Source organism: Phyllobates terribilis, unplaced genomic scaffold, assembly GCF_046119375.1.
Source record: "Phyllobates terribilis strain yellow unplaced genomic scaffold, ASM4611937v1 Scaffold_3__8_contigs__length_932513732, whole genome shotgun sequence".
NCBI classification, from domain to species: Eukaryota; Metazoa; Chordata; class Amphibia; order Anura; family Dendrobatidae; genus Phyllobates; species Phyllobates terribilis.
Window position 1 is genome coordinate 373,869,864 of NW_027362763.1, and position 144,179 is coordinate 374,014,042.

The following is a 144,179-nucleotide window of genomic DNA, read 5'->3' on the forward strand; positions in this document are numbered from 1 at the left end:
CCCAAAACATGTGGCTACAAATTGAGATTGTTTTTTGACTTTTATCCTGAGTCTCCTTGAAGGATAATGACTAGTGTTGAGCGAGTATGTTCTATTAACCCTTTCGCCGAGTATGCTCGGGCCGAGCTCAGAGTATTTACAGATGCTCGGTGATATGGTTGAATCGCTCCCGTGTGCATGATTTGAGACTGTTTGACAGTTTTATTACATGTGAAGAATGTCTATTTCTTACACATTCCTCACATGTAATAAAGCTGACAAACAGTTGCAAATCATGCACACGGGAGTGATTTAACCTTATCACCGAGCAGCTGTAAATACTCGGAGCTCGGCCCGAGCATACTCGGACAGAACATACTCGCTCAACCCTAATAATGACTTTTAGGATTGCTACTTCCAATAGGTGGCGCTAGAGTTCAAGTCCTTTTCCTCTCTGAAGAGGCAATTTGCATATTTAATTTAAAAAAGGAGCATTGCATAGCCTATACATCTCCTTACCCTGGCATGTTACTCTCCACAAAGAGAAACTTTACCCCTTAGATCTTACAGTGGCTTTTTTAGTTGCTATAAAGTTGGCCAAAAGGGTCAGTGTAATAAGTGTAGTTTTTAATACAAACATTTTTTAAAACTTTAATCGAGGTGATTCCCTTGTACAAGTTTCAAATGGAATAAGCGTCAAAGGAAAGTGACAGACCGTTGTCCTTGCTGTTAGGAGATGTCTCAGCATTTATTTGACAAGAACACAAGGGTCAGAAGACTGGATCATTTCTTTATCACCTTCAGTGGTCCAAGCAGAGTCTAGGGTCCCGATTCATCAAACTATTTATGCTGTAAAACACTTTGAAAAGTCGCTACATTTTTGCACATAGTGGAGGTGTGCAAAAAAATTGTGACTTTTGGAGTTTAAATGTCATTTTCAGCCAGCTACGTCAAAGTGGGCGTAACAGGGGAGTAGCTGGTGTATAGCAACACCTGCCTGACAAATTCATCAAAAGTGTCCGTATTCTTTGTGCCAGAAATATTACACTGACAATGCTGGCGAGGCGCACGCCAGTGATAAAATGTTCCGAATACATTAAGTGATGTGCGGCTCTTAATGAATTCAGTGCATCTTATTCCTGCTTTCCCATTATTAAGACTGGGGTAAGAAATGCCAGTCTTAATTGATCGGGCCCAAGTCTTTTATCACTTGCTGGCCCACAGAAACTATTGATGCTGGTTATGAAAAAGTAGGTATTTTTTCCCTTGCAGAGTGTGAAAGTTCACTCAAGATATAGAGTCATCTTGACCTGAGAGACTTAGGTCCCAATCTGCAACTTTTGTAAAGCTGCGTCATGAAGGTCTTCACGTATGTTCCTTTCGCATTACAGACTTGATTTTGGAGCTTCGAGAAAGCTGGTTTTGGACATTCAGTTCTCCAGTGTCAGGTTACTTCGAGGATGCACAGAAAAGTGTAAATTTACTTACACAATTTTTCTTTCCTGTAGTTGGATATACATGTTCCTAATCTGCAACAAGGGGAAAAAACACTATACAAGGTGCTGTTCAGATTACAGTAAAAAGTGCTTCGAATTGGCAGAAATATCTTCATCAACAGTAAGTACCGGAGGGCTACCAGAAGAACAAGAAGGGTATGGCCTGGTGAGGTGGTGTCAGAGACTTGCTAGGAATGGATTCAATGTAATGTGACCCTGTAGTACCTGGGAAGTATTCTCAGTAATGTCACTTGAAGATTTTATTGATAGTGCCATTAAAGTGTGTTGATTTCTAGAACTACTATATTTTTGTAAGTTTATCCATGTTGCAGCTCACACAAACAATTACACATAAAATCTTTAATAAATGACTAGTAGCATGAAGTCACACCTTTTATGTTTTTAATATATTAACAGACACATATGACATGTGTATTACTGTATAAAGGAGTTTGCCAGTGCTGGACGTTAGGCAACTAAGAAAACAAATTACCCCCACATACGTTCATACTATTTCCTTGGCATTATTATGACTTACTTGCTCACTGCAGGGACTATGACATTTAGCTAAAAAAAAATAAAAAAAGTCAAAACATATTTCTAAAAAACTAAAAGGCAACACGGGGGTTACAAATGCTTCTATAGCCCAAACAGCAAAGGTAGCGGTAATGCTAGCTGTACTCACACACAAAAGGCAGCCTAGGAATGTTTGATATCAGTGAAGTATGAAATAATGGCTTTTTCTAAGACCTCCAACTTCAGATCACACATTTTTGTATAAATATACTGCAATGTAAAATAATTCATCCCATATCGCTACGTTCATTATAGCTAGGCAACAGTTAAACACTATACGAAACAGACTTTACAGGCTACGCTACATACTCATCAAGTACTAATGGCCATCTAGGAAAGTATGCAGTGCCTTCAGTAGCCTCAGGGAGGCAGCAGTGCTATGAAGTATTTGCTAATCACTGGGATCAGAAGACGTCATCTGTCATCTATAGGGCATATAGTACAAAATCCATCAGATGACATGTCAAACTTGAAAAAGAAAAATGTTATGTTACAAAGAGATTTTTTTTTCATCAGTAGGAGTCTACGCCATGGAGACCGATATACATTTGAGCACCTTAATATATTACCTGTATGGTTCAAGCCAAAAGCTTTCCTTGAGTATAAATTCTTCTGTGTTATACAAACAAGCAACTAAAAGCATAAATTAAACAAAAGCTAAAACTGTGATCTACTAAAGGCAGAGTGGTCCTTGCAGGGCTGCAGTCACATTCACAATTCCAAGTCAAATCATAAAAAATAAGAACCTGAGGGCCCGATCCAGAGACTACAGAGCCCAATTCGTTATCTGTGGGTTTTTCTTAACTCGCTTCTTTTTTTCTTTTGACTTGTGGTTTTCTTTGATGGTGCAAAATGGTCTAAAACATCTGGAAAAGTCATAGTGACGTAAAAATCGGAAAACTAACTAAACTACAAAAGACAACTTGAAAACTGGAGGAAATACAATAATGAATCGGGCCCTACGTATTTAACCTGCAGGAAAAGTGAATTTAGATGGCGCTCATCTTAATATTAAAGCTGCGCCCGTCTCCTTCATGTGCACAGAGCTGCAGACTGGTAACCCATCACATAAAGCACAACTAACGGCAGCCCGGTCATTCAGTGGCGTCACTAGTCATTGTGTGCGTGTAGGAAACCTCACTACTAGTATAATAAAAATATATCTATCTACTAAAAAGCTGAGTTGTCAAATGTTTTCTCTTTTGTTTTCTATTAAACCTTCTCTACCCTGTAACAACTACGGGCCGTGTTACCGAAATTCTGTTATTAAGGCTTGTTTATTCACTCTATATGGTCCACATATGGCTACTACAAACGACAAGTGTCCCGCATTAGAAAATTAATTAGTACTCCTGGTACCTAGAAATTGCTAGTCAGCACCTAGAATATGAAACTAGTAAGGCAACAGCAGTGTAATATACTACAATAATACTACAAAAGGGCATGTATGCACACGGTAACTGAATCGCTGGTCCCAGTCAATGTCAGGGTGGTCTGCCGCATGTTCTGCCACTAAAGGGGGGGATCAGTAGGAGCAGGCGCTGCCCGGGGCTTTCGAATTGACACAAACAGTTAATGTTAAACGTCCCGTTCTTATGTGTCCTTTTTTATGGGCCAGTTGTGACTCTTCTCCACAGTATTCTATTCTCCCATAGCCCAGAGATAGGCCAGGGTAACAACTCCATACCAGGCTCTCTCTTTAAAGATATGTCTACAAATTATTTTATGCAGGTTATGTTCCAAAACCATAAAAATACGGATGGATTCTAAAAATATACATGTTAAGACCTAACCTACTATAATTAATGGCAATGCCTCCCTCCACACATTTCCATTTTGGATCATGTGTTATAGGCAATGGGCAATAGTGCATTATGGTCTAGAGCAGATGGGATCCACCAATAGGTTTACCTAAGCGGTTCCTTTACAAGTCCCAGCATCCCCTGCCAGAACCAGATTAAATTCACTAAATTCAAATTAAGTTCATTGTGGTTCGTCCTGATGAAGGTGGTATGAACACCTCGAAACGCATTGACAAATAAAGACCGCACCCATACCATTTTGGTCCCTTATCGTATGTTGGACCTCTGGCAGCGCGGATTTACATCCACTTCTCCTCCAAGTTAGAACCATATTAAATGCATGTGGCACAGCACACAAAGAGGCTCACATAAGCTATTGGCATACTGAGACTTGTAGTTCATCAATTGTTGCTCTAAGAGGCAGAACTAAGCAATAACTGCCCCTAATTATATGAGCAATCCTAAATGTGTCTTCCGCATCTTAATGTCGGAGTCATTTTGTTAATTTCTACATTAATCACATTATATAACTAGGAATAATTTACAGTAGCTGTAAGGGTAAGGGTGTCAGTGCACAGATTCATTGTTTGCAATCTGATGTTATATCATCTGGCATAGTGAATTGGTGGCCGGCTTCTCTGCTCAATCCCTTCTTTGTTTGCGCTGCTTGACATTGTCCTCCAGGGATGAAAGGCCGTTTGTGTGTCCGTTCGCTGCAGTCACTGATCCATTCTGGTAATCTTTCCTTCGGGAAGAGGCTTTCTTGTATGTCTGTGAAGAAATGGTAAAAATGTCATGGCATTTCACTGTGCAACCTCATTTACTGGCAAAAACTAGTATAGAAATCTAAGTCAGATTAATATTAGTGGTGAAGACACTTGTGGTTTGGCTTTTCCCCTACAGTTTGTCCTGTGTCATCTCCAGTACTTCAGTAGTCACATGGAGTTTTCCTATATGTAGGAGATTTGATGTTACCCATAATTGTAAGTGCAAGACTGGAAAGCCTCCATAGGACAGGCAACATACGGCGTCTAAGGAGTTTGTGAGTATTTTTGAATTAAATCAATAGATGAAAACTGACATTTAAAAAGATTCCAAGCATTCAGTTTTAGGAAATAAATGTCTAATTGATGAAGGTCATAGTCCTGGGACCCAGCTATGAGCCCAGTGATGCACCGCTGTGAGTAGAAAGGTGGTCGCACATTTGTGGCTCTCTCCATTCACCTCTATGGGAAGCAGACCCATATCATACTGCCATTACACAGAATGGCATAATCTAATCTAATGTACATCATAAGGCAGCAAGGCTTGCAATTCCACAGTTATTATGTAGGATCAGCAGGAAAGTGGTGCCAAAATTGAGGACACTGATTAATAGGTCTTGTGACATTTAGTGCAGAGATGAAAAGGAAGTGTTGAATAATTTTTGTCTTTTTTTGTGTCAAATGATGGTTTCATCAATCTGCAGTGCAGCACTGTGCTTAGTGCTGGTGATTAGGAGTCTGATGTATTCTCCTCCTTCTAGACCTGTCCTCTGCCTTAGACACAGTTGACCATTGCCTCCTTCTACAGATCTTCACTTCCTTTGGCATCAAAGACCTTGCCCTCTCCTGGATCTCCTCTCACCTTTCCAACCGCACATTTAGCGTCTCCCACTCCCACATTACCTCCTCATCCCGCCCTCTCTCTGTTGGAGTCCCTCAAGGCTCTGTCATAGGACCCCTAGTTTTCTCCATCTATAACCTTAGTCTGGGACAACTCAAAGTCCCATGGCTTCCAGTACCATCTATACGCTGATGACACTCAGATCTACCTCTCTGGCCCAGACGTCACCTCTCTGCTGTCCATAATCCTGGAGTTTCTATCAGCTATACCCTCCTTCTTCTCCTCTCGCTTACTCAAGCTCAATGTGGACAAAGCTGAACTAATTATCTTTCCTCCATCTTACATATCTTCCCTTCCTGATCTATGTATCACAATAAATAACATCACAATTTCCCCTGTACCAGAAATCCACTGTCTTGGAGTAACCCTTGACTCTGCCTTATCCTTTAAACCCCACATCCAAGCTCTCGCCATCTCCTGTCGCCTCCAGCTCAAAAATATTTCCAGAATCTGTCCCTTCCTCGAGCCTCAATCTCCTAAAATGCTTGTGCATGCCCTCATCATCTCCTGCCTCGACTACTGCAACATCCTCCTCTGTGGCCTACCTGCTAACACTCTCACACCTCTCCAATCTGTCCTTAACTCTGCTGCCCAACTACTTCATCTCTCTCCTCCGCTTCTCCTCTCTGCAAATCCCTTCATTGGCTCCCAATTCCCCAGCATATCCAATTCAAACTACTAACACTGACCTACAAAGCCATCCATAACCTGTCTCCTCCGTACATGTCTGAACTAATCTCCCAATATATTCCCTTATGTAATCTCCGGTCCTCTCAAGACCACCTCCTCTCCTCCACACTTATTCATTCCTCACCCAATCTCCTCCAAGACTTCTCCCGAATATCCCCCATCCTATGGCATTCTGTGCCTCAACATGTGCGATTATCCGCCACATTTGGATTCTTCAGACAGAACCTGAAAACCCATCTCTTCAAACAAGCTTACAACCTGCAACGGCTACGCCACCACCTCACCACTACCGGAGCTGCCGCCTCACCAACACCGGTATGCCACACATATGCAACACATGGACACGGATATCTCCAGTACTGTTTTTTCCAGTACCGGAAATATCAGGATGTGTGAACAGCCTTAAATCGCACCTCACACGGGCAGCACTTGGGCCAATGTTAGCCTAAATGCTAGTGCACATGAGATACTTTTCTCCCGCACCTCACAGCAAGCTCTAGTGTGGTCTGATTTACCAACCAGTCTAGTGCATCTAATAGCAGGCAGATCTTTCACATGTCCGCTATGGACGAGCACATGGAGGCAGTCACATCTGCAACAGATTCTATGGCCATGTGAACTCAGCCTACCGGGTTCCCTTAAAAACAAAGAATGCACATCTGAAGGAAAAACGTGTATGTAGTCATAACCAGTCAGTAACTAAGATATGTGCACGAGTGGGTGAATGATGTTTTAGGCTATGCTCGCAGAGAATTTTTGAGGAATACAGATATACATGGTTCCTAGCGATGACTATGCAGGGAGGAAGTGGGGAGAGCACCTTATCGTTGCACACACCGGAGGTCACTGGAGCAGAAGTCGCAGTGACTCGCTGGTGCCTGTGCAGAAGATCCCTGAATACACTGCCCATAGAAGGGAGGAAAAGTTATGGATTTTGGAGGGAGTGCAGGAGAGGGATTTCAGCGCCACAACTGCACGTCTCAGGGCAATGTGACGTGCATGGGATGGAGGTGGTATTATAATGAAGAGAAGAGGCAGGGATTTCTTCCAGGCACCATACGCCCTGGAGCCTGGAAAGAATCATTAGCATAAAGAAATAAAATAAGATTTCTCAAGAACAAGAACGCTAATATGAAGCATACGGGTGGCACTAGTTTAACATTTCTATCACCTGTAAGCCAATATTAATAGGTTATATACATCCTAGGGGGTGACCGATTCCTTTTAAAATGGTTGTCCAGGCTTAGGATGAATATCTGCAGTCACTTTATGTGACTGCACACTTTTGAATCCTGACAGCATGTGGTGTGCAAGCTGTCAATATTCCCTGGTGTTGCCGGTGAGAGCGGGCAGACACGTGACTGCATGTATGTGATTAGCATTCCTGCTGTCACATGCCGACTAGACGTGCTTGTCCTCTCTCAATAGAAGTGCATTAAGAGAGGATGAGCAAGTCTAGTCGGAATGTGAGCAGAAGTATGCAAATTGCATAGATGTGGTCATATGACCGCCCACTCTCACCGGCAACACTGGAGAATCCTGACAGCGTACATACAGTGACTGCAGACTTTCATCCCAGGCCTGGACAACCCCTTTATGTGTTATTGCATATTCATGCATTCATCATTCACCCCTGCAGGTTAATGTGGCTTTCAACAGCATCATGGGACCCTACCTGGAAAACAGTACCAATTACACAGTTAACAATAGCAGAGAAGTGCATAAGAAATAAATCAGTACAAGTACACGTGTACAAGTACAGGTCTGTCTTGAAATATAACCCCAAAGGCGTTCTGGTGTTTAATAGTAAGCCTCTGGAATGCCTTCCTCAGGAGAAAACTCCTTCTCCAGTCAGAGCCTCCCTAGGGTAGATTAACTCTTTCAGTAGCTGTAACCTTTAAAGCATTAACGTTGCCAGCATTTAAGAACATGTCAGAATGAACCAGATAAAGCTCAATTCAATCCAATCCACCGGGTATAAAATGTAAGTGCTATTGTAAATGATACACAATATAATGGGATAAGGCAGACTGTGAATAGTTTAAGTATTTTCAGAGACTCAATCAGTTCATACCACAATTGAAGCAGCCTCAGTCTGCATTCACATGTTGCGGGTGGCAAGGTGTCAATGTCGCCTTTTATAGTGTAATCAGGGCTAGTTTATTCTTATTTTACTGTTATATAATAGGAGATGCGAAGTTAAGAAGAAAAGGAAGCCAAAAATGACATCCTGGCCTGACCTTATCCTGCTACATCATATTCTGATAACGCATTGGTATATACTTCCTGATGACAGTTGTGTTTTAATTGAATGTTGTATATCACGTGCACAACAATGCCGTGTTATGTGTGCTGCAGTATGGAGCTTCCATAATTTGTTATATGATGGGAATCTAAAATTGAAGACACATAAAGGTTCAGTATGGATGCATTGGAGGCTATGGATGCCTTATTAGAGTAGGTTCACAAGACCGATTTCTCCACATCCGAGAAAAATGGTCCAATTATTCTGATCAGACTTTCATCAGAGAGACATCAATTTTTCTTGGAAGTGAACAGAAAAAAAAAAAAGATTATCCACCTACTCAATTCTGTCAGGCAGCACTCAGATGTCATCCAAGTGCGGTCTGTTTTTTTTTTTCACGGACCCACAGACTTGCATATCCTATTTAGACATTCGGATCAAAATTGTACATCTCCATTTTTTTCAAGGACAAGTCAGTCCGAGAGAAAAATCGGACATGTGCACAGCCCCATATAATATCATAGGTATGAGTGCTATGGTAAATATGAATTTTATTTTTTGGATTTTCCTATAGAGTTGAATGAGATGGAAGAAAATCCGCAGGAAAAAATACATATGCCTGTAATCTGCGTATAACTTTATCAATAAAGTTTTATCATAGCTAAATAACAGGAAAAAAAGAGACAAAATCCATAGCACTGAAAAATGCAATAAAAACAAACATAAAAAATGCAATTAAAAAAATGCAAGTAACCTAATTTAGCTAATTGATGCAGAAATGCTGCAGAAAATCTGCAACATCAAAAACTCACCAAATACTTACCATGGGAACTTAGCCTTATGGCTCATTCACATGTCTGCTTTTTTCACGTGCAAGAAAAACAGACCAAGTTTCATCAACAATTTTGGTCTGGGTTTTATCAGAGCTTGGTACAAGTTTCATGAGTGTATTTCATAAAAAAGTTTTCTCCACCTATCTGACAGTCCGTGAAAACTGGAACGCACTCGGATGGCATCTGAGTGCTGTTCAATTTTACCACGGACCCATAGATTTGCATTGCTGATTTAGATCCGACACGCGGATCAATATTGCACACATCTCTGCGATTCTGCGTGGAAAGCTTGGTCCAGGAAAAATCAATGACACGTGAATGACACAATTCTAGGTATCAGTGCTATTCGTGGAAAACGAGGACAGTGTTCGTACGCAAAGAACTTGTGAATGAGCCCTTAGAGTTTGGTACAAATGCAGGTCAGTAATGTGATCACATGTATGAGGATTAGGAAACCCTAGAAGGAATAACAAGAATAGAATAAAGAGATACATATACTACAGTGTCAGGATATTTGATAGGTCCACTTTGAAACTTATGAAAGCTTCAGAAAGGATTACAGAAGAAGATCTGTAGAAAACCATAAGGGCAATGGCCGATGCCCATCATCATGAAAAAAACAGGCAGATGAGCTGGGCTGTGTGCAAATACTAAAGTATATTTTTATTTTCCTCATGCTTTCTAGGTTTTGGTGGGATATATCTTGGGAATAAGTCAGTACACATCAAAAAATAGTTCTAGTTTTCTGCTTTCGGCTTTTCTATTTTAGGGAAAGAACAAATGACCCATCGGTCAGGAATTCTAAGCCCAACTCTCTACGCTAAGGAACTATACAAGGAGCCTCTTACCAGCCTGGGCAGTGTCATGTTCGGTAATGGCAGAAAGGAGGCAGCAGACACCAGTGCCTTCTGCTGGTATAACATGGGGACAAAGCGGTGTCCTCTATCAGAACACATTTGTAGAAATGTTCATACCTGAATGTAGAAGTTTGAAAAGAGGATGATAAGAGAGATCATGTAGCCGTTCTGGAAATACAGCCACCCCATGGGAAATGCACAGCGCCAAACCATTGCACAGCTGGTCTGAAACATTGTCAGGACGAATTGGGTCTGTGGAAAATGAGAAAATATACAAAATATTGATTTCCTAACATGCAAACACAAAATTTACAAGAAATGCAACAGTCACAACATGCAATATGTCGTAAATTCATAGGTCAGATTTGTACAGAATCAGACAAAGTAATTGTATGAAATCAGGGCTGTATGGAGGTACCTGTAAGCCCATGCAGAGAGCAAGAACAGTGAATAGTCCTAAAGGAAACTTAGCCTTAAAGGAACTTTCTCATCAAAAACTGTGAAAGTCTCCATACACATTAGACAGCTGTCAGCCGAAAGGTATCTCTCTGGAATCCACCATACACAGGATCGCTCGGCTTGACTGAGTGCTCCTGTGTTCCCTATGAGAGAGCTGCTGACAGACGACTCCATCAGCGACTTACCTCCACGCCGAACTAAAGGATCGGACATTAAGATTCCTACCTCAGAATCCTCCGCTCCGGCATCATCATCTGTCAGTCAAGAGTAGGGAGGCCACCATACATATCAGACTCTCGGCCAATCCCACCAATATTGACCAACTTTAGTTTAACGTGTATGGGGGTTTTAATGGTTCCTTCCATTTCTTTCCCAACCAGGAATTATGTCTGTAAATTACTGCTTCCTACACAGATGAGGTTTTTGCACTATACCCAATATATACCTGGATGTGATATGGTCTTAAAAAATGGAATGCACAGCTATACTTTTATACTAATACCCTATGGTAAATATGGTCATCCTACAGAAAGTATGGTATGAGAAGAAACTGCTCCTGAGTGGGAAAAGTGATATTTGTGAATTGCGATGACTTGTGTCTCACATTGATGTGGATTAACTCAATATGTCCAATCTGGATATCTATTAGCAAATACACCCAAAGCAGATACTGGTACAGCAATTGGAAGTGACTGAATACATATTCTAGTGCAAAGACACCAAAATAAAAATTGTGGTTTTATCAAATTCATTCAATAATACAAAATCATCCTTAATTAAAACCACTAAAAAGGGGAGAACAATACACACAAATAAGATCATAGCCTATAACTGCATAAATATAGAAAACACAAACCAAACTCATGAAAGTCACATATCTGAATTAATCCCAAATTTGTGAACTAAAGTCATTCTCTGCACCCTACTAGAAATGAAAAGCAGAGCGGAAAACCAAAATATTGCACCTATGTGGATAGCCGCTATGACTGTACACCCTGCCAAGGGACAGATAAAAAATGGAGGCTTACCAGCTGGCATTGAGTGATGTATTTCTTCCACCATAGATAAGGTCGCATGGATGGAATAGCTGAGAGTCCATAGTAAGAGTACATGAGGACATGAATAAAGCTATTGAGAGTGGCACCAAAGTAGGCTAAAAAAAAACACATCCAAAATAAAAAGTTTATAAAACGCATCATATAAATGACTAGTGAATATCATTATTCATGTAATCATTCAAATATAATGGGGGGATGTAAGGCTGCACTGATTATGGCGCTCTTTAAAGGGCTTCCACAGATAGACTCTGCGCTAGCTACTCTGCTTAGTAAGTCCCAGAGGAACCCTGGCCTTCACCCTTTAACTCCTATGAAGGGATCTGGGGCCCCCTAGGTTACATCTGCGAAGTGGCTGCTGGAGCGAGCTAGCAGAAGAAGGTCATACAGGTCAAGTCAAAGCTAAAAAGGGCAGAAACTAAGGCAGAATTGTCAGGCAGAGCAGGAGGTCAAAACAATTCAAGGTCAGCAATGGAATATATCACATAAAATTAAGGAAGCAGCGGAAAAGGGACTCAACCAGGGTCAGGTTAAAACTATAACTGGCAGCACACTTCAGAGTACTAAGGTTTTAAATGGTAAAGAGGCTCAGCCATGGATCCTAGCAGAAAGGTCATTACAACAGACAGTAAACTCTCTGCAAAAACACAGGTTGACTGACTAATGGGACACTAAAATTAAATCTGAAACACGTTTGTGTCGCCCGGTATCATTCACAGTGAAAATACGGCGCTGCCTGTAGACAGAGATGGAAACAGTGGGAGTGTGTTCATATATGGATGTGAGAGAGGTGGGCAATCGATGTCCAGAGAACTCCTAGATTGTCATTTTACTAGGGTATTTCATAAGGTAAAAGTCCAGTATAATGACATTTTTTTATTGGGAATCCCACAATTCTGATAAGGTAATAGTGGCATAGTTTTGAGATGCTTCACCTTATGAGATGTGGATGATACCCCAAGGCATCGTTTCCCAAGCACTAGCTCCTGCGCCTTCTCTACGGCCAGCGTTATGACACAGAGGTGGGGCTGGTAACCTGGGAATTCATTTGTCAGGAACATAGAAATAACCTACAAAGCATGCTGGAGGGGAACAATGCCGCTTTCCTTCTGTGAGTTTTATTCTATTTTACCATTTAAAAAGGCAGAAAAAAACTTTCAGGTTATTAAAGGAAATTAGCGTGATTTCAGGGAGGGAACTGAAATGAAAATTCAGCTGCATTGTGTGAAGGGACTTCTTTCTATATCATTCACAATGTCGTAAATTACAACGTTTCAATGGAACAAAACCATCAGCTGTGTACGTGTCCTATATCTACTACTACTCACAGTGTCCACAGGGAACCCAGTTCATGACAAACCACCAGATGTTAAGCATGGACGCGTGGTGATAGACATGTAGGACGGTGATCTGGTGGTTGTTTTTACGGAGAATGAAGAAGAATGTGTCCATGAACTCAATGAGCTTGGAAAAGTAGTACCACCAGAGGACTCGAGTAATCTGTGGAGAAGAAAATACTCTGTGTGACCATGTACATTGGTATATGGGAATACATAGGCATAAAACTGCAGAAAGCATTCAAGCAGTCGTGTACTCTGCATATACTGGGGTACTTGACAATGCAGTTGTGCCAGTGTCCAGACTGAACATAATATTTACTAAGCATTGAACCTTTGTGTTAAATGCTTGTAAAGTTGATTGCAACGCAAACTATTTTCAAGGAAATATCATCACTGTCCGACTAAGAGTGGTGGCAGGTTGCCACAGGTAAGGCAGGTGAACAAGTCATCCATGAGAAGCTGTGCGGTATTCATCAGGACGGCACATGCTGCACAAACGGAAGATGGGTGCACTCAAATGGGGCTATTCACTTCAATACTAAAACTGCTTCACTATTGGCTGGGCAATCCAAAGGTCACCTAAATGATAATATCTCCCACTAACAATATACATAGAATATTACGTAACCTTGTAAATACTTACCTGTGCTGAAACATGATGTGTTCTACATTCATGTCTGAAGATAAATTCATAACTCTGCTGGTTTCACATTAGGGTATGTGCACACCTTGAGTATCTGCAGCAAATTTTTCTGCACCAAAACCCAGAGTATTGACAGGAAAAATAGCTGAATTTTTTTTATTTATTTATTTTTACACATTTTTACGTCCATTTTTTCCCATTCATTTGAATAAGTGAAAAACGCTAAAGGAATTGACATGAGGCAGATTTGGAAAACAAAAAACACTTTGATGGTTCAAATCTGAAAAGAGTTCAGAAATCTCATTCACTCTGCTGGGACAGTATAGTGCAGCGTTTTTTACCTTTGAAAGACACACAGAAAACACGCAATAAAAATACAATCTGTGAACAAGCCCTTAAAAAAAATTCATCTTTTTTCGTTTTGATCCTCCAGGCTATAAAGTGTATGCTGCCCAGAAGATAAGACTGCCTCCTCTCTCATTATACTTGACTAGCTATTGAACCCGTTCTACGCCCGGGTGGCGAGCATTTTTATTGGTATATGGTCCCCTTTCCTGGTCCATACTCCCCCCATTCTGGTCCATGCTCCCCCATCCTGGTCCCCAATCCTGTTATGTGCTCCTCCACCCTGGCATATGCTCCCCCATGCTGGTACATGCTCCCCCATCCTGGTCCATGCTCCCCCATCCTGGTCCATGCTCCCCCATCCTGGTTCCCAATCCTGTTATGTGCTCCTCCACCCTGGCATATGCTCCCCCATCCTGGTACATGCTCCCCCATCCTGGTCCATGCTCCCCCATCCTGTTATGTGCTCCCCCATCCTGGTACCCAATCCTGTTATGTGCTCCTTCACCCTGGCATATGCTCCCCCATCCTGTTATGTGCTCCCCCATCCTGGTCCCCAATCCTGTTATGTGCTCCTCCACCCTGGCATATGCTCCCCCATCCTGGTACATGCTCCCCCATCCTGGTCCATGCTCCCCCATCCTGGTCCCCAATCCTGTTATGTGCTCCTCCACCCTGGCATATGCTCCCCCATCCTGGTACATGCTCCCCCATCCTGGTCCATGCTCCCCCATCCTGTTATGTGCTCCCCCATCCTGGTCCCCAATCCTGTTATGTGCTCCTCCACCCTGGCATATGCTCCCCCATCCTGGTACATGCTCCCCCATCCTGGTACATGCTCCCCCATCCTGGTACATGCTCCCCCATCCTGGTACATGCTCCCCCATCCTGAAACATGCTCCCCCATCCTGAAACATGCTCCCCCATCCTGAAACATGCTCCCCCATCCTGAAACATGCTCCCCCATCCTGAAACATGCTCCCCCATCCTGAAACATGCTCCCCCATATGAGGCAGCATACGCCCCATAGCCTGGAAGATCAAAATGAAAAAAAAAAGATTTTTAATAAACAAGGCATCATCAAGGAGGCATACAGGTATGACTAGTTTCAGCTTTATACAACCTGTATGCCCATATTATTAACTAAAAATGCTCAAATGGGGTGACAGATTCCCTCTAACGAACAGTTCATGTCACGCTTTTGGTTTATGCTCAGCATGTATGGCAGGAAAGCTGCCGATGTAGACAGTAAATGTATTCATAGGGCTCCAGTGTGAAATGGGCCAAAGCATTTGGCTTGTACACTTCAATATACAGCAAAAAAAGTGAATGAAATAGCTAATATACTATGCTATTCAATCTTGTGGACTGCAGCAAAAACATGTACTGTATTAAAGAAGCAGTCTATTTTTCATGTGTAACTATATCCCAGTTAATAATTTAGCTAATACTGCCTTATTCAGTTCCTTTCTATCTGAAAAATCATGGATTCCTTCTCTTTAGTTATGTCATGTAATTTCATACTGACCTCCAGGGAATTACATGTCTTTATGTACTCTCAAGTATGTCACCAAGATAATGGAACTGCATAGATGGAACCACACAAGTTCACTTGGGGAAGAGATGAATAGAAACGTGTATCACAGCTACTAATAATGATTAGACAGCTCCTGTTACACAGTTATAACCTGGAAGATGACAGTTCATTCTCTCGGACTGTATACTTATATTCTTTTAGCTTAGCTTATTTAGAAGCATATTGAGGGGAAGATGATCTTAAACATAGGTCTTTGGGTAACAATAGGTAAGACATGTGTTTTTATGATGTATGTGTTAAATGAATACCATTACAGCCTATGGGTGACAGCACTTATCACTCAAAGGTTATATAATGGCATCTATTTAACACTCACATCATGAAAAGCTATTAAAAAGCTCATGGTGTAGTCATTCAACGGATGACATTATGCATGATGGATGCCACTCTAAGGCTTCTGCCATTGTGACTGTTCAGTATAAACACTATGAGCTTTTCAAGACATATATGTTAAATTAAGTAAAATAAAAAAAAACTGATGCAAACAGTAATACGCAGCTAAAACTAAGCTGTTAGGTGACAAGTTTGTTCTCAAGTTAAATCACGGTGTTCTTCTGAGGCCAACTAGCAGAATTCTTAAATAAGCTCTGTATATGAATGGAGAAAACAACATGAAATAACTTTAAAGGAACCGCCCTGCTCATGTGTGGACCGATTACAGTTTGACATATTTAAAAAGTTACAAAAGTTATTAAGTTCAATGCTCCAAAAGATGACATTATACATACTGTATATATATATAAATATATACATACACACATATTTTGTTAGGATGCGTTTGGTTCTTCTGCTATTATCTGCACCTATTAGGTCTAAACCAGTGGGAGTAAGGCAGTTATGAAGTTATGTAACAACATGTGCAATGCTTATGTAATGACTAGATGTCTACATAGCTAGAGTGTATCATATGAATGGGTCAGTGCTGCAGTTCCCAACATGGCATTTCCCTATCATATTATATAGAAATAGAAGTTTCAACCTTTAGGCTAAGTGCACACGATGCGTATTTGAAGCGGAAATTTCCGCTTCATTTCCGCATGCCCTTTTTCCTGGAAAACGCATGCGGAATTTGGCATGCGTTTTTCGCGCGTTTTGCACATGCGGAATTGCCTTGCGTTTTCTACTGCATTGTAGATGGCAATTCCGCATGCGTAAACGCACAAAGAATTGACATGCTGCGGAATTTTCTGCACAACAAAACGCTGCGGAAAATTGCGCAGCGTGGGCATTACAATTGCGGAATCCCATAGGGGACCATGGCAGAAGGCTAACATGCGTAATTCATGCGTTTACGCTGCGGAATTTTCCGCACAAAATACGCATGAAATACGCATCGTGTGCACATAGCCTTAATGACTACCTTTTAAGGGGCTTCTTTACGGCCTTGAGGATCAAGAAAATAGCGCCCCCAACAGGGTAAAATTCAGCAGGTTTCAATTTATATATTAGAGGTGACACCCTGCTGTAGCAGCCATGATAAGTTTTAGCACTGATCGCGCCCATCTAACCCCACACATGCCATTAGCAATTGTGACAGCGGCATCTAGATGGTTAACAGAGGGAGAGTGTTCTCACTTTAACCTTATTGGGACCCCATGATCACAGTCACACCCGATCATCTTTGCAATGGCAGTCCAAAACCAAGTAATGGTCTGGTCTAATAGGCTGTGTTAGGCTGGGGTCAAACTGTTGCCACAACAAAACACAGCTTTTGTGTAAAAACAAAAACAATAAAGTACACATTACTGGTATCGCCACATTCACAACCACCTGAACTATAAATTGACCCTGAAGTTCCTGTCCAGAGCAATTTTTCAAATCTGACCCTTTATGAGGTTATAACTCTGCCATGCTTCCACATATCCCAGAGATTCTGAAATTTTTTTTTTAGGACACGTTGTACTTCATGATAATGATGAATTTAGGTCCATATGATTTGCGTTTATTTATGAAAATATCTAGAATTTGACAAAAAATTGGAAATATTTGTACTTTTATGGTCCAAAATAGCTAACAAAAACATTTCCATCTGTCTATTTTACATCAGCTTCATTCTTGAAATAACTCTTTTCCCCTTAGGATGTTAGAAGGGTGAAAGTTTAGAGGCAATTTTTCAATTAAATTTACAAAACCTGTATTTTTAATGACCACTTGATTTTGAAGTGACCCTAAGGGGCCTATACTTCAGAAAACCCACATAAAATACCTATTTTAAAATCTGCACCCCTCAAAGTATTCAAAACCGCATTCAGAAAGTTTGTTAACCTTTTAAGTGCTCCATAGGAATAAATGAAAACTGGAAGAAAGAAATTAAAATTTACATTTTTTTAAATAAAATGTTGCTTTAGTCCCAATTTTTTTTATTTTCATAAGGGTAAAAGGAGAAAATGCACTCCACAATTTGTTATGCAATTTCAACTGACTGCACTGATACAACATACAGTGGTGTGAAAAAGTGTTTGCCCCCTTCCTGATTTCTTATTCTTTTTCAAGTTTGTCACACTTAAACCCCTTTCCGACTTGGTACGTAATAGTACGCACTATGTCGGCACCCCCTGTTCAGTGCAGGTTCTGGCGCTGAGCCCGCATATGTCAACTGATTTATACAGCTGACATGTGCCTGCAACAGCCGCATGTGGAATTGCGATCCACCCGCAGCTGTTAACTAGTTAAATGCCGCTGTCAATCTCTGACAGCAGCATTTAACAGCGCCGTGTCGGAAGTGTGTCACTTACCCCGCCCATCGGTGACCCCGTCACATGATCGGGGGTCTCCGATGCATGGGCATGACAACCCGGGGTCTGCAGCAGACCCCTGTGGTTGTCATGAAAAGATTGCTAAGAGCGCCACCTAGTGGTTGGCGCTCATAGCACAGGAGCATTTCTACTACATAGAGGCGGCGATCTGCTCATTGCCTCTACGTAGCAGAGGCGATCAGGTAATTGCTGCTTCTAGTCTCCTATGGAGACTATTGAAGCAAGCAAAAAAGTGTACAAAAAAATGTTTTTAAAAATATTTTAAAAAGTATAAAAGTTTAAATCATCCCCCTTTTGCCCCATTCAAAATAAAATAATAAAAAATAAACCCCACATACACATATTTGGTATCGCCGAGTTCAGAATCGCCCGATCTATCAATATAAAAAAAGAATTAATCTGAACGGTAAACGGCGTAACAAGAAAAAAATTCCAAACGCCAGAATTACGTTTTTTTGGTCGCCGCAACATTGCAATAAAATACAATAACGGGCGATCAAAACATCGGATCTACCTCAAAATGGTATCAATAAAAATGTCAGCGGTGTGCAAAAAATAAGCCCTCACCCGGCCCCAGATCACGAAAAATGGAGACGCTACGGGTCTCTGAAAATGGCGCCATTTTTTTTTTTTTTTTTTTTTTAGCAAACTTTGGAATTTTTTTTCTCCACTTAAATAAAAAAGAACCTATACATGTTTGGCGTCTACGAACTCGTAATAACCTGAAGAATAATAATGGCAGGTCATTTTTAGCATTCAGTGAATGTGATAAAAAAACAAAAACACACAACTGTGGAATTGCATTTTTTTTGGCAATTTCACCGCACTTGGAATTTTTTTCCCGTTTTGCAATACAGGATATGGTAAAACCAGTGATGGCATTTAAAAGTACAACTCGCCCCGCAAAAAATAAGCCCTCACAGGGCCATATTGACCGAAAAATAAAAAAGTTCTGGCTCTGGAAAGAAGGAGAGCAAAAAACGAAAACGGAAAATGCTCCAGTCATGAAGGGGTTAAATGTTTCAGATCACAAATCAAATTTAAATATTAGACAAAGATAATGCAAGTAAACACAAAATGCAGTTTTTAAATGAAGGTCTTTATTATTAAGGGGAAAAGAAATCCAAACCTAAAGGGCCCTGTGGGAAAAAGTGACCCCCCCCCCCTCACTTTAAAACAGAAATTAACTGTGGTTTATCACATCTTTGGGAAGCTGAGTTCAATTTCCCTTTCCACACACAGGCCTGATTACTTCTACACATCTTCTCAATCAAGAAATCACTTAAATAGGACTTGCCTGACAAAGTGAGGTAGACCAAAAGATCCTCAAAAGCTAGACATCATGCCGCGATCCAAAGAAATTCAGGAACAAATGAGAAACAAAGTAATTTAAATCTATCACTCTGGAAAAGGTTATTAAGCTATCTCTAAAGCTTTGGGACTCCACCATTATCCACAAATAGCGAAAATATGGAATATTCGTGAATCTTCCCAGGAGTGGCCAGCCGACCAAAATTGCCCCAAGAGCGCAGCGACGACTCATCCAACAGGTCACAAAAGACCCTACAATAACAGTCAAACAACTGCAGGCCTCACTTGCCTCAGTTAAGTTTAGTGTCCATGACTACAAGTAAAAAAGAGAACATAAAGGCTCGTCTCATTTTTGCCAGAAAATGTGTTGATGATCGCCAAGACTTTTGGGAGAATACTCTGTGGACTGACGATACAAAAGTTGAACTTTTTGGAAGGTGTAGGTCCCATTACATTTGGCGTAGAAGTAACACAGCATTTCAGAAAAGGAACATCATACCAACAGTGAGATATGGCGGTGGTTGTGTGATGGTCTGGGGCTGTTTTGCTGCTTCAGGACCTGGAAGACTTGCTGTGATAAATGAAACCATGAATTTTGCTGTCTACCAAAAAATCCTGAAGGAGAATGTACGGCCATCTGTTCGTGACCTTAAGCTGAAGAGCACTTGGTTTATGCAGCAGGACAATGATCCAAAACACACCACCAAGTCCACGTCTGAATGGCTTAAGAAAAACAAAATTAAGACTTTTGAGTGGCCTAGTCAAAGTCCTGACCTTAATCCGATTGAGATGCTGTGGCATGACCTTAAAAAGGCGGTTCATGCTTGGAAACCCTCCAGTTAGGCAGAATTACAAGAATTTTGCAAAGGTGAAAGGGCCAAAATTCCTCCAGAGTATTGTAAAAGATTCATTGCCAGTTATCACAAACGCTTGATTGCAGTTGTTGCTGCTAAGGGTGGCCCAACCAGTTATTAGGTTCAGGGGGCAATCACATTTTCAAACAGGGCCCTGTAGGTTTGGATTTCTTTTCCCCCTTAATAATAAAGACCTTCATTTAAAAACTGCACTTTATGTTTACTTGTGTTATCCTTGTCTAATATTTAAATTTGTTTTGTGATCTGAATCATTTAAGTGTGACAAATATGCAAAAGAATAAGAAATCAGTAAGGGGCAAACACTTTTTCACACCACTGTATGTGGTCGGAAACTACTACTTGGGCGCATGGCAGGGCTCGGAAAAGAAGGAGCGCTATTTGATTTTTGGAGTGTAGAATTGGATGGAAGAGATTGCTGACGCCATGTCACATTTGCTACCGAGGTGCCAAACAGCACAAAAAAAAAACCTTAACAAGTGACCACATTTTTTAAACTACATCTCCCAAGGAATTCATAAATAAGTGTGGTGACTATCTTAAAGCTTTCGGTGCTTTACAGAATTTTATAATATTGGGTAGTGAAAATGAATTATCATGTTTTCTTCCATTATTATGTTGCTTTAAACCCAAATTTCTCATTTTCAGAAGGGTAGCAGGAGAAATTGCATAAAAGATTGTGGGGTCCATTTTCTCCTAAGTACACCGATACCCCACCCCACATGTGGTCGGAAACTACTGTTCTGGCACACGGCAGAATGATATGCAGAGTTTTATAATATTGGGCTGTGAAAATGAAAGATTATGTTTTTTTCAACAAAAGTATTGCTTTAGCACATTTTTTCATTTTTACAAGGGTAACAGGAGAAAATGAACCCCACATCTTACACAGATACCCCAATGTGGTTAGAATCTACTGTCTTGGCACACGGCAGGGTTCGGAAGCAAAGGAGCACTATTTGATTTTTGGAGTGCAAACTTAGATTGAAAACACTATGCCGCATTTACAAAGCCAAAACAGCAGAACGCCGCCACAATTTACGCCATTTTGGAAACTACGCCACTCAAGAAGTTCAAGGGTGTTGAGCATCTTGAACTCACGTACGCTTCACCGACTTTTATAATATTGGGCCATGAAAATGAAATATGATTGTTCTTTTGTCCATGAAAATGTGGCTTTTGCATCAAATATTTCATTTTTACAAGGGTAACAAGAAAAACTGGACCCCACAATTTTTTGTGTAATTTCTCCTTACTATCCCCATATCCCATATGTGGTCAGAAGGGAAGGAGTTTGGGAAGGCTCGGAAGAGAAAGAGCACAACTTTGCTTTAATAGATTGTGGATGCCATGTCACATTAGGAGAGCCCCTGAGATGCCAAAGCAGTAGAAACCCCCCAGAAAGTGATCCTATTTGGAAACTACAACTCTCAAAAAATTAATCTAGAGGTATAGTGAACATTTTAAAATCACAGGTGATTCAAACAACTGTAGAACATAGGTCTCTGGAAATGAAAAATTATATTATTTTCACTAAAATGTTGCTTTAGCCCCAAGTTCTTAATTTTTAAGAAGGCTAATAGTATAAAATGAACCAAATAATTTGTTATACAATTTCCCCTTAGTAAGCCAATACCCCATATGTAGCCAGAAACTACTGTTCAGGCACAGTGCAAAGTTCAGAAGGAAAGGAGCAGATTTTGCTGGAATGGTTTGCGGGTGTCACGTCACATTGGCAGAGCCACTGAGGTGCCAGAACAGCAGAACCCTCCATAAATGACCCCATTTTACAACCTACATCTCTCATTGAATTAATCTATGAGTGCAGTAAGCATATTAACATTACAGGTGTTTTGCAGAATTAAAAAAAAAAAATACATGTTTACCACTAAAATGTTGTTCTAGCCCCAGATTTTACATTTTCAAAACGGGAAATAGGTAAAAATGGCCCATAAAATGTTACACAATTTCTCCTACACGTGGCAGTACCCTAACTGTTTATGTGGCTGTACAGTGCTTTTTGGCCACAAGGCAGGGCTCGGGAGGGAAAGAGCACTGTTTGACTTTTGGAGCGCAGAATTTCCTAAACTAATTTACCATTTGCAGAGCCTCTAAGTGCCAGAACATCAGAAAACCTCCTCATATTACGCCATTTTGGAAATTACACCCGTCTGGGAATTCATCTACAGGTGTAGTGATGATTTTGATCCCACTGGTGTTTTTCCAGAAACAAGCACGCAATGAAAGTTGCAGAATGAAAACTGAAAATCTGCCATTGTAGTGCCCAATACATTGTGCCCAGCTTGTGCTTCTGGAAATACGGAAATTAAGTCGGTTCTACTAGCTACAGTAATGCTAAACATATGGATGCTTTAGGGAGGACTGGCTTCATTTTCCGGAGCCTTTGTAGTAGAGTGGACACCCGCAATATTTTTGTTAACAGATGATGGACCCGATTAGAGGCTTATTTTGTGTGGGTTAAGTTGAAGCTTTTATTGCTGGCATTTTGGGGTAACATAACAATTTGGATCACTTTTAAAGGGAATCTGTCACCAGAAAAAACGCTATTAACCTGGGCTAAATAGCGTTACTAACCTGTCCGGCGCCGAACGCTACGGGGAGAAAACTTTATTCTCCAGAGCAGCGTCCGGGTTTCAGTCACAGGGGCGGTGCTGGCACTGGTTCAGTCATCACTCTGAGTGTAGAGAGCGGTGGCTGTAACCGCGCCCCCGGCCCTGACTGACACTGGCTCTGCATTAGGGGGGCTGGCTGTCAGTCATGGCAGGGGGTACGGTTACAGGAGCCGCTCTGTATTTTCAGAGTAGTGACTGAGCCCTCACCGGCACCGTCCCCATGACTGTAATGCTATTAACCTGCAGATTAACCCCATATCTAGGTTAATAGTGTTTCTTTCTGGTGACAGGTTCCCTTTAAGGCTCAGTTCACATTCTGAGCATTTACATAGAAAGGTAGAGTTGGAAGGGACCTGCAGGGTCATCTGGTGCAACCCCCTGCTCAATGCAGGATTCACTAAATCATCTCAGACAGACGTCTGTCCAGCCTCTGTTTAAAGACTTCCATTGAAGGAGAACTCACCACCTCACTGTCAAAAAGTTTTTTCTAATATCTAATCTGTATCTTCTCCCATTCAGTTTCATCCCATTGCTTCTAGTCTTTCTTTGTGTAAATGAGAATAAAGCTGATCCCTCTAAAGTGTGACAGCCCTTGAGATATTTGTTGACAGCTATTAAGTCTCCTCTCAATCTTCTCTTTTGCAAGCTAAACATTCCCAGATCCTCTAACCGTTCCTGATAGGACATTGTTTGAAGACCGGTCACAATTCTGGTCGCTCTTCTCTGAACTTGTTGCTAACTAAAATTTAGTTTGCAACCCCGACGTAACCATTCACTGTAATGAGACAGGTGGAGGCCCTTCGGAGTCTGTATGGCCTCTGTTCCAGCAGTGTCTGCCTTTTTAGGCTGCGTACCCACTATGTGTTTTTCAAGCGTTTTTGCCACGGAAGTTCTACAGCGAAAACGATTAAAAAAATGTTCCCCATGGTCCCCAATGATAATCCGCATGTGCTATGCACATGCTGTGGAAATTTCCGCTGCGCATTATCATTGCAGAAAAATCCGCAGCATGTCCATTATTTTTGCGGAAGATAATTGCCGCCATTGACTTGCATTGAATCGCATAATATTAACCTGACTACAGGTAATCTGCCTCATTACAGTGAATCGTTCCGTTAAAAGTAATCAAAAAATATTATGTATACCAAAATGGTACCAATAAAAACTTCAATTCATGCAGCAAAAAACAAGCCCCCACTCAGGTCCATCATCTGTTAACGAAAGATCAAATAGCGTGTCCAAATATTACTTTTTGACCACATATGGGGTATGACAACGTTCATGAGAAATAGCATAATAAATTGTAGAGTTTACTTTCTTCTATTACCCTTAGTGAAAATGATTAATTTGGCACTGAAAGAACATTTTATAAACAAACTTTTTCGTTTTCACGTCGCAATCATATAAAGTTCTGGAAAGAAAATGTTGTTCAAAATGTTCACCACACACTTGAATTTTTTTGAGAGATCCAGGTAAAAAATGGGTTCACATGTTGGGGATTTCTACTATTTTGGCTCCTCAGGTGCTCTACAAATGCGACATGGCATCTACAATTATATTCCACTGCAAAAATCAAATAGCACTCCTTCACTTCCGAGCTCTCCCGTGTGCAAAAACAGCAGTTTTTGACCACGCATGGGATATTGCCATGTTCAAGAGAAGTTGAGTAACAAAATGTGGAGTTCATTTTCTCCTATTACTCCTTATTAAAATTACAAATTTGGGAATAAATCAATATTTTAGTGGGAAAAAAATGAGACTTAAATTTTTTCATTCCACTTTGCATTACCATAAGGGTATGTGCACACGATGCAGAAATGAAGCAGAAAATTTCTGCATCATTTCTGCATCTCCCTGGCAGAAAAAACGCATGCAGATTGTGCATGCGTTTTTCCTGCAGAATACATGCGGATCCACATGCAGATTCACATGCGTTTCCGCATGCAGATTGACAAGCGCTTTCCAGGCGATGTTAGCATCACCTGGAAAGTGCTTGATAACTAGGTCACACTATATAAATCCATGCAAACAGCATGGATTTATACAGTGTGACCCGAGAGAGTGTATATACTTACCTCTGATGGCCCGCGCTGTCCTGCTCAATCTGTTCTCCCTCGCCGGCAACTTTGAATTGAAAGACCTGCCGACGTCAGCGTCACGTGACCCGTCACATGACTCTGACGTCACCGCAGGTCCTACAACTCACTGCAAGTGCCGGGAACCAAGCGGGAGCGCTGCGCGGGCCGACAGATGGTAAGAATACATTTTTTATTTTATTCTTCTTTTACAGCTTTTTTAATGGTACCTGGGTGTGGATGAGACTCTCCTCTCCTCCACACCCGGGTACCATCCACACATTAGAACGCACCAATTACGCAAGTACAAATGCTGTCTTGCGGAATTGGCGCGTTCTAATGCAAGTCAATGGCGGCGAAATCGCCGCGTTTCCGCAAAATTAATTGACATGCTGCGGATTTTTGACCGCAGCGTTAACGCTGCGGAAAAATCCGCATCATGGGCACAGCACATGCGGATTTCCATTGGGGAACATTGCTTTCCTTCTACCATGCGTTTTTCATGCGTTTCCGCGGCGTTTACGCAACTGCAAAAACGCCGCGGAAACGCATGAAATACGCATCGTGTGAACACAACCTAATTCCTGCGAAGTATCTGTAGGGTTAATACATTTCGTTGAAGCAGTTTTGAATAACTCTAGGGGGTGCAGTTTTTAAGTTGGAATCACAATAGAGCCCCTAAAACTCACTTTGAATCTGAATAGGTCCAAAAAAATTTAGGATTGTAAATTTCCTTGAAAAAACTAAAAAAATTACTGCTAAATTTTAACCCTTCTAACATCCTAACAAAAAGGACATCTGAAAAATGATGCTGACAAAGCACAGAGTGAAATGTTTATTAACTAGTTTGTGTGGAATGACTATCTGGTTTACAGGTGTAAACATACAAAGTTTACATTTTGCAAAATTGTCTATGGTTTTGTCAAATTTCAGATATTTTTCATAAAAAACACTAAGTATATCGACCTAAATTTACCACTAATTTAAAGTACAATGTGTTAAGAAAAAACAGTCTGAGAATCACTAGGATATATTGAATCATTCCAAAGTTATTACCCCATAAAGTGGCACATGTCAAATTTGAAAAAAAAGGGGCTTGTCATAAGGGTTCACTCACATCTGCATGTACACTGCTCAAAAAATAAAGGGAACACTTAAAAGAATATAACTCCAAGTGAATCAAACTTCTGTGAAATCAAACTGTCCACTTAGGAAGCAACACTGATTGACAATCAATTTCACATGCTGTTGTGCAAATGGAATAGACAATAGATGGAAATTATTGGCAATTATCAAGACACCCTCAATAAAGTAGTGGTTCTGCAGGTGGGGACCACAGACCACATCTCAGTACCAATGCTTTCTGGCTGATGTTTTGGTCCCTTTTGAATGTTGGTTGTGCTTTGACACTCGTGGTAGCATGAGACGGACTCTACAACCCACAGAAGTTGCTCAGGTAGTGCAGCTCATCCAGCATGGCACATCAATGCAAGCTGTGGCAAGAAGGTTTGCTGTGTGTCAGCGTAGTGTCCAGAGGCTGGAGGTGCTACCAGGAGACAGGCCAGTACACCAGGAGACGTGGAGGGGGCAAGGAGGAAGAGGAGGAGCACTGCCAGAGCCCTGCAAAATGACCTCCAGCAGGCCACAAATTTGCATGTGTGTACACAAACGGTTAGAAACCGACTCCATGAGGGTGGTATGAGGGCCCGACGTCCACAGATGGGGGTCGTGCTCACAGCCTAACACCGTGCAGGACGCTTGGCATTTGCCACAGAACACCAGGATAAGCAAAGTCGCCACTGGCGCCCTGAGCTCTTCACAGATGAAAGCAGGTTCACACTGAGCACATGTGACATACGTGACAGATTCTGGAGACGCCGTGGGGAGTGATCTGCTGCCTGCAACATCCTTCACCATGACCGGTTTGGCAGTAGGTCAGTAGTGGTGTGGGGTGGCATTTCTTTGGAGGGCCGCACAGCCCTACATGTGCTCGCCAGAGGTAGCCTGACTGCCATTAGGTACTGAGATGAGATCCTCAGACCCGTTGTAAGCCCAAATGCTGGTGCGGTTGGTCCTGGGTTCCTCATAATGCAGGACAATGCCAGACCTCATGTGGCTGGAGTGTGTCAGCAGTTCCTCCAAGATGAAGGCATTGAAGCTATGGACTGGCCCGCCTGTTTCCCAGACCTGAATCTGACTGAGCACATCTGGGACATCATGTCTCGCTCCATCCACCAACGTCACGTTGCACCACAGACTGTCCAGGGGTTGGCAGATGTTTTAGTCCAGGTCTGGGAGGAGATCCCACAGGAGACCATCCGCAACCTCATCAGGAGCAAGCCCAGGTGTTGTAGGGAGGTCATACAGGCACATGGAGGCCACACACAATACTGAGCCTCATTTTGACTTGTTTTAAGGACATTACATCAAAGTTGGATCAGCCTGTAGTGTGTTTTTCCACTTTAATTTTGGGGGTGACTCCAAATCTAGGCCTCCATTGGTTAATAAATTTGATTTCCATTGATGACTTTTGTGTGATTTTGTTGTCAGCACATTCAACTTTGTACAGAACAAAGTATTCAATGAGAAAATTTAATTCATTCAGATCTAGGATGTGTTATTTAAGTGTTCCCTTTATTTTTTTTGAGCAGTGTATAAAGTAACAGATTCTCAGTCAGAAAAGTTAGAGAGTGTCAAGCGAGTGTCATGCGTTTTTCTTTTCACGCTGCGGATGATGAAATCAGTAAGGTGACCGCAGTTCATTGGCTATGAACGTCACCACTCGTCACAGCAGCCGGATTCACACGCTACTCTCAGTGTGTTCCAGTGCCATTTCTGGGGTGGCTGATTTCTGTTGTTATTAGTCTGGGAAGGGGCCAATATCCATTAATATCAGCCTGCAGCTGTCTGCTTAGCCTTTGTTGTTTATTAAAACAGGAGAACAGGCTGACCACACTTCATTTTTTTTGTGTCTCCTCTTTTTAATAACTAGTAAAGGCTAAGTAGATAGCTGTGAGCTGATATTAATAGCCTGTGAAGCTCCATGTTTATTGCCCCCTTCCCAGGCTATTAAGACCAGCTCTCAGCTGTCTGCTTTCCCTCAGCTGGGCATTATTTCGTAAGTATTTTACATCAGTATTTGTAAGCCAATACCAGGAGTGGAACAATCAGAGCAAACACATAGAAACACATGCATCACTTCTGCATTATTCTCCACACTCCAGGACCTATTCACATGTTTGTGTTCTATCTGTTTTTTTCATGCTTAGAACTAGAGTTGAGCCCTGGTCCAGTCATACGTGGCAGGGAGATCGGTGCAATCTCCCTTCTGCATCTGGTGGAGGATAGGACTGAACTCTTGACCAAGGCAGAGCAAATGATTTTGCTCATCTTTAGTCAGAACACATACTCAATATTTTCTAAAGGCAAAGACGTAGCATTAGGCAGTAATAAGGATGAGTGGGTCACTTTGCACAACCCTGGTGTACGGCCCAGGTTAGTGCTCTCTGACCATGGACAGGAGCTGCTCAAATTTTTTGACCTTCCTGGTTCCTCGGTGCATTGTTTGCTTCATTGGCTTTGAGTGACGTCATTTGTGCTTATTTGGAAAGTGCAGTGGAATTTGTTGGTGCTAAATAAATAAAATTTGTATTATTAAAATTATTATCTGTGCACGGTGCAGCACACAGGTGACGACGCACCAGCACAGCAAATCATAAGGTAAGCCCAAGAGGTCAGGAAATTCGTGCAGCTCCCGTCCACAGCCAGAGAACACTAACCTGGACTGTGTATGAATGAAGCGATCCTCTGATCTCTAAAAAATGTCCCAAGTTTGGCCTGATTCACAGATTAAACTAACATTTCTATGAATGGCCTATGATGTGATAGAAACCACATGGATGGCCTCCTTGTGCGGTCTGATAAAATTCACAAATGTAAGTGTGGGGTCTAAAGTACATCTGATCACAACGTCCTACAGTCTACATTTGTTCTTTTTCCTGCAGCCGCCTATGATTATCTAGTAGAGTTAGTTGCTAAACAACAAAGTAATTTGCTATTTGGCTGGGTTTCAGACATGTGCACCTTCCAAGAGTGCTCATACTGACGTGAGATTAATTGAATTCAGTTGGCACAGTTCCCCCTTGACTGCTACTGCACGCAAATGTTGGATTTGGTTCTGAAAATGATAAGACTACAAAGGACTAATGTAGCATATGTTTATTAAAATGGAGCTCTACTAGAAAGCTCAAGAACATGTTCCTCTGGGCATCCGCAGCAATGTGGACTTCTTCTACGCTTCTACACTCCCACTTGCGCTCTCATAGTTCCAAGAACTGTGGGTATGAACTTGTCATACTTCAGTCTCATAAAGTCTAAGCAGACATTGTCGAACCACTTAGTAATCTGCATTTTCCTTCACAGAGAATGTTTTGGAGCTTAGGCCTTCCACAGACATTTGGTTAACCCCAGAAACGCCAAGAAGGGGATGTGTGATATTTTTGACATCATGGAGGACATCTGCAGAAACTCTCCATGTGCTAGCAATGTTCTGCTTATCAGCTGAAGTGTCTGGGAAGAAAGTGCAGCGTCAGATAATGGTTGTCTGGGAATCCGCATTGCTTGGAACTTGGCGACGTTGATTCACCATAGGTCAGACAGGAAAGCAGCAATTATTTCACACTATTTCATCACTTGTAAGCAGTTTTCCTTTTGATAAACATATCAGGTACTCAATGATTGCATCATTGCTGATAAGATTTTTATCTATGACCAGAATAGTCCCAGTGCAATAACTGGGCACACTGCCTGCAACATAGGAAAATTGGTCTTTGCATGAAGTGACATGAAAATCCTAGCATGGCACATCCCACAAATAATTGCCCCATATTTGATTTTCAGTCAATTAAACAGAAAGTAAGAGTAATCTAACAAACCTGTGTCACCCGTCTGGTAAAGAAAAACTAGAATACTGATTTCACTTATTTTAAAAGTCATGAACAAAAGGGTCTACTCACCTTCATGTCTGCGTCACCTCCACTGTGCGTGTCCTGGCAGAAGAAGTTGTAGCTTCCTTCCCATACTCCTGTTACCAGCTAGAAGAGAACAAAATGTAAGATACACAGAAAGACAAGGACACAAAATGTGACAATGTTTTGTGTAATTAGTATCCAAGTCTGCACATTGTAATCTGTGACCCCAGCATTAGGGATACCAGAGTAGGACTGCGGCACGCTATTCATTCTCTACTATATGCTCCAGTATCCACCACAGCACTTTCATGCATGGCAGTAGTAAGGCCCTGCTTTATCATTTGCACTTTTTCAATTCCTTTTTGTCTTGTGGTATTCATTGACATTTTTTGCAACAAATACTTCAAAATGATGCATGCGATTCTACTTATTGTGTCACACCTAGAAGATTAAATGCTGAAATTTCTGCAACAGGAAATCCGTTCTACTAATCTGACTGGGGTTATTGATGCAGAATTTGTATCTGTTTCTGGAAGCCTCATTTGGGCTTGGGATAGTCACAAAAGTTCCAGAAAAAATAGCTGTGTGTGAATATACACCCAATAATGGGGCTCAAAGAAGAGCTTTAAGAGTTTATAGTTATTATTTATCTAGTATGGTGATTCTAGAATAAACCAGCACAACCATTAGGGTATGTGCACACGATGCAGAAATGCTCAGGATTTGTTCCTGAGCGTTTCTGCATCTCTCTGGCAGGAAAAAACGCATGCGGATTGTACATGCAGTTTCCTGCCAGGGACATGCGGAAATGAAGCGGTCTTCACTTTCATTTCCGCATGCGGGTTGACAAGCGCTTCCCAAGCGATTTTAGCATCACTTGGAAAGTGCTTGTCAACTTCACACTATATAAATCCATGCAACCGGCATGGATTTATATAGTGTGTGATGTCAAAAAATAAAAAATAAATATACACTTTACCCTCTGATGGCCCCCGGTATCCTGCTTCATCGGTCCCGGCTGCCGGCGGTGAAGACTGTAGGACCTTCCGACGTCAGCGACACGTGACCCGTCACATGACTCTGACGTCAGCGAAGGTCCTTCTTCATTCAACCGCGAAGTGCCCGGGAAGCCGGCAGGACGCAGCGCGGGCCGTCAGAAGGTGAGAATATATATATTTTTTATTTTATTCTTTTTTTTTTAATGGTACCTGGGTCTGGATGAGAGTCCTCTCATCCACACCCGGGTACCATCCGCACATTAGACCGCATGAGAAGCGCATCAACATATACAGTGATGCGGATTCCATGCGGTCTAATGCAAGTCAATGGCGGCAAAAGAGCAGCGTTTCCGCAAAATTAATTGACATGCTGCGGATTTTTGACCGCAGCGTTTACGCTGCGGAAAAATTCGCATCATGGGCACAGCACATGCGGATTTCCATTGGGGAACATTGCTGCCCTTCTACCATGCGTTTTTCATGCGTTTCCGCGGCGTTTACGCAACTGCAAAAACGCCGCGGAAACGCCTAAAGGCTGAGTTCACACGATGCGTATTTCATGCGTTTCCGCGGTGTTTTTGCAGTTGCGTAAACGCCGCGGAAACGCATGAAAAACGCATGGTAGAAGGGCAGCAATGTTCCCCAATGGAAATCCGCATGTGCTGTGCCCATGATGCGGATTTTTCCGCAGCGTAAACGCTGCGGTCAAAAATCCGCAGCATGTCAATTAATTTTGCGGAAACGCTGCTCTTTTGCCGCCATTGACTTGCATTAGACCGCATGGAATCCGCATCACTGTATATGTTGATGCGCTTTTCATGCGGTCTAATGTGCGGATGGTACCCGGGTGTGGATGAGAGGACTCTCATCCAGACCCAGGTACCATTAAAAAAAAAAGAATAAAATAAAAAATATATATATTCTCACCTTCTGACGGCCCGCGCTGCGTCCTGCCGGCTTCCCGCGCACTTCGCGGTTGAATGAAGGACCTTCGCTGACGTCAGAGTCATGTGACGGGTCACGTGGCGCTGACGTCGGAAGGTCCTACAGTATTCACTGCCGGCAGCCGGGACCGATGAAGCAGGATACAGGGGGCCATCAGAGGGTAAAGTATATATTTATTTTTTATTTTTTGACATCACACACTATATAAATCCATGCCGGTTGCATGGATTTATATAGTGTGAAGTTGACAAGCACTTTCCAAGTGATGCTAAAATCGCTTGGGAAGCGCTTGTCAACCCGCATGCGGAAATGAAAGTGAAGAACGCTTCACATCCGCATGTCCCTGGCAGGAAACCGCATGTACAATCCGCATGCGTTTTTTCCTGCCAGAAAGATGCAGAAACGCTCAGGAAAAAATCCTGAGCATTTCTGCATCGTGTGCACATAGCCTCTTTTAGGGTATCTCCTGTAGATGTGCTATTCCAGCAATGTTGGTACTGTATACCGGAGAATGGCCACTACACGGTGTAGGGAGCTGTGCTACTATACCGGAGAATGGCCGCTACACGGTGTAGGGAGCTGTGCTACTATACCGGAGAATGGCCGCTACACGGTGTAGGGAGCTGTGCTACTATACCGGAGAATGGCCACTACACGGTGTAGGGAGCTGTGCTACTATACCGGAGAATGGCCGCTACACGGTGTAGGGAGCTGTGCTACTATACCGGAGAATGGCCACTACACAGTGTAGGGAGCTGTGCTACTATACCGGAGAATGGCCGCTACACGGTGTAGGGAGCTGTGCTACTATACCAGAGAATGGCCACTACACGGTGTAGGGAGCTGTGCTACTATACCGGAGAATGGCCATTACACGGTGTAGGGAGCTGTGCTACTACACCGGAGAATGGCCACTACACGGTGTAGGGAGCTGTGCTACTATACCGGAGAATGGCCTACTATACGGGAGAATGGCCGCTACACAGTGTAGGGAGCTGTGCTACTACACCGGAGAATGGCCACTACACGGTGTAGGGAGCTGTGCTACTATACCGGAGAATGGCAGCTACACGGTGTAGGGAGCTGTGCTACTATACCGGAGAATGGCCACTACACGGTGTAGGGAGCTGTGCTACTATACCGGAGAATGGCAGCTACACGGTGTAGGGAGCTGTGCTACTATACCGGAGAATGGCCGCTACACGGTGTAGGGAGCTGTGCTACTATACCGGAGAATGGCCGCTACACAGTGTAGGGAGCTGTGCTACTACAACGGAGAATGGCCGCTACACGGTGTAGGGAGCTGTGCTACTATACCGGAGAATGGCCGCTACACGGTGTAGGGAGCTGTGCTACTATACCGGAGAATGGCCACTACACGGTGTAGGGAGCTGTGCTACTATACCGGAGAATGGCCGCTACACGGTGTAGGGAGCTGTGCTACTATACCGGAGAATGGCCGCTACACGGTGTAGGGAGCTGTGCTACTATACCGGAGAATGGCCGCTACACAGTGTAGGGAGCTGTGCTACTACACCGGAGAATGGCCACTACACGGTGTAGGGAGCTGTGCTACTATACCGGAGAATGGCCACTACACAGTGTAGGGAGCTGTGCTACTATACCGGAGAATGGCCGCTACACGGTGTAGGGAACTGTGCTACTATACCGGAGAATGGCAGCTACACGGTGTAGGGAGCTGTGCTACTATACCGGAGAATGGCCACTACACGGTGTAGGGAGCTGTGCTACTATACCGGAGAATGGCAGCTACACGGTGTAGGGAGCTGTGCTACTATACCAGAGAATGGCAGCTACACGGTGTAGGGAGCTGTGCTACTATACCGGAGAATGGCCGCTACACGGTGTAGGGAGCTGTGCTACTATACCAGAGAATGGCAGCTACACGGTGTAGGGAGCTGTGCTACTATACCGGAGAATGGCCACTACACGGTGTAGGGAGCTGTGCTACTACAACGGAGAATGGCCACTACACGGTGTAGGGAGCTGTGCTACTACACCGGAGAATGGCCACTACAGAGTGTAGGGAGCTGTGCTACTATACCGGAGTATGGCCACTACACAGTGTAGGGAGCTTTGCTACTACACAGGAGAATGGCCACTACACAGTGTAGGGAGCTGTGATATTATACCGGAGAATGGCCACTACACGGAGTAGGGAGCTGTGCTACTATACCGGAGAATGGCCACTACACGGTGTAGGGAGCTGTGCTACTATACCGGAGAATGGCCACTACACGGTGTAGTGAGCTGTGCTACTATACCGGAGAATGGCCACTACACAGTGTAGGGCGCTGTGCTACTATACCGGAGAATGGTCACTACACGGTGTAGGGAGCTGTGCTACTATACAGGAGAATGGCCACTACACGGTGTAGGGAGCTGTGCTACTATACCGGAAAATGGCCACTACACGGTGTAGGGAGCTGTGCTACTATACCGGAGAATGGCGACTACACGGTGTAGTGAGCTGTGCTACTATACCGGAGAATGGCCACTACACAGTGTAGTGAGCTGTGCTACTATACCGGAGAATGGCCACTACACGGTGTAGGGAACTGTGCTACTATACAGGAGATTGGCCACTACACGGTGTAGGGAGCTGTGCTACTATACCGGAAAATGGCCACTACACGGTGTAGGGAGCTGTGCTACTATACCGGAGAATGGCCACTACACGGTGTAGGGAGCTGTGCTACTATACCGGAGAATGGCCGCTACCCGGTGTAGGGAGCTGTGCTAGTATACCGGAGAATGGCCACTACACAGTGTAGGGAGCTGTTCTACTATACCTGAGAATGGCCACTACACGGTGTAGGGAGCTGTGCTACTATACCGGAGAATGGCCGCTACACGGTGTACGGAGCTGTGCTACTATACCTGAGAATGGCCACTACACGGTGTAGGAAGCTGTGCTACTACACCGGAGAATGGCCACTACACAGTGTAGGGATCTGTGCTACTATACCGGAAAATGGCCACTGAACAGTGTAGGGAGCTGTGCTAATATACCGGAGAATGGCCGCTACACGGTGTAGGGAGCTGTGATACTATACCTGAGAATGGCAACTACACAGTGTAGGGAGTTGTGCTACTACACCGGAGAATGGCCACTACGCAGTGTAGGGAGCTGTGCTACTATACCGGAGAATGGCCACTACGCGGTGTAGGGAGCTGTGCTACTATACCAGAGAATGGCCACTACACGGTGTAGGGAGCTGTGCTACTATACCGGAGAATGGCCACTACACGGTGTAGGGAGCTGTGCTAATATACCGGAGAATGGTCGCTACACAGTGTAGGGAGCTGTGCTACTATACCGGAGAATGGCCACTACACGGTGTAGGGAGCTGTGCTACTATACCGGAGAATGGCCGCTACACAGTGTAGGGAGCAGTGCTACTATACCAGAGAATGGCCACTACACAGTGTAGGGAGCTGTGCTACTATACCGGAGAATGGCCACTACACGGTGTAGGGAGCTGTGCTACTATAACAGAGAGTGGCCGCTACACGGTGTAGGGAGCTGTGCTACTATACCAGAGAATGGCCACTACACGGTGTAGGGAGCTGTGCTAATATACCGGAGAATGGCCGCTACACGGTGTAGGGAGCTGTGCTACTATACCTGAGAATGGCAACTACACAGTGTAGGGAGTTGTGCTACTACACCGGAGAATGGCCGCTACACGGAGCAGGGAGCAGTGCTAATATACCGGAAAATGGCCACTGCACAGTGTAGGGAGCTGTGCTAATATACCGGAGAATGGCCACTACACAGTGTAAGGAGCTGTGCTACTATACCGGAGAATGGCCACTACACGGTGTACGGAGCTGTGCTACTATAACAGAGAGTGGCCGCTACACGGTGTAGGGAGCTGTGCTACTATACCAGAGAATGGCCACTACACAGTGTAGGGAGCTGTGCTACTATACCGGAGAATGGCCACTACACGGTGTAGGGAGCTGTGCTACTATAAGAGAGTGGCCGCTACACGGTGTAGGGAGCTGTGCTACTATACCGGAGAATGGCCGCTACACGGTGTAGGGAGCTGTGCTGCTATACTGGAGAATGGCCGCTACACAGTGTAGTGAGCTGTGCTACTATACCGGAGAATGGCCACTACACAGTGTAGGGAGCTGTGCTACTATACCGGAGAATGGCCACTACACAGTGTAGGGAGCTGTGCTACTATACCGGAGAATGGCCACTACACGGTGTAGGGAGCTGTGCTACTATACCGGAGAATGGCCACTACACGGTGTAGGGAGCTGTGCTACTATACCGAAGAATGGCCACTACACGGTGTAGGGAGCTGTGCTACTATACCGGAGAATGGCCACTACACGGTGTAGGGAGCTGTGCTACTATACCGGAGAATGGCCGCTACACGGTGTAGGGAGCTGTGCTACTATACCGGAGAATGACCGCTACACGGTGTAGGGAGCTGTGCTACTATACCGGAAAATGGCCGCTACACGGTGTAGGGAGCTGTGCTACTATACCGGAAAATGGCCGCTACACGGTGTAGGAAGCTGTGCTACTACACCGGAGAATGGCCACTACACAGTGTAGGGATCTGTGCTACTATACCGGAAAATGGCCACTGAACAGTGTAGGGAGCTGTGCTAATATACCGGAGAATGGCCGCTACACGGTGTAGGGAGCTGTGATACTATACCTGAGAATGGCAACTACACAGTGTAGGGAGTTGTGCTACTACACCGGAGAATGGCCACTACGCAGTGTAGGGAGCTGTGCTACTATACCGGAGAATGGCCACTACGCGGTGTAGGGAGCTGTGCTACTATACCAGAGAATGGCCACTACACGGTGTAGGGAGCTGTGCTACTATACCGGAGAATGGCCACTACACGGTGTAGGGAGCTGTGCTAATATACCGGAGAATGGTCGCTACACAGTGTAGGGAGCTGTGCTACTATACCGGAGAATGGCCACTACACGGTGTAGGGAGCTGTGCTACTATACCGGAGAATGGCCGCTACACAGTGTAGGGAGCAGTGCTACTATACCAGAGAATGGCCACTACACAGTGTAGGGAGCTGTGCTACTATACCGGAGAATGGCCACTACACGGTGTAGGGAGCTGTGCTACTATAACAGAGAGTGGCCGCTACACGGTGTAGGGAGCTGTGCTACTATACCAGAGAATGGCCACTACACGGTGTAGGGAGCTGTGCTAATATACCGGAGAATGGCCGCTACACGGTGTAGGGAGCTGTGCTACTATACCTGAGAATGGCAACTACACAGTGTAGGGAGTTGTGCTACTACACCGGAGAATGGCCGCTACACGGAGCAGGGAGCAGTGCTAATATACCGGAAAATGGCCACTGCACAGTGTAGGGAGCTGTGCTAATATACCGGAGAATGGCCACTACACAGTGTAAGGAGCTGTGCTACTATACCGGAGAATGGCCACTACACGGTGTACGGAGCTGTGCTACTATAACAGAGAGTGGCCGCTACACGGTGTAGGGAGCTGTGCTACTATACCAGAGAATGGCCACTACACAGTGTAGGGAGCTGTGCTACTATACCGGAGAATGGCCACTACACGGTGTAGGGAGCTGTGCTACTATAAGAGAGTGGCCGCTACACGGTGTAGGGAGCTGTGCTACTATACCGGAGAATGGCCGCTACACGGTGTAGGGAGCTGTGCTGCTATACCGGAGAATGGCCGCTACACAGTGTAGTGAGCTGTGCTACTATACCGGAGAATGGCCACTACACAGTGTAGGGAGCTGTGCTACTATACCGGAGAATGGCCACTACACAGTGTAGGGAGCTGTGCTACTATACCGGAGAATGGACACTACACGGTGTAGGGAGCTGTGCTACTATACCGGAGAATGGCCACTACACGGTGTAGGGAGCTGTGCTACTATACCGGAGAATGGCCGCTACACGGTGTAGGGAGCTGTGCTACTATACCGGAAAATGGCCGCTACACGGTGTAGGGAGCTGTGCTACTATACCGGAGAATGGCCGCTACACAGTGTAGGGAGCTGTGCTACTATACCGGAGAATGGCCGCTACACGGTGTAGGGAGCTGTGCTACTATACCGGAGAATGGCCGCTACACAGTGTAGGGAGCTGTGCTACTATACCGGAGAATGGCCGCTACACGGTGTAGGTAGCTGTGCTACTATACCGGAGAATGGCCACTACACGGTGTCGGGAGCTGTGCTACTATACCGGAGAATGGCCACTACACGGTGTAGGGAGCTGTGCTACTATACCGGAGAATGGCCACTACACGGTGTAGGGAGCTGTGCTACTATACCGGAGAATGGCCACTACACGGTGTAGGGAGCTGTGCTACTATACCGGAGGATGGCCACTACACGGTGTAGGGAGCTGTGCTACTATACCGGAGAATGGCCACTACACGGTGTAGGGAGCTGTGCTACTATACCGGAGAATGGCCGCTACACGGTGTAGGGAGCTGTGCTACTATACCGGAGAATGGCCGCTACACGGTGTAGGGAGCTGTGCTACTATACCGGAGAATGGCCGCTACACGGTGTAGGGAGCTGTGCTACTATACCGGAAAATGGCCGCTACCCGGTGTAGGGAGCTGTGCTACTATACCGGAGAATGGCCACTACACAGTGTAGGGAGCTGTTCTACTATACCTGAGAATGGCCACTACACGGTGTAGGGAGCTGTGCTACTATACCGGAGAATGGCCGCTACACGGTGTACGGAGCTGTGCTACTATACCTGAGAATGGCCACTACACGGTGTAGGAAGCTGTGCTACTACACCGGAGAATGGCCACTACACAGTGTAGGGATCTGTGCTACTATACCGGAAAATGGCCACTGAACAGTGTAGGGAGCTGTGCTAATATACCGGAGAATGGCCGCTACACGGTGTAGGGAGCTGTGATACTATACCTGAGAATGGCAACTACACAGTGTAGGGAGTTGTGCTACTACACCGGAGAATGGCCACTACGCAGTGTAGGGAGCTGTGCTACTATACCGGAGAATGGCCACTACGCGGTGTAGGGAGCTGTGCTACTATACCAGAGAATGGCCACTACACGGTGTAGGGAGCTGTGCTACTATACCGGAGAATGGCCACTACACGGTGTAGGGAGCTGTGCTAATATACCGGAGAATGGTCGCTACACAGTGTAGGGAGCTGTGCTACTATACCGGAGAATGGCCACTACACGGTGTAGGGAGCTGTGCTACTATACCGGAGAATGGCCGCTACACAGTGTAGGGAGCAGTGCTACTATACCAGAGAATGGCCACTACACAGTGTAGGGAGCTGTGCTACTATACCGGAGAATGGCCACTACACGGTGTAGGGAGCTGTGCTACTATAACAGAGAGTGGCCGCTACACGGTGTAGGGAGCTGTGCTACTATACCAGAGAATGGCCACTACACGGTGTAGGGAGCTGTGCTAATATACCGGAGAATGGCCGCTACACGGTGTAGGGAGCTGTGCTACTATACCTGAGAATGGCAACTACACAGTGTAGGGAGTTGTGCTACTACACCGGAGAATGGCCGCTACACGGAGCAGGGAGCAGTGCTAATATACCGGAAAATGGCCACTGCACAGTGTAGGGAGCTGTGCTAATATACCGGAGAATGGCCACTACACAGTGTAAGGAGCTGTGCTACTATACCGGAGAATGGCCACTACACGGTGTACGGAGCTGTGCTACTATAACAGAGAGTGGCCGCTACACGGTGTAGGGAGCTGTGCTACTATACCAGAGAATGGCCACTACACAGTGTAGGGAGCTGTGCTACTATACCGGAGAATGGCCACTACACGGTGTAGGGAGCTGTGCTACTATAAGAGAGTGGCCGCTACACGGTGTAGGGAGCTGTGCTACTATACCGGAGAATGGCCGCTACACGGTGTAGGGAGCTGTGCTGCTATACTGGAGAATGGCCGCTACACAGTGTAGTGAGCTGTGCTACTATACCGGAGAATGGCCACTACACAGTGTAGGGAGCTGTGCTACTATACCGGAGAATGGCCACTACACAGTGTAGGGAGCTGTGCTACTATACCGGAGAATGGCCACTACACGGTGTAGGGAGCTGTGCTACTATACCGGAGAATGGCCACTACACGGTGTAGGGAGCTGTGCTACTATACCGAAGAATGGCCACTACACGGTGTAGGGAGCTGTGCTACTATACCGGAGAATGGCCACTACACGGTGTAGGGAGCTGTGCTACTATACCGGAGAATGGCCGCTACACGGTGTAGGGAGCTGTGCTACTATACCGGAGAATGACCGCTACACGGTGTAGGGAGCTGTGCTACTATACCGGAAAATGGCCGCTACACGGTGTAGGGAGCTGTGCTACTATACCGGAAAATGGCCGCTACACGGTGTAGGAAGCTGTGCTACTACACCGGAGAATGGCCACTACACAGTGTAGGGATCTGTGCTACTATACCGGAAAATGGCCACTGAACAGTGTAGGGAGCTGTGCTAATATACCGGAGAATGGCCGCTACACGGTGTAGGGAGCTGTGATACTATACCTGAGAATGGCAACTACACAGTGTAGGGAGTTGTGCTACTACACCGGAGAATGGCCACTACGCAGTGTAGGGAGCTGTGCTACTATACCGGAGAATGGCCACTACGCGGTGTAGGGAGCTGTGCTACTATACCAGAGAATGGCCACTACACGGTGTAGGGAGCTGTGCTACTATACCGGAGAATGGCCACTACACGGTGTAGGGAGCTGTGCTAATATACCGGAGAATGGTCGCTACACAGTGTAGGGAGCTGTGCTACTATACCGGAGAATGGCCACTACACGGTGTAGGGAGCTGTGCTACTATACCGGAGAATGGCCGCTACACAGTGTAGGGAGCAGTGCTACTATACCAGAGAATGGCCACTACACAGTGTAGGGAGCTGTGCTACTATACCGGAGAATGGCCACTACACGGTGTAGGGAGCTGTGCTACTATAACAGAGAGTGGCCGCTACACGGTGTAGGGAGCTGTGCTACTATACCAGAGAATGGCCACTACACGGTGTAGGGAGCTGTGCTAATATACCGGAGAATGGCCGCTACACGGTGTAGGGAGCTGTGCTACTATACCTGAGAATGGCAACTACACAGTGTAGGGAGTTGTGCTACTACACCGGAGAATGGCCGCTACACGGAGCAGGGAGCAGTGCTAATATACCGGAAAATGGCCACTGCACAGTGTAGGGAGCTGTGCTAATATACCGGAGAATGGCCACTACACAGTGTAAGGAGCTGTGCTACTATACCGGAGAATGGCCACTACACGGTGTACGGAGCTGTGCTACTATAACAGAGAGTGGCCGCTACACGGTGTAGGGAGCTGTGCTACTATACCAGAGAATGGCCACTACACAGTGTAGGGAGCTGTGCTACTATACCGGAGAATGGCCACTACACGGTGTAGGGAGCTGTGCTACTATAAGAGAGTGGCCGCTACACGGTGTAGGGAGCTGTGCTACTATACCGGAGAATGGCCGCTACACGGTGTAGGGAGCTGTGCTGCTATACCGGAGAATGGCCGCTACACAGTGTAGTGAGCTGTGCTACTATACCGGAGAATGGCCACTACACAGTGTAGGGAGCTGTGCTACTATACCGGAGAATGGCCACTACACAGTGTAGGGAGCTGTGCTACTATACCGGAGAATGGACACTACACGGTGTAGGGAGCTGTGCTACTATACCGGAGAATGGCCACTACACGGTGTAGGGAGCTGTGCTACTATACCGGAGAATGGCCGCTACACGGTGTAGGGAGCTGTGCTACTATACCGGAAAATGGCCGCTACACGGTGTAGGGAGCTGTGCTACTATACCGGAGAATGGCCGCTACACAGTGTAGGGAGCTGTGCTACTATACCGGAGAATGGCCGCTACACGGTGTAGGGAGCTGTGCTACTATACCGGAGAATGGCCGCTACACAGTGTAGGGAGCTGTGCTACTATACCGGAGAATGGCCGCTACACGGTGTAGGTAGCTGTGCTACTATACCGGAGAATGGCCACTACACGGTGTCGGGAGCTGTGCTACTATACCGGAGAATGGCCACTACACGGTGTAGGGAGCTGTGCTACTATACCGGAGAATGGCCACTACACGGTGTAGGGAGCTGTGCTACTATACCGGAGAATGGCCACTACACGGTGTAGGGAGCTGTGCTACTATACCGGAGGATGGCCACTACACGGTGTAGGGAGCTGTGCTACTATACCGGAGAATGGCCACTACACGGTGTAGGGAGCTGTGCTACTATACCGGAGAATGGCCGCTACACGGTGTAGGGAGCTGTGCTACTATACCGGAGAATGGCCGCTACACGGTGTAGGGAGCTGTGCTACTATACCGGAGAATGGCCGCTACACGGTGTAGGGAGCTGTGCTACTATACCGGAAAATGGCCGCTACACGGTGTAGGGAGCTGTGCTACTATACCGGAGAATGGCCGCTACACGGTGTAGGGAGCTGTGCTACTATACCGGAGAATGGCCGCTACACGGTGTAGGGAGCTGTGCTACTATACCGGAGAATGGCCGCTAAACGGTGTAGGGACCTGTGCTACTATACCGGAAAATGGCCGCTACACGGTGTAGGGAGCTGTGCTACTATACCAGAGAATGGCCGCTACACAGTGTAGGGAGCTGTGCTACTATACCGGAGAATGGCCACTACACAGTGTAGGGAGCTGTGCTACTATACCGGAGAATGGCCACTACACGGTGTAGGGAGCTGTGCTACTATACCGGAGAATGGCCACTACACGGTGTAGGGAGCTGTGCTACTATACCGGAGAATGGCCGCTACACGGTGTAGGGAGCTGTGCTACTATACCGGAGAATGGCCGCTACACGGTGTAGGGAGCTGTGCTACTATACCGGAGAATGGCCGCTACACGGTGTAGGGAGCTGTGCTACTATACCGGAGAATGGCCGCTACACGGTGTAGGGAGCTGTGCTACTATACCGGAGAATGGCCGCTACACGGTGTAGGGAGCTGTGCTACTATACCGGAGAATGGCCGCTACACAGTGTAGGGAGCTGTGCTACTATACCGGAGAATGGCCGCTACACAGTGTAGGGAGCTGTGCTACTATACCGGAGAATGGCCACTACACGGTGTAGGGAGCTGTGCTACTATACCGGAGAATGGCCACTACACGGTGTAGGGAGCTGTGCTACTATACCGGAGAATGGCCGCTACACGGTGTAGGGAGCTGTGCTACTATACCGGAGAATGGCCACTACACGGTGTAGGGAGCTGTGCTACTACACCGGAGAATGGCCACTACACGGTGTAGGGAGCTGTGCTACTATACCGGAGAATGGCCACTACACGGTGTAGGGAGCTGTGCTACTATACCGGAGAATGGCCACTACACGGTGTAGGGAGCTGTGCTACTATACCGGAGAATGGCCGCTACACGGTGTAGGGAGCTGTGCTACTATACCGGAGAATGGCCGCTACACGGTGTAGGGAGCTGTGCTACTATACCGGAGAATGGCCACTACACGGTGTAGGGAGCTGTGCTACTATAGCGGAGAATGGCCACTACACGGTGTAGGGAGCTGTGCTACTATACCGGAGAATGGCCACTACACGGTGTAGGGAGCTGTGCTACTATACCGGAGAATGGCCGCTACACGGTGTAGGGAGCTGTGCTACTATACCGGAGAATGGCCGCTACACGGTGTAGGGAGCTGTGCTACTATACCGGAGAATGGCCGCTACACGGTGTAGGGAGCTGTGCTACTATACCGGAGAATGGCCACTACACGGTGTAGGGAGCTGTGCTACTATACCGGAGAATGGCCACTACACGGTGTAGGGAGCTGTGCTACTATACCGGAGAATGGCCACTACACGGTGTAGGGAGCTGTGCTACTATACCGGAGAATGGCCACTACACGGTGTAGGGAGCTGTGCTACTATACCGGAGAATGGCCGCTACACGGTGTACGGAGCTGTGCTACTATACCGGAGAATGGCCACTACACAGTGTAGGGAGCTGTGCTACTATACCGGAGAATGGCCACTACACGGTGTAGGGAGCTGTGCTACTATACCGGAGAATGGCAGCTACACGGTGTAGGGAGCTGTGCTACTATACCGGAGAATGGCCACTACACAGTGTAGGGAGCTGTGCTACTATACCGGAGAATGGCCACTACACGGTGTAGGGAGCTGTGCTACTATACCGGAGAATGGCAGCTACACGGTGTAGGGAGCTGTGCTACTATACCGGAGAATGGCCACTACACGGTGTAGGGAGCTGTGCTACTATACCGGAGAATGGCCACTACACAGTGTAGGGAGCTGTGCTACTATACCGGAGAATGGCAGCTACACGGTGTAGGGAGCTGTGCTACTATACCAGAGAATGGCCACTACACGGTGTAGGGAGCTGTGCTACTATACCGGAGAATGGCCACTACACGGTGTAGGGAGCTGTGCTACTATACCGGAGAATGGCCACTACACGGTGTAGGGAGCTGTGCTACTATACCGGAGAATGGCAGCTACACGGTGTAGGGAGCTGTGCTACTATACCGGAGAATGGCCACTACACGGTGTAGGGAGCTGTGCTACTATACCGGAGAATGGCCACTACACAGTGTAGGGAGCTGTGCTACTATACCGGAGAATGGCAGCTACACGGTGTAGGGAGCTGTGCTACTATACCAGAGAATGGCCACTACACGGTGTAGGGAGCTGTGCTACTATACCCGAGAATGGCCACTACACGGTGTAGGGAGCTGTGCTACTATACCAGAGAATGGCCACTACACGGTGTAGGGAGCTGTGCTACTATACCGGAGAATGGCCACTACACAGTGTAGGGAGCTGTGCTACTATACCGGAGAATGGCCACTACACGGTGTAGGGAGCTGTGCTACTATACCGGAGAATGGCAGCTACACGGTGTAGGGAGCTGTGCTACTATACCGGAGAATGGCCACTACACAGTGTAGGGAGCTGTGCTACTATACCGGAGAATGGCCACTACACGGTGTAGGGAGCTGTGCTACTATACCGGAGAATGGCAGCTACACGGTGTAGGGAGCTGTGCTACTATACCGGAGAATGGCCACTACACGGTGTAGGGAGCTGTGCTACTATACCGGAGAATGGCCACTACACAGTGTAGGGAGCTGTGCTACTATACCGGAGAATGGCAGCTACACGGTGTAGGGAGCTGTGCTACTATACCGGAGAATGGCCACTACACGGTGTAGGGAGCTGTGCTACTATACCAGAGAATGGCCACTACACGGTGTAGGGAGCTGTGCTACTATACCGGAGAATGGCAGCTACACGGTGTAGGGAGCTGTGCTACTATACCGGAGAATGGCCACTACACGGTGTAGGGAGCTCTGCTACTATACCAGAGAATGGCCGCTACACGGTGTAGGGAGCTGTGCTACTATACCCGAGAATGGCCACTACACGGTGTAGGGAGCTGTGCTACTATACCAGAGAATGGCCACTACACGGTGTAGGGAGCTGTGCTACTATACCAGAGAATGGCCGCTACACGGTGTAGGGAGCTGTGCTACTATACCAGAGAATGGCCACTACACGGTGTAGGGAGCTGTGCTGTTCAGGCTCTGTACAGTGTTTACATCCAGCCGTCACCTGAGCTGTAAGCAGCTGATCATGGAGGTGCAAGGTGTCGGACCGGCACGGTCTTATATTGATGACCTACCTACATAATATGATTTATCAATGTTAGCTTGGGGTAATATCGATATCAAACACAAGTTATGGTACTTCTATGTGTTGTAGTTGGAAGACATTTTTACACATCTGCTATTTTGTATGATACAAAGCTGTCTTTATGTTTAGCCATTATCCAGGTTTAATTACAGTGTCTAACATGGCATAATTATAACATGCAAGTCCTGTGCAAATCATAGTCATCGAACTATACTTGCAATTTGATGTAAGAATGACTGCTACACTGAGCAGCAGCACCAATAACAATCAATGATAACGTCATGTAAATGGGCCTGTTACACAATGAAGGGGACACGGGCTCTCTGGGGCGTCACAGCCCCTCTCACTGATCTGATATTTCTGAGAGTTCTAGGAGTCAGTAATTGGTAATACACCAAGGATATATTATCATTTTCAGCATGTATTACATAGCCACAGGATATCTTCAGTAAATGCCTGATGGGTTCATGTCCCACAGCCACTTTGCCAAATTGTGTTCAAAGCAGTATCAGTACAGTTCAATGGAGAGGACAGCAGGCCAGCACCCAGCTTTCTGTAAATCCTATAAATGTCAAAGAAAAAGGGCAGTATGCAAGTGTGGCCACTGAGAAACACACGCTAGGCATTAATAGCCTATTCTTTTCATATGGTAGAAATGCTTAAAGAGTAACTTTTTTTATTCTTTTGTCCAGCATGGATGTAAAGTTTTGAAACTTTGCAAACCACTTTATTAGCAAATTTCTCTTCATTCCTGTAAAAAATTGCATCTAAGGGGTTTCCAAACCACTTATTTTCCACAGTCTGTTTGCCTACCTTACAACTGCATTAAAAGGAATCTAGCGACGTGTCACTTACTGGGCTGCTTAGTGTAGTTTTTATAAAATCTGTTTTATCAATAGATTATCACTAGAGGACTAGTAAACCTGCTGTCTTGTAGTCCAACCATGCCTACACCACTGATTGGCAGCTTTCTGCCTATGCACAGTGTACATAGAAATCTGGCAATCAGTTGTGTGGACGGGGTTACACAGAACTCAGCATTCAGAGAACTGTTAGATCAGATAAAAAAAAGTTTTTAATCAAAACTGCAGCACCCAGTAAAAGTGACACGTCGCTGGAATCAGGGTCTCTCCCCCTACATCATTATGCTGTCGGATGAGATAGAAAAAAACTGGCGACAAATTCCCTTTAATATCAGAACATACTCATTTGGAGTACAGATGATGACAGTGAAATTATCAGCTTAGCACCTGTGTCTCACTAACTCTGGGGATAAGCTGCTGCAGAACATTGTTCTGATAAGCAAACCACTCAGAGGAGGAGAGATGCTGACCCTTTAACAGCCATCATTTGTACTCCACACGAGTACGTTCTGATGTCAATGCAGATGAAGGCAGACAAATACCGTATTGTGCGGATTGTAAGAGGCACTTTTTCCCCAAAATTTAGGCGTAAAAAAGGAGTTGCGTCTTATAATGCGAACTTACGGCATTTTACCTGGGGGGCGGTGTCGGATCGGGGTCCAAGATACAGGAGGTTGGTGGCGGCTGCGGCGGTAGCGGGGCGATGCTGCGGGCCCCGTCCTCAAAAGAAATGTCGCTGATTCAAGGCAGTGGTGGCAGCGGCAGTAGCGGGGCGATGCTGCGGCCCCATCCTCAGAAGTGTCGCTGATTCAATGCGGTGGTGATAGTGGCGGCAGTAGCGGGGCGATGCTGCGGCCCCATCCTCAGAAGTGTCGCTGATTCAATGCGGTGGTGATAGTGGCGGCAGTAGCGGGGCGATGCTGCGGCCCCATCCTCAGAAGTGTCGCTGATTCAATGCGGTGGTGATAGTGGCGGCAGTAGCGGGGCGATGCTGCGGCCCCATCCTCAGAAGTGTCGCTGATTCAATGCGGTGGTGATAGTGGCGGCAGTAGCGGGGCGATGCTGCGGCCCCATCCTCAGAAGTGTCGCTGATTCAATGCGGTGGTGATAGTGGCAGCAGTAGCGGGGCGATGCTGCGGCCCGGGAGGTGGTGGGGCGATGCTGCGGCCCCATCCTCAGAAGTCGGCGGTAAGCGGAGACAAGATTCCCTATCCCGTACACAACTCTGCAAAATGGCTGCCGGAGCATGCGCAGATTGAGATCTCGGGAGACGCCGCCATCACCACCACCTTGAATCAGCAACACTTTTTCTGAGGACGGGTCCCGCATCATCGCCCCGCTACCGCCACAGCCGCCAATCTCCCGTATGTGTGACCCCTTCTCCACCACCGCTGCCCCCAGGTAAAAAGGATTAGAAGGCGAATCATTTTATTAAAAAAAAACAAAAACATTTTTTACTATTTTGCACCCCAAAATTTGGGATGTGTCTTACAACCCGGTGCGTTTTATAATCCACAAAATACGGTAGTCTACGAAAAAGCAGGGATTGAAAGACATGTAATTTTGTTACAGGAATAAAGACAATTCCCTTAATACAGTGATTTGCAAACGATTAAAAAAATATGAACATTTACTGACTCTTTAAAATGTAAATACCCTATGTAGTAAGTAAAGTAAAATCACTACATGTAACATAAAACCACAGGCACTGGTTGACGTCCACTGTATATGTCATTGTATGACTTTGGGATGTAGGTAGGTTTGTGTATACAATCAAATTTTCATGTAGGAGTCAGTAGCAGAAAATGCCACAAAACAGCTAGAGGTAAGGTACAGTAATGACCAAAAGTTTTGCATTTTTTTAAAGTGTGATTTCTTCTGTCTGGTTGTAGTGATGCCATTTCATGTTGGTTTTAGTAAACCGGAAGCAAATGGTTGTCAGCTATAAGCAAGAAAACTGGTTCGTCATTGTTTCATCCCTTTATGTGTTAGTTTTCGTACATTTGCTGGACCAAATGTTTTGCATATTTTGTCATGGGTAGTCGAATTTATTTATTTTGTATGTTTTTAGGTTAAAACATGGCAAAGACCAAGCCAAATGTATCACCAGATGTCAGGAAGCTTATTATTCTGAGTGAAGTCAGGCACAGATTGATGGGCAGCAACAATTCCCTCTCTAAAATCATCGCTGATGTCTCTCCACAAGCTCCAGACCAGCAAAAGTGAAAAAACTGCTGGTTTTATAGAGGTGGTCCCAGTTGCCACTAATCAAATGCATTTGATTAGCAGCATATGGCTGCTACTTAGCCTCTTAATTCGCACTGGAAGCAGTGAGGGTGTACTTCTTTAAGGTTGTTTTTACCTAATTTTAAGACTTTGAGGACCAGATTTGTTTTTCTACTATGTCCTGATATGGAAAACAATAGAATTCAAAGAAGGTGAACTCATGACTGTATATTGTAACAGATAACTACCAGAATACCCATATCTAACTTAACCCTGGACTATCTGTATTCCCGACAACCATTCAGAAAAGCAGAGACTAATCTTTTTGCTAGCTATTAGGGTTATCGTGTGCTATTCTAGGTTAATGTAGCCTCATGTGCTGGATGGTGGGGTCTTATTTTTGAGGCGGATTATATTTGCTCTGACTGGTGAAGTGTACTTTAGTCTGATCACACCATGGTAGAAGTCAGCCAAGTGCACTTTTGCCTATATCTGCACTGAACCACAGTCCAATTGATAATAACATTCACAATCCATAAAGTAGGAATACCGCTATAGCCGAAATGTCTAGAGACGTCAATCAGTGTTGCATCACAAATCTACGCAATAAAAACAGGGAGAAAAAAAGTATTAATATGCTAAAATAGGTGAAACATTATTGCTTATGATTTTGCAGCAGAATTATATATTTTGGCTATTTCTGCGGAAAGACCATAATTGTGGTGTCATTTCTCAAATGGAGTAAAAATCATAAAAATGGGACATGTAAAGCAAATTGTATTTATCTGAAAGAGCGCGTTAGGACTTTTGGCACTTTTATGTCACCTCCGGCCTATTCTTCCAACTTTTTCAAGAGTGACTGGAGCTTGGTAAGGAAGAGTGTGGTCAAGTGCAGCTGTCAGATTCATCATAATTTATGCCACAAAGGGACAGATACGTTCTTCATTGCCTCTTAGTGAATGTGGTGAATCCATCTCCAGCGTGCCTTAAGGCAGATGTGCACTGAGCATGTATTCTCCATGGAGCTTTTATCAGGATTTATCATGGAAGAACAAACCTATGCTTGCGGCGATAGAGCCAAGGAATTGGGACACTTCTATGATGGCCTTAGTATGGCTCTTTCTGAAGTCACATACTCAGAACCTGTGTTTGCATAAAGAAATTTGCACAGTGGTTCGATTGCAAAATGGAAATTGAGAAACGCACCATCAAAGACGGCAGTCAGGTGATCTACTTTTCATAGCAATTTCGACTGGAAACCTTCCTGTAATGACAGGGAAGTTCCACACTAAGAATAGTTTCCACTTGACCACAATTAGGACACAACTCGTTTTATAACTACTGTTTTGTTGGTAAGGTGACTAGAATGGGATCCATTGCTTTCAGCTTTGTTGTTGCTGGTAATTACATTCCAGTAGGAAAACAATCTTTCATGATAGAGTCCTTTATAAATATAAAAGGGGTATTCCCAGCTCAGAAAGTGACGGTTCATCACTGCTTCTTCCCAGTAGATGAACGCTGGCACTGTAAAAGAGGACGGTCCTGTGATAAGTCCTCTCTATAGCAAATGTCCGGTAACAAGTTAGTACTTGCTATTTATTTTTTTCAGCGTTTCCCTCTATTTAACTCATTTGTGCAGGTAGCATTACTTCAGGAGCCAATGAAAGCTTCCATACACATTCCTAGAAGTAATCCAACCAGTTATCCCTGGTAACAGATTTGTATGTGCAGGGACTAGCTGTTTCTTTGTATTAGTCCAGCTAACGCTGTCCTCTGGGCGCTTAAAGTAGTCTGAAATACACTTCAATTATATCACAAGCTCAGAATGCTACTGTTTCCCTCCCCTATGCTTTACACTGCAGCTTTACTTGCTCAAACTAATTCAGAATATTTGCAATTCCAGCACAATCAAAATTGATGCACAGTACGTTAGTATGATGCTTTGTTGTGCCTATTTGATCCAACAAACGTTTAAATCAAGTAGGATAATCTGTGTAGATTGCTGATAAAGGAATACAGTGTAACCACAGATCATTCATCTGGAGGTTTAGATCTGCGGTTACAATGTTTCCCTTTATCGGCAATCTACACAGATTATCCTTGAAAAAAGCCTACTTGGTTGAAACGTTGGAATATAATCTGATAATCTTTGCCGGATCAAAGAAACACAACAAAGCATCATACAACCATACTATGTATCAGTTCACATTGTGCTAGGATTACCAGTGTGCCATCTTCTGTGCATAAGCACAAATCTCACCATGGAGCACTTCAGTCATACAGAATTATTATACACCAAAAGCAGTAAAATCCCAATGTTAGGCATATTACATAGTATCTGGTACACATAAACTGAGGGACGTCAGCCCCAGAGAGAAGGAAAGGTGATAAATATCCATTAGGAAATGCCTTCTTCGTAAACGTATTGATATTCTTTGTGTAAAAGTAACCAGCAGCGATGTGGCATGCTGCGATCCAATATCCCCCTGGTCACTTCCCTTATAGCTTTGGGTATTGCTGTAGAGATACCCAATAAATGACAGCTTGGATAAACAGACACGGACACATGCTGTACCAGCAGGTAGATTATGTTATGGAAACTCTGCTCTCCAGTCACAAAGAACATTGTGTGTCCATGTCACAAATTCCAGAATTATTTGCCGGTCTGGAGTGTGAGCATTCTTGCAGCTCTTACAATGACGTGAATTAACCCTTCACTGAGAATGAAACATTAGTCAGAAGATAAATCCCAGTTTCAACTGTAACATGATGACATGCTGGCCATATACATATAGCTCTGCTCACGTCACTACATAGCCTCAGGTTTGCTGTAACCCAATGCATAGCATAAAGAGACAGAGAAAGAGAGAAATAAGTATTGAACACGTCACCAATTTTCTAAGTAAAATATATTTCTAAAGGTGCCCTTGAAATGAAATTCTCTCCAGATATTGGTAACATGCCATCCAATCCACACATGCAAAGCAATCAATCCATAGATGTGTAATAATGAGAAATAAGGGGTAACATTTCTCCTTGTGGAGAGCTTACCAGCTCTGGCATGCCAAGGTAAGGAGGCTTAGCCGTGCAATTTAATATGCAGATTGCCTTTTCAGAGGCACTTGTTAAAGGGTCAATTGTGACTTGTAGGACTGCTGCTTCCAAGGAATTCAAGTCCTCTTCCTCTCTGAAGAGGCAATTTGCATAATGATAAATGACACAGTGAAAAAGTATTGAACACACTTATTAAAATGTATTTAATACTTTGTACAAAAGCCTTTGTTGGTGATGTGATGACAGCTTCAAGATGCCTTTTGTATGGAGAAACTAGTCACATGCATTGCTCAAGGGTGATTTTGGCCCATTCTTCTACACAAACATTCTTCAAATCCTGAAGGTTCTGTGGGCTCCTTCTATGAACTCTGAGCTTTAGTTTCTTCCATACATTTTCTATTGGATTCAGGTCAGGTGATTGGCTGGGATATTCTAGCAGCTTTATTTTATTTCTCTGAAACCAATTGAGAGTTTTCTTGGCTGTGTGTTTGGGATCATTGTCTTGCTGAAATGTCCACTCTCGTTTCATCTTCATCATCCTGGTAGATGGATGGCAGCAGATTTTTAACAAGAATGTCTTAGTACACTTTTCCATTCATCCTTCCTTCAACCATATGAAGTTTGCCAGTGCCATATGCTGAAAAACAGCTTCACACCATGACGTTCCCACCATCATATTTCACTGTTGGTATGGTGTTTTTGGGGTGATATACAGAGCCTTTTGGCCTCCAAACACGGTGTGTATTAGGTCATCCAAAGAGATCAATTTTGGTCTCATCTCACTAGACTATATTCTCACAGTATTTCACAGGCTTGTTTAAATGTTGTGAGCAAATTTTAAATACTTGATCATGCTTTTTGTTCAGCAATGGAGTCTTGCATGGTGAACGTGCATACAGGCCATGGAGGTTGAGTGCATTACTTATTGTTTTCTTTGAAAAATTGTACCTGCTGATTCCAGGTCTTTCTGTAGCTCTCAACAGATGGTCCTTGGCTCCTGGACAACTCTTCTGATAATTATTTTCACTCCTCTCTAAAATCTTGCGAGCAGCACCGGGTCGTGGCCGGTTTACGGTAAAATGATGTTCTTTCCACTTCCAGATTATGGCCCAGCAGTGCTCACTGGAGCCTTCAATAGTTTGGAAATTCTTCTGTAACCAATGTCATCGGTATGTTTTACAACAATAAGAAGAGATGTTTCTTGGGTAGCACCTTGGTAATGAGACACCTTTTTATAGGCCATCAGTTGAACCAGCTGATATTATTTTTCACTAAGTGGCAGGATTGCTTTCTAATTACTGATAGATTTCAGCTGGTGTCATGACTTTCCATGGCTTTCTTCATATGTTCAATACTTTTCCAGTGTCATTTCTCATTATTACACGTAACTTCATTTATGGACATCTATGGTTTGATTTCTTTGCCTGTGGGGATTGGATGGTTGTTACCGACATCTGGTGAGAATTTCGCGTCAATAGCACCTTTAGACATATGTTTATTTAGAAAATTGGTGATGTGTTTAATACTTACTTCACCCGCAGTAAATCTCTACAGTCACTCTATTTGACTGTAGAATGCCGAATGCTACCAGTGTGTGATATGCGCACTGTCAGTATCTATTTCCAGCTCGAGCAGGTGGTCAGGCAGTGGCAGTCACCTGCCTACTAGCTTCTCATCCGCTTCTCTCTATTGAGAGAAGCAGAAAAAGTTGCTAGCTGGCACGTGACCACCTGCTCGAGCTATAATTCTACAGTCACATAGTCTGACTGCAGAAATCTAAGTTGAGCCCCAAAAACTTCCTTTTAGGTCCCCTTCACACGTCCGTACAAAACACGTATGTGAAAAACTGGTACCGGTGTCATCAGCATTTGCCATCAGTGTGTCATCAGTGTTTTTCCGGTATGGATAAAGAAAGAATTAAATTACAAAGCTTCTCCTATACTGTGCAATGTTATACACGGATGCCATCCATGTGCTGTACGTGTTTTTTTATGGACCCATAGACTTTTATTGGCCCTTGTCATCCATGCTGCTGGAAAAAACAGACATGTCTCTGCGTGATTTGCCAGGACACGCAGTCCGTGTTTAACCACGGACATGTGAGCAGTCCCATAGGTTATAATGGGTACGTGTGGTTTTCGTGAAAAAAAACGGATACCACACGTACTGCAAACACGAATATGTGATGGGGGCCTTAGTCACATTGTAAATGATAATTTAAGGCTTTGTACCATAGTTCCTTCCCTGCTTGTAATGACAGACACGGAAGAAAAATCATTAAAAATGATAGTCCTGGTGACAATATAATAAATGTATGCATTCAGTCTTACCTCATAAAACATGTACAGTGAGAGCAGCGTAAGGCCAAGGTTATAGACCACCAGAATCCCTCTGCAGGACACAGGTGGTCTGTTCTTCATGTACTTCGGTCCATTCCATACAATGAATAAATACAGGACGGTGCACACAAAGGTGGGGATGTAATTATCCAACATAAACCAGCCTTTCACTCGCGGGTCTGAAAAGTAAAAAGAAAAGAACTTCACATAAGAGACTTCATAAAGCACAAATTACTATGGTGTTTATAGTCATCACCCCGCAAATGAGCTTTGGATAAGTAACATCTGCATGTAAAAATGTCCGGCCACAAGCTCATCGAGTGCAGCCACATGCCGCGACTTTTCATGCAGTTACAGCAGCTACGACAACTTTTTGATACTAGCAGGGCCCAAAGCATTAAGTAAAATTTATGCCACATAGAGTAAGTATTAGCAGAAATGTTCTCCAGTCCATCTAATGAATTCCCCCTACAGTGTCTAGACCTACTGTAGCCTTAGCTTTTTTTTCTACAAAAAAAAACAAACAAAATATAAGTGAAAATGGCAAAAGGTAATAAAGATAAAATAAAGGATGCAACTTTATATAAGCAAACAGCTAAACCGATGTTAATCCAAAGTGGAAGTTACATTTGAAGAGCAGAAATCACCAGTACATAATTATCTTTGCGGTGTCCTCTTCTGTTGGATTATGTAAATTTCTATTCGGCCATTTCTTTCTCATATCTGATTGCATGAAAACGGAGAGACAACCCAATTACAGCTCAGACTCCTGTATGGCAGCGATACAGCAGAATGTATCCCTGCATGCGGCACATGTGACAACTCTACCACAACTTCTGACCTCTGACAGTCCATGCACGGAACGTGATGTATGGTATGGCTGTGGATCTAGCCACCCCAACTCAACAACCTCATATGCTGGATATGCTTTCCAGTTTGGATCGGGTGACCCATGGCTAGTGTGTGCATTGCAGCCCGTTCTCGGACCATGATACACAAGTGTATGAATGAGGCCGAAGGGCTACTATACTGTGGTCATCCTTATTTAGCAAAACACATTTAACCATCAAAAGGATTAGTAGTTTCAGAAACTCTTTAAGGGTATGTGCACACGTGAAATATTTGGTGCAGAAATTTCTCTTGGCGGGAAAAACGCAGCATAAAATAGGTGCGTTTTTTTGAGGCTATGTTCACACGTTGTGTTTTTTTTCTGCTGCAAATCTGCTGCTAACTTTTCTGTGGCAGGAAAACAGCTGCATTAAAAACACAGGTTTTGGTGCGTTTTTTTGACCACCCATTACTTCCTATCAGTGAAAAAACGCTGAAAATACGCAGCAAAAACGCAGGTGCGTTTTCTGCTGCAAAAATGCTGAAAGAAGTGACGTGCTCTATTTTCCAAAAACACAACCAAGTCACAAAATACGCAGCAAAAAAAAAAAACAACAACATGGGTGAACAGAGAATTCTGGTTTCTCATAGACTTTGCTGGTACTACAAGATGCAGCTTAAAATAAAAATCTGCAGCAAAAAAGCTGCAAAACCCAACATGTGTGAACATAGCCTTACATGCATTTTTGTTGCAGACTGTTCCCCACTAGTGATGAGCGAGCATGCTCGGTTAACCCTTTCATCGAGCACGCTCGGGTGCTTACCGAGTATTTTTGGCGTGCTCGGCAACTATGCTCAAGTTGCCGCAGCTGCATGTGTCGCAGCTGTTAGACAGCGACTTGAGCATAGTTGTCGAGCACGCCAAAAATACTCGGTAAGCACCCGAGAGTGCTCGATGAAAGGGTTAACCGAGCACGCTCGCTCATCACTATTCCCCACTCATTAGTACGAGTGAAATCTGCAGCAAGAACGCTGACAGAATTGACATTATGCAGATTTAAATCTGCACCACATCTGCAAGTCACAAATAAGCAACGTATGCAGGAGACTGCAGGATCCTCATTCACTTTGCTGGCATCAGGAAACCCTTCAGATTTTGTGACAAATCTGCAACGTGTGCACAGACCCTAAAGGTTTTTTTTGCCCCAAAGAATACATATAGCACCTTCAGATGATAAATGTATGAAATATTAGAGAAATAATGTGGGTAAGCACAGTGGATGCCACTCAATAAAGGCGCGATGGTCAACATGTACAACTAACTGTTCTGCATTGCTATGCCCAAATCATCCACCATCAGATATACTACTCATACTCCGGCCATGTTTAGATAGACATCACACAAGTTAATAAAAAGAAAGTAGCATCAGGCCTGGTGATGGCGACAATGTGAAGGAACGCCAAGATCAGGAGTAAGGGTTTAGAGGGCTTAGAGCGCTATGCTCATGGGTCTTAATGTGCATCTGCCACAAGGTTAATATGTGCTGACGCAGCCGACATGCAAAGGTGCCTTCAAATAGCTACTTCAGCATTAAAAGTGAGCCATTCCTTCTAATTAGTAGAGCAGGGGTCTACTTGTAAGCTGACTGATCTAAACGAAGACCTTTCAGAGACTTTTCTTCAAAATAAAGACCGACATGGTGGCAAAATCTGACGACGGGAAGGTATCACCTTGACATTTGTTCACTAACTGGAACAGGTTAACTGCAACTTGAGCCCCAATTTCTTTCCTTCTATTTTCTGTGCATGATTATGGGGCCACACGTCACCTGAGCACGTAGATATGCTTTACAGCAGGCAGTCACATTAGCCATAGGACTTTGTGGTCTGGAGAAGACTTATTCATTCCTATCAGCGTAGGTTCACATGAGTGTATAATAAGTTATTCAGATTTTCATTCAGGGCGATTTTTTTTCTCATTTGTCATCGGTATACAATCCATTTTTACAGCAGCAGCTATTAATCATTTACAGGACCATTTACAGTTTCCTATGTTACAGAACTGTAATGTATCTGTAAAAATCTGATGCTCTGCTGTGGCTCTATATGGCGTCCGATAGAGTTGAATGGGTAAGTCGCATCCGATTTACGGCAGAAACCAGTATATGCTGATTCAGTCAATGAAACAAAACAAAAAAAAAAACACTCATTAGCACTGCCTCATTGAATAACATTGGTCCACGTACCGTCCGTTTTTTTTCACAGAGAAAAGGTACGGTTGTGTGAACAGGCCCAAAAGTTAGGTTCACAAAAGCGTATGAAAATTCATCCGATTTTAATCCAGAAATCTTGGGACGATTTTCATCCATATTGTCATTGTGCCATCAGCATTTTACGTCCATGTGCTAGCCATGTTTATACATCAACAATTTAAAATGTAGGTGGTCAAATACAGTTTCCTGTGTTAATAATGGAAAAGTAGCCATAACAAATCAGAAACTACGTGGATGATCCCTATGGGATCAGATTTTTTTTGCACACAAATAGATTTGTATAGGTGAATCTCATCCAAGATGCGGACTCATCTGAGCAGCCCTATTGAATTACATTGATTAGTGTGCTGTCCAAGCAGTCCCAGCACACGTCTGTATAATAAAAGTCTGAACAAGCCCTATAGAGACAGGGCAACAAAAGAGGCCTGTTTGCTTTTTGTAGGTAGGGGTTATGATGACATGGTGCCTTGATGGGGGTCCCAGAGGTTCGAACCACATTGATCTAACAATTATCACCTATCCAGGGGATAACTGGTGATTTGTATAGCTGGAATAAATCTAAACAAACTAAAAAAAAACTTGCAGGATAAAAACTTGATTTAAACAACAGAACATTATCTGACAATACAGTTTCTTTAAATGGTGAAAATATTATATTTCAAGTTATAAAACGCTGCACTAAGTTTCAGGCTCCGATCCTCATCCTTTCATTTCTTAACTTTCAGACCCCATAATTTGCAGGTGGTAATTGGACCCTTGATTTGTCTCATGTGGACATGTCGCTTCCTGCCTGATGGTAGATCTGCCTTCACTAGCTCTCATGTATTAGCAGAGCAACATGGTGCTATTCAGGTGCCTGTGCTGTACTGGTGGCGGATTCTGTGGCTGTGAAGGCACAAACGTCAGGTTTCAGTCTGGGGATCAACTGCGCTCTCGGCACTAAGATTCCCACATATCAATCCTTTGTAACAGAAACTGACCCAACACTGCAAATCTTTTAAATCTACATGATGTCAATTTTGGTTGTGGGATGATCACATATTTGATATTGACTTCAATGGGCAAGACAAAATCCACATATAATGTATTGCAATTTTGCTGTTGATGTTGTGCAACACCCGCAGGGGCATATAATCATCTAACAGGGGTGTTCATTAAATATTTCCCCCCTGACCCACTTCAATTTATCACAGGACGCTGAAACTTCACATGTGTAATGATATAAGTCTCTTTGGCTGCGTGCCCACGTAGCGTTTTTCAAGCGTTTATGCTGCGGAATTTCCGCAGCGGAAACGCTTGTGAAACGCTAGGTAATCCGCACCCCATGGTCCCCAAGGGGATTCCGCATGTTCTATGCACATGCTGCGGATTTTTCCGCAGCGTTTATGCTGCGTACAAAAATCCGCAGCATGTCATTTAATTTTGCGGTAGCGCAGCGGAACTCCCGCCATTGACTTGCATTGAGACGCATAGAAACCGCGACTGTACATTTTTACAAGCGGCTTCTATGCGTCTCTATGTGCGGATGGTACCCAGTTCTGGAGGAGAGGAGACTCTTATCCAGACCTGGGTACCATTGTACCTGTAAAAAAGAATAAAATAACAAATAAAGTTTATATTCACCTGTCCGACGGCTTCTCTCTGAATGCCGACATCGCTTGAGGACCTGCGGTGACGTCACAGTCATGTGACCGCAGGCCCTTCACCGCTCTGTCTCGCGATATGCCGGCATCCAGGAACCAGACAGGAACGAGCGCTGCAGCCACGCCGGGGCCTCGGGGGTGAGTATAGCTTTATTTGTTTTCATTTTTACGGTTCACACTATATAAATCCATGCTGTTTGCATGGATTTATACAGTGTTACCTAGTTGTCAAGCACTTTCCAAGTGATGCTATAGCCTGGAAAGCGCTTGTCAATCTGCATACGGAAACGCATGTGAATCCGCATGTGGATCCGCATGTATTCTGCAGGAAAAACGCATGCACAATCTGCATGCATTTTTTCTGCCAGGGAGATGCAGAAATGCTGCAGAAATTTTCTGCTTCATTTCTGCATCGTGGGCACATAGCCTTTAGGTTAGGTGCCAATTTGCAACTCAGAACTGATAACGGTCTTGATTTTACAGGTGCTGAAGTGGTGTTAGGGTTGATAATGGACCCAGTGGAATACAGAACAGTCATCAAGTTCCTTTACTTGAAAGGCCGTACACCAACAGAGACATTCCATGAGATGAAAGAGGTTTATGGTGATGATTCCCATCATATGATGTAGTCAAGAACTGGCATCGTCAATTGAAATGTGGTCGGATTAAGGTGCAAACAGCTCCAATTCCAGGGCGACCCCACTCTGCTATTGATGAACACACCATCCAGCAAGTGGAGGTCGCCATTTTGGAAAATTGCCACGTAACCATTCGCCACCTAACCCAAAATGTCAAGATTAGTGTGGGGTCCGTGGAAAAAATCATCCAAGACCATCTTCACATGCATAAGGTATCTGCTTGCTGGGTTCCCCGGCTGCTCATACCTTTCCAGAAGCAGGAACGAGTCCAATGTGCTCAGGCTCTATTGACGATGTGCCATGCAAACCAGGAGGACTTTTTTAACAGACTGATCACAAAAGATGAAAGTTGGGTCCATCAATATGATCCTGAGACTAAAGTCCAGTCTATGCAATGGAAGCATCGTGACTCACTGCCTCCAAAGAAGGCATGTGCCCAACCCTTGGCAGGCAAGGTCATGCTCACAGTATTTAGGGACCAGCACAGAGTATTATTGATGCATTTCCTAGCAAAGGGTTACATGATCACTGGGGCATACCATGCTTCACTGCTGAGCAAATTGCGGGAGGCCATCAAACCCAAGAGACGTGGCATGTTCACCAAAGGTGTCTGCCTTCTGCAAGACAATGCACCAGTTCACAACTCACATGTTGCCCAAATGGAAGCATGCTCCTGTAGCTTTTAAATTCTACCGCATCCCCCTTAATCACCCGACATCGCACCATTGGACTCTTTTTCCACAAATGAAGTTATTCTTGAAGGGCAAGCATTTTCCAGATGATGAGACTGATTTCCAGTCACAAAGTGGCTTTTGGAACAACCTGTTGACTTCTAGAACGAGGTGTTTACAGTTGCTTAAACAAATGGGAGAAGTGTGTGTCCCAAGGTGGCACCTATGTAGAGAAGGACTAATAACTGTGCCAAGTTTCATTCCTCTCAGTCCAAAGGAAGTGGGTCAGGGGAAATCTTTAAAAGCCCCCTTGTAAAATAAGAAAGCAGTATACTGATTTTAACCATTCCCAACAATGATGAAGTATGTCTACATTGACCGCCTCAGCCAATCACGGGCGGCAGCAGCCACATAGGTCAACATGTCGTTGCTGGAGCCTGGTATACAGCAGGGATGAGAGGAGGGATGAGAGGAGCAGCGGCACAGAAGCAGCAGAAGATTGGTAATGTGAGTATACTGCTTTTTATTTTAGACTGGTGTTTGAAACCACAGAGGCAAATCTGCACCAAAATCAGTTCGATAAAGAGTTTGTCATGCCCTGCAGAAATGAATAATGCATCTTTGTTTTTTCCAATAAAGTGTAGAAAGTTCAAAGGACAATTTGAATGCAAAATCCCTTGTGAATGTAATTAGCACACTGCAGTTCTAACTCCTTTTTGCCAGGCCTGTTTGGGCCTTAGAGAAGTTAAAGGTGTTATCTGGGGCTAATATGTTGATGACCTTTCTGTCAAATAGGTGGAAGTCTGACATCCGTCAACTCCACAGATCAGCTGGTATCTGCTCTTGCAGCACCCAGGTAACTTTCTATGGAGCGTTCTGCTACATACACTGGCTGCTGCCCCAGATGGGTGGGCAATACATCTAGGACAGTTAGAAGAGACTTTAATATGGCAAACATCTACAAATAATGAAGCATTTTACCTCGTGGTCCAAGCAAGTTGTCTATATATCCATTCACTGCTTTATCCATGGCCTCCATTCCTTAAACCTACAAGGCAAGCACAAAATATGTGTCTAAATCAGTAAAGAAAGCTCACAAGGGGTAGCCCATGATCAAGAAAAAACCTGTGCAATCGAAGGGATTGTAATAAAATAAGAAAAGAAGGATCACATCGTCATGCATCACCGCTGCAGCTAATCACTAGCCTAGGTGGCGGTCACATGTGTCAACAGATGGAGGGCGATTAACTGGAAAGAATTGCTGCTTTTATTATTTTATTGCATTGGCCTCATTGGCTCATACCAACACCAGCAAACACTGGAATACATAACGGAGGGGGTAGATCCCAAACATCATATCTCAGACCCTTCTTTCCCACCACCGGACAGGGAGATCAGCTCTTCTCAGAGTGAGGGTCAATTACAGCCTCCTGTAAAGAGGGTGGACGTACAGGTAATTAGGAGTCAGGGCTGTCGACCCCACACATCACCACTGCCTGTAGTCAGCAATGGCTCACGCCTCTGTAGTGTTCTGCTTTCTTCTCAGTCACCACAATATCTTGAGCTGTACGTTACTGTATGAAGCATCTACGTGGTGTGTGATGGACGCCTGGATGTGCACAGTAATGCTGCACACTGACGAGTGCTGTCTGCTCTTCCTGCATCAGAGGAAGTACAACGCCTGATACTGTGCTGCTGAACATACAATACCATCCAAACGTCAGAGTGTTCCTCCTTACCATGCCCAGAAAAGAGCACAATGGAGGAGAAAGTGAAGGGGAAAATCACACGGCCTGTTCAGTTGCCCTAAATCTATGGTGTATGGATGGCTTAAAGGGCTTGTCCATTACTGGACAACCACTGCTTAATCAATTCAGGGGCCCATAAGAACAATGGACACTCACTTCCCGTAGTGCAGCGTTTCCAGTGACGTTAGCACTGCTGTTCTTAGCGGGTGACATGATGTTCTTTTCTCATGTGACTGCTGTAGCCCTAACATCCCCAAACAGCACGACTGCGGGAAGTGAGCATCCATTGTTTTTATTTCCTACAGGCCCCTGAATAGATTAGGCAGTGCTTGTCCAGTAGGGGAAAACACTACAGCGCATTGGAATAGTATCAATTAAAGGAATAAGTGTAACTTAACACTCAAATCCACAGCACCGCACTGGTGGTCTCCAGTGGGACCGGAAATGATGACATTCAATCCATCATTCACCAACCGGTGAGGACACTGATTGGATCAGGTGACTGATGTACAGGATGGCTTCGCTTCCTGCCTTGGCGTGGGTCTGGAGCGGTAAGTAAACTTTGACGAGAATAGAAAATATGAAAGAACTACCAAAGTGTATAAGACCATAGTGAATATGGAGATCCTCCAAAACTAGATATGAGTAACAATGAAGGACAAAATGGAGATTGAGCACTCCAATAATGAGTCAGTGAGAGTGAAATACAGGTGCATCTCACTAAATTAGAATATCATCAAAAAGTTAATTTATTTCAGTTCTTCAATACAAAAAGTGAAACTCATACAGTGGGGAAAAAAAGTATTTAGTCAGCCGCCAATTGTGCAAGTTCTCCCACTTAAAAAGATGAGCGAGGCCTGTAATTGACATCATAGGTAGACCTCAACTATGAGAGACAAAATGAGAAAACAAATCCTGAAAATCACATTGTCTGATTTGGAAAGAAATTATTTTCAAATTTTGGTGGAAAATAAGTATTTGGTCAATTACAAAAATTCATCTCAATACTTTGTTATATATCCTTTGTTGGCAATGACAGAGGTCAAACGTTTTCTGTAAGTCTTCACAAGGTTGGCACACACTGTTGCTGGTATGTTGGCCCATTCCTCCATGCAGATCTCCTCTAGAGCAGTGATGTTTTGGGGCTGTCGCTGGGCAACAAAGACTTTCAACTCCCTCCAAAGGTTTTCTATAAGGTTTAGATCTGGAGACTGGCTAGGCCACTCCAGGACCGTGAAATGCTTCTTACGAAGCCACTCCTTCGTTGCCCTGGCGGTGTGCTTGGGATCATTGTCATGCTGAAAGACCCAGCCACGTTTCATCTTCAATGCCCTTGCTGATGGAAGGAGATTTGCACTCAAAATCTCACGATACAAGGCCCCATTCATTCTTTCATGTACACGGATCAATCGTCCTGGTCTCTTGGCAGAGAAACAGCCCCAAAGCATGATGTTGCTACCCCCATGCTTCACAGTTGGTATGGTGTTCTTTGGATGCAACTCCGCATTCTTTCTCCTCCAAACATGACAAGTTGTGTTTCTACCAAACAGTTCTACTTTGGTTTCATCTGACCATATGACATTCTCCCAATACATTTCTGGAACATCCAAGTGCTCTCTAGCAAACTTCAGACGGGCCAGGACATATAATGGCTTAAGCAGGGGGACACGTTTAGCACTGCAGAATCTGAGTCCCTGGCGGCGTAGTGTGTTACTGATGGTAGCGTGTGTAACGTTGGTCCCAGCTCTCTGCAGGTCATTCACTAGGTCCCCCCGTGTGGTTTTGGGATTTTTGCTCACCGTTCTCGAGATCATTTTGACCCCACGGGGTGAGATCTTGTGTGGAGCCCCAGATCGAGGGAGATTATCAGTGGTCTTGTATGTCTTCCATTTTCTAATTATTGCTCCCAGAGTTGATTTCTTCACACTAAGCTGCTTGCCTATTGCAGATTCAGTCTTCTCAGCCTGGTGGAGGGCTACAATTTTGTACCTATGATGTCAATTACAGGCCTCTCTCATCTTTTTAAGTGGGAGAACTTGCACAATTGGTGGCTGACTAAATACTTTTTTCCCCACTGTATATTATATAGAGTCATTACAAACAGAGTGATCTATTTCAAGTGTTTATTTCTGTTAATGTTGATGATTATGACTTTCAGCCAATGAAAACACAAAAGTCATTATCTCAGTAAATTAGAATACTTTATAACAACAGCTTGAAAAATATTTTTAAATTCCAAAATATTTTTAAAATCCGAAATGTTGGCCTACTGAAATAAATGTATGTTCAGTAAATGCACTCAATACTTGGTCGGGGCTCCTCTTGCATCAATTATTGCATCAATGCGGCGTGGCATGGAGGCGATCAGCCTGTGGCACTGCTGAGGTGTTATGGAAGCCCAGGTTGCTTTGATAGCAGCCTTCAGCTCGTCTGTATTGTTGGGTCTGGTGTCTCATCTTCCTCTTGATAGATTCTCTATGGGGTTAAGGTCAGGCGAGTTTTCTGGCCAATCAAGCACAGTGATACTGTTGTTTTTAAACCAGGTATTGGTACTTTTGGCAGTGTGGACAGGGGCCAAGTCCTGCTGGAGAATGAAATTTCCATCTCCAAAAAGCTTGTCGGCAGAGGGAAGCATGAAGTGCTCTAAAATTTCCTGGTAGACGGCTGCGCTGACTTTGGTCTTGATAAAACACAGTGGACCTACACCAGCAGATGACATGGCTCCCCAAACCATCACTGATTGTGGAAACTTCACACTAGACCTTAAGCAGCTTGGATTGTGGGCCTCTCCACTCTTCCTCCAGACTCTGGGACCTTGACTTCCAAATGAAAATTGGAACTCTGGGACCTTGTGGAGTGTGTCAATGACTGCCTTCTGGACAGCTGTCAAGTCAGCAGTCTTCTCATGATTGTGGAGCCTACTGAAATAGACTAAGGGACCTTTTTAAACGCTTAGGAAGCCTTTGCATGTGTTTTTTGTTAATTATTCAAATTTACTGAGATAATGACTTTTGTGTTTTCATTGGCTGTAAGCCATAATCATCAACATTAACTGAAATAAACACTTGAAATAGATCACTCTGTTTGTAATGACTCTATATGAGTTTCACTTTTAGTATTGAAAAACTGAAATAAATTAACTTTTTGATGATATTCTAATTTTGTGAGATGCACCTGTACATATAAAACTTAATGACATTTATTAAAACTGATTAAAAAGAGCAAATATTATAACAATGGTGGAAAGTAAATGATGACACACACAAACGTGTGACGGAATTGGCACATACACTAGAGCAGTGATGGCAAACCTATGGCACGAGTGCCAGACGGGGCACGCAAAGCCCCCCCGGTGGGCACGCGCGCCATCGCCGCAGCAGTAGCGCTACTGGATCGGGCTCGGAGTCTGCAGAGTGCCGACGCTAGCACCGCTACTTCAGCTAGATGTGCGTTCTCGGACATACATCTAGCTGAAGTGTATTGCAGCGCACGAACTTGCCAGGCCCGTGCACCGCAATACACACTGCTGGCCAATCAGAGGCCAGCAGCTAGCAGCTGATGTCAGCGTACATCGCTAGGAAACTGGATTCAGCTGTCGGCTACAGGAGAGGATGCTGCACGGGAGAAGAAGGAAGGAGAGTAGGAGTGTTTATTATGTTTTTTTATATATGCGATGAACAGCAGGCTGGGGGGAGCATATATACATGGACTGGGGGGGAGGAAGCATATATACATGGACTGGGGGGGGAGGCAGCATATATACATGGACTGGGGGGGGCAGCATATATACATGGACTGGGGGGGGCAGCATATATACATGGACTGGGGGGGAGGCAGCATATATACATGGACTGGGGGGGGGCAGCATATATACATGGACTGGGGGGGGAGGCAGCATATATACAAGGATGGGGGGCAGCATATATACAAGGATAGGGGTGAGCACATTCTTTATTTCTGCAGTCTCATACCCCTGCTCCTTCCCGTGGCTGTTCTATACTGCGCTCACCTGCTCTTTGCATCAGTTGTTTTTTCTAAACTAAAACCTCAATATTTAGGTTAAATTGCCGTGTTGGCACTTGGCGATAAATAAGTGGGTTTTGGATTGCAGTTTGGGCACTCGGTCTCTAAAAGGTTCGCCATCACTGCACAAGAGAGTATTGCACATAATAATAGCCAAACACTTTAGATAATGACAAATAATGTGTGTATGGGGTAATCAAAGTACATGATAACAAAGTATCCCTGATACAAGGGTACTGCTATGTTAGGAGACTAGTGGTATACAAATAATTGAAGCAGATTCATGTATTAGAGGTAAACCCCAAGTCTGATTAAATAACCATGTCTCGGCAATGGTAATGGTACATGTGAGACAGGTATGCTCACCCATAAAGTGCTGCAGTGCCAGGTGCGTCAGAGAAAGAGCCCCTAAGTGAGTTTCGCATAGGCTTCGTCGACGAGTACAGAAAACACCTTTAAATTTGGAGATTTCTTTTCAAGGGATAATTTATCAAGACAGCCCTCTAAATTTGCCCCTGCCAGCATCTGGGGCCTCAGTGAATGGCCGGTCACACTTTTCCAGGCAATACCAGCTCGTAGTGAGACAGTCCTGATGTAACAGAGCACACAGTGCTGCTAATCTGCCATAAACTGCAGGGAATGGGACAATGTACAGAAGGCCCTGCTGTCTGTCACCAGTGGCATCACTTTCTACTAGCCACATGTCCCCAGTATCAGGTCAAAGTGTCAAGTGACCGGCGGGATGTACGTGGGTCTACACCACAAGGGAGTCTACACCACACAGTACGTGGGTCTACACCACACACAGTACGCGGGTCCACGCCGCACGGGCATTCACGCCACAGGTGGAGCTGCACCACACGCGGGACCACATAAAGTACGCGGGTCTACACCACACGGGCATTCACACCACATGTGGGTCTACACCATACGAGGGATCACACACACAATACGCGGGTCCACGCCACACGTGGGTCTACACCACACGCGAGACCATGCACAGTACGCGGGTCCACACACAATACGCGGGTCTATGCCATACGCGGGGCCACACACAATACGCGGGTCCTCGCCACATGGGAATTCACGCCACACATGGGTCTACACCACATGCGGGACCACACACAGTACGGGTCTACACAACACGCGGGACCAAGCCAAACGAGCGTTCACGCCACAAGTGGGTCCATGCCACACGCAGTACGCGGGTCTACACCGCACACAGTACATGGTTATACACCACACATTACGCGGGTCTACACCGTGCACAGGTCTACGCAACACACATTATTGTATGGAATTGGCAGAAACAAATAGGGTTCTTACATCAAATCTAGGAAACAGAAAAAGGGTTGCCCATAGCAACCAATCAGATTGCAGCTTGTGTTCTGTATCCAGTTGGGGAAAGTGAAAGATGAAATCTGATTGGTTCTTCCTCTAAAAGTGTGCACCTTTAAGATGGGTGAGACTGGCACCGAATATTCTAGAAGAAACGTCAGGGCACCGAACATACCAGGGCAGGATGCGGCGGGTACCACTCAGTTAGCAGAGATGTAACAAGTGCTGGCGGCAAGTGACAGCGGACAAGTGACATGTGGCAGCTCTGCACGGGCTCTGATTGGACGGAGAGAAGTGCGGAGACCAGAGGGGAGGCCGGGGAAGGAGGACCCCTAAAAGCAGAGGAAGCGAGAGCAGCGCTGCCCATATATAGCGGGAGACCGTGCGGCTGACATCACCGGTGTCACAGGGACCGAGTCTGCCTGCGGGGAGACCACATCTGGCGGGGCACCCTGACCCCGTCACAGGATGACCCCGTCGTAGGGCGACCCCATCACAGGGCGACGACCCCATCCCGCAGTCTGTCCCTGCACAGGGAGAACTCAGCAGAACTCGCACACCCGTACAGGACGGAGCCGCGCCCCCTCACCAGCGCCCATTACCGTTCTGTGGCCGCCGCCCGCTGCCGTTATGTCTCCGCGGTGTCACTCCTGGATGGCTCCCGGCTCAGAAGCGGCGCTGGCTGTGTGTGACTCCGCTCTCCGCCCAGTCCCGGCCGGCAGTGTGCTCTGCACAGCCCCGCCCCCAGGTGGAGTCCGGCCGCTCCCAGCCACACAGCGACGGGACCGGGGACGCGTGAGGAGGCTCGCCTGATGGGAAGGCGGGAGATGGCGGGGACCGGGGACAGATGACGGAGGAGGGAGGCGACAGAGGGGATAACCGGAGCCGGCAGGAGCTGCTGGGACGCCGGCCATAAACTCATCTCCCTTATCACTGGTGTCTGTTATCTGTCTGTGCAGAAATGTCTGTCTGCTCTATATCTCCTACCTGTCTGTGTAACTATTCATATATCTATCTATCTATTCATCTATCTATCTATCTATATATCTATCTATCTATATAGCTATCCATATATCTGTCTATCCATATATCTATCTATATATCTATCTATCTATCCATCCATCTATCTATCTAGCTATCCATATATCTGTCTATTCATATATCTATCTATCTATCCATATATCTATCTATCCATATATCTATCTATATATCTATCTGTCTATATAGCTATCCATATATCTGTCTATTCATATATATATATCTATCCCATATCTATCTATCTATCTATGTAGCTATCCATATATCTATTATATCTATCTACCTATCTATCCATTTAAATAATTAAAAAAAAATGGCAGCACTACCAAAAGAAGCCGGGTGCAATAAAACCTGCTCAGGTGATGTCCAAACCTTCCACAAATAAAAAATAAGAAAAAACAGGCAGCACTCCAAAAATTAAAGTGAAAAAAAAGTGGATAGCTATATAGATATATGGATGGATATATACAGTCATATGAAAAAGTTTGGGCACCCCTATTAATCTTAAGCTTAATGTTTTATAAAAATTGGTGTTTTTGCAACAGCTATTTCAGTTTGATATATGTAATAACTGTTGGACACAGTAATGTTTCTGCCTTGAAATGAGGTTTATTGTACTAACAGAAAATGTGCAATCTGCATTCAAACAAAATTTGACAGGTGCATAAGTATGGGCACCCTTATCATTTTCTTGTTTTAAATACTCCTGCCTACTTTTTACTGACTTACTAAAGCACTTTTTTTGGTTTTGTAACCTCATTGAGCTTTGAACTTTATAGCCAGGTGTATGCAATCATGAGAAAAGCTACTTAAAGTGGCCACTTGCAAGTTGTTCTCCTGTTTGAATCTCCTCTGAAGAGTGGCATCATGGGCTCCTCAAAACAACTGTCAAATGATCTGAAAACAAAGATTATTCAACATAGTTGTTCAGGGGAAGGATACAAAAAGCTGTCTCAGAGATTTAACCTGTCAGTTTCCACTGTGAGGAACATAGTAAGGAAATGGAAGAACACAGGGACAGTTCTTGTTAAGGCCAGAAGTGTCAGGACAAGAAAAACATCAGAAAGGCAGAGAAGAAGAATGGTGAGATCAGTCAAGGACAATCCTCAGACCACCTCCAGAGCGCTGCAGCATCAACTTGCTGCAGATGGTGTCACTGTGCATCGGTCAACTATACAACGCACTTTGCACAAGGAGAAGCTGTATGGGAGAGTGATGCGAAAGAAGCCGTTTCTGCAAGTACGCACAAACAGAGTCGGCTGAGGTATGCAAAAGCACATTTGAAGAAGCCTATTTCTTTTTGGAAGAAGGTCCTGTGGACTGATGAAACCAAGATTGAGTTGTTTGGTCATACAAAAAGGCGTTATGCATGGTGGCAAAAAAACACAGCATTCCAAGAAAAACACTTGCTACCTACAGTAAAATTTGGTGGAGGTTCCATCATGCTTTGGGGCTGTGTGGTCAATGCCGGCACTGGGAATCTTGTTAAAGTTGAGGGACGCATGGATTCCACTCAGTATCAGCAGATTCTTGGCAATAGTGTTCAAGAATCAGTGATAAAGTTGAAGTTACGCAGTGGATGGATCTTTCAGCAAGACAATGATCCAAAACACCGCTCCAAATCTACTCAGGCATTCATGCAGAGCAACAATTACAATGTTCTGGAATGGCCATCCCAGTCCCCAGACCTGAATATCATTGAACATCTGTGGGATCATTTGAAGAGGCTGTCCATGCTCGGCGACCATCAAACTTAACTGAACTGGAATTGTTTTGTAAAGAGGAATGGTCAAAAATACCTTCATCCAGGATCCAGGAACTCATTAAAAGCTACAGGAAGCGACTAGAGGCTGTTATTTTTGCAAAAGGAGGATCTACTAAATATTAATGTCACTTTTCTGGTGAGGTGCCCATACTTATGCATCGGTCAAATTTTGTTTGAATGCAGATTGCACATTTTCTGTTAGTACAATAAACCTCATTTCAAGGCAGAAACATTACTGTGTCCAACAGTTATTACATATATCAAACTGAAATAGCTGTTGCAAAAACACCAATTTTTATAAAACATTAAGCTTAAGATTAATAGGGGTGCCCAAACTTTTTCATATGACTGTAGATAGATATATGGATGGATAGATATATAGATAAATAGATAGAAAATAAGAAAAAACAGGCAGCACTCCAAAAATTAAAGTGAAAAAAAAAAACACATGGCTTTACTAGTAAAGCCACTTTTTTCACTTTAATGTGGCTTTACTAGCCACTTTTTTCACTTTGGAGTGCTGCCTGTTTTTTCTTATTTTCTATCTATATATCTATCCATCCATATATCTATCTATATATCCATCCATATATCTATATAGCTATCCACTTTTTTTTCACTTTAATTTTTGGAGTGCTGCCTGTTTTTTCTAATTCTCTATTTGTGGAAGGTTTGGACATCACCTTAACAGGTTTGCACCCGGCTTCTTTTGGTAGTCCTGCCAAATTTTCTTTAATTATCTATCTATTTATCCTTATAGCTATCTATCCATCCATATATCTATCTATCCATATATCTACCTATAAATCTATCCATATATCTATCTATATAGCTATCCATATATCTACCCATCCATATTTCCATCCATCCATATATCTATCCATCTATATATATATATATATATATATATATATATATATATATATATCTTTCTATACACATATATATATCCATCCATATATCTATCCATCTAGCTATCCATATATCTATCTATATATCTATCCCTCTTATCTACACTGCTCAAAAAAATAAAGGGAACACTTAAACAACAGAATATAACTCCAAGTAAGTCAAACTTCTGTGAAATCAAACTGTCCACTTAGGAAGTAACACTGACAATCAATATCTCATGCTGTTGTGCAAATGGAATAGACAATAGATGGAAATTATTGGCAATTATCAAGACACCCTCAATAAAGGAGTGGTTCTGCAGGTGGGGACCACAGACCACATCTCAGTACCAATGCTTTCTGGCTGATGTTTTGGTCACTTTTGAATGTCGATTGTGCTTTCACCCTCGTGGTAGCATGAGACGGACTCTACAACCCACCGAAGTTGCCCATGTAGTGCAGCTCATCCAGGATGGCACATCAATGCGAGCTGTGGCAAGAAGGTTTGCTGTGTCTGTCAGCATAGGGTCCAGAGGCTGGAGGCGCTACCAGGAGACAGGCCAGTACACCAGGAGACGTGGAGGGAGCCGTAGGAGGGCAACAACCCAGCAGCAGGACCGCTACCTCCGCCTTTGTGCAAGGAGGAACAGGAGGAGCACTGCCAGAGCCCTGCAAAATGACCTCCAGCAGTCCACAAATGTTCATGTGTCTGCACAAATGGTTAGAAACCGACTCCATGAGGGTGGTGAGGGCCCGACGTCCACAGGGTTGTTCTCACAGCCCAACACCGTGCAGGACGCTTGGCATTTGCCACAGAACACCAGGATTGGCAAAGTCGCCACTGGCACCCTGTGCTCTTCACAGATGAAAGCAGGGTCACACTGAGCACATGTGGCAGAGTCTGGAGACGCCGTGGAGAGCGATCTGCTGCCTGCAACATCCTTCAGCATGACCGGTTTGGCAGTGGGTCAGTAATGGTGTGGTGGGGGCATTTCTTTGGAGGGCCGCACAGCCCTCCATGTGCTCCCAGAGGTAGCCTGACTGCTATTAGGTACCGAGATGAGATCTTCAGACCCCTTGTGAGACCATATGCTGGTGCGGTTGGCCCTGTGTTCCTCCTAATACAGGACAATGCCAGACCTCATGTGGCTGGAGTGTGTCAGCAGTTCCTGCCAGAAGAAGACATTGAAGCTATGGACTGGCCCGCCTGTTCCCCAGACCTGAATCCGATTGAGCACATCTGGGACATCGTGTCTCGCTCCATCCACCAATGTCACATTGCACCACAGACTGTCCAGGAGTTGGCGGATGTTTTAGTCCAGGTCTGGGAGGAGATCCCACAGGAGACCATCGGCAACCTCATCAGGAGCATGCCCAGGCGTTGTAGGGAGGTCATACAGGCACCTGGAGGCCACACACAATACTAAGCCTCATTTTGACTTGTTTTAAGGACATTACATCAAAGTTGGATCAGCCTGTAGTGTGTTTTTCCACTTTAATTTTGGGGGTGACTCCAAATCCAGGCCTCCATTGGTTAATAAATTTGATTTCCATTGATGATTTTTGTGTGATTCTGTTGTCAGCACATTCAACTTTGTACAGAACAAAGTATTCAATGAGAACATTTCATTCATTCAGATCTAGGATGTGTTATTTGAGTGTTCCCTTTATTTTTTTGAGCAGTGTATATATCCACCCATATATCTATCTATCCATTGATCTATCTATCGATCTATCTATCCATCCATATATCTATCTATATATCTTTCCACATATCTATCTAAATGTGTATATATGTATATATATATATATATATATATATATATATTGTGGTAAGTCGACTCGCTCTTCTTCTTCCGGAAGTAGACTCAGGAACCAGGTTTTCTCTGCAGGCTTTACTATATGGTAAAGCCCTGCAACTCCAGCAACAATAAACACGGCCTTACTGGCAAAACAACAAAACAAAAGATAAACGATAGCACAGTCCACATGTGTGTGTGCGGGTCACCCACACAGGTTATGTCCGGGTCACCCACACAGGTTATGTCCAGCCTCCAGCTCCTTACTGAGCTATGGCTGTCCAGTCTGGAGACCTTGCCTCTCCAAACACAACATAGAGTTAAAAAAAACATGACTGAACATTTAAAACATCCTCAGCCACACCCTGAGGGGGTTTGTCGCTGGCATACGCCCAATGGTGGCTCGTTGGGCTCTTACCGCCATATTCACTCCCAAGCGTGCTAAGATCTCTGTCTTTAGCTTGGCGTATTCCTTGGCATCCTGCAGTGCCAAGTCATAATATGCCTTTTGGGGTTCCCCCAACAAATATGGCGCCAGAACCTTTGCCCACTGTTCTCGTGGAAGTCTCTCCTGTCAGCCACCCTCTCAAAGACAGGCAGAAATGCTTCTACATCATCCCCGGGGGTCATCTTCTGCATGGACCGTCTTTCTGCGTTCCTGACGTGGGAGTCATCAGTCTGCCCTGGGGGTGGGGCGGTTGCCCTGCCCTGGATGGCGTCCGCCAGAAGCTGTATCTGCTGCTGCTGTTCCTGCTGATGCTGCTGCTGCGCCTTTTGCTGCAACTGGATCTGTTGCAACAACAGTTTGGTTCAGTCCTGGTGCTGCTGCTGGCTCTGCAAGTGCTGTTGGCGCATCTGTTGTTGGCTCTGCACCAGGTGCTTAATGAGCTCCTCCATGCTGCCAGACTTCTCTGGCTGGCTGCCGACCTTCACCCAGGACATCCACAGGTCTCTGTGGCAGGTACACGTGTTCCTGGAATCTTGCACACACTCTCACACCAACTATGGTAGGTCGATTCGCTGGGCTGCTTCCGGAAGTAGACTCAGGAACCGTGTTTTCTCTGCAGGCTTTATTATATGGCATAAAGCCCTGCAACTCCAGCAAAAATAAACACGGCCTTACTGGCAAAAGAACAAAACAAAAGATAACCATAGCACAGTCCACATGTGTATGTGCGGTTCGCCCACACAGGTTATGTCCAGCCTCCAGCTCCTTACTGAGCTATGGCTGTCCAGTCTGGAGACCTTGCTTCTCCAAACACAACACAGAAAAAAAAACAGGACTGAACATTTAAACCATCCTCAGCCACACCCTGAGGGGAGGTATGGGGAATTACTTCCCTCCCATCTCTACTTCATTCCCATAAAACCACACCCTTTAAAAGAGTTAACCCCTTGCATATAACATGCGGGCAGAAATTCAGTAGGTCTCAGTTCACACAGGAGAGCATCCTGAGTGACACATACCTCCCCTCGCATATAATACCAGTGACTCATCATAATATCTATCCATCCATATATCTATCTATATCTATCCATCCATATATCTATCTTTTCATCTGTCTATTCATCTATCTGTCCATCCATCCATATATCTATCCATATATCTATCTATAGATCTATCCATATACGATAGTGTTCAAAATATTAGCAGTGTGTTCAAAAACATCAGTTAGGCTGAGTTCACACGATGCGTTTTTAATGCGTTTCCGCAGCGTTTTTGCAGCTGTGGAAACGCATTAAAAACGCATGGTAGAAGGGCAGCAATGTTCCCCAATTGAAATCCGCATGTGCTGTGCCCATGATGCGGATTTTTCCGCAGCGTAAACGCTGCGCTCAAAAATCCACAGCATGTCAATTAATTTTGCGTAAAAAACGCGGCGTTTTCGCCGCCATTGACTTGCATTACAATGCGCCAATTCCGCAAGACTGCATTTGTACTTGCGTTATTGGCGCGTTCTAATATGCGGATGGTACCCGGGTGTGGAGGAGAGGAGAGTCTCATCCACACCCAGGTACCATTAAAAAATCTGTAAAAAAAGAATAAAATAAAAAATAAATGTATACTTACCTTCTGTCGGCCCGCGCACTGCTCCTGCTTGGTTCCCGGCACTTTACAGTGAGTTGAAGGACCTGCGCTGACTGCAGAGTCATGTGACGGGTCACGTGACGCTGACGTCGGCAGGTCTTTCAATTCAATGTTGCCGGCAAGGGAGAACGGAGTGTAAAGCAGGACACCGGGGGCCATCGGAGGGTAAAGTATACATTTATTTTTTATTTTTACCATTCTCTCGGGTCACACTATATAAATCCATGCTGTTTGCATGGATTTATATAGTGTGACCTAGTTGTCAAGCACTTTCCAGGTGATGCTAAAATCGCCTGGAAAGCGCTTGTCAATCCGCATGCGGAAACGCATGTGAATCCGCATGTATTCCGCAGGAAAAACGCATGTACAATCCGCATGCGTTTTTTCTGCCAGGGAGATGCAGAAATGATGCAGAAATTTTCTGCTTCATTTCTGCATCGTGTGCACATACCCTTAAGCACAAAATCATTTTAGCTGAACAGCCTATCATTGTCTGCACTTCTTTATAAGTTTTACCCTCTCCAATCAACTTTTTAATCAAAGTACTCTGTTCTTCTGAACAATGTCTCAAATGACCCATATATCTCAGGCTTTCAAGGAGAAATACATGTACAACATGTGCTGGCTTCACCCTTAAATAAGGTCCACCTGATTCACACCCGTTTCTTCACAGAATGATTGACCTCACTAATTGAACTCCACACTGCTATTATTTTAAACACATCCCCTTTAAATTAATTATTCCAATATACAGACTCAAAAACCTGCAGATCATGAATGCTGAGTTTGTTGGTTTTTTAGAATCTACTGCACCAACTGGTAAATTGTTTGACATGTGGTAATATAATTTATACCAAAAACAATCTGGTCATATTGGGCTGCTATTATTTTGAACACTACACTGTATATCTATCTACTGAATCTATCTAAGTAACTATCTATCCCATATCTCCTATCTATATCCATCTATATCCATCTACTATCTACAGATAGAAAATTAAAAGCTGCACTTTTCATGCAAAATGGGTGCAAGCCCCCAAAGTTATCACTAAAACCTCTTGTAGGGGCAGCGCTCCAAGGTCCGATGGTGAGAAAACAGATATTAATCAGGCCAAGAAATAAAGGAGGCAGCGCTCCTAATGCAGTGCAATGACCGTCAACTTTAATGGCCCATGCTCAAGGGCAAGTGAACCTTTGCAAAGTTTGACCAAGGCTCTCTTTCTCTTGAGCCGACAGGTTGCCACCTGTTCACATGGACCAATAAATATACCAGTTTTTATTTGCATGGAATCTGCTATTGAGTACTGCCCACTTTCATTGCTTTTTATGTACTTTCTTTCATTCTTCTTTTCTTTCCTTTTTTCTCTATTTATCTTTGTCTCCATCTACAAAACCAGAGGATACGGCAGCACACATTCGCTATGGCAGCTGGCATAAGCCACTAGTTGTAGGCCAACAACCCACTGGATAAATAATCCACAAACTGTAGGCAGCCCTCCACTGTGTCTGAAAAGGGTTCAGCAACATATGAGGCAGAATGTTCCACAGCTCACATGGACCAATAAGGCACCCCACTGCACCTAATACCCTGTTGAGTGCTGCCTACATTTTGTGGGCTACCTTTTTACCAGGATATGTTTGTATCTAGTGCACACTCCTTTTTGTATATTTTACCCTCTTGTTTACTTCTATTATTTGATCAATATTCAACCCCTTCATGACCAAGAATAAAAGGACCTTTCAGGGGTGTTCTCATCTTAGTAATGGATGACATTTCACCAGCACCCCACTGATCCTATGAATGAACAGTTTCTCCCTGCGCAGTGGTGCTACTGACAACTCAGCTATACAGGAGACTGCATCCAGCTGCACTAGAAGCCAGGACTGCCCATGTGCAGAGGAAAAATGAGCGCTGAAGTCATGTCTCCATTCCATCACTTACTGTGCATTTTATTCCTTTATGGCTCTCTGAATTTCAGCACCAACAACTTTTTTTCCTTTAATGTGGCTGTATAAGGCTCTGGGAAAAATACTATTATTTTTCAATGCCGTTTGGTGCTACATGTAAATGACTGTATAATTTATATTAATCATCTCATCAGAGCCTACCGGCTCTGGTAAAAAGTGACGAGTCGGCAAGAGAGCGCACTGTCAAGGAGCATTGTAAGGAAAAAACTCTGTGCTGCCCTCGCAAGTGATGATGCTGGTTTATTCTCACTCATTCTCTTCTTACAATGCACACTGACAGTGCGCTCTCTTGCCGGTTCGTCACTTTTCATCAGCGGCGGTGAGTGCACTGACACTGCATATTGCACAATGACAAGATCCTACTGAGCATACATCAGAATTGACAACCGACGCATGCTCAGCAGAGTAGGGACTAGCCCAGCCCCTGAAACAAACGTTACTGATGACGCTCATTTCATGGTGGGGGGCAGAGATTTTCAAACAAATCGTCATCAACCAGGAAGTAAAAAAACAAAAATCATTTGTAGTGAGGGAACAATAGGAAATTTTTAATTAAAGTGTATTAGAAAATAGATTAGATCATTATATTTAGGACTAAATGATAAGTTCGTTTCGGAGCACCCCTCTATTCTTTATTTGAAGCTATTTAACCCGCAGAAGAGAAGAGCAAAGTGGTTATAGTGGAAGTTTCATTATCAGAGTGCGCTTGTTTTTGCGCTGCGGATTACTGAGCTTCCTGAAAATCGGTGGTGCTATTATTACTGCAACATCAATCGACGGGAAATGTGTTGTCTCAGGAAGAGAATTCAGATACATTACATAATGATAAAATGTCCCATTCTACTGCCGGGAAAGGCACTATTTTATTATACGTGTATGTTTGCTCAAGTATAGGCTTAATCCACGTATTCTGGGTCACAGCCAAATCTTACCTCAAACCTTAGGTTCATTGCCAACTTTGTCTCCTGTTTACAATGTAGCTTGGCGAACAGTATGTAATACATTTTCTTGTAAGGACTGCATGTGATCTACTTTATTTCTGGGTTTGCAAAGCAATTTTGAGAAACCAGATATTCAGATTTTAAAGGGGTTTCCACTTTCAGCACAGTGGACCCCAATTGCTGGCAGGTATGTCCAGTAACAAAGGCAGTTGGCACTCACCTTCTCCAGCACTGACTCCCCACCATCATGTCATGTTGACAGCGCACATCACTACTGCAGCCAATCACTGAACTCAGTGGTTCTGTCAATGCAGACGGCCCGAGCCGTTGAGCTCAGTCACTGGCTGCAGCAGTGATTCAAAGATACCAGAGGAGAGTCAAAGAGCCGATGCTGGAGTGGGGGAGGGTGATTACCAGCCGGCTTTCTTATTTTACTTGCCTTCCAGTATTTGGTGTCCACTTTGCTAAAAGTGGAAAACTCCTGTAAATGGAACCTGTCACACGATTTATGCTGCCCAAACTAGTAGCAGCAAGAATCACGATTGCCGCCTGGTATATTTTTCTACGAAACGCACTTAAGTTTCAGGGAAAATTTAGTTGGAAGATCCGGCTGTGGTCCATAACCAGAGACAAGACTAGTCCAGCACCACCCCCAGATGTCTTTCCCCAGTGCTGCTCCAGGTGATTGACAGGTCCCTCCATAGTGAGATACTTGTCAATCACCTGGAGCGTTGAAGATGTCTGGGGGCTGTGCCGGATCAGTTTCGTCTTTAGCTATGGTTCCTGGCTGGATTTGTAAGCTGTGTTTTCTCTGAAAAGCTGGAGGGTTTCAGAAAAAAATACACCGGGCAGCAATCACCCAGCCAGGATGTGATTCATGCTGGCACCGGTTTGGGTATCATAAAACGCGTGAAAGGTTACCTGTATGTTGTTTAGCTATTTTACTATACAAAAGGTGATTCAGCCTGTTTAAAAAAGAACATTAATTTGAATAGTGATGTAAATCTGAGGAGAAACCATGCATGAAATGTGGATTTTTAATAGTTGTCATTAGTACTAAGCAAAATAACCAAAATTACAGAACAATACTAAATAAAATAATTAAACAATGTTTCCGAGGCATCTCAGTTCTAACATTTCCATGAGGGACAGTCCAAGTTTTGTCCTTTTTTATTAACCTGAAAAGGGACTGTACAATTTTGGCTAATATTTGCAGTTTGGCCAATTTACTGTAGAAAACACAATGAACTTACCAAAGACCAAGTTGAAATTTCTTTCCACATCATTGATATATTCTGCAGCCTTCCCACTTCCAATGGTCATCCTATGATTATCAATAAGAGATGTATGTGTAAGAGGGTAACAGGGACTGTCATGTGTATTGCCTCCTGAAAGACAACATTTACAAAATAGTCCTGACATGTGATTTTATTGTATTTTTATAACAGTCGTCATATGTGAAAATGCATAGTACTTTATAAGAACTAACTGATGTGGTTATTGTAATGTAATATTATTGTACCATTTGAGTAATGCGTAATGTATAGGGAAAGTATAGAGTTAGGTTTAGGACGTAAGATTTAGTATAGGGCTTAGAGGTTAGATTCAGGAAGGGAAATATGCAGTGGTGGGCATATTAGTTATAGGAAGTAGTACACAGGTTTAGATACAGTTAATATGTTTATAACCAGCCCAGCATGGGAGGGGAAAAGTCATATCAAAAGGGGAGCACTTCCTGGTTAGAATAGATGGAGAGATAGATAAAGTGTTAGTGAGAGTTCAAGGTCAGAGTGCACAAAGAATACATATTGTTCTGGCACTATGAGAACATTGGCAACTTTCTTCAGCGGACATTCCTGAAATGTCCAGGGCCTACGACCCGAAATAGGTACTAGGAAGAGTTCCTTATTCCCTTCCAACAAGTGAAAACCGGACGGAGAAATGGGTGAGGGAGACAGGACGGGTCTTAGAATATTGCGGAGCCGGACGGAGTATTCTGGGGGTTGAAGGAGCCAGTAAGCGAAGGGATAGCTCAGGCTGAACAAACAGAGAACATGGAAACATATTGTGCTTTGTCATCAATTAAACTCAGACTGTTAAGTAAACTTGAACTGGTTGATAAGAAGTGAGTGTCCCCTGATTTGTGTGCGACTGTTCCTGGACCAAAGGACGTGGATGCAATGGAGGCCTCCGGCCTGAAAGTGAGTACGCTGCATTGTACAGAGTAACACTAAAGGACTGGGACACTGTTTATTTCAGGGGTGCTAGTTTATTTCTGGGGCAGCTCCTCGACCATGACTGCTACATATGTACTCACAATTTGACATGAGCCAATGAAGAGCCCTCATTCTTTTTATAAAGGTCTGCAACAGATGTGGCGCAGTACTGTGTAATATGCACTGAACTTCTTTTAAAAGAAAGGAAACTTCACCTGTTAATTATTTAGATGTTAACACATTAGAAGGACTCTACTCCTAAAACTATGTGTGATGATACAGGACACCTTCTTTTATGTGTATATAAATGCCATTTCCAGTATGTGACTTCTTCCATCAGAATATCATATTTTATAATAAGATGCTTAATATGCATACAGTATGCATAACTATAATGTAAGAGCAATCAAAATAGGTATCCTGGAAATGTGACCGTATTAAAATGAAGCTGGGTGAGCAGATGTGTCTGCAATGAGAGAAAGCAGAAGAAAAGAGGAGACAGGAAGTTACATTGGTGAACCAACCACACCTTCACCCCTCCAGTTTCCACTTACATAGAAAAGGTTTCTGCTTTATCAGTCATGTTCCCCTTTCCTTAGTCATCTAACATTTGTGGCTACATAGAGTCTGACATGATAGCCATAGCACAAATTTCTCAGAAAAGTCTCAGGCTACTTTGGTGGAGCAGGTTTGCCTCTAAGTTCCTATACTGGAGTTTCTGGTTGAGTAATAGTGAGATTGTTATGAGATCTCTGAGAAGTCCCTGTGCAGCTTCAGGTCTATTTTCTGTTAACTAAAGTCAGTCTAATTACCCAAGTAAACTCTACAAGTGGAGGATAAAGCTGCTGACAAGATCTCAAAGGTCTCTCCAGTGATGCATGTGCAAAGAACACCATCATTATGTAGTGGGGGGTTTCAATGTATGTAGGTTTATTACAGGTGAGCAAAACGGAAATGTGAGATAACAGCTTGTGACTAGTAGTACACCATTCGGTAATAAGTTACTTACTCTAATCCAGCTAGTGGGAAGCAGTCCATCTTTAGGAACGTCTTTCAGGATTATGACATATAGGTTTGTTATTTATTTCAATGGCTGACATATTGGGGGCACAGAGTGCAGCGGGATATGTCTGCTTCATAGTGGAGGAAATGAATAGGATTGAGGTTCACACATGCAGTGTTGTATGCTGAGCACTGCTTTGGGATTTCCGTCGGAATCCCCGAAAAAACAGGATTCCAACAGAGTTATTCTCTAATATGAGGCCAATGGAGACATTTTACCCTTCGTCTGGCCTTTGTCCCGGCAGTGTTCGTCTTCCACGCTCTTGTGCACACCTGAAAAAGATGAATACCGCTGGGATGGAGCAAAGACAGAGTCCAAAGCAAATGACTCTGTCAAAGTTACCCCCAGAATTCTGCTTTTTGGTAGATTCCTATTGAAACCTAGAGAGTGCTCAGTGTACAACACCATGTGAACATAGCTTTAATGAACAGAAAAATGTTTCTACGCCAGGAGGCCAATTCATTAAGACTGTCCAGTTATACTCCATTCCTAATGAAGGGCTCGCTGGAGTATGATGTGCCAAATTCATTAAAGAGCACACGTCTCTAAATGAATTTGGCGTATCTTCTCCATGGTGTGTGCCTTGCCAGAAATGTTACTCCAGTCAGTGACTGGAGTAGTATTTGTGGTGTGAAAAAAAGCTGCCACTTTTGGGGAATTTCATAGGCAGGTGTGACAACTACTCATCCTGTTCCGGCTCCTCCCCAGCTCCGCTTATTTTGTCAAAGCTGTTTCAAACTGACGTGAAAATGTCAAAATGTGGTAATTTTTACGCAACTCCTCAATGCAGAAAAATGTTGAACTTTTCAAAGTGTATTACGCCAATATTCTTGCGTGGAAGCTTTGATTAATATTCCCCTAAGTTATGTGCACATCTACTGTATATTACGGCTCCGTTTAGAAGAGAGGCATAATATGGCTTCCCTAGAGGTAATTTCAAAATAGAGGCATGCAAAACTTTTATTCCTTACAAATCCAACGGAAATAATTAGTATGCTCTTCCGTATACTTTTAAGGTAGAATATACAGCGCACATACAGAGCCTGTAAGGGCTATCTGACATCACATCTCTCCAATGATAATGAGATAACTCTAATGACCCTGTGCCAGTCTGCACAGCAAAGCTGAAGGGTCTATTGAGTGTGCACCACTAGCTGGAGTGAAATGTTTAACAAAAACCAATGTAAATTCATGTAAAAATATCTAACTTTCTCAGTATGCATTCTTTTTAATAAAATGCTTGAAGTCTGCACTTACTACGTGACCTACATTCCTGCACAAACATTGGATTAGTACTTGAGCCAAAATATCATACCAGGTTTGCATATTACAGTTCACTATTTCAGCAATAATCGGGTAATACAAAATGAGGAATCAATGTGGCCAAGACAAAGAAAAAATCAACCTGCTCTAGAATTTTTGTGTTTTGTATACAATACAGATTTTTACATTATTGTGCATAGGCATGGCACACGAAGGCTTATAAATACAAGAGAACAAGGTCATCACTGTACATGTAGATGAAAAAACATTGCCAACGAAATGTTTATATGGAGGGAGAATAAGGAAGTTATCAAGGGCAAATAAGGGTTTAATATTGTTACAGTCTGAACACAAACTCTTTGTTCTGTATACTGCTTGCTGCAAGAAAATCTTCATACTGGCTGCGTAAATCTTCTGCAGAGTTTATACTGTAAACCTCCAGATTAACGTCTTACTGCAGGACTAGGTGCTTTGTGTAACATTTCTTTACATGGCTTTTCTGCAATCTTTTTATGGATGTCAGACTAAAACTTAATACATTATACACATTCTGAGTGGCTTATTTGATGTCTATTCTGTTTGTACTTGCTCTGAAACAAACAAGTAAGGTAATATAGTATTAGTTACATATTGTTTTGTGTGATTATCCAAATATTGCTGGCCATTAGAGCAGCTGACATTTTCTGTATTCTTCACTTCTCAACTTTGCTGTGTAGTCTGGGACCATGTCACTCAACATATGGTTGATTTAAACTTACCTGTTGTTTCATAAGCTACCATGTTTGTGTACATGAGAGATGACACTATTTATGGTCATTATTTGACTTGTATCCTCCATTTTACACCAGTTTTCCATTTTGCAGGCTCCAGTTCTATTTTTTGTTGCTTCTTACCTAATGGATGGAGGCTAGTTTTTACGATGTCTCCTATACATAAGACACACAGAGAGATGGATTCCTGCTTGTCGTTATATCGCACAGAGAGAAGCAGCATAGAAGACATTAATCAGCAGTACTGAGCTGTGTGGCTGTGAATCCGGCACTAGAGTGAAGTAAAACAATTAGAAGCTAGAAGCTGCGGCTCCAACTGCCTGTGTCTGCCTGATCTTTAACTTTACTGAGTGCTCCTGACTTCTTATCCCCACTCTCCTCTCCATAATGGATGATAGGAGGTGTAACCTGACCACTCACTGTACTAACATGCCATCTTGCTTTGACCAAACGGATTTGAGCTATTTTTTCAGAGTGAATAGATAGAACACAGCTCTGCTTTACCTAGGTTCCTATTTGTCTACATGATTCTACTGTTCCAAGGTTCTGTCTGTACACTCAACTCTACTGTAGCAAGGTTCCTGTCTGCAAACCCAATTCTGTTGTTGGCCTCTGGTACACTGACGAGCAAAAGGGTAACAATGTTATGAACTTTTGACTTTCAAGCTCCATATCTCACCATCCACTACTGGTTTGAAAGTGAGACTACTATCATTTTATAGACAATCATCTTGGCTATCTCATACATAAATTTGACTTGCAACTATTTTGCATATGATTAGTTAAGCCGATTCTTGTCATGTCACGTCTTACATTTGAAGCAGTAGTGGATGGTGAGATATGGAACCTGAAAGTCAAAAGTTCAAAATATTCTTACCCTTTTGCTGGTCAGTGTATACCAAAGTGCCTTTCTGCCAACGGTCCCCTACTGTTCCAAGGTGCTGTCTGCCAACACAGCACTACTGTTCCAAGTGCCATATAGCATATCCATAATGACATTTTGGTTCTATGACCATGAAACTCCCTAGATCTCAATCCCTTAGAGAGCCTATGGTCAATCCTCAAATAATGGGTGGATAAACTCAAACTGAAATTGTGATAAATTCCAAAAACTGAGTAGGCAAGAATGGCTGTCCACACCTCTGTGCAAAAAAACAAGCCCTCATACAGCGCTATGGACTAATTAAAACATTACGGATCTTGGAAAATGGTGACAAAAACCAACATGATTTTTTTTACAAACTTCTGAATTTTTTTCACTACTTAAAAAAAGAAAAGAAATGCAAGTTTCACATCACTGTTATCGTATAGAATTGCATTTTTTCTCACCATTTCATCTGATTTGGATTGGTTTTCCTTTTTTTTTCAGTACATTATTTGGTAAACTGATTGGTGTCATTCAATACTACAACTCATTCCTCAAAAAAAGAAGCCCACATACAGCTATTTTGGTGGAAAATAAACAAGTTATGCCCCTTGGAGTAAGGGTATGAAAAAACAAAAGCGCATTAAGGGTTAAACAAGATATGGAAAGGTATTATAAAGTAATAGTATGAAAACTAAGTGATCCCTCTATCCTGGAATACAGAAAGATAGAAGATGGCTCTAAAGAAATACTACTTTTAATTATACAATATATATGCTCAGCCTATTTTATGGGCGAATCTGATGTTTTATGTTGTATTTTGTTGTACCTTATTGTGCCATTACTATATAATAAATATTAAATTCTTTGGAGCTGCTAAGGATGTGGTTGTGCTGCACTGTGGCACTTTGTGCATCTAGGGTGTATTATTTGCACTTCATGGTGGTGTTTGGTTGGCACTGCGGGGGGTAATATAGGTGCTGCACAGTGGTATTTGTTCCATGGTGAGGCCCCAGCACAATCATGGAGAGGCTAGTGAGGCCAAGAACAGAAGAAGTTTGAGAAGCACTGCCTAAATGGGCAGTCAGCAACTTCTAGTACCTAGAGTCCATAGCAGGGGTGGAACCTCCTGTTGTTTTGCGCCCATTTTCATGCTGTATCTAGGAGCCTCTCTGTTGGCTCCTTTATGAAGCTTGGTTCTGTGTGCCGCACTACAACACCAAAAGCCCTACTTTTCATTTCAATAGTTTCCCTTAGTTTATCTCACTTTGGTTCCACCCCTGTGCTCTCATATTCAATTCATTGTATCCGTTAGGGAGAACCCACCATTTGTCCCTCTTTTCTCTTTCTGATGCGGTGGCTGGGGGTAAGTGAGCCATCTAAAAATGACATAGTGGCTCAGGCGGCACACTGCCGCCCTTCTGGTCAGAGTGCTCTTCCGAATATAGAAAGAGACAGCTTATTGCACAGGAAGATGATCAGCTATGCAGGGCTGGTTTAAGGCTAAGTTCACACACGTTGTGTTTTGCTGAGTATTTTGCAGCAGATTTTTATGCAAACTTTCAGCTGTGTCTGTCAGTACCAGCAAAGTGTATGAGAAACCAGAATTCTCTGTTCACACATGCTTTTTGTTTGCTGCGTATTTTCTGCCTTGCTTGCATTTATGGAAAATAGAGCATGTCACTTCTTTCAGCGTTTTTTCACCCATAAGAAGTAATGGAGAGTGAAAAATACACTGGAAAAACGCATCTATTTTGTGATTTAACCATCTTGTCTTGGTCACTGAGATGGTTGTTTGCATTGGGAGAGTTTAACCCCTTAAGGACCGAGCCACTTTGTACGTTAATGAACTGGCCAATTTTTTCAATTCTGACCACTGTTACTTTGTGCGGTAATACCTCTGGAACGCTTCAATGGATCCCCCTGATTCTGAGACTGTTTTTTCGTGACTAAGGGTATGTGCCCACGTAGCGTTTTACAAGCGTATATGCACTAGCATTGCAATACATTATACCTATATTGAAAGCTCCTGAGACCATGCTGTGCATTGGTCTCAGAAGCTTTCCGTAGCTTGGTGACCTGGGGGTCGTCATGATGACCCCTGTTCACCATGGCAACGGTGGGGCCCCTGCAATGATGTCACGGGGGCACTGACCTGAAGGGAGAGGGAGCTCCCGTCCCTGTGCCTGCCTCCTGAACACTGCGATCGCGCCGCTCCTGGCTGTTTAGTGCCGCAGCTCAGCCACTGGCAGTGCTGAGCTCTGGCACTGATAGAACAGGAGACGCTGAAATTTCAGCTTCTCCTGCTACATCATGCTGTGATCGGTCAGTCAGATTGACTGACCGATCGCAGCAATCTGGGTGCAGGGACCGATGGCATGGGTCCCTGCACCCCTTCTTGTGCCGCTCAGCTGTCACGGACAGCTGTCGGCACTGAACTGGCATAGCGTGTTTACAAGCTGTGTCAGTTCAAAGCTATGATGAACACTGCATGGCAATGAGCATTAACTAAAGCCCCCGTCTCACATAGCGATATCGCTAGCGATATCGCTGCTGAGTCACGGTTTTGGTGACTCACCAGCGACCTCACCAGCGATGTCGTGTGTGACACTTAGCAACGATCAGGCCCCTGCTGTGAGGTCGCTGATCGTTGCAAAGTGTCCTGGACCATTTTTTGGTCGTTGGCCTCCCGCTGGCCAGCACACATCGCTGTGTGTGACCAGCGGGACCAACGATCTGGCTGGTAACTATGGTAAACATCGGGTTACTAGGGGCACGCGCGCACTTAGTAACCCGCTGTTTACCATGGATACCACTCTGCTACGGTGCACGGAGGCTCCCACGCACCATAGCAGAGTGGTATCCATGGTAAACAGCGGGTTACTAGGGGCACACGCGCACTTAGTAACCCGATGTTTACCATAGTTACCAGCCTGCTCCTGCTTGCAGCAGGCTGGTAACGGGAGCAGGACATCGTGGAACGATTCTTTCCACGATATCGCTGCTCCCCTGATCGCTGGTGAGCCTGCCTGTTTGACAGCTCACCAGCGATGTATTAGCGATGCAGCAATGATCCCTGACAGGTCGTATCGTTGTCGGGATCGCTGCTGCATCGCTTAGTGTGACGGGGCCCTTACACCCGCTCATGCCCTGCAGTGTCTGTCATTGAGAGCTATGGGGTTAAATAAATGAGTGATGTGTACAGTGTAAACAGGAGCTGAGCTACCTGTGAAATTGAACAATACCTGTGGCCCAGTGAGGTGTGAAATTGCAGTGCCTGTGCAAACTGAATGGCAGACCCCATAGTGTAAAAGCAAATAGTGTCATACACACTCAATGCATTGCCAGTGTCTAAACTATTCCTGCACAATTCACCTCCCCTACTATGCCAAAACCAGAATGAGATTTTTTTTTTATACCGGCACATCCAGGTATAAAAAATAATGTTTATTAGATTGAATAAAAATCTAATAAACATTATTTTTTATACCTGGATGGATGTGCCTGAAACTACCATTTTTTTGTCTTTCTTAACACTGAAGAGGGTTCGGCACCTCAATACTTAAATGTATACCAACTTAAACGAAGCTCAAATTTTGTGTTTTTTCTTTGTATTTATTGCATTCTGGGCAAACCTGGATGTGGCCTCCCTTCCTAAAGCTGGATAATACATTTAAAGCTTCCCTAGGCTGGTGTTCACAGTTTGGGACTCAGTCCTTTGTCTGCCCTTATTCACACATTGAGGTCAACTTTGACACATGGTAAGGTTTTTAATATTAGATAGTGTAGGACCGTCCCGAACGGGTTCACCTTGTCGATGGTGGGATGGCTTATATACTATTTTTGATCAAAAACAGTGTTACTAAGAACCCTATTTTATTTAAATGCACTTGTTTTTTATTTATTTACAGCAGGGTTTATGTTCATTTTGCTTCTTGTAGGTTTTTCTGATTCATGGCCATTGTGAAACATGCATTTATGTGCTGCATGTATACCCACTTAAACCAAGCTCAAATTTTGTGTTTTTTCAATACTTAAAGGTGTTGCCCGATACTTGGACAACCCCTTCTTAAATGCAACATTCCGGTTGCATGGTGTTTGTTTTACATTGTGCACCATTGCATTTAAGAAGGGGTTGTCCAAATAGTGGACAGCCCCTTTAACTGTCAAGATTTGTTCTTTTTGCATATGATATAGAGAGCATGAGTCAGATTCTCTGTGGCTATAAATAATAATTATTTCAGATACTTAAAACTCGCATTAAATTGTTGGAGACCCAAATGTCTAAATATGACCATGATAAATTGGTAGTACCTTTCCAAACTAACCTGAGAGATACTATTGATCGCCTTGACAAGGATATTATGGAAAGGAAGAAAAATAAACTAAATTGGTAAAAAGCTGGCTATGAGAAAGGCCAAACCTACAAATGGAAACATAGGGGTAACTCATATAATCCCTTTCCTATCAAATCCTTTGAAGGGTTCTCAACATCAAGTGTGGGCCATAGTGATTTTTTAAGCTCGGGAACGAGCGATACCAACGGAGGACAAGACGCAGTAGACGCAAGCAGAAGGCCAGGTTTGAAATCCAACAGGACAATAACCACCAGGACACACAGGAGAAAGAACAAATATTAGGCCAGACCAGCTGTCATCTACAAATTATCAACCTCTCCACGCATGTTCTAACTACTACTGAATGGTCAGTATTACAAAAGGGTCTTACTTTTTTACCTATGGCACCATCTGATAAATTCACCCTACTTAAGGATTTATACCTGTTTTGCAGGAAGGTCATCTTTAAGGTTATATATAGTAAACGTGATTTATTATCTAAATTCTCCTCCTCTACTGATAGACAAGTTTTCTCTGACTTACTAGGATTATTGCAAAAAAATCAGACTCACCAAGGTAGGCAAAAGTTCCCACACCGATTATGCTCTAAAGTTTTACCGCCCTTATCCATGGTTCCCGCGGTCTCAACATATTTTGAGGTTATGAAAGAGGAAATAAAGAGGTTGCCTACTAATAATTTTTCTCATCAAAATTTGTCCACTATGGAAAAACGGCTTTATTCAATCTCCAAAAAAATCTAAAGTTCCTAATCAAGGAAGCAGATAAAGGGGGCAATATTGTCTTATGGCCTAGAAATATGTATATTGCCGAGGTACAGCAACAACTTAATAACTGTAATTATTATCATAGACTCCCTTCTGATCCTACCCTGGTTTTCTCTGCTAAACTTGAGCGTTTTCTATGGGAATAATAAATAAACAAGAAAAGGAATATATGTGTGACATGCAGAAGTAGTGCTGTTGCTTCAAAAGCATCCAGCAACTGTTAAAAATAATACAAGCACAGGAGACTGGAAGTGTTGTGCTTCAGAAGCATCCAGCAACTAGAGGGGTTAACACAGTCACAGGAGACAGGGAGTGTTATAGCAGAGCCCCAGGGGGATTGTGGGGAATTTGTTATTGTAGTCTGGCTGAAGCCGAAGAGAAAGGTGGTGTGTTATCTGGATCTGACAGAAGGCAACTGATCAGGATTCAGATCAGGAGAGAAACTAAGCACAGGTCGGGCAGGAAGATAAGGACTGGAAGGAAATGTGTAACCGGGATCATCTCCCTCATCAAACCCTCCCCCCCTCCATCTCCATGCAGGATAAAGAATGCTGTGTACTATTGTGTCTTTGTGAAGGAAAGGTCTGTGGTTGTGTATGCATAGAAGTGTGCTGCTAAGAGATCTAATCTATGCTGAATTATGCTACTGAAGAGACTGTAATACTGTGCCTTGTGAAGAAACTACTGTATTGTTACTGGAGCCAGTTGCTCAAGAAACTCAGACTGTAATGTAATGAAGATTGTTGCTGTAATATCCCTGAATTGCACTGCCCATGCTTCAGATTAAATTCCACTGTTAAACTGTGGAAAAAGACTCTTGTCATATGTGTCTGGTCAGCAAATGAATCAATCGTGTGCCTGAGAGAAGCTGCAGCCTATGGTTGCCCTGAGTAACGGTTCCCCCAGGATTCCAAAGAATTCATGAAACCAGTCTCGCCCTATCTGAATCTAGCGGAGTGCATTTAACATATGATTGTGAAAAAACCTACAATACCGACATTTTATGTCCTCCCTAAAGTCCACAAAAACCTGGAATGCCGCCCAGGAAGGCCCATTATGTTGGGGATAGGGGGCATCTGTGAAAAAGCATGTATATACATAGACTTTTTTCTACAGCAACTTGTTTCTAATCTGCCCTCTTACCTCAGAGACTCATCCCATCTGATCCAGATCCTTGAATCTTTGGACTTACCCGATAAAGTGTTGTTGATAACCATCGATGTCGAATCATTGCACTCGAATATAGCACATAAGGATTTATTGGCAGCAGTTTTGTACTGAGGTAACCATCTACATGACTCGTTTATTGTGGACCTTCTTAATTTTTTACTCACACACAATTATTTTGTTTTTGACTACAGTTTCTATCGCCAGATCTCTGGGACTGCCATAGGTGCACTATGTGCACCCTCCTTTGCCAGCCTATTTATGGGTTGGTGGGAGAGCGCATGCATGTACCCCTTGCTTAAATTTCAACATCATGCTTTTAGATGGTTTCGTTACATAGACGACATCCTTATAATATGGTCGGGTACACAGCCAGAGGCATTGAATTTCATTGACGAATTGAACAATAATGATTGAATATTCATCTCACTTATTATATATCTTCTATTGTAGTCAATTTTCTGGATCTGGAGATTAAGTTGATTGGCAATTCCCTTACAACTAAATTGTATAGGAAAGCAACGGCAACTAATAGCCTTCTTCACTTTCAGAGTTTTCATCCCCGGAGTTTGAAGGATGGCATACTGGTGGGACAATTTTCACGAGTAAAGAGGAACTGTTCGGTATCGGAAGACTACAGACATGAGACCAGAAACTTGTCATCTCGTTTTCGTGAACGGGGATAGCCAAAAGCGGTGGTGTCCAGGGTTCACCAGAAGATACTAGCCAAACCAAGTGATTCCCTTCTGCAGCCTCGTATCAAAGTACAAGATTCTCAGATCAGGTTCATCACTAGGTTTAATAACCAGTGTAATGAATTGAATAGACTATTTCGCCAACATTGGTGCATTCTCAAAACGGACACTCTTTTATTTAATTTAATACCTGAGAGGCTGTTGATTACGGCCAGAAGTGCACCAAGTTTGAGGGACAAACTAGTATGGAGCCATTATATACAAACTACTCATCACACCTCTGGAGGAACGAAGTTTAAGGGTTCTTATCCGTGTGTGGATTATTCCGCATGCCCCTATCTTTCACCTGTGAAAATATTTAACAACCCAACTGACAATCGACAATATCCCCTTCGGGATTTTGTTAATTGTAAGTCTTCTAATGTGGTTTATGCCATGGTTTGTCATTGCCCCAAGGTATACGTGGGACAAACTTCCCAGGAGCTGCGCAGAAGAGTGCAACAGCATGTGTCTAATATTAATCTGGCCGAATAAAACTTGTTAAAAGGCAAAACAATTTCCACTGTAGCCTCACATTTTCTTAGCTTACATTCTAGTAACCCTGTGGTTGGTCTTCACAAAATCCCACCTAATTTGCTCAAATTTGATTATGCTGGTGATCTCTTGAGATTGGAATCTAGATGGATTTTTACACTTGACTCTGTTGCTCCCAAGGGTATAAATGGGGATCATTAATTTACTGGGTATTTGACCTAAAATAAATACTCCTCTTTTTGACCGTGTATTTTTCAAAAAAATCAATTGCCCATTTTTTCATTAGGGCTTCTTTAGCTTATTGGAATTATATTTATATATCTGTTTTCTGACCATGTTTGTACTTACTCACGAGTCTTAATCCATGGATTCAACATCAAGAGATGGTGGGTATGTTTATACTTGCAAGATTCCAAATCTTATTTGTTTTCTGTTTGTTTGTATGTCATATCACTGATTGCTCAATACACTTTGTTAACTGTGGTATGTCTTATTCTCCATCTTTTGTTTTATATTTTGTTATTTGTTTATGGTTGATGGATTATTTTTCTTATTTTTGAACAATTCTTACCTTTTCTTCCCTTTTTCCTTCTTTTTACCCTCCTTCTCTTTTCTTCTTTTTACCTGATGCCCTCTTCTTTTATCCTTACTATCTAGTGCTCTCTTGTTAACCGGTATTTTTTGTGGCGGACACGCCACTTCCGGGTTTGCGTTCCACCATGGTCATTGGTGGAACACACCGCTTCTTTAGCTATGTCTTTTCCGGCCGGGATCTTGCTATTAGGGGCAGACGCATCGCCGGATCTTCAAATATGTCATTTCCAGTTGCGTTCCACCCCATGGGACGGGTGGAATGGAATTTCTACCGCGTGTGACGATTGTATCACTTCAGGTCTTCTGCGCTTCACACTGTACTTGTGTGGAGCGTATACTATCCTCATCAGGTCAAGCTTTAATCACTTATCTTAGCAGCTGTTGCCAAATCTCAAGGGTCTCACCTGCATTGTCCATTATATAAACGACCACCACCTCTGACTAGTCACCCCTGGCGAAGCTGCGGTCCAGCAGCGACACGCGTAGAGTCCTCAGTGTGAGCAGGTAATATTATGTCCCTTAACAATCCTCCTTTCCTTGTGATTTGGTCATTTTTTTATCCAGCTATTTCCATTTCATTATTAGCCTCTATAGGAATAACTTTAGTGAGGACCACTTGATCTAGGGACATGTTATATTATATTACATTATAATATTTGTATACTTACCTGTTTACCGGCATATAGGGGGTCCTATATTTGGTTATTATACCTGTACCTCTAGTTACAATCCATCTATGTATATTGTGTGTTTTAAATGCTTTTATCTTTTTCTGTCTTTGGTTGTGTGTAATTATTATATGGAAATTTCTGATATTTTTCCTAATTTTTGGGTGTGCACGATTTCTACTTGGCCTTGCGTCTTTTCCTAGTAATATTCTATAACTAATAAGTAATAACTAAAATAGATCAAAAGGTTGAATTAAGTTTGACAACATAAAACAATGTAATTTAATGGTTTATATGATGTCAGACATTCCTTTTAAATATTAGATCCACTTAGCGATCAGCAGATTGTCGCCAATCCAGTACCTGAGACTCCAAATAACTGATTATGCTGGAGGAAGTTGCAGTTGGCTGCTTATTTTGCCTGCAGTTACTGCTACAAAGGAAATTTCACATTACTGTACATTAAGTAATTTCAACGAGCAATTCCATCCACGGGAGCAAAAAGATCGCTGTTTCTTAGTGGTTTTCTTCTTAGGCTTATGACCCCCTCCTTGATAATGTCTGTATATAATAAAAAGGCATATAGAAATTTTTGAGATTAAAGTAAATAGAAGATACATATTTAGATTAAAATATAAATTGGTAATTATTGTTATTACTGTGTATGCCTGAGTTCACACATGCAGTATGTTTTTTTTTGCAATTGACCTAAACTGGCTGACTACAAATTAGCATAAATTGGCATCAGATTTTTTAATTTGTTTCCCGATGATGTTAATAATGAAGAACAGATGATGATGAATTCCATCTAACAATAAAAACAGACAATACTGATGAAGACTAAATCATCCGTCTTAATTAGCTGGAACACAGATGCATGTTCGGCTGTAGAGCAACTATTATGAGTTCCAATGCATTCAACGTGTTTTTCTGTTGGGGAAAAAAAGAAAGAAAAACTGGAGCAATTAATGCATCTTCATAACAGTGCCCACAGCAAAAAAAAAAAGTCAGAAAGTTAGAAAGGATGTGGACAAGGCACTGAATGTCAGTCTCTGGACTCCTCATTCAGAACTTCTCACCAGCTGTTGTAACTTGACATAGACAGCAACTCTGTCAAGATAGATAAACAAACGAAGGAAAGGAGTACATACGTACATATACAGTCATGGCTGAAAGTGTTGGCACCCTTGAATTGTTCCAGAAAATTAAGTATTTCACCCAGAAAATTATTGCAATTACATACATATGTTTTGTTATACACATGTTTATTTCCTTTGTGTGTATTGGAAGAACACAAAAAAACAGAGAAAATAAGGCAAATTGGACATAATTTCACACAAAACCCCCAAAATTGTGGGCACCTTTCCAATATTATGGGTAAACAACTTTCTTTCAAGAATGTGATGCTCGTTCAAACTCACCAGTGGCAAGTAACAGGTGTGGGCAATATGAAAATCACACCTGAAACCAGATGAAAAGGTGAGAGGTTGACTCAATCTTTGCATTTTGTGTCTGTGTGTGCTACACTAAGCATTGTAATGCAGTGGCTTGCTGCATTGCCAAAATGTCTGAGGGGGTGTGTTCTGGCTGACCACGTACAGTACCTCCCCATGTATGTGTTACATCTCATATAGGTTCACCCCTTCCCTTCAGGAGAGTGGTCACATGACTGTGACATCATCACAGGTCCTGTGCGCACAGAGGAGATATATTTATGGGTGGTTTTGAAACACAGGGAGGCAAGAGACCTGATATCTGTGGCTGGGACACCATTAGCCCTGGAAGGCATGAGGCCTGGTGAGCCTTAAACCACAGCTTTGGCAGAACAGAGCTGATAGAAGCAGCTATACCCGGCAAAGGTAAAAGACGGTGCTTTATATAGATATTAGTGTTGTTACCTTGCTGAGGACTGTATCTGAAGCCAAGCGGGCATAGCTGGCACTGAAAGGCTCTAGGATATTACGTGAGTAACATTCCTGCGAGCCACTGAGATGGACTATGTTATAAGCAGTTTATGAGGTGTAATAAACTGCTGGACTTTAGTTACTGGAATACGTTGCATGTGTGCTTTAATTGACCCGGTGAAGTGAGTGCCCCTCAACATGATCAATAGCGCTACCTCACAGCATGGAGAATAGAACAAGGAGAAGAGAACTGTCTGAGGACTTGAGAACCAATATTGTCAAAAATTTCAACAATCTCAAAGTTACAAGTCCATCTCCAGAGGTCTTGATGTTCCTTTGTCCATGGTGCACAACATAATCAAGCTAATCTCCCTGGACTTGGACGGCAGAGAAAAATTAATGAAAGGTTGCAATGCAGGATAGTCTAGATGGTGGATAAGCAGCCCCAATCAAGTTCCAAAGAAATTCAAGCTGTCCTGCAGGTTCCGGGTGCATCAGTTTTAGCCCAAACTAACTGTCAACATTTGAATGAAATTAAATGCTATGGTAGGAGACCTAGAAGGGCCCCACTGCTGACACAGAGACATAAAAAAGCTAGACTGCAGTTTGCCAAAATGTACGTGAGAAAGCAAAAATCCTTCTGGGAAAAGCGTCTTGTGGATAAATGAGACCAAGATAGAGCTTTTTGGTAAAGCACATCATTTTACTGTTTACCGAAAATGGAATGAGGACAACAACGAAAAGAACACAGTACCTACTATCAAATAGGGTGGGAGTTCAAATATGTTTTGGGGTTGTTTTTCTGCCTCTGACACAGGGTGAATTGACTGTGTGCAAGGCATCATGAAATCTGAAGATTACCAAAGGATTTTGGGTCACAATGTAGTATCCAGTGTCAGAAAGCTGGATTTGCGTCCTAGATCATGGGTCTTCCAGCAGGACAATGACCCTAAATATACTTCAAGGAACACCCAGAAATGGTTGGAAATAAAGCACTGGAGAGTTCTAAAGTGGCCAGCAATGAGTCCAGATCTAAATCCCATTGAACACCTGTGGAGAGATCTAAAAATTGCTGTTGGGAGAAGGCAACCCTTCAAATATGAGAGACCTGGAGCAGTTGGAAAAAGAAGAGTGTTTCAAAATTCCAGTTCAAAGGTGTAAGCAGCTTATTGATGTTTGCCGGAAGCGATTGATTGCAGTTATTTATTCCAAAGGGTGTGCAACCAAATATTTAGTTGAGGGTGCCAACAATTTTTTCCAGCCCATTTTTGGGGTTTTGTGAGAAGTGTTGCCAATTTGCTATTTTTTTTCTGTTTTCTCTAACACACACAAATAAAATTAACATGTGTATAACAAAACATGTGTAATTGCAATAATTTTCTGGGAGAAATACTTCATCTTCTGGAACAATTTCAAGGGTGCCAACACTTTCGGCCATGACTGTTTATATATATATTTATATATATATATACATACATAGATTTACGTTTATAGAAATGATGAAATCCATCTGCAGACAATTTATTTTGATTTGAATTCCCTGAAATTCACTGGTCTCTGCGGATTCGAATGGTTTACAATTTGATTCGCATTGATCAGCTAAAAAATGCCCAGCGCCATTTCACACAATGCTAAAGAGTTAAAGAGCGGGCTAATGACATCAGTTGCAGCTAGGACAGGTTCCCCATAATGCCCTGTAGAAATGTTAGGAAATGGACATATTGCCCTGTTCTCCCTTGAAGACATCAATGTTATTGTTATAATGTAAAGCGTAATGTCATGCATTTTTGTGATGGACACTTGCAATGTGAATTGTTATGGTGATGCATAGTGTGATTTGCGATGTACGTTAAAGGTATTGGTAATGCTGATAGCATGTATAGGTTGACTGCAGGGGCAGTAAGAGTTAATATTTGCGACTAGCCCAGAGTGGGAGAGGATAAGTTGACGGTAATTAACAATTTCCTGTTAGGAAGTTAGGGCTTGGAGTGCATTGAAAGAGGATCTAAGGTCCATTGTGAGCAGTGCCACATTCTGGGGTGTCCCTAAGTGAGAGGAGACCGAAAGGAAGAGATAGCTGAAGTGACTAAGACATAGATTGATCGTTCGGAGACAGGTCCTGGGAAAGGACGCCTAGCGAAAGGCCTAGAGTTTATAACTCTCAAGGTAACGGGCCTAGACAGGAATGAGTACGTGAGAAGAATGGATTGTCCCGGGTGGGAGATCCAGAGCACCAGAGAGCTTGAAGCTAAGCCCGGCCATACTGGCACCCTAAGGGGAAAGAAGACGTGGGACGAGTAAAGGATTCTTGCTAAGAAGGAATGTAAATTCGAGCTGGGTTGTGGTAAAGTAGTGAGAAACAGTGGATACAGAGGACAAGTAGAGAGAGGAAAGAGGAAAGGAGAACAATAGAAAAAAGCAGGAAGGAAACTGTGGAAAATGATTTGTGTTGTAAAGAAAACATTCAGAATACTGTATACCCACTATCTATTTTATATATTCCTTACCAACTTTCCATTCAGTAAAAAGTTCATTTTATTTTTCATCTCGTCGCCGGTGAGAAATCGGCGTCACACAATTGCAGGAAAAAAGCTAGGAGATGTCATCGGCTCCTCAGTGGTCTGCTGCAGGCCAGGTGGTGAAAAGGGTTGTGGCTTTTGTCTGTGTATCAGGAGCCCCCTCAATACTTGAGGAAATGAGACCCAGAAAAGGGACAGAGATCGTCTCCGAGTTCGCAAGAGGAGTAGCCAGAAGGAGCAGATGCTGGAGCGGGGGGAGTCCCAGAGTGTCAGAGAGCTTGAAGCTAAGTCTGGTCATACCGGCACCCTACGGGGAAAGAGGACATGGAACTGCTGGACGACTAAAGGACTCTTGCTAAGCAGGACTGTAAAGTCAAGCTGGGTTGTGGTGAAGCAGTGAGAAACAGTGGATGCAGAGGACGAGTAGGGAAAGTAAAGAGCAAAGAAGAGCAATAGAGAAAAGAAGGAAGGAAACTGTGGAAAATGCTTCGAGTTGTAAAGAAAACATTCATAAGCCTGTGTACCCATTATCTCTTGCATATATTCTATACCAAGTTCCCGTTCAGCAAAAAGTTTATTTTCGAATGGTGGTTTCCCCCATTGAACTGTCCAACACCTGGTCCTCGCAAACCAGCAACATCCGTGCTGTGCGGCCTGCGCAGGTGTAGTGCCCTCACAGCACAAGTCTACACACCCAGCCAGGACCCCCACTTTCATGTAACGTGCCGGGGCATAAGAGAGAAGTACCTAACCCACGGCTACCACCCCACGCCACATTACACAATGTCAACATATGGTCTAGTGCAGCCAATCATGTCCAACTATCACAGTCAGATTAAAAGGTAGGGGCTGGCCAAGCAATGCCATTTTATGCTTTTTACCCCTTCCCGACATTGGACGTATTGCTATGACCTATTTTACCGTGCGTTCCCGCAAATGGACCTACCATTACGTCCTGGCGATGATCGCTGCCGGGAGCTCAGCTTAAGTGATTGCTGTGCCCTGGCTGTCACAGACGGGGCAGTGCCTGCACCATCTCCGGCTGTTTAATGTCACGATCAATAGCGATTGCAGCATTTAAAAACCCTGGGAGAGGTAGAGGGCTCCCGCTCTCACCCAGTTGGCACCTCTACTACGTAATCGCGGGCTGCCGATGGTAGTCATTGCAACCTAAGGTCAAATGACGATCTCTGGGTCTGCCAGCTATGGTGGCCTGTTAGAGCATGCCAAAAGCATGGTCTAAAAGGTGTTTTGTCAGTGTAATACTGAAAGGTATAATGCATTGCAACATTTTGTGGTAAAAATGTAATTATTTTTTCTTCAGTGCCCAATGGTATAAAATTATATGACACAACTATGATGTCAATATGATCACATCACTCTTAGATGAATTCATCTTTTGCTATTCTGGCATCTCAGGGGCTGTTCCAATGGGTCATGGCTCCAGCAAACTATAGCAGCAAAATCTGCACTACAATATGGCTCTCCTTCCCTTCTGAGCTTTCCACTGTGCATGAAAAGTATTTCCTGATTACTTGTAGGGTATTGGAGCAATCAGAAAAAATTGCACAACAATCGTTGCAGTCTATTTTTTTCTATTAGCCCTTATAAAAATTGAAGACTTGGGGCTAAAACAACATTTTAGTGGTAAAAATGCAATTATTCTTTCTTAACCACCCAATTGTGTAAAATTCTGTGATGCACATGTGGTGTCAATATCCCCCCCTAGATGAATTTATTGGGGGGATGTATTTTGTGAAATGGGGTCACTTATGGAAAGATTCTGCTGTTCTGGCACCTCAGGGGCTCTGCCAATGTGACATGGCACCCTCAAACCATTCCACCAAAATCTGCACTTCAATATGGTGCTCCATCCCTTCTGAACTTTGCTCTTTGCCTCAAAAGTACTTTTCGACCATGTATTGGCGTACTCAGGAGAAATTGCGTAACAAACTGTACTGTTCATTTTCTACAATTACGCCTTTTGAAAATGAAAAACTTGGGGCCAAAGCAACATTTTAGTGGAAAAAATTGCATTTTCCATTTACTCCATGTGATACCATTCTGTGAAGCACCTGTGGGTTCAAGGTGCTCACCACACATCTAAATAAATTCCTTGAGGAGTGTAGTTTCCAAAATGGGGTCACTTGTGTGGGTTTCTGCTGTTTTAGCATGTTAGGGGCTCCTCAAATGTGACATGGCATCTGCTATTTATTCCAGCCAAAATGGCACTCCAAAATTCAAATGCTGCTCCTTCCCTTCTGAGCCCTGTCATGCTCCAAAACAGTGATTTTTTCACCACATATGGGGTGTACTCAGGAGAATTGGCATAACAAATTGTATGGTCCATTTTTCCTGTTACTCTTGTGCAAATAAAATATTTTGTGTGAAAAATTTAAATTTTCATTTTTTCCTTCCACATTGCTTTAATTCCTGTGAAACGTCTGAAGGGTAAATAAACTTATTGAATGTGGTTTTGAGGACTTTAAGGGTTACAGTTTTTAAAATGGTGTCACTTTTGGGTATTTTCTGTCACATAGGCACCTTAAACTTGCTTTAAATGTGATGTGGTCCCTAAAAAAATTGTTTTGTAAATTTTGTTCGAGAAATGAAAAATTGCTGATAAACTTAACCCTTCTAACTTCCTAATAACAAAAATTATGTTTCAAAAATGGTGCTGATGTAAAGTAGAATTGTGGTAAATGTAATTTATTATCTATTTTATGTGGTATAACTATCTGATTTAAGGGCATACAAATTCAAATTGAAAATTGCTAAATTTTCCAATTTTTTGCAAAATTTTAGATTTTTTTTTATAAATAAATGAAAATTATATTGACCAAAATTTACCACTAACATGAGTCACAATGTGTCATGAAAAAACAATCTCAGTGTCACAGCGGTTGCATACCTCCTCAGCGCCTCCCTACTCACCGTGGTCACTGTGCTGCTTCTCCTTGTGTTAGGCTGTCTCCCTGAGTTCATTATACCCAAAAGACCAAATCAAAATGGAGTAAAGAAAGACCACCAACCAAGGGAATAAATAAAATCACCTTTTATTAACTATATGTGAAAAAATCAATTACTGTCAAGGATATACAAGTAGGTCTACTTGGGAAGAAATTGCAGGGGAAACATCAGAATCCAAAGCAAGACATATAATAAGTACCAGCAAGCACCATATAATCAGTCCATATAGAAACTATTTGAGATAAATAAGATTAAAGTAACATTGACCTAAAGTGACATACAGGTGCATCTCACTAAATTAGAATATCATCAAAAAGTACATTTATTTAAGTTCTTCAATATAAAAAGTGAAACTCATATATTATATAGAGTCATTACAGACAGAGTGATCTATTTCAGTTGTTTATTTCTGTTAATGTTAATGATTATGGCTTACAGCCAATGCTAATTATTACATTGTGTAATGCTTACCCAAGATAAGGGAGGATCTGATGAGCCCACCACTCTGCCCCAACATGCGTTTTGCATAATGCTTTGTCAAGGGGGAGTGCGACCATACTGATGTCCTGCCAGATATATATACCCCATGTTCTGGGTGCCAATTAGTATGGCACAGGCCATTAAGATTAGCACTCGCCCGCTGTTATCATAGCGACACTCCTGTGTCGGGTAAATGAGACTCAGTGACATCATAGACATGCACGCGCCCCATTGATGATGGCCGGGCAAGGCCATCAGACTTCGGAGCGCAGAGCGCATGTGCACATCAACAGCCATTTTTGTGAGGTCCAGTGGACATGGCCATTTTGTAGGCAGGTTGAAGATGGAAAGGAAGAGTGATAACACAACAAACGGTGAAGGAGAAAGAACGGGCATAAATGAAAAAAGAGATAGAGGTTAGGGAGGAGGAGGAGGAAAAACTAAAAGAGGAAGGGAAATAGGTAGGTCTAATAACTGGCATAGAACTAATGAAAGTGCAAGTGCAATAGGATATATAGGAATATATGTGTGTAAGCATCATATATTGAGGTAATAATTGTTGTGCAAAACCTACATATAAGTCCAAAATCAGCAAAAAGTGTAATATAAGGTGCATATCATAAAAATGAATACACCTAGAAGTAGTGAACATATACAGTACAGGCCAAAAGTTTGGACACACCTTCTCATTTAAAGATTTTTCTGTATTTTCATGACTATGAAAATTGTACATTCACACTGAAGGCATCAAAACTATGAATTAACACATGTGGAATTATATAGTTAACAAAAAAGTGTGAAACAACTGAAAATATGTCTTATATTCTAGGTTCTTCAAAGTAGCCACCTTTTGCTTTGATGACTGCTTTGCACACTCTTGGCATTCTCTTGATGAGCTTCAAGAGGTAGTCACCGGAAATGGTCTTCCAACAATCTTGAAGGAGTTCCCAGAGATGCTTAGCACTTGTTGGCCCTTTTGCCTTCACTCTGCGGTCCAGCTCACCCCAAACCATATCGATTAGGTTCAGATCTGGTGACTGTGGAGGCCAGGTCATCTGGTGTAGCACCCCATCACTCTCCCTCTTGGTCAAATAGCCCTTAAACAGCCTGGAGGTGTGTTTGGGGTCATTGTCCTGTTGAAAAATAAATTATGGTCCAACTAAACGCAAACCGGATGGAATAGCATGCCACTGTAAGATGCTGTGGTAGCCATGCTTGTTCAGTATGCCTTCACTTTTGAATAAATCCCCAACAGTGTCACCAGCAAAGCACTCCCACACCATCACACCTCCTCCTCCATGCTTCACGGTGGGAACCAGGCATGTAGAGTCCATCCGTTCACCCTTTCTGCGTCGCACAAAGACACGGTGGTTGGAACCAAAGATCTCAAATTTGGACTCATCAGACCAAAGCACAGATTTCCACTGGTCTAATGTCCATTCCTTGTGTTCTTTAGCCCAAACAAGTCTCTTCTGCTTGTTGCCTGTCCTTATCAGTGGTTTCCTATCAGCTATTTTACCATGAAGGCCTGCTGCACAAAGTCTCCTCTTAACAGTTGTTGAAGAGATGTGTCTGCTGCTAGAACTCTGTGTGGCATTGACCTGGTCTCTCATCTCAGCTGCTGTTAACCTGCGATTTCTGAGGCTGGGACTCGGATAAACTTATCCTCAGAAGCAGAGGTGACTCTTGGTCTTCCTTTCCTGGGGCGGTCCTCATGTGAGCCAGTTTCTTTGTAGCGCTTGATGGTTTTTGCAACTGCACTTGGGGACACTTTCTAACTTTTCCAAATTTTTCGCACTGACTGACCTTCATTTCTTAAAGTAATGATGGCCACTCGTTTTTCTTTACTTAGCTGCTTTTTTCTTGCCATAATACAAATTCTAACAGTCTATTCAGTAGGACTATCAGCTGTATATCCACCAGACTTCTGTGCAACACAACTGATGGTCCCAACCCCATTTATAAGGCAAGAAATCCCACTTATTAAACCTGACAGGGCACACCTGTGAAGTGAAAACTAGTTCCGGTGACTACCTCTTGAAGCTCATCAAGAGAATGCCAAGAGTGTGCAAAGCAGTCATCAAAGCAAAAGGTGGCTACTTTGAAGAACCTAGAATATAAGACATATTTTCAGTTGTTTCACACTTTTTTGTTAACTATATAATTCCACATGTGTTAATTCATAGTTTTGATGCCTTCAGTGTGAATGTACAATTTTCATAGTCATGAAAATACTGAAAAATCTTTAAATGAGAAGGTGTGTTCAAACTTTTGGTCTGTACTGTATAATCAATAAAAGTGCATAATATGGACCAGAGCCATAGGTACAACATACAGACATGGGTATAAATAAACCTAAAAGTGCAAAAAAATTATATGTAAAATAAAATAAATAATGAAAAATATGTTGTAAATAATGAAATAGTAAAAAAAAAGAAAGAATAAATAATTAAAATAAATGGGGAAAAAATATTAAAAATTATAATTAGACACATATCCTTCTCTTCCTAGATCTCAATAGTTTTCCCTCTGTTAGTTTGTAGCCAAAACTCTTCCACATACACTACCGTTCAAAAGTTTGGGGTCATTGAAAAATTTCATTATTTTTGAAAGAAAAGCACATTTTTTTTCAATAAAGCTAACATTAAATGAATCAGAAATACACTCTATACATTGTTAATGTGGTAAATGACTATTCTAGCTGCAAACGTCTTGTTTTTATTGCAATATCTACATAGGTGTATAGAGGCCCATTTCCAACAACCACCATTCCAGTGTTTTAATGGTACATGGTGTTTGCTAACTGTGTAAAAAGGCTAATGGATGTTTAGAAAACCTTTGCACAAGTATGTTAGCTCAGCTGAAAATGGTTTGGCTGATTTGAGAAGCTATAAAATTGACCTTCCTTTGAGCTAGTTGAGAATCTGGAGCATTACATTTGTTTGTTGTATGAAACTCTCAAAATGGCCAGAAAAAGAGAACTTTCATGTGAAACTCGACAGTCTAGTCTTGTTCTTAGAAATGAAGGCTAGTCCATGCGAGAGATTGCCAAGAAACTGAAGATTTCCTACAACGGTGTAAACTACTCCCTTCAGAGGAGAGCACAAACAGGCTCTAACCAGAGTAGAAAGAGAAGTGGGAGGCTCCGCTGCACAACTGAGCAACAAGACAAGTACATTAGAGTCTCTAGATTGAGAAATCGACGCCTCACAGCTCCTCAACTGGCAGCTTCATTAAATAGTACACGCAAAACGCCAGTGTCAACATCTACAGTGAAGAGGCGACTCCGGGATCTGGCCTTCAGGGCAAAGTGGCAAAGAAAAAGCCATATCTGAGGCTGGCTAATAAAAGGAAAATATTAATATGGGCAAAAGAACACAGACATTGGACAGAGGAAGATTGGAAAAAAGTTTTATGGACGGACGAATCAAAGTTTGAGGTGTTTGGATCACACAAAAGAACATTTGTGAGAAGCAGAACAACTGAAAAAGATACTGGAAGAGTGCCTGACGCCATCTGTCAAGCATGGTGGAGGTAATGTGATGGTCTGGGGTTGCTTTGGTGCTGGTAAAGTGGGAGATTTGTACAAGGTAAATGGAATTTTGAATAAGGAAGGCTATCACTCCATTTTGCAACGCCATGCCATACCCTGTGGACAGCGCTTGATTGGAGCCAATTTCATCCTACAACAGGACAGGACCCAAAGCACACCTCCAAATTATGTATGAACTATTTAGGGAAGAAGCAGGCAGCTGGCATTCTATCTGTAATGGAGTGGCCAGCGCAGTCACCAGATCTCAACCCCATTGAGCTGTTGTGGGAACAGCTTGACCGTATGGTACGCAAAAAGTGCCCATCAAGCCAATCCAACTTGTGGGAGGGGCCTCAGGAAGCATGGGGTGAAATTTCTCAAGATTACCTCAGCAAATTAACAGCTAGAATGCCAAAGGTCTGCAATGCTGTAATTGCTGCAAAGGGAGCATTCTTTGACGAAAGCAAAGTTTGAAGGAGAAAATAATTCTTTCTAAGAAAAATCATTATTTCTAACCTTGTCAATGTCTGGACTATATTTTCTAATCATTTTGCAACTCATTTGATAAATAAAAGTATGAGTTTTCATGGAAAACACAAAATTGTCTGGGTGACCCCAAACTTTTGAACTGTAGTGTAAGTCCTTCCTTTCATAAGTCCATTAAAAACAGCCAAACATGAATCCAGACTTCATGAACAATGACAATATTGTATCAAGGATATTATGGGGGATGTAGCAGAAGATGTGAACCATTCAAGAATATCACAGTAAATACTAAAAAGCAAGACAAACAAAAACGAATTAAAAACAACATATACAGTGAATTGTGAAAGTATTTGGCCCCCTTGAACTTTTCTACCTTTTGCCACATTTCTGACTTCAAACATAAAGATATAAAATTCAAATTTTTGGGGGAAGAATCAACAACAAGTGGGACACAATCGTGAAGTGTAACAAAATTTATTGGATCTTTTAAACTTTTTTAACAAATTAAAAACTGAAAAGTGGGAAGTGCAATATTATTCAGCCCCCTTCAGTTAATACTTTGTAGCGCCACCTTTTGCTGCGATTACAGCTACAAGTCGCTTGGGGTATGTTTCTATCAGTTTTGCACATCGAGAGGCTGAAATTCTTGCCCATTCTTCCTTGCAAAACAGCTCGAGCTCATTGAGGTTGGATGGAGGGCATTTGTGAACAGCAGTTTTCAGCTCTTTCCACAGATTCTCGATTGGATTCAGGTCTGGACTTTGACTTGGCCATTCTAACACCTGGATACGTTTATTTTTGAACCATTCCATTGTAGATTTTGCTTTATGTTTGGGATCATTGTCTTGTTGGAAGATAAATCTCCGTCCCAGTCTCAGGTCTTTTGCAGACTCCAACAGGTTTTCTTCCAGAATGGTCCTGTGTTTGGCTGCGTCCATCTTCCCATCGATTTTAACCATCTTCCCTGTCGCTGCTGAAGAAAAGCAGGCCCAAACCATGATGCTGCCACCACCATGTTTGACAGTGGGGATGGTGTTTTGAGGGTGATGAGCTGTGTTGCTTTTAAGCCAAACATATCGTTTTGCAATGTGGCCAAAAAGTTAGATTTTGGTTTCATCTGACCAGAGCACCTTATTCCACATGTTTGGTGTGTCTCCCAGGTGGCTTGTGGCAAACTTCAAATGAGACTTTTTATGGATATCTTTGAGAAATGGCTTTCTTCTTGCCACTCTTCCATAAAGGCCAGATTTGTGCAGTGTACGACTAATTGTTGTCTTATGGACAGACTCTCTCACCTCAGCTGTAGATCTCTGCAGTTCATCCAGAGTGATCATGGGCATTTTGGCTGCATCTCTGATCAGTCTTCTCCTTGTTTGAGATGAAAGTTTAGAGGGACGGCTGGGTCTTGGTAGCTTTGCAGTGGTCTGATACTCCTTCCATTTCAATATGATCGCTTGCACAGTGCTCCTTGAGATGTTTAAAACTTGGGAAATCTTTTTGTATGCAAATCCGACTTAATCTTCGCCACAACTGTATCTCGGACCTTCCTGATGTGTTCCTTGGTCTTCATGGTGCTCTCTGCACTTGAAACAGAACCCTGAGACAATCACAGAACAGGTGCATTTATACGGAGACTTGATTACACACAGGTGGATTCTATTTATTACTACCAGTCATTTAGGACAACATTGGATTATTCAGAGATCCTCACTGAACTTCTGGAGTGAGTTTGCTGCACTGAAAGTAAAGGGGCTGAATAATATTGCATGCCCCACTTTGCAGTTTTTAATTTGTTAAAAAAGTTTAAAATATTCAATACATTTCGTTCCACTTCACGATTGTGTCCCACATGCTGTTGATTCTTCCCCCAAAAATTAGAATTTTATATCTTAATTAGTGTTGAGCGAGCATGCTCGACACTGCTCGGTACTCGCCCGAGCATCACGCTACTCGGGATGTTCGGCGAGCACCGAGCATTTCCGGGTTACTCGGGCGGGAGCTCGGGTCTCCGACCTGTATGTTTGGCGCTCTTTACAGAGCCAATGAACATGCAGGGATTGCCAGCCAGTCACTGTAATGCCGCAGCCATGTTGGTTGTGGGCATTACATTAATTGGCTGGCCACACAGCGTCACCTCGAGTATTTAAAACCGGGCGCTGCCATCTTGGACACAGACGGCGGGGATCAGACAGTGTAGGAACAGCGCTGCTGAGTTAGGGAGAGATATATACTGCAAAATAGTTAGTGTAGGGTCTGTAAAGGCTGCCAGATCAAACAAACAGTCCTTCTCAGGACTAATATCCATCCCAGATATCAGGCAGGCAGGCAAGCTGTATAGGAGATGCAGTGGTTATACCAGCAAACGCTGCATTACAGTCCTGTGTGCTCCTGTTGCTGAAATTGCTGGACTTAGCTCCAGGTCTCGGGGGCCAGGAAAAATCCTTTTTTTTCATCTAAATCCTCTTTTTTTTTTCCTCCTTCACACTGTACAAATACCCATCTTATTAACCTTTTGGTGTCCCCCCCCTCCCCAAAAAAAAAAAAAGTGTGTCTGTGACAGTTCAGACACAAATATATATTTTTAAAAGAGTCTGGTGTAGGCCAGAGAAATAGAAGTGTGGTTTTGTAGTTCCATGGTTCAAACCTCTGTATTATCCACTTTTGGGCCATTTTTACCTAAAAAAAACCCAGTTTGAGTGTGTCGCTCACTGTTCAGCGGCAAATATATCTATTTAAAAAAGTCTGGTATACACCAGTAAATTATAACTGTGGTTTTGCCGTTCCACGGTAAAAATCTCTATTATCCTGCTTTTGGCATTTTTTGCCGTAAAAAAAAAAACTGTAATAGTGTCTCCCTGATTGTTCAGACACAAATATATTTGTTGAAAATAGTCTGGTGTAGGCCCGAGAAATAGAACTGTGGTTTTGCAGTTCCACGGGTCAAATCTCTGTATTATCCTGCTTTTGGCATTTTTTGCCGTAAAGAAAAACAGTAATAGTGTCTCCTGATTGTTCAGACACCAATATAACTGTTTAAAATAGTCTGGTGTAGGCCTGAGAAATAGAACTGTGGTTTTGCAGTTCCACAGGTCAAATTTCTGTATTATCCTGCTTTTGGCATTTTTTGCCGTAAAGAAAAACAGTAATAGTGTCTCCTGATTGTTCAGGCACAAATATATCTGTTTAAAAGAGTCTGGTATACACCAGTAAATTATAACTGTGGTTTTGCCGTCCCACGGTAAAAAATCTCTGTTATCCAGCTTTTGGTATTTTTTCCGTAAAGAAAAACAGCAATAGTGTCTCCTGATTGTTCAGACACCAATATATCTCTTTAAAAGAGTCTGGTATACACCAGTAAATTATAACTGTGGTTTTGCCGTTCCACGGTGAAAAATCTCTATTATCCTGCTTTTGGCATTTTTTGCCGTAAAAAAAAAATGTAATAGTGTCTCCCTGATTGTTCAGACACAAATATATTTGTTGAAAATAGTCTGGTGTAGGCCAGAGAAATAGAAGTGTGGTTTTGCAGTTCCACGGTTCAAACCTCTGTATTATCCACTTTTGGGCCATTTTTACCTAAAAAAAAACAGTTTGAGTGTGTCGCTCACTGTTCAGCCGCAAATATATATATTTAAAATTGTCTGGTATACCCCAGTAAACAATAACTGTGGTTTTGCCATTCCACGGTAAAAAATCTCTATTATTCAGCTTTTGGTATTTTTTCCGTAAAGAGAAACAGTAATAGTTTCTCCCTGATTGTTCAGATTGTTTAAAAGAGTTGGGTGTAGGCCAGAGAAATAGAACTGTGGTTTTCCTCTTCCACGGTTCTAATCTAGTTTTTATTACCCTTTTTCCATTTATAGTGCGAGTGTAAGCTATTTTACTTCCTTTACAATGGGCAAGGCGCGTGGCAAGGGATGTGGAACTGGACGTTCTGGTGATGGTGCGTGCAGAGGATGGGGCCGTGGCCAAGGTGAAAATGTGCCACAACCAACAGCCACATCTTCTAGCTCCCACTTCTTGACCGAATTACTAGGGAAGCACAGAACAACACCAGTATTGCGAACTGATCAGTGTGAACAGGTTATTAATTGAATAGCAGATAATACTTCCAGTTACCTGGGCACCACCACCTCCGGTCTGTCTTCCACACAGTCAAATCTTAGTAGCCGTGAGTCTCGACCGCATACTCCTCCTCACCCTGATGCTCCTTCCTCCCACCATGCCGATTGTCGTCAGACAGCAACTGATCCCACACTTGGACACTCTGAAGAGCTGTTCACTGGTCCATTTCCAGATTTGTGCCCCTCGCCTGCTCTGCTTGAAGTGGTGGAAGAGGAGATCCCATGTAGTGATGCCCAAATATTTGAACAGCCACGGCCACAGGAAGTCGACGCTGTCAATTTGTCACAAGAGGTGGACGATGACGAGACACAATTGCCAGGAAGTGACGAGGAGGATCGTGGTGCGCAAGTGGAAGAGGAGGAGGTGGTGGATGATCTAGTAACTGACCCAACGTGGCAGGAGGACATGCAGAGCGAGGCCAGCAGCACACAGGGTGAGGGAGGCAGAGTACTCCAACAGGCAGGAAGAAGCAGTGTGGTGGCCGCACACAGAAGGCAGGCAACAGTTCCCCGTAACACCAACACGGGCAACTTTGCCAGTACAACCTGTGGGTCTTCCAGAGTCTGGAATTGTTTTAAAGACTCTGCTGATAACCCTAAAAAGGCCATTTGTACCACCTGTCATGCCATCATCAGCAAGGGTGACAACACTACCAGCCTGACCACCACCAGCATGATCAGGCACATGGCAGCAAAGCACCCGACTTTGTGGGGTGAACCACAGGGTCCACGACCAGTGTCAGCAGGTGTCACCACTGCTTCTTCCGCTGTTGTGCGTGCAATAGAACCCCCTGTTGTGTGTGCAAGGCAATCCCCTGTCCATACTGCATGCAAAGATGCCCCCTCCTCTCAGTCTTCACTTGTTATGGAAGTTTCTCAAGAAACAGCATCAACGTTCACGTCCATGTCCCACCGCAGCGTTCAGTTGTCCATATCCCAGACCTTTGAACGAAAGCGGAAATTCACAGCCAATGCCCCACAGGCCACAGTCCTAAATTCGCACATTTCACGACTGCTTGCGTTGGAAATGCTGCCTTTTAGGCTGGTGGAGACGGAATCCTTCCGCAACCTTATGGCGGTGGCCGTCCCTCGGTACTCTGTCCCCAGCCGACACTATTTTGTCCGGTGTGCCATCCCCGCACTACACAAGCACGTGTCCCAAAACATCTGCCGTGCCCTCAACAACGCAGTTACTGGGAGAGTCCACCTGACAACGTACACGTGGACAAGTGCTTGTGGCCAGGGACGGTACATCTCCCTGACGGCACACTGGGTAAACATAGTGGAAGCCGGGACCCAGTCGGACCTTGGGACGGAACACATCCTCCCCACACCGAGGATTGCGGGCCCTATGTCAGTCAGAGTTGCCCCCACAGTGTACAGCTCCTGCGCATCATCCTCCTCCTCATGTTCAGCCTCCATCTCAGATATCACCACATCAGTTACAAGCTGGAAACACTGCAGTACTGCCTCCGCCAAGCATCAACAGGCTGTACTGAAACTCATAAGCTTAGGTGAGAAACCTCACACTGCTTGTGAGTTGTGGACAGCTGTGAAAGAGCAGGCAGATCTGTGGCTGAGACCGCTGAACCTACATCCAGGCATGGTCGTGTGTGACAATGGCCGTAACCTGGTGGTGGCTCTGAGGCGAGGTGAGATCACACACGTACCATGCCTGGCTCATGTGCTTAACCTCATGGTTCAGTGGTTTCTTAAATCGCACCCCGAGTTGCCAGATCTCCTCGTCAAAGTACGCCGCCTGTCAGCTCATTTTCGCAATTCGGCTACAGCTTCCGCCGCCCTTGCTGTGTTGCAGCAGCGTTTGCAGCTTTCGTCACACCGACTGGTGTGTGATGTCCCCACACGTTGGAACTCTACCCTCCACATGTTGCAAAGGATTTGTGAGCAGAAGAGAGCAGTTGTGGAGTACCAGCTGCAACAAGGCCGTCGATATTCAGGTCAGACTCCACACAGAAGACCTCAGGAGTGGACCTGGATGTCTGACATATGTACCATCTTGACAAACTTTGAGGAGTCCACCAAGATGGTGAGTGGCGATGACACCATCATTAGCGTCAGCATTCCACTTGTCTGCCTTTTGCAACGCTCTCTGCAGAGAATTAAAGAGGAGGCATTGCAGCCAGAGTATGATGAGATGGATCAAGAAGCCGTAGCGGTCGATTACACACAGCCCAGCCTCATCTCATCCCAACGTGCATTGGGGGACAATAAGGGAGAGGAGGAGGAGGAGGAAGAACGGAAGCTTGTGTCATGCGCTGTAGACGGTAGTACCTGTACAACTGTCATACCGTCGGTTCAGCGTGGGTGGCCTGAGGACAGGGGGGAGGAGGAGGAGGAAGAGGAGAGCATGGTCAGTCGTCATCTTGGTGAGGACACGGAAGTCTTGCCCGTTACCAGTCTGGAACGCATGGCTGACTTTAAGTTACGCTGCCTTAACCGTGACCCTCGCGTTGTCAAAATGTTGGGTGACAGTCATTACTGGTTGGTGACACTTTTAGACCACCGCTACAAGGAGAACTTTCACTCTCTTATTCCTGAGGTGGAGAGGTCTACAAAAATGGGGCAGTACCAGAAGGCCCTTGCTGCAGAACTGTTAAAAAAATTCCCATCTGAACACGCTAGCGGCAGAGGTCACAGTTCGTTGCCCAACCAAGGCGTACATGCGAGAGAGACGCAACTCCAATCCAGCAGAGGCAGGGGAACACTTTCAACGTTCTGAGACAGTTTTCTCAGACCCTCCCTTCGGACAGACCCTGAGGCGCGGGGTACTCTCACTAGGAGTGGAAAGTTTCTTCAGATGGTGAGGGAGTACCTTGCCGACCGTACCAGCGTCCTCCGTGATTCCTCTGTGCCTTTTAATTACTGGGTATCCAAGCTGGACACTTGGAATGAACTCGCTCTGTATGCCTTGGAGGTCCTGGCCTGCTCTGCCGCTAGCGTGTTATCAGAGCGTGTTTTTAGTGCCGCTGGGGGAATTATGACTGATAAGAGCACTCGCCTGTCAACTGACAATGCTGACAAGCTGACCCTTATCAAAATGAACAAGGGCTGGATTGGGCCAGACTTCTCATCACCACCAAATGACAGCAGAGTAATATAAAGTCAAATCCACTGTGTTATTTCGGGAGCTGTATTCACATGCACCACTTCACACCCACACATGGGTATACGCTTCCTCATTTCAGCTGTTTTATGTTCTCCTTATCCTCAGTCTCCACCACCACTATACCACTACCACCAGGGTGACTGTGGTCCGTGTTGCCATTATTGAAAGTTCCTCCGTCCTTATTTTTGTCAGCTTTTGCTTGGAAGGCATAAGCAAAGACTGTGGGAGACCCACTCCCCAATAATGGGAATAATATTTTTAAGATGCTGTACTGTATGGCTCTTGTAAGGGGCATTAAAACCGTCTTGTTAAGCTACTGCGACCTCCACCACATTTCCAAGGGGCATTAAAACCATCTTGTTAAGCTACTGCGACCTCCACGTCTCTTCCGAGGGGCATTAAAAGCGTCTTGTTAAGCTACTGGGACCTCCACGTCTCTTCCAAGGGGCATTAAAACTGTCTTGTTAAGCTACTGCGACCTCCATGTCTCTTCCGAGGGGCATTAAAACCGTCTTGTTAAGCTACTGTGACCTCCACCACTTTTCCAAGGGGCATTAAAACCGTCTTGTTAAGCTATTGCGACCTCCACGTCTCTTCCGAGGGGCATTAAAACCATCTTGTTAAGCTACTGGGACCTCCACGTCTCTTCCGAGGGGCATTAAAAGCGTCTTGTTAAACCACTCTGAACTTGAAATGTTGTTTTTAATTAACTCTAACCTCCACGACTCTTCGAACGGGCATTGCATTTCCTCCTAATTTTTGGCAGCTTTTGCTTGGAAGGCATAAGCAAAGACTATGGGAGACCCACTCCCCAATAATGGGAATAATGTTTGTAATATGCTGTACTGCATGGCTCTTGTAAGGGGCATTGCAAGTTTCTCCGTCCTAATTTTTGGCAGCTTTTGCTTGGAAGGCATAAGCAAAGACTATGAGAGACCCACTCCCCAATAATGGGAATAATGTTTTTAAGATGCTGTACTGTACTGTATGGCTCTTGTAAGGGGCATTAAAACCATCTTGTTAAGCTACTGCGACCTCCACCACTTTTCCAAGGGGCATTCAAAGCATCTTGTTAAGCTACTGTGACCTCCACCACTTTTCTAAGGGGCATTGAAACCATCTTGCTAAGCTACTGCGACCTCCACGTCTCTTCCGAGGGGCATTAAAACCGTCTTGTTAAGCTACTGTGACCTCCACCACTTTTCCAAGGGGCATTCAAACCATCTTGTTAAGCTACTGTGACCTCCACCACTTTTCCAAGGGGCATTAAAACCGTCTTGTTAAGCTACTGCGACCTCCACGTCTCTTCCGAGGGGCATTAAAAGCGTCTTGTTAAGCTACTGGGACCTCCACGTCTCTTCCGAGGGGCATTAAAAGCATCTTGTTAAACCACTCTGAACTCCACAGCTCTTCTAAGTGTAACGGGTCTGGGAGGCGGAACCTCTGGGCTACTATACAAGGGAGCGGTCCTTGTAAGGGAGCGGGTGGCGACCAGGCAGGCAGTCACAGCAGGTGACCGGGACAGTCTCTGGGTGTACGGGCAGGAGGTCACGGCAAGTGATCAGGGCAGTCTCTGGAAGAACGGGCTGGAGGTCACAGCAAGTGACCGGGGCAGTCTCTAGGTAAAGGGTAGGTACGACCTGTGATGGCTGAACCTCCAGGTAGGCTAGCAAGGCAGATGGAGGATGTGTGCTCCCAGGTGAGCAAGCGAGAGTCTCTGGAATAGCAGGTGGTCACAGCACGTGACGGCGGAGCCTCCAGGTAGGCAAGCAGGCAGGTAGCGGAGAAGCGCTCCCAGGTGAGCGGGCAAGAGTCTGGAATAGCTGGTGGTCACAGCACGTGACAGCGGAGCCTCCGGGCTGGCAAGCAGGCAGGTAGCGGAGAAGCGCTCCCAGGTGAGCGGGCAAGAGTCTGGAATAGCTGGTGGTCACAGCACGTGACAGCGGAGCCTCCGGACAGGCAAGCAGGCAGGTAGCGGAGAAGCGCTCCCAGGTGAGCGGGCAAGCTGGTCCATAGACAGACTGACCGGAGTTGTAAGGCAGACCGTCGGACCTCAGGCAAGCAGGCAGGTAGCTGATGTGCGCTCCCAGGTGAGCGGGCAAGTTGGTCCTTAGACAGACTGACCGGAGTTGTAAGGCAGACCGTCGGACCTCAGGCAGGCAGGCAGGCAGGCAGGTAACAGGAAATCAGGCAGGATTAGGACAGCAAGCTGGCAGGAATCTGGCAGGTAACTGGCAGGTAACTGGCAAGGGACCTGAGGGCTGAAGCAGAGTAGAACGGTGCAACAACATTGCTCGGGCACCTCCATTTTGGAGGAGGTGCCTTATATATGGTAAAGTCCTCCGGCCATTGGCCGGGGACTCCTTAGGACGGCGCGCGCGCCCTAAGCACAGTGGCCGGGAAGGAGCGCGTGCTGCCAGCAGAGCGGGAGAGGGACGCCGGGCACGGAGCAGAGCGGTGAGGGGAACAGCGTCCCTGCCTAGCAGAGGGCAGGGACGCCGGCACTACAGCACCCCCCCCCCTTTAGGCCCCCCCTTTTTTAGGCCAGATAGAAATTTAGCTAGGATGAGAGGGGCATGGATGTTCTCCCGGGGCTCCCACGTTCTCTCCTCAGGACCAAACCCCTTCCAATCTACCACCAGAAAAAAGGTCTTTCCTCTTACCCTTTTGGTGGCAAGAATGTTCTCTACCTCAAACTCGTCCTCAGCAGAAACCGGAGCAGGAGGCGTACCTGTAGACTTGGAAAAAGAGTTAAGCACCACGGGTTTGAGGAGAGATACATGGAAGGAGTTAGGGATCCGTAAGTTGGCCGGGAGTTTCAATTTATAGGCCACCGGGTTGATCTGACTGATGACCTCCAGAGGACCGATGAACCGAGGTCCTAACTTGTAAGAAGGTATCTTGAGTCGAACATATTTAGATGAGAGCCAGACTTTATCTCCTGGACGAAATTGTGGAGGATCCAGGCGTTTTTTGTCAGCGTGTCTTTTCATACGCTCGGATGACAGAAGGAGTGCGGACCGGGTACTCTCCCATATGGAGGAAAATTTGCTAACGAGAGATTCCGCAGCCGGGTTGTCCACAGAGGTGGAGACAGGAAAAGGAATCCGAGGATGCTGACCAAAGACTACAAAAAACGGGGATTTGGAGGAGGATTCGCTCTCGTGATTATTATAAGAGAACTCGGCCCATGGTAGGAGATCCACCCAGTCAGAATGGTGGGCATTAACGAAGTGCCGGAGGTAACTGGTCAGGTTCTGATTGATCCGCTCCACTTGACCATTGGACTGTGGGTGGTAAGCGGAAGAGAAGTCCAGGGTGACGTCTAGTAGTTTACAAGTGGCTCTCCAGAAACGTGAGGTGAACTGTACCCCACGATCCGACACGATGTGGAGGGGCAGGCCATGAAGACGGAAGATGTGGCGGATAAAGTCTTTAGCCAGCTCGGGTGCAGACGGAAGGCCTGGCAGGGGAATAAAGTGAGCCATCTTGGAAAAGCGGTCAGCGACCACCCAAATGACCGTACAACCGGCAGAGACGGGGAGATCAGTTATAAAGTCCATTGCTATATGCTGCCAGGGGGCAGCAGGTACAGGAAGCGGAAGGAGGCGTCCGGCTGGCAGATGTCTCGGGACTTTGTTGCGGGCGCAGGACACACAGGCAGAAACAAAGTCTATTATGTCCTTGTGCAGGGTAGGCCACCAATAGTGCCGGGCAATAAACTGGAGGGTCTTTTTCTGACCGGCGTGGCCAGCTAGTTTAGACGAATGGCCCCAGTGTAGGATCTTCTCCCGATCAGGTACTGAAACAAACGTCTTACCGGGAGGGAGACGATTTAGACTCACGGGAGCTACCTGCATTACTCTGGCGGGATCGATGATATGTTTAGGTTCTTCCTCGAGATCGGACACCAGAAAGGATCGGGAGAAGGCGTCTGCTTTGACGTTTTTGTCAGCCGGGCGAAAATGAAGAACAAAATCAAAGCGAGCAAAAAACAAGGACCACCGGGCTTGGCGCGGGTTAAGTCTCTGGGCATGCTGGAGGTAAGCCAAGTTCTTGTGGTCAGTGTAAATTATTACCAGATGAAGAGCCCCCTCGAGTAGGTAACGCCACTCGTCCAACGCCAGCTTGATGGCCAATAACTCTCGGTCTCCTATGGAATAGTTGCGCTCAGAAGAGGAGAAGAGTTTTGAGAAGAAGCCACAAGTTACCATTCTCCCGGAAGATGATTTTTGAGTAAGTACCGCTCCGGCTCCAGAGGAGGAGGCGTCAACTTCCAGGAAGAACTGCTTGTTGCCGTCCGGGCGATGCAGCACCGGGGCGGAAGAGAAGGCCTGTTTTAGGGAAAGAAAGGCCTCCTCTGCTTCGGGCGGCCACTCTTTGGGATTAGTACCCTTACGGGTGAGCGCGGAAATTGGGGCAGTCCGGGAAGAGAAGTGCGGGATGAAGAGGCGGTAATAGTTGGCGAAGCCCAGGAACCGTTGAATAGCCTTCAACCCCTCTGGTCGGGGCCATTTCTCGATGGCAGACAGTTTCTCAGGATCCATTTGTAGGCCGGTCTGAGAGATAATATAGCCCAGAAACGGAAGCGAGGTCTGCTCAAAGAGGCACTTCTCATATTTAGCGTAGAGATGGTTCTGCCTGAGCCTGAGCAGGACCTGACGAACATCCCTCCGGTGAGTCTGGAGATCCGGAGAGAAGACCAAGATGTCGTCCAGGTACACCACTACGCAGGAGTAGAGAAGGTCCCGGAAGATGTCATTGACCAACTCTTGAAAGACGGCAGGAGCGTTACAGAGGCCAAAGGGCATTACCAGATATTCATAGTGGCCGTCCCGGGTGTTGAATGCCGTCTTCCATTCATCCCCCTGACGGATACGAACCAGGTTGTACGCCCCACGGAGGTCCAGTTTGGTGAAGATTCTAGCCCCCCTCAGACGATCAAATAACTCCGGAATGAGCGGAAGGGGGTACTTATTCTTCACCGTGATCTGGTTAAGGCCTCTATAGTCTATACAGGGACGGAGAGAGCCGTCCTTCTTTTTGACGAAAAAGAAGCCTGCTCCCGCCGGGGAGGTAGATTTCCGGATGAATCCCCTGGCCAGATTCTCCTCAATATATTCGGACATCGACCGGGTCTCAGCAGCGGATAATGGATAAATACGCCCACGGGGAGGAGAAGTACCAGGTAACAGGTCGATAGGGCAGTCGTATGGTCTATGAGGGGGTAGTGTCTCTGCCTCCTTTTTATTAAAGACATCAGCATAAGACCAATAAGGAATCGGAAGTCCAGGTAGATTAGCTGGGGTAGGAGAAGGACGGACGGGATGAACGGGAACCAGACAGGTCTTATGGCAGCCCTGTCCCCAGCGAAGGACTTCTCCGGTCTGCCAGTCAAGAACGGGTGCATGTTTCTGGAGCCAAGGTAGGCCTAGCAAGAGGGCGTGAGAGAGTCCAGGCAGAACATGGAAGGAGATACTTTCAGAATGCAGCATTCCCACCTGCAGAGTAATGGATTCGGTGATGAGTTGGATGGGGCGTGGTAAGAGCCCCCCATCCACGGCAGCAACAGACAAGGGTACAGCCAGAGGTTTGGTGGGGATGCGGTATTTCTCTACCAGGGACTGTGAAATAAGATTCCCGGCTGCTCCAGAGTCCAGTTGGGCTAGTTCGAAATAACGGTTCTCCCCGTAGACGATTGAAACTGACAACAGCAGGGATGGAGAGGATTTATTCTTGTCTAGGTGGACCTCTCTGAGCGAACCTAGACACAGGCGTTTCCCGACCTCTCCGGGCAGGCACGGATCCGGTGCTCCTTACTGCCACAGTAGAAGCAGGTCCCCTCGGCACGGCGTAAGTCCTGACGGGTCTTGACCATCTTGGTCTGGTCGACCTGCATAGGCTCAGGAGGGTGTACCTGGTTAGAGACAGAAGGAGTGACGGGTTTCTGAAAAGTAGGAGCTAGACGTGGTAACCTCCTCTCACGGGTGACCTCTCTGGCACGCTCCTGGAACCGTAGGTCAATCCGGGTGGCAAGAGTTATTAAGTCATCGAGAGTGGTAGGAATGTCCCGACCGGCAAGTTCATCTTTAATACGGCCGGACAGACCCTCCCAGAAGACGGAAACCAGAGCGTCGTTATCCCAGGCCAGCTCCGAGGCAAGGGTACGGAACCGTATGGCATATTGGCCCACGGTGAGACTTTCCTGACGGAGGCGTAGCAACGATGATGCGGATGAGGTCTTCCGTCCGGGTTTGTCGAAGACTTTCCGGAAAGCCGTGAGAAAAGCAGGCAAGTTGGACACCAGGGGGTCTCCTCTCTCCCATAGAGGATTTAGCCAGGCCAGGGCCTCCCCGGTGAGATGGGACATGATGAATGCAATTTTGGCTTGGTCGGAGTTAAACTGGTGGGACAATAGTTCAAAGTGCAGGGTGCACTGATTTATGAAGCCCCGAGCCTGGGCTGAGTCGCCTCCGAAGCGAGGAGGTGCAGAAAGCCGAGGTCCGGGGTAGGATATCATGGTGTTAGTGGACAGCGGAGCTGCCGGATTGCGAGACATGGCACTGGCGGAGGTTGTTGGTGGAGCAGTCAGAGTGTCCAGGCGAGTATTGACATTCCGCAGGTGACCCAGGATGGACTCCTGTTGGGACCTCTGACGGGACAGTTCATGACACAGGTCCGAGAGCGAGGGAGCTTGGGTGCCACCGGGTTCCATGGCCCGAGCAAACTGTAACGGGTCTGGGAGGCGGAACCTCTGGGCTACTATACAAGGGAGCGGTCCTTGTAAGGGAGCGGGTGGCGACCAGGCAGGCAGTCACAGCAGGTGACCGGGACAGTCTCTGGGTGTACGGGCAGGAGGTCACGGCAAGTGATCAGGGCAGTCTCTGGAAGAACGGTCTGGAGGTCACGGCAAGTGACCGGGGCAGTCTCTAGGTAAAGGGTAGGTACGACCTGTGATGGCTGAACCTCTAGGTAGGCTAGCAAGGCAGATGGAGGATGTGTGCTCCCAGGTCAGCAAGCGAGAGTCTCTGGAATAGCAGGTGGTCACAGCACGTGACGGCGGAGCCTCCAGGTAGGCAAGCAGGCAGGTAGCGGAGAAGCGTTCCCAGGTGAGCGGGCAAGAGTCTGGAATAGCTGGTGGTCACAGCACGTGACAGCGGAGCCTCCGGGCTGGCAAGCAGGCAGGTAGCGGAGAAGCGCTCCCAGGTGAGCGGGCAAGAGTCTGGAATAGCTGGTGGTCACAGCACGTGACAGCGGAGCCTCCGGACAGGCAAGCAGGCAGGTAGCGGAGAAGCGCTCCCAGGTGAGCGGGCAAGCTGATCCATAGACAGACTGACCGGAGTTGTAAGGCAGACCGTCGGACCTCAGGCAAGCAGGCAGGTAGCTGATGTGCGCTCCCAGGTGAGCGGGCAAGTTGGTTCTTAGACAGACTGACCGGAGTTGTAAGGCAGACCGTCGGACCTCAGGCAGGCAGGCAGGCAGGTAACAGGAAATCAGGCAGGATTAGGACAGCAAGCTGGCAGGAATCTGGCAGGTAACTGGCAGGTAACTGGCAAGGGACCTGAGGGCTGAAGCAGAGTAGAACGGTGCAACAACATTGCTCGGGCACCTCCATTTTGGAGGAGGTGCCTTATATATGGTAAAGTCCTCCGGCCATTGGCCGGGGACTCCTTAGGACGGCGCGCGCGGCCCCTTTAAGAGGGAGGGCGCGCGCGCGCGCCCTAAGCACAGTGGCCGGGAAGGAGCGCGCGCTGCCAGCAGAGCGGGAGAGGGACGCCGGGCACGGAGCAGAGCGGTGAGGGGAACAGCGTCCCTGCCTAGCAGAGGGCAGGGACGCCGGCACTACACTAAGGGGTATTGAAATGTTTTTAATTAACTCTAGCCTCCACGACTCTTCGAACGGGCATTGCATTTCCTCCTAATTTTTGGCAGCTTTTGCTTGGAAGGCATAAGCAAAGACTATGGGAGACCCACTCCCCAATAATGGGAATAATGTTTGTAATATGCTGTACTGCATGGCTCTTGTAACGGGCATTGCAAGTTCCTCCATCCTAATTTTTGGCAGCTTTTGCTTTGAAGGCATAAGCAAAGACTATGGGAGACCCACTCCCCAATAATGGGAATAATGTTTGTAATATGCTGTACTGCATGGCTCTTGTAAGGGGCATTGCAATTTCCCCCGTCCTAATTTTTGGCAGCTTTTGCTTGGAAGGCATAAGCAAAGACTATGAGAGACCCACTCCCCAATAATGGGAATAATGTTTGTAATATGCTGTACTGCATGGCTCTTGTAAGGGGCATTGTGAGTTCCTCCATCCCAATTTATGGCAGCTTTTGCTTGGAAGGCATAAGCAAAGACTATGGGAGACCCACTCCCCAATAATGGGAATAATGTTTGTAATATGCTGTACTGCATGGCTCTTGTAAGGGGCATTGCAAGTTCCTTCATCCTAATTTTTGGCAGTTTTTGCTTGGAAGGCATAAGCAAAGACTATGGGAGACCCACTCCCCAATAATGGGAATAATGTTTGTAATATGCTGTACTACATGGCTCTTGTAAGGGGCATTGCAAGTTTCTCTGTCCTAATTTTTGGCAGCTTTTGCTTGGAAGGCAAGCAAAGTCTATGGGAGACCCACTCCCCAATAATGGGAATAATGTTTTTAAGATGCTGTACTGTATGGCTCTTGTAAGGGGCATTAAAACCGTCTTGTTAAGCTACTGCGACCTCCACCACTTTTTCAAGGGGCATTCAAACCGTCTTGTTAAGCTACTGTGACCTCCACCACTTCTCCAAGGGGCATAAAAACCTTCTTGTTAAGGTACTGCGACCTCCAAGTCTCTTCCGAGGGGCATTAAAACCGTCTTGTTAAGCTACTGCGACCTTCACCAATTTTCCAAGGGGCATTCAAACCGTCTTGTTAAGCTACTGTGACCTCCACCACTCTTCCAAGGGGCATTACAACCGTCTTGTTAAGCTACTGCAACCTCCATGACTCTTCCAACTGACATTGCATTTCCTCCTAATTTTAGTCAGCTTTTGCTTTTCAATGCATAGGCGAACACTAAGGGAGACCCATTCCCCAATAATGGGTAGAAGGTTTTTAGTACGCTGTAATCCATGTCTGTTTCAAGGAGCATTGCAGTTCCTCATAATTTTTGGAAAGCCTTCCATTCACTGCTTAGGCCAACAGTGCACAGGAGACCCAGTTGCTATAAATTGAAAAAATGGTTTAGTTAAGGCCCTCTGACCTCCATGTCACTTCCAAGGGGCATTGGAGTGCCTCTAAATTTTTGGTAGGCATTGCACTCACTGGGTGCCCTATAACTGTGTAGCCGAACCACTCCTTTTGGTACAGAAACATATCCTACAAGACATGTGTGGTTGACTGGCCTGATATTGATGTGAATGGTCCCTGTTCCTCCTGCTCTTTCTCCTTTGCCACCACCTCATCCATCATTTATCACCTGAAGCTTTGTTTTAACGGGAGTCATAGAACTGGGATAGTAGCAGGAAAACATCCAGCAATCCTCGGAGGAGGTAGGATATGCGCCAAAACGCTGACCACCTCAGGCCTAGCCGCTACTACATACATGCGCTTGCATTCCAAGAAAACAAAGCAGATGCTAACTTCTATCATCATCATCATGCTCCTCACCTTGGCACTCTCAACTTCCCTGATGGAGAAGCCAGGGCCCCCTGAAGGAGTCTGGTTCTCTGGTGGGCTCGTTCAATGCTGCCCTAAAGCAGGCCAGGCTAAGAAAAGTGTGTGGGAAGGTGACAGGAGAAATAGGGGCGGCTGGGGACCGTTTATTGAGACCCGGCTGCCCCCAGGCAGCTGGGGACCGTGTGTGGACACCCGGACGCGGGGCGGCTGAGGACCGAGTATGGACACCTGGCCTCCCCCTGGCGGCTGGGGACCGAGTGTGGACACCTGGCCGCCGGGCAGCTGGGGACTGAGTATGGATACCAGGCCGCCAAAGCAGCCATGAGGTAGCGGCCAGCTTCGGCCTACTCCAAACTAAAAGGCCCCATTTCAAGTGCAAGCTAGCAGTATGGCATTGCAGCCTGGGGGTGGGTGGGTGGCAGGCTGCACACTTACGCTTGCATTAAAAGAAAACAAAGCAGATGCTAACTTCTATCATCATCATCATGCTCCTCACCTTGGCACTCTCAACTCCCCTGATGGAGAAGCCAGGGCCCACCGGAGGAGTCTGGTTCTCTGGTGGGCTCGTCCAATGCTGCCCTAAAGCAGGCCAGGCTAAGAAAAGTGTGGGGGAAGGTGACAGGAGAAATAGGGGCGGCTGGGGACCGTTTATGGACACCCGGCCGTCGAGCGACTGGGGACTGAGTATGGATACCAGGCCGCTGAAGCAGCCATGAGGTAGTGGCCAGCTTCGGCCTCCTCCAAACTAAAAGGCCCCATTTCAAGTGCAAGCTAGCAGTATGAATTGCAGCCTGGGGGTGGGTGGGTGGCAGGCTGCACACTTACGCTTGCATTAAAAGATAACAAAGCAGATGCTCACTTCTATCATCATCATCATGCTCCTCACCTTGGCACTCTCAACTTCCCTGATGGAGAAGCCAGGGCCCACCGAAGGAGTCGGGTTCTCTGGTGGGCTCGTTCAATGCTGCCCTAAAGTAGGCCAGGCTAAGAAAAATGTGTGGGAAGGTGACAGGAGAAATAGGGGCGGCTGGGGACCTTTTATGGACACCCGGCTGCCCCCAGGCGGCTGGGGACCGTGTGTGGACACCCGGCCGCGGGACGGCTGAGGACCAAGTATGGACACCCGGCCTCCCCCTGGCGGCTGGGGACCGAGTGTGGACACCTGGCCGCCGGGCGGCTGGGGACTGAGTATGGATACCAGGCCGCCGAAGCAGCCATGAGGTAGCGGCCAGCTTCGGCTTCTCCAAACTAAAAGGCCCCATTTCAAGTGCAAGCTAGCAGTATGGCATTGCAGCCTGGGGGTGGGTGGGTGGCAGGCTGCACACTTACGCTTGCATTAAAAGAAAACAAAGCAGATGCTAACTTCTATCATCATCATCATGCTCCTCACCTTGGCACTCTCAACTCCCCTGATGGAGAAGCCAGGGCCCACCGGAGGAGTCTGGTTCTCTGGTGGGCTCGTCCAATGCTGCCCTAAAGCAGGCCAGGCTAAGAAAAGTGTGGGGGAAGGTGATAGGAGAAATAGGGGCGGCTGGGGACCGTGTGTGGACACCCGACCGCGGGGCGGCTGAGGACCGAGTATGGACACCCGGCCTCCCCCTGGCGGCTGGGGACCGAGTATGGACACCTGGCCGCCATGCGGCTGGGGACTGAGTATGGATACCAGGCTGCCGAAGCAGCCATGAGGTAGCGGCCTGCTTCGGCCTACTCCAAACTAAAAGGCTCCATTTCAAGTGCAAGCTTGCAGTATGGCATTGCAGCCTGGGGGTGGGTGGGTGGCAGGCTGCACACTTACGCTTGCATTAAAAGAAAACAAAGCAGATGCTAACTTCTATCATCATCATCATGCTCCTCACCTTGGCACTCTCAACTCCCCTGATGGAGAAGCCAGGGCCCACCGGAGGAGTCTGGTTCTCTGGTGGGCTCGTCCAATGCTGCCCTAAAGCAGGCTAGGCTAAGAAAAGTGTGGGGGAAGGTGACAGGAGAAATAGGGGCGGCTAGGGACTGTTTATGGACACCCGGCCGCCGAGCGACTGGGGACTGAGTATGGATACCAGGCCGCTGAAGCAGCCATGAGGTAGTGGCCAGCTTCGGCCTCCTCCAAACTAAAAGGCCCCATTTCAAGTGCAAGCTAGCAGTATGAATTGCAGCCTGGGGGTGGGTGGGTGGCAGGCTGCACACTTACGCTTGCATTAAAAGAAAACAAAGCAGATGCTAACTTCTATCATCATCATCATGCTCCTCACCTTGGCACTCTCAACTCCCCTGATGGAGAAGCCAGGGCCCACCGGAGGAGTCTGGTTCTCTGGTGGGCTCGTCCAATGCTGCCCTAAAGCAGACCAGGCTAAGAAAAGTGTGGGGGAAGGTGACAGGAGAAATAGGGGCGGCTGGGGACCGTTTATGGACACCCGGCCGCCCCTTGGCGGCTGGGGACCGAGCGTGGACACCCGGCCGCCAGGCGGCTGGGGACTGAGTATGGATACCTCGCTGCCGAAGCAGCCATGAGGTAGTGGCCAGCTTCGGCCTCCTCTAAACTAAAAGGCCCCATTTCAAGTGAAAGCTAGCAGTATGGTATTGCAGCCTGCGGGTGGGTGGGTGGTTGGCTGCATATTTTCGCTTGCATTGCAAGGAATGGGGGAGGTACAATTGAACACTGCCCTGGGACAAGGACTTGCACGGGGATAATTGCAAGTCTGCATCTTCTGATGCGGCAAGGATCACTTCTGATGGGCACACTTTTAGGCAGTGACCTGAGAGTCAGAGATGCTTCCAGGGGTCTTCCCCATGCTGTTCCCATGTCTTTTCAGCACTGTATGCATGTGTCACACAGCACATGGCCAGATAAGGTTGTAAAATGTTAAAAATCCCGGTGAATGCATTTGAAAGCAATACAAAAGTGCAAAAACGCATGAAAAATGCTACTTGTGAACATAGCCCAGGTGTGGAGGAGTATTTTTGTTTTTGGTTATTTATTTTACCTTATACACAAGTCTTTACCCTGGAAAGGAAATTCCTTAACATATTTCACAGGAAAGCACTTTCACTTTTGTTTTTGAACGTTTTATTGTGAGCCCGTAAAAGTGGCTTAATACCTCTGACCACGTTGTTGACAGCAGTGACCTGGGGGTCAGAAATGCTTCCAGGGGCGATCCCCATGCTGCCCCCATGTCTTTTAAGCACTGTCACTATCGTTTTAGCCACTTTTTAGGCCGGGGGTACCGCCGCAAAAATGCTCGGGTCTCCCATAGAGTAACATTGGGCTCGTTGCTCGGGTCGAGCACCCGAGTATCACGGTGAGCTCGGCCCGAGCTTCGAGCACCCGAGCATTTTAGTGCTCGCTCAACACTAATCTTAATCTTTGAAGCCAGAAATGTGACAAAAGGTAGAAAAGTTCAAGGGGGCCAAATACTTTCACAATGCACTGTATATATAATTGCAAGGAAAAAAGGAAATAGTAGCCCTAAATAGGTGGATAAAGTTTCACAGACACGATGGAATCTTTACAAAAAAGAGGCGATGCTGAGTTTCTCATTCAGCCCTATTGGTGATATCGTGTTCAGTGTGGATATCCAGCGGCATTCACACTGGGCAAGGATCCGTTTGGCGTAACCTCCTCTAATGCCACACTGAATCTTTTCAATGCCTTTAGGCAACAAGGGTCACCAGTCTTAAAGTGCCTTGGTGATGCTTTTAACAAAGACAAATACGACACCCCTTTTGCAGCAGTAATATCTCCAACATGTTCTCTGATGCGTGTTTTAAGTTTGTGTGATGTTAAGCTCACATATATTTTTGCGCAAGGGCACGTAGCATAGTAAATTAAATATGTGGTGTTACAGGATATATGATGTTGAATTTGGTATTCTATCTTGCCATCAGATGACAGAAAAGACGTGGATCTCACCATATTGGTGCAAGCCAAACAATTTCCACAACGGAAGAAGCCAAAATTAGGGCCTTTGGTCCCAAAAGGGAGTTGTTCGCTTGGCCACATAATGGCCGCTGACAAGAAAATCCTTTACGTTATGGCTTCTCCTAAGTGTCATTCTTGGGGAGTGTGATAAGTTGGCCATCAGTTTCTGGTAAGTATTTTCTGGATCTCATCCCAGTGACAGTTGGAGGTAGGTATAAAGTTGATATCAAAGTTGTTTTTAATCATGTTTCTAGATTGTACCGAAAGGTCATCACAATTTGATACCTTGGCCCTCCTATATGTGATTTTTATGCATCTGCCACTGTAACCCCTAGCTTTAAACCTGTCACTAAGAATGACAGATTGTTGTTCAAACCAGTCATTCGTAGAACAAATACGTCGGGTCCTAAGAAACTGACCAACTGGGATGGCCTTAATAACAGGGTAGATGTATGCCGATGAGGCATGGAGCAAGGAATTGGTTGCTGTCTCCTCGTGAAAAAGATCATTCTGTATAGATCTGTCCTCATCAGAACAAATCTGTATATCCAAAAATTCAACTCAAGACCTGTTGCACTTATGGGTAAATCTGAGTTTGAAAGAATTGTGATTCAAAGTATCCATAAATTGCATCAATTCAATCTCAGTACCCTGCTAAATCATCAAGACATCATCAATATATCGGAACCAACCCTGCACCAGGTTGGCGGCATGCACTCCTTCACCATGAAAAATCTGCCTGTCCCAAAAGCCAAGAAACAGATTCGCATATGACGGCACGCAAGCCGCACCCATGTCAACCCCCTGATTTTGTAAGTAGAATCTGTCTTTAAAAACAAAAAAATTATGTGTCAAAACAAATTCTAATAGTTCCAATATGAACTCACATAAATGGCCATTTTAGTTGGCCATTCAGACCATCCTCATGACGTATTGAAGTGTACAAAGATTCTATATCAATTGTCACCATAATCATGTTGGGCTCTAAATACATACCGTTGATCTTAGTGAGAACATCTGTAGTGTCTCTGACATTGGAGGGCAACGTCTCAACTAATGGCTTGCGGTAGTGATCAATAAATTTGAAAACTGTATCATACAGCTCTCCTATGCCAGAGACAATGGGACACCCTGGTGGGTTTGTCAGGTCCTTCTGGACCTTCAGGAGAAGGTAAAACATGGGGACATTTGGAGATTTCATCAGAAGACCATAAAAAGTTTTTTGGAGATGGTAGCCGCATCAAAGGCACCATAAAGTATTCTCTCTAAGTGGTTGTAAAAGATTAAAGTAGGGTTCTGTGAAAGTACTTGATAGTTGTCACAGTTTTTGAGTCGGCGAAAGGCCTCCTTTTCATACTTCTCTACTGGCAAAATCACGACATTGCCCCCCATGTCCACTGCCTTGATGACTACATCATCAAGAGTCTGGCGTTCTCTCAGTGCCCTTCTCTTTGATGAGGTAAGGTTTCCATTATTGATACCCTTGGGGATCTGCTTGAGGTCATATTTCAAAAGCTACCAAATATACATAAAATCACACTTAAAATTAACATTTTCTCCTTCAGGGGTACATAGAGTTCTTGTCGCCGCTCAGCAGTGACCTGGTCCCACTAGGTTGGGACCCCGGAACAAAGAGTTCAAGTTCTTCTTAAAACAATGGCCCTCAGGCCCACACAACAACAGCTGCCCAAAAGTCCATGGGCAGAGTGCTTTCAACTTTAACCCGGTAAGGACATTGGTCATCCAGTTTTCCTCACGGTTCTGCATTGCCCGACAGAGTGTCCAAGTTCTCTTAACTACAGGCCCATTGGCCAACACATGAACAGCACCGACAGTCTAAGAGAACAGCCCATCAAGTCCTGACCCGGCTCGAACATCGGGTTGTCTGTTTCCCCCTTTTGTGAACAACAGTCCCTTCAATTTTACAATGCTAGCTGTGTGGCAGTCTCACAGTCCCTTGGGGCAAAGTTCATGGAAAACATGGGACAGAGTCCATGGGGAAATAGGACAGCGTCCAGTGGCAATGTGCACATTCCATAGGGGCCAAAAAGGTTTGGGACCCGTTCACAGTCCATCAATCCTGCAGGGGGGTGCGCAAATGTGGCCAAAACAAACTGGGAGGGGAATGCAAACCTATGGCCATCCTTGGCCAACACAAGGGGTTCACGGTCAACACAGGGACTTCTGCCCACAGGAATGCAGAACAGTTCCTCTTTTCTGTTTAAGTGTAACGAGCACTATAGCAGGTCATGTCTGAACTGTCCTCTTCACGGTTGCCATTAGTTACAGCGGCTGCCTTCATACCCAGGTCTCCCGGGCTCCAGTCTTCCCAACGTAGATAGCCGACTGGAGATCCTGGCTCACATAGATCGTGGTGCCCGTCACCTCTGGTTGGCTGGATGCTTTAGAGTTGTGTTGTGACCCTCAGCCAGGGATTCACTGGGGCTGAAATTCAGCCCTGGCATGCTGTCCCCGGCCCCGAGTATTTCTCTCATCCTGGTGTACATTTTCTCCATCCTGGTATATATATTCCTCATCCTAAGCCCATCCTGGTATATATGTTCTGCATTCTGGTATATATGTCTCCCATCCTGGAATATATGTCCCCCATCCTGGTATATACACTATGTCCCCCATCCTGGGCATAACTGGGTATATATGTTACCTATTCTGGTATATATTCCCCCCATCCCGGGCCCATCTTGGTATATATGTTTTCCATCCTGGACCCATCCTGGTATATATGTTCCCCGTTCTGCCGCTGTTCTTTAATGCATAAAAAAATAAACAATTTCTGCTCACCTTCCTAATTTCCTACAAGGCACAGCGCCCTTTCTGTAATGAGAAGCTGACTTCAGCATGCTAGCGATGGGCAGTGCATGACGTCACTACCATGCACAGCCGGTGACTTGCACGCTGCCGTCAGCTGCCGTCCTCTGATTGGCCGGTGGCGTGTATTGCAGTGCAGGGACCAGGCGGGTGAGAATAGTGTGAAGGGACTTATTAAGGAAAAATTTGAAGAGAAAAGTATGGTGAAGAAAATGTGAGAGGACATTATGGAGGAGAAAAGTGTGAGGGGACATTATGGAGGAGAGAAGTATGAGGGAACAGTATGGAGGGGAAAGTGTGAAAAGACAGTATGGGAAAAAAGTGTGAGGGGACAATAAGGGGGAAATAGTGTGAGGGCTTAGTAGTGTAAGGAGACAGTATGGGGGTATCAGTGTGATAAATTCATGTCCTGATGGTGCTTCTGGTGATGTATTCATGTACTGATAGTGGTTCTGGTAATGTATTCATGTACTAATGTCGTTTCTGGTGATGTATTCATGTACTGATGATGATGATGGTTTTGGTGATATATTCATGTATTGATGGTGGTTCTGGTGATGCATTCATGTACTGATGATGGTTGTGATCATGTACGCATGTAGCGATTCATAAGTTGTCAGATAAACTGATACATGACTATGTTAATAAAACAATGTGCCATCTGACAAGTAAAGGATTACTACATCTGTATTTGTGCTTTGAGAATTCATTTTAAAATTAAGCACTGTAGTAGCTAGTGGGCACTTGACTGCCAGTATGCAAATCACATGTGAGCTGTCACACAACAGCTACTCAAACTGCTGTGTATAGGAGGAGGCAACAAAATTATTTCTTAGCACCAGATTCAGGAAAATCTCACCTCTGGCGTGTGAAAAATTAATTCACAGTTATGCCAACTTGTTAAAGGGGAGGACAAATTAAGCATTAAAGCACTTGATAAAAATTGAACAAGGCTTGTTTCCTCTGCCATTTCAGCCTCTGTAGCTGTCATCCAGAAAACTGGATTATGGGAGCTAAATAAGAAATATATTACAAAGTTTAAGCAGTTAAAAGGTTTGTCTCAGCAGTTATAACCTTTTTTTTTAATGCTATGATCTGGACAATCATGTTAGCACCCAGACAGCCAAGCATTTTCCATGTAAGAAATTGCTTCATCCTTAAATGGGTTCTCCAAGAATGTATTAAAAATTGCCACCATAACATATTTCAAGATGCAACCCATCCTAGTCACTTGTCAGGAGTTGCTGCAGCTTGCAGAAACACTTCAAATGTGTCTCAACTGTCAGGAGAGCAGCATCATAAATAAACATACTTGATCTACTCAGTTGTGCAGCGGGTCTTGAGCAGGAGAAAAAAATCTTCTCCTCGGCTGATTGAGCATAACAGGCTTTTTGCACATCTATCAGGCCTGCTCTGTGCTCATTGAGTCTCCGTGCCCTGCTGTAAAGGTGTGTCACATTTAACTGAAAGGGTTTACAAATGAGTATGAAGCAAATTGAAGCAGGAGTGGAAAAAAAAAATCTGTTGTGCTCAGTCAGTTGAAAAGTTTTTTTTCCCTGCTCCAGCCCTTCTGCTGGGCTGAGAAAGCAGATCAGGTATGTTTGTTCACGATGCTGCTTCTTTGACAGTCAAGACTCAAGTCTCAAGTAGTGTTTCTTTAGGCTGCAACTCGTCCTGACATGTTACTAGGATGGTTTGAAGTTTAAATATGTGACAACAGCCATTTTTATCACATTCTTGGAGAACCCTTTAAAGGGAACCTGTCACAAGAGAAAATGCTATTAACCTGCAGATATGGGGTTAATCTGCAGGTTCATAGCATTCTGAACCCGCGCGATGCCTGCACTTAGAGCCCCACTACCGGGAGGAGATGAACGTTATTCCTCCAGGCAGCGTTCGGGTTTCAGTCACGGTGGAGACGTCGGCATGGGTTCAGTCACCACTCTGTGTGTAGAGAGTGCTGACTGTATCTGCACCCCCAGCACTGGTTGACAGAAGACCATAATGATAAAGCATATAGACAGGCGCTGTATTGAATATGTTTTAATAACTTATAGATATTGTTCATTACATTATTGTGGATGAATTCCAGATGGAAATCCTCATGTTAATATATGTAGATTTATGTGGATATACAGGTGCATCTCACTAAATTAGAATATCATCAAAAAGTTAATTTATTTCATTTCTTCAATACAAAAAGTGAAACTCATATATTATATAGAGTCATTACAAACAGAGTGATCTATTTCATTTTTATTCATGTTTATTTCTGTTAATGTTGATGATTATGGATTACAGCCAATGAAAACACAAAAGTCATTATCTCAGTAAATTAAAATAATTAACAAAAAACACCTGCAAAGCCTTCCTAAGTGTTTAACCCCTTTACCCACGAGGGTGGTTTGCACGTTAATTACCAGGCCAATTTTTAAAATTCTGACAGTGTCACTATATGAGGTAATAGCTCTGGAACGCTTCAACGGATCCCACTGATTCTGAGAATGTTTTTTCGTGACATATTGTACTTCATGATAGTGGTAAAATTTCTTTGATATCACTTGCGTTTATTTGTGAAAAAAAATGGAAATTTGGTGAAAATTGTGAAAATTTCTCAATTTTCAAACCTTGAATTTTCATGCCCTTAAATCAGAGAGATATGTCACACAAAATAGTTAATAAATAACATTTCCAACATGCCTACTTTAGATTAGCACAATTTTGGAACCACATTTTTTTTTGTTAGGAAGTTATAAGGGTTAAAAGTTGACCAGCGATTTCTCATTTTTCCAACAAAATTTACAAAACCATTTTATAGGAACCACATCACATTTGAAGTGACTTTAAAGGGCCTTAATGACAGAAAATACCTAAAAGTGACACCATTCTAAAAACTACACCCCTCAAGGTGCTAAAAACCACATTCAAGAAGTTTATTAACCCTTCAGGTGCTTCACAGGAATTTTTGGAATGTGGAAGAAAAAAATGAACATTTAACTTTTTCACAAAAATGTTATTTTACACCCTAATTTTTTTATTTTTGTAAGGGTAGCAGCAAAAAATGGACCCCAAAATGTGTTGTGCAATTTCTCCTGAGCCATAAAAATAAAATTTTCACATTTTTCCCACAATAATGTTTTTCAGCCCCCAATTTTGCATATTCATAAGGGTAACAGGAGAAATTGTACCATACCATTTGTTGTGCAATTTCTCCTGATGTGTGGGGGAAAACCACTGTTTGGGCGCATGGCAGGGTTTGGAAGGGAAGGAGTGTAGCACCCTGAGGACTCGGCTGCTACAGGGGTATTGCACCTCAAGCCAGAGGTGTGGTATTCCACTCCCGGGTAAGGATGGAGTGTGGGACTGAGCTCAGTAGGCTGCATGCACTACATACATCCCATTTCCGGGGGACAGAACTACGGTACTCCCACTAAGTAAATGTGCAGGTACGACAGCGTCTGTCCCTGGCTGGAGTGGGAGGGGGGTGGAACATCCCAGTAGTGTAGGGGCAGATAGGGGGAGTAGTCTGGGTAAAGCTAGGAGCCCATTGGGTGCTGGTCACCTGGGCTCACACATAGAGGGAGTATATAAGGTGGGCACCATCTAGAGACAGGGTCTTTGGTCAGTCAGTCTGAGGAGGAGCAGAGCAGAGGAGCTCAGCCAGGAGGGCTGACAGGGAGCTGTGGCTCCGGCTGGGCCCAGCTCCAGAGCAAGGCCTGCAGTGAAGCAGAGGAGAGAGGCAGAGAAGAAGGGCCCAGAGAAGCAGAGTCAGAAGGAACCCTAAGAACCCAGTCTTAAACCAAAAAGGGTGAAGGGTTGGCAGAAGAGGGCACCGGATCCCAAGCTGGCAGAGGCAGAAGTAACCCTTAACCAGGAACCGGAGGTCGTGGTCAAGTTTTGCCACGACCCTCACCATATCCACCAGGAAGGCACACCACGAGTAGGGCCAGGGAAGCCAGAGAAGGTTCAACCACTAAGAGGCCCGAGGGAACCGGACAAAGGTGGATCCCTGGTGGGGACGGCCAGGAGAAAGAGAGTGAGAGGGAAGCTCAGGACCACGCTCCGGAACTGCCTGGGGGTTAGCCGAGTCCCGCACCTGGTGGACGCAGCACGGCTCGGGTGGTCACTCAAGGCCAGAGTGACTAAAGCAACATCAGTGAGTAAAAACCCTGAAACTGCATCTCCTGACTCTGCCTCTCCTTCCTGCATCCTCACAACCCCCATCATCTACACCTGCTGCCCTGAGGCCATACCTCTCCCGTTGGGGGTTATACCATCACTGCTGCACATATACCACCGGCCTCAGCGGACTGCTCTGCAGCGGCGGCTTCAAAGCCGCACTCAACGGGTGGCGTAGTCGATCAAATTAACATCTACTGCCATAGACTGCCACTTAGTTTGACACCCTGGGCACGGACCGGGTCACCGCCACAAGGACTACTACCCCCCATACAGATCCGGCTCCGGGTATCCCTTGAACATGGCCCAGGGGGCGCGTCAACTTTGGCGTAGTCGGCAGGATAACGTGCCCGCAACCACCGGGTACTGCGTGCCTGAAGAAAAGTTCACATTTACCTCAAAAAGAAGTCTCCCGCCAGTTCCGGAGGGTCCCCGCCATCGGACGCCATCTCGGATCGTTTCCCGCCGTTTGCCCGCCATCTGCAGTCTTTTCCCGCCATCCACAGAGTTTCCCGCCACTGGGAGACGATTCCCGCCATCTGGGAAGATTTCCCGCCCTGGCAGAGCGGACGCCATTATGGGCGTGCCAGAGGGTGGCAAGAGGCCACCTCCCATCGTGGGCCAGGACCAAGAATGGCGCCAAAAACGAAGACCGCCCCCACCAGCAGAGACTGCAATGATTGAGATGTCCGTCAGCGTGGGGGGTCTGCCCCTGGAACTGACAATCACCAAGTTACCCCAGGACCGCCCTCAGTATGGGCGTATACAGAACAAAAGAGAGAAGATGGGTGCAGCCTGGAGGAGTCTGGAGAGGAGTCTGGAGAAGCCGTACCCGGCGATGGAGGGAGAGTCAGGCAGCACCGACCCTGTGGTCAGGAGCCTGTTGCAAGCTACCACTCCACAAGACCTGGTGGAGATCCTGGCACAGCTCCCCCGAGACCGGGAGCGTGCACAGACCGCGCTGGAGGGCCTCGCACGGAGGATGGCCCAGGTGCAGCGAGAAACGCTGACGGAGTGGAGCAGAGAGATGGCCCAGCAGGCTGGAACCCGTCAGCGAAGCACACCACCCGCAACGAGGAGCACGCCTGCCCCTGAAGAGGATGCAGAAGGGACGGAGGCCGGAGACGACGCCGCAGAGGGAGCTGAAGAGACGGAGGCAAGTAAAGGGGACGTCACTACCCCAAGCCCGGCCACCGTAAGCCTACCCCCGCTCCCCGTCGCAGAGCCCGAAATCCCACCGATCGTGCCCGTTGCCGCACGGCTACCGCTTCAGACTAGGCCTCAAGCAGGAGCCGCGGCCACGCCTCTTGTGACGTCACGCGCCTCAACCCTGAGCGCGGCCAAGCAGGAGACGCCACCGGCCTGGTCGCAAGGCCGAGTGCCCCCGGGCGCCGCAGTACCAACAGCGCCCTCTACCTCCACTGAGCCACCGGCCTGGTCGCAAGGTCAAGTAACCCCGGGCGCCGCCGTCTTCACGGTGCCCTTTACGTTCAGGGTGCCCCAAGCCTGGTCGCAAGGCCTGGTAAACCTGGGCGCCGCTACCACCACCGCGCCCTCAACTTCCACTGTGCCGCACCTGGGTGAGGACTTGTTTGCCCAGCACACTTGCCCGGATGGGCGGCCCTTTGTGTGGCCACCGGAGTACCACCATCCCCGACTCCGGAAAGAAAGACCCCTGGATGAGCCCCTGATCCCGGCTCCGGCGCCCGCCAAGATCACCCCACTCTCGTTGGAGGAAGCGCAGTTTGCGTGGGACCCCACTGGAGGAGACCTCATCGGGTTCACTCAAGAGACCCGGGCGGCCGCAGCCCAGCGAGCAGAGTGCTGCCGGCAGCAATTAGAGGTTTTCGACCGGGAACGACGAGAGAGACGGGTCCGCGAGGAGCAGCTGCAAGTAAAGAGTGCAGAACAAAAGAGCCGGACCCGAAGAAACCCCCGTGCAGCCTACGGTCCCCGTGCCACCGGGACTGTAATTAAATTCCAACTGCAGCACGGTTGGGGCTTCATCAGAGATCATCACACCCCCGGCGACATCTTCGTGACCAGAAGAGATGTCGAGTCCCACCTACCGGAGGGACACAGAGGTCGTGACCTTTACCTGGGTGATGAGGTCACCTTTACCCGGCACCAATGTGCCAAAGGACCCTATGCCCTTCATGTACACCGGCTGACAGAGGAAGAGCTGAGGTGTCAGGAGGAGCAAGAGGACCCAGACGGGTCTGAAGGGTACACGGAGGAAGTATTAGGAGGACGCCGCTACTAAAGTACGGTAAATGGAACTGTAAAATAGTTACCCGTAAGGGTACAGGAACTGTTACCATTATAGTCCCCGTTGGGACCAGCAAATTAAACTGTTACCCGTATGTCCCTTGATCCCACTGGCCGAGGACTGAGAGCGGTCATTCTTTCCTCATCCCACTGGCCGAGGACTGAGAGCGGCCACCTCCCCTTGTATATAGTTGCGCTTTCTAAGGCGCCCCCTACTGGTTTTATAGGGAACTGTGTTTTTTCCAGAAGAGACTGTTGCACTTTACCCGGTCACAAGTTGCACCGTGGCCGGAGGAACAAGAATGTTTATAATGAAAAGTTTTATATGAAGAGTTTATTGCTGCTGATAATATATATAGTGTTTTATATGTTTATGATGTTTTGAAAAAAAATTGTATGTTTTTGGAATGTTTATTCTTTTACAGCCCGAGGACGTGCTGTGATTTACCAGGGGGGAATGTAGCACCCTGAGGACTCGGCTGCTACAGGGGTATTGCACCTCAAGCCAGAGGTGTGGTATTCCACTCCCGGGTAAGGATGGAGTGTGGGACTGAGCTCAGTAGGCTGCATGCACTACATACATCCCATTTCCGGGGGGACAGAACTACGGTACTCCCACTAAGTAAATGTGCAGGTACGACAGCGTCTGTCCCTGGCTGGAGTGGGAGGGGGGTGGAACATCCCAGTAGTGTAGGGGCAGATAGGGGGAGTAGTTTGGGTAAAGCTAGGAGCCCATTGGGTGCTGGTCACCTGGGCTCACACATAGAGGGAGTATATAAGGTGGGCACCATCTAGAGACAGGGTCTTTGGTCAGTCAGTCTGAGGAGGAGCAGAGCAGAGGAGCTCAGCCAGGAGGGCTGACAGGGAGCTGTGGCTCCGGCTGGGCCCAGCTCCAGAGCAAGGCCTGCAGTGAAGCAGAGGAGAGAGGCAGAGAAGAAGGGCCCAGAGAAGCAGAGTCAGAAGGAACCCTAAGAACCCAGTCTTAAACCAAAAAGGGTGAAGGGTTGGCAGAAGAGGGCACCGGATCCCAAGCTGGCAGAGGCAGAAGTAACCCTTAACCAGGAACCGGAGGTCGTGGTCAAGTTTTGCCACGACCCTCACCATATCCACCAGGAAGGCACACCACGAGTAGGGCCAGGGAAGCCAGAGAAGGTTCAACCACTAAGAGGCCCGAGGGAGCCGGACAAAGGTGGATCCCTGGTGGGGACGGCCAGGAGAAAGAGAGTGAGAGGGAAGCTCAGGACCACGCTCCGGAACTGCCTGGGGGTTAGCCGAGTCCCGCACCTGGTGGACGCAGCACGGCTCGGGTGGTCACTCAAGGCCAGAGTGACTAAAGCAACATCAGTGAGTAAAAACCCTGAAACTGCATCTCCTGACTCTGCCTCTCCTTCCTGCATCCTCACAACCCCCATCATCTACACCTGCTGCCCTGAGGCCATACCTCTCCCGTTGGGGGTTATACCATCACTGCTGCACATATACCACCAGCCTCAGCGGACTGCTCTGCAGCGGCGGCTTCAAAGCCGCACTCAACGGGTGGCGTAGTCGATCAAATTAACATCTACTGCCATAGACTGCCACTTAGTTTGACACCCTGGGCACGGACCGGGTCACCGCCACAAGGACTACTACCCCCCATACAGATTCGGCTCCGGGTATCCCTTGAACATGGCCCAGGGGGCGCGTCAAGGAGCGCCATTTGACTTTTTGAATGTAAAATTTGCTTGAATAATTAGCAGATGCCATGTTGCATTTGGAGAGCCCCTGATGTGCCTAAACAGTGGAAACCCCCCACAAGTGGCACCATTTTGGAAATTAGACCCCTCAGGAAACTTATCTAGATGTGTGGTGAGAACCCTGAACCCCAAGGTGCTTCACCGAAGTTTATAACATGGAGCCGTGAAAATTAAAAAATCAAACTTTTTCCACAAAAATTATGTTCTAGCCCCAATTTTTTTTATTTTCACAACAGTAAGAGGACTAAGTGGACCCCAAAAACTTTTGTGAAATTTCTCCTGAGTACACCGATACCCCATATGTTGGGAAAATACACTGTTTGGGCACCCGGCAGGGTTCAGAAGGGAAGGAGCACTGTGTGACTTTTTGAACGCAACATTGGCTGGAATTGACAGCGGACGCAATGTCGCATTTGGCGAGCCCCTGATGCACCTAAATAGTGGAAACCCCCCACAAGTGACCCCATTTTGGAAACTAGACCCCTCAAGGATTTTATCAAGGGGTGTAGCGAACATTTTTAACCCAGAGGTACAACATAGAATTTGATAACATTAGGTCATCATAAGTTGTCATTAGTCTTGAGCACAAGTGCTCGCTACTTGAGTTTGCATCGGGTACTCGGGTATGCACCATGTATCGAGTGACATGCTCGAGTCCCCGCCCCGCATGTTTCATGGTTGTTAGACACCCAAAAAAAACATGCGGGGATCGCTCGTGCATGGCAGGCAATCCATGCAACTTTTTTTGGCCACAAAGCATATGGGGCGGGACTCGAGCATGTCACTCGAGCACCCGCGATACTCGATTCATACCCGAGCCCCCGATGCAAACTCAAGTAGTGAGCACATGCGCTCAACACTGGTCACCATATCGTCATCATTTTTTTTTCTTTACTTTTGAAAAAATCCCAACCCTAGCACAACCCTAACTCTAACTCTGGCACAACCCTAACTCTAGCACAACCCTAACCCTATTTAACCCTAGCACAACCCTAACTCTAGCACATCCCTAACCCTAGCACAACTCTAACCCTAACCCTAGCACAACCCTAACCCTAGCACAACCCTAACCCTAACCCTAGCACAACCCTAACCCTAGAGTTTATTTTTTATGCCGTTTCTCGTGCAGTAAAAGTGATTAGACAACTTTATTATTCGGGTCGGTGTGATTACAGCGATGCCAGATTCATAGCGGGTTTTTATGATTGACAGCTGTCACACACTAACAGACGCTTTTTTTTGTAAAGACTAGTTTTTGCATCGCCATATTTTGAGAGCTATAATTTTTCCATATTTCGGCCGACAGAGTCATGTTTTTTTGCGGGACGAGTTGACGTTTTTATTGGTACCATTTTCGGGCACGTGACATATTTTGATCGCTTTCTATTCTGATTTTTGGGAGGTAGAATAAACAAAAAACGCCAATTCAGGAATTGTTTTTTTTTTTTTTCATGCAGTTCTGCATGCGGTAAAATTGATAAGGCAGCTTTATTCTTCAGGTCACTACGTTTACAGCGGTTCCACATTTATATAGTTTTTTATGTTTTGGCGCTTTTACACAATAAAAACTATTGTATAGAAAAAATTATTTTTTGTATCGCTTTATTCTGAGAGCTATAACTTTTTAATTTTTGGGCTGATGGAGCAGTATGGTGGCTTGTTTTTTGTGGGACAAGATGACGTTTTCAGCAGTACCATTTTTATTTACATTTGTCTTTTTGATCGCGTTTTATTCCATTTTTTGTTTGGCGGTATGATGATAAAGTATAGTTTTTTGCTTTGTTTTTTTTTACCGTGTTCACTAAAGGGGTTAGCTAGTAGGACAGTTTTATAGGTCAGGTCATTCCGGACGCGGCGATGCTAAATATGTGTACTTTTATTGTTTTTTTATCTCTTCATAATATTTATTTATGGGTACAGTATATTTTTATTTTTGGGGATTATTTTTTTCATTTTTTTATATTTTTACTTTTTTTTTCACTTTCTGAAACTTTATTTACTTGTTCATTCTGTCCCACTATGGGACTTTCACTTTTTGCAGCTTCATCGCTTTTATAGCATAGAGATGCAGCAGCATCTCTATGCTATATACAGCCTGTCAGAGCTGCATTCAGAAGTTACTTTGGTCGCACACTGCGCATGACCAAAGTAACTTCTTGCCTCCTGGTGACCCAGATGTTGTCATGATGACATCGGGTCACCACGACAACATCCAGGACCCGGAAGAGACAGCGCTTACCTCCCCTTGCTCCCGGCACATAGCACAAACAGCTGACACCCGGCGGCGATCGCCCCGCACCGCTTATGTGCGGGCGCGATCGCATTAGCTGGTCCATAAGGCCCAGGGCGCAGCTACATACTATTACTGACCTCGTCGGAAAGGGGTTAAAAAGGTCCCTTAGTCTGTTTCAGTAGGCTCCACAATCATGGGGAAGGCTGCTGACTTGACAGATGTCCAGAAGGCAGTCATTGACACACTCCACAAGGTCCCAGAGTTCCAATTTTCACTTGAAAATCAAGGTCCCAGAGTCTGGAGGAAGAGTGGAGAGGCACACAATCCAAGTTTCTTGATGTCTAGTGTGAAATTTCCACAATCAGTGATGGTTTGGGGAGCCATGTCATCTGCTGGTGTAGGTCCACTGTGTTTTATCAAGACCAAAGTCAGCGCATCCGTATACCAGGAAATTTTAGAGCACTTCATGCTTCCCTCTGCCGACAAGCTTTTTGGAGATGGAAATTTCATTCTCCAGCAGGACTTGGCACCTGTTCACACTGCCAAAAGTACCAATACCTGGTTGAAAAACAACAGTATCACTGTGCTTGATTGGCCAGCAAACTTGCCTGACCTTAACCCCATAGAGAATCTATGGGGTATTGTCAAGAGGAAGATGAGAAACACCAGACCCAACAATGCAGATGAGCTGAAGGCTGCTATCAAAGCAACCTGGGCTTCCATAACACCTCAGCAGTGCCACAGGCTGATCACCTCCATGCCACGCCACATTGATGCAGTAATTGATGCAAAAGGAGCCCCAACCAAGTATTGAGTGCATTTACTGAACATACATTTCAGTAGTCCAACATTTCGGATTTTAAAAACATTTTTCAAGCTGTTGTTATAAAGTATTCTAATTTACTGAGATAATGACTTTTGTGTTTTCAGTGGCTGTAAGCCATAATCATCAACAATACAGAAATAAACCCTTGAAATAGATCACTCTCTTTGTAATGACTCTATAAAATATATGAGTTTCACTTTTTGAATTGAAGAACTGAAATAAATTAATTTTTTGATGATATTCTAATTTAGTGAGATGCACCTGTATCTGGGGTTGGTTGTGCAGGAATTTTATTAAAATCTAAAAAGTACAATAGTTCCCTAAAATAAATTCCCAAAAATGGCAACATGATTGCTTTGTCATTGCTTCTCATAGATATCCAATGAAGCTGCAGTTTTGTTACCATTTGTGACTTAAAGGGAACCTGACAGCTGATACATGCTAATGCATAGGCAGCATGTATTAGACACTGGATGTATTATCTCAGCTAGGTATATTTGACTGTGAAACGCTGTGGCATTTCAGAGAAAAACATACTTTAAAAGCCTCCGGGTACCGAGCATGGATTGGGCAGCATGTAACAGCTGTCAGGTTCACTTTAATGTTGCATGCAGCTAAAACCTAATAAATTTCCAGCCTGAAGTAAATGTTTCTATATAACTGGAAATTATTTTGTTTTCCTTTCATAGTGAACATTGTCCTATTCCTGTCCATATTGATTTCATTTGCTTTATGTGTTTTTTTATTCCATTAGTCTGAAACACCTGGGCCACTATCTTATTGCATGAACCGCCAACCCCAACATCTGCACCTGGTCATGTAAAAATACCATGCGTTGTTCAGCAACTTCTGATTTTCTACAACTAACCTTTATCTTTAATAGTAAAATTAGGCAGATACTAAGCTCACTTTATAAATATATACTATACTTTATGCACAAAAGTTTTGGGACACCTAAACATTACACCTCAAGGAGCTTTTATGATATCCAATTCTATATCACTAGGAATTAAAATGGAGTTCATCTTAATTTGGCAATTACAACTTTCACTCTTAGGCCCGAGTCACACTACCATATAACACGGCCAAGTGCTATGCGATAAAACATCGCATAGCACTTGGCCCAGTGTTATTCTATGGGGCAGCTCAGACCTGCGATTATTTTCTCATTCCGATTCGGCATTAGAGAACAATCGCAACATGCTGCGATTTGCAGCGAGGCTCGTTTCACTCGCTATGGGTGCGTGTGAAACATTGGACTGCACACGGATGTTATCCCAGTGCGGTCCAATATACGCCGAGTCATGCCATAGAGGTGATGGAGAAATAATTTTCTCCATCTCCTCCGCAGCTGTGCTGCGATCTTCTTATTCGAGAGGATCGGAGCACAGAGCACTGACACTCGGCTAACGCTCGCAGCAGAACAGGAGCCGAAGGTCATTAGCATATCGCAGCCGATGCTCTTGTGTCGGATGCCATACACTGGTGTGATTTCGGCCTTATGGGAAGGTTTTCTACAAGATTTTAGAATGTGTATGTGGGTATTTTTTACCAATTAATCTAGTAGACCATTTGTGAGGTCAAACACTGATGATGGACAAGAGGCTTTGGCTTGAATCTCAAAGGTCTTCCTGGGGCTGAGGTAGGGCTTTTAGCAGGTTGTCAAGTTCCTTCACAAAAACTCAACTAGCCAGGCTTCCATGGACATTGCTTTGTGCACCACTCCTTGACGAAGCACACTGTGTGAAATGAGCTTCCTCTGCTGCTTGTTGGTTTTGTACATGTTATTCTTTTCTTTTTGCCTGCTGCACAATCTACCTACGTTTGGCATTAGCCCTTGTACTATAATATTTTATGCTGTTTGCAATAAAGTATATCATTGCAAGCTTGCTATTAGGTAAAGTATGTTTTGTATCATGGAGACATTATTGTTGCTGTAGGTTCTTTACCTATAGCCACCTATATCTGAATAGGGCATTTGGCAGTTCTGTCTCTTTTTCTGTGTGGACTCATTTTAAGATCATGTCTTTATGTCTACATTTGTAGTACATTGTTTAATTGCGCATTCATTGGTAACAAAGTGGCTTCTGGGCCATTGGTTTTAGCAGTGATTGCTGCTGATGCTGCTTAGCACCATGCTGAGAGGGTGCATGTTCAGAATAAATATGAATCTTCTGCCTGGTAAAGAGCTAACACACTGCGCATGCACTGCTCTAAGCTGTAATGTACAAGTGCAAGATTTACTGCAGCCTGTTTTCTAAGGTATTAAGAGCTACTAAAAGCTATATCTCTAGAATAGTAATTTATAGTCTTAGAATGGGATGGGAACTGGTTACAACAATGAAACTTGGTGGAATGCTTTTTTAAGGCCACATGTCACGATTCCTCCACTCAGTGTGTCTTGTACTCAGTGAGTGACAGCTCAGTCATCCAATCTAGTGCAGGGGTGTACTGAGCTGTCAGTATTTTGATAGACAGCTTAGCTGGCCAATCTGAGACTGGGAGGTGCTGAGCTTCCTTCAGTTGTTCATTGTTCTAAGTGATTACCCAGCTATGTAGCTAAGCTGTCAGTCCCAGATCTCTGCCAGTCGTAGCATTTGCTCTGTGGTGCATGTTTGCCTTGTATTCCTGTGCTCTGTTTTTTTGATCTATTGCTGCCTGACCTTAGACCTCGTTCTGACCATCCATTTGCCTTGCCCCTTTGCTGTGATCTGCTATCTTCCTGGTATTCTGACCTCAGACTGTGACCTGACTTCACCTTTATCTTTACCCCTTAGTTTACGACTAGCGTCACACCACGTTCACACGTTCAGTATTTGGTCAGTGTTTTGCATGAATATTTGTAAGCCAAAACCAGGAGTGGGTGAAATATGCAGAAGTGGTGCACATATTTCTATTATATTTTCCTCTGATTGTTCCACTCCTGATTTTGGCTTACAAATACTTATGTAAAATACTGACCAAATACTGAACGTGTGAACATGACCTGTGATGACTTAGCATCAATCTGGCCACTTGTGCAGGGGTGAATTATTCTTAATTAAGCCAGACATACTATTCCTTTGTTCTGTAAGTCAAGGGACATGAGCCATTGTTTCATGTGAGACTGTTTGAGGCCCCTTTTGTATGCTAATTTGTGGAATGTCTGCTGATTATGGATTGCATCAGCCCATAGTGTTGTACTAGTCTACCCCACTTGGAGGACAATTATGCAGTCTAAGTAAATAATCAAACAATGAGGGAACAGCAGTGACTACCTCCCCCCAATCATGTGGGACAATGACCTGAAATGGGAGCTGAGGGTTATAAAAGGGCCGTGCTCCTGTCATTGGGGTGATTCTACAGGAATTCAGCCAAGGTACCATAGTTATAGCTGGTGGATAACAGAACTGCTTCACTGAGCCCACAAATTCGTTTGGATAACGCAGGTTGGGACAATCTGGTCACCTGGCCACATACCTTGCTGTGCTCGGTCAGCTTCCTAAGCTACTTCCTCTCTGTGGGTGTCCACCAAAAGGGGGGTGCTGCTGGTTGTTGTCCCTGGATACTCCGAAGTTGCGGAGGTTCTAATCCCCAGCGAGCCAGCCGAAGAGTGAGACTCGGTCACTTGTACCATCTGTGTACTTGCTGGGAATGTACTATACGCTGTTGACTGTTGGTGATCTAATAAAGTCTCACGGGAGTGTAGTACCCTCACCCTGTGTTGTCTGAGTGGTGTTAAGCCCACGAGGAAAGTGTACGGGTGTTCATTGGGATGAGCCCCAGCCCGTGCGGTCTTTCTAAATCCAGCGGACGAGAGAACCCACTGACCCTCATGTCTCCACATGGCCTAAAAAGGTTTCCCAGTTGTATGTGCATAAAATTTAATATAGTATAGAAAATTAAATACTTTATGTCTCAATTCCTCAAGGTTTTCAAGACATCTGAGAGAACTGCTTTCAGTCAGATGGCGAAATCCATCAGAAAGGGAGCTGCTTGTACAGAGCAGCTGTGAGTTAAGTGATCCTCTTTCTATAATGTTCGCATGCCATAACACTTTCTTTTTTTTCTTATTTTAATTGTTTTTGGTCTTGAGATTTGATCTTACCCATTGTCAAACTTCTGTTTTGATATGTACTTCTATATATGTACCTATTTTATTTGTTTTTTTTAAATATTTTTTCCACTATACTGATGAAGGTCTGTTGTATAGACTGACACGTCTACAATATTGGATTGCTGTTATTCAATAAATTTCAATTTTTCATTGCATTTGAGTACCAAGTTTTATACCTAAAATAACATGGTATATGGCCAGGGGTTGTCTTCATGAGATAAGCCCCTATGTTTAGGTTTTGTTTTGAGATGTGGTTGCTTTCAGAGTGCAGAGA

At 44.9% G+C, this 144,179-nt stretch overlaps 1 protein-coding gene across 1 annotated transcript; it reads right to left on the minus strand.

Annotated features, from left to right (window-relative positions):
• Nucleotides 1-1,864: 1,864 nt before the first annotated feature.
• Nucleotides 1,865-68,329, minus strand: ELOVL5 (ELOVL fatty acid elongase 5). The gene is made up of 8 exons (XM_073675410.1): nt 68,173-68,329; nt 61,443-61,509; nt 54,400-54,587; nt 30,245-30,322; nt 12,986-13,157; nt 11,631-11,755; nt 10,261-10,395; nt 1,865-4,624 (listed from the first exon to the last, which is right to left on the minus strand). The coding sequence occupies exons 2-8, from the start codon at nt 61,498-61,500 to the stop codon at nt 4,496-4,498; spliced, it is 885 nt and encodes a 294-aa protein (XP_073531511.1). The 5' UTR covers nt 61,501-61,509; nt 68,173-68,329; the 3' UTR covers nt 1,865-4,495.
• Nucleotides 68,330-144,179: the final 75,850 nt, after the last annotated feature.

Bases quoted from the DNA above. Each gene is read 5' to 3' on its own strand.
- ELOVL5 (XM_073675410.1), bottom strand. From the start codon at position 61,500: ATGGAGGCCATGGATAAAGCAGTGAATGGATATATAGACAACTTGCTT. The intron at 30,323-54,399 runs GTAAGACTGAAT...GTTCTCTTCTAG, and splicing joins CACTGTACATGTTTTATGAG to CTGGTAACAGGAGTATGGGA. The intron at 10,396-11,630 runs GTAAGCCTCCAT...CATTTTCCACAG, and splicing joins ACATCACTCAATGCCAGCTG to ACCCAATTCGTCCTGACAAT.